The 144,179-nt window shown below is 37.0% G+C and overlaps 1 protein-coding gene across 3 annotated transcripts; it reads right to left on the reverse strand.

Moving 5' to 3' along the window:
• Nucleotides 1-37,076: 37,076 nt before the first annotated feature.
• CLVS2 (clavesin 2) lies at nt 37,077-101,943 on the reverse strand. 3 transcript variants are annotated; one of them, XM_024759059.1, is made up of 6 exons: nt 101,390-101,943; nt 100,015-100,864; nt 88,327-88,501; nt 49,610-49,720; nt 43,575-43,795; nt 37,077-37,871 (listed from the first exon to the last, which is right to left on the reverse strand). In XM_024759059.1, the coding sequence occupies exons 2-6, from the start codon at nt 100,401-100,403 to the stop codon at nt 37,784-37,786; spliced, it is 984 nt and encodes a 327-aa protein (XP_024614827.1). In that variant the 5' UTR covers nt 100,404-100,864; nt 101,390-101,943; the 3' UTR covers nt 37,077-37,783. The 3 variants fall into 3 exon arrangements, with proteins under 3 accessions (XP_024614827.1, XP_024614828.1, XP_024614829.1); XM_024759060.1 differs by having other exon boundaries at nt 100,015-100,944; XM_024759061.1 differs by lacking the exon at nt 101,390-101,943 and having other exon boundaries at nt 37,077-37,259; nt 37,747-37,871; nt 100,015-101,168.
• Between the last annotated feature and the right edge of the window lie 42,236 nt (nt 101,944-144,179).

Genomic DNA, 144,179 nt, shown 5'->3' on the forward strand with positions numbered 1-144,179 from the left:
ACAAATACCGTATGCTAACACATATATATAGAATCTAAAAAAAGAGAAAGGTTCTGAAGAAACTAGTGGCAGGAGAGGAATAAAGAGGCAGACATAGATAATGGACTTGAGGACAAGGGGAGGGGGAAGGGGAAGCTGGGATGAAGTGACAGAGTGGCATGGACATATATACACTACCAAATGTAAAATAGATAGGTAGTGGGAAACAGCTGCATAGCACAAGGAGAGCTGCTTGGTGCTTTGTGACCACCCAGAGGGGTGGGATAGGGGGAAGACGCAAGAGGGAAGAGATATGGGGACATATGTATATGTATAACTGATTCACTTTGTTATAAAGCAGAAACTAACACACCATTGTAAAGCAATTATACCCCAATAAAAATTTAAAAAAGAAAAAAATGGTGGTGGAGATTGGGTGTGGTTACATCCAGGAATTCCAATTGCTTGGATGCACAGCTTCATTGCTAATTGGTTTTAGAAAATATTAATCTTCTAAAAGTTTAACGTGTGAAAAAATTCAAAATATTTTAATTAATTTATTTATTTATGGCTGTGTTAGTTCTTCATTTCTGTTCGAGGGCTTTCTCCAGTTGCGGCGAACGGGGGCCACTCTTCATCGCGGTGCGCGGGCCTCTCACTGTCGCGGCCTCTCCCGTGGCGGAGCACAGGCTCCAGACGCGCAGGCTCAGTAGTTGTGGCTCACGGGCTTAGTTGCTCCGCGGCATGTGGGATCTTCCCAGACCAGGGCTCGAACCCGTGTCCCCTGCATTAGCAGGCAGATTCCCAACCACTGCGCCATCAGGGAAGCTCCAAAATATTTTAAATGTAGTATATTGTAGCACAATGTTTGCTGAAGGGCAGTATGACATATTATTTGCTTTCAAAGGAGATCATTTATCAATTTACATATTTTAATGTATTTAATTGTCCCTCTTATATATTATATATGGCTTTTCACATTAATAATTTTATAGAAATCATTAGTCCTTAATTCTTAGGGTAAAACTATGTAAAGAAATTGAGTCAATTTAAGATCAAATCAGAAAAAAAGTATTAAGTAAATTACAGTACAGGTTGAATTTACTGAATTCAAGGAGAGTGTTGACTTTCTCAGGCACTTTAATATTTATCCCCTTTTCTTACACAAAATTTAGAGAAGTTATGACACGGTTCTTGGCAGCATAGTCCTTTACCAGGGTATCATGCCTTTTGTGAGAAGCATGAGAAATATGAGAGTCAGAGTCTTGGGACAAATTACAGAATAAAGGACAGGACCTGCTCTCCTCTCTTCTATGTAAACACAGGAGTAGTGCCTTCTTAGATGGATGCTGGTCTTCTCTCTAAAACTGTAGTTTAATGTTGAAGAATTATAGTATGTCAATAACAGACCATTTTTCAGAGCCAGCCCTAAGCAAAATTGTGAAATAGATAGTTATCTTTGCTACTTTTCCCCTCCTTCCTAATAATTATACTCTCTACCTGAGGCATATTTCTTTCTAGTCCCCATAGAGCAGGCTCTCTTAACTGTCACTAATTGAGAAAGCAAGATAATTCCCCTTAAAATATCAACTGTTCAATAGTAACATCTCCCAAGACTATTATAAAGATTCTTGCTGACCAAAAGAATCTTCAATTCCCAAAGAACATTTCTAGAAGTGCAAGTTAGCACTATCGTGAATGCTTATGTACGTATTTTGGGGCAGAGAAACTTTCTTAGTATCAGTGAAACTCTACAGTATAGATATTATGTGCTGATAAAGCGAAGTCTAATAGTACGATTTTTCATATATTTAGCTTACTTTCCATCCTGAACAGATAAAAAGCACGCACCTGTGCACAAACACACACACGTTTAGCTGTGGAGAAGATTAATCAGATCCACATCAAGCTACTGAAAGTAAGCAAGACTGGTATTTCAGAAGGCAAGACAATGACTAAAAAGAGAGAGAGAGAGAGACACTATTACAAACGTTGCTGAAAAGTCTAGGAAGATGAAGACTGAAGTTTGGATTTATAACTATGGAGGTTATTGGTGACCTTGCCAAAAGTAACTTTAGTAGAGAGGTGGAGACAAAAGACTGGATGAATTCAAGAGGTAATTAAACAAGTGGAGGCCACAAAATCTCAAATATTTTAAAAGAGATTTATAAAGATTTGTGATAGAGGACAGTAAAGAATTGGGCAGCATATGAAAGGAATATGATGTCAAGGGTTTTTTGACTGTTTTGCTTTAAAGATGGGGAAAACTATAGCATATATATTTGCTGATGTGAATGGTCCAGTAGAGGAAAAGACAATGATGCAAGAAGTAAAACCTCTGAAGTCCTTGAGTAGGGCAACAGATGCCAGGATCTCGAGCAGACATGAAAAGATGTTAAGAGTGTGGATGATCTGATCCAAAGACACTGGGGAACGAGTAAGTGTCACATTTTCAAGCCACCGAAACAGAACTAAGGATCAGATAGGCCACCCCATAGAAATAACTTCAGAAACTTACCGCATAAGTTTGATTCTAAAATAGTGTGTAGTTTAGAGTAGCCAAAGATATTTTCTAAGCCCACTGTGAGTGAAACAAGGGCCACTGTAGATACATCTTCTTGCATTGACTAAGAGATAAATTTGGACAACTCAGTTGGAGCTAAGATGGGTACAAATATTCCATGGCAATATTACCAGTTCAACTACCACTTATATGCATAAATCATTTCCCACTTGGTTCACATGCATCTATAGTTTTAGAAACACATTTACTATGTAAATAAGGTATACCTGTGTTAAGCTCTGAATCTCTTAATTCCAAATCAGCTCTATTTTATGTACTCAGAATCATTCTTCATGGCCTAGCTCTAGTGCAGTACTCCCAAGAGGTAAAAACTGAATTATCCTGACCTTGAGAAAAAAAACCCAGAAATTTGTTTAGCTCTATTTTTCAGCTAGATTTTTTTCCTTTCTTTACACTTAAAATTTCACTTAAAAATTACACCAGATAGCCAAGTAACAATTTTAATGACTATGAAGATAATATCTTCTTAGTGATTTATAAAATAATTTCACCAGTTCTATAATAATGCAAATTGGAAAACTGTGGAAGTAATTTACTCTTCTAGGTTTTACCTTCTTCAGACATTAGGAGACATAAGCCCTGATGATATTAATACATTTAGAAGGAAGTTGCTTACCAAATGCATATTGTTAATTTTGTTACATGGTTCAGCTTCATTTGACTATATTTCTCCCCTAAGGATGGTTTTTTGAAATGATGCCTCACAGCTATGGGCAATTCAGAATGTAAAATCTTACAATGCACATGCTTTTAATCACAAAGTAAAAATGTTTACACTTTTGAACCTTTAGAGTACACGTGGTGTATAATCTATCTATTTCAACCCTACTCTTGAATTCATTCGGTGTATTCTTTACTAAAGGTCAACAGTGTAATACTAATTGGGTCAAATTCGCTCAAGCATCTCATCTCCTCCTTCATGTACAATACAATAAAACAGCGTTCACTGTAGATACAATAAAATTCTTTAAAAATGAAATAAGGACCATAACATTGAATATATATAAATACTAGAATGTTCTTTCCGCTCGGATTCTTCTTGTGGCTTTTTTTTTTTTCCTTGCTACTGTGGGTTTATCTGATCATTTTAACAAGAACATTCATTATTTTAAAGGAGGACATAGGTTTTCTATTTTATCACCCTTTAATAATGAACTATAAACTCTCTATAATTGTCCACTTACAAATAATGTTTAACTATTCCTGGAAAAAGCATAATACTAAAATCCAGAATTATTCATTCACCATGAATAATAAGGATTTCCCTTCCTGTTAGCATTTGTGGAATAAAGCACTTAGAAACAAATTCGGTTTCATTTCCTTTTAAAATATTTATTGGTAATAGGGAGAAGCTCCTTTTCCACAGTTTTTATGTGGGAGGCAGAGAAGGGGCTCTGCGTACAATATCATTTTACCTCATTCTCCATGTGGCAAAATACCTTTCCTTGCTCTCTGCTCTTCCTGCCAAGGACCCATGTAGTATACTTTTCCATTTCTCTTCCTTTAACCAAAACACGTCAGGCTTTGACACACTCACACACACACACATACACATACATATACACATACACATATATATATACATACATTAGTCACATTCATATGTCTTCCAGGTATGTAGACTGAAATACATAAGCTTTCTATATAACATGTGAATTTGGTCAAATACATCCACCACGGTAAACATGGAAATTATACAAATGTAGATGGTACTCACATCCATGAGCCATCCCTAAGAAAAGAGATCATCTTGTCATGAGCAGCCTCTGTGCTAAACAATCTATATTTGTTATTCTAGTCAGTCCTCACAACTGGAGTTATGAAAACCCCATTTTATAAATGATGAAATTAAAGATCAGAAATGTTACGCCATTTGTCAAGGTTTAAGTAGCCCAGTTGGTGAATCAAAATTTTAACCCAGGTCTACCTTACTGAGAGAGCTCACAATGTTCCCGTTTATTAATCCATTCAACAAATATGTATTGATCATATATTATGTGTCATGCACTGTGCTAGGTGCTGAAGTGTGTGAATGAATGAGACAGACAGGATCCAGGACCTCAAACACTTATCACCTAGAGGGATCAAATGTATTAAAAAACAAAAAAACTAGTAGCACAAATAATCACTTAAGACAAAATTTGATAGTGATAGCACAAGGACAAATCCTGCCTGCAAATATATTAATTTGTTCTGCATGGTATTGGCCTGGAGAGTGTTTTTATTATTTGAATTAATTAGTAACATTTAAGATTTTATACTCAGACATACACAGGCACATATGCATATACATACAGAAATCTAGATTCCCGGTTTATCTGAAAAAACTCAGGTATGACTCACTGGGCCAGCATTCCTGCAAGACAATCGTTGGTTAGGGCTGAGGAGAGTTTGGTTCTTTAGACGATCTATCTATATAAAAAGTATATATAGATATGAAATGTCATAAAGCAGGGAACCAGGAAACAATATTTGAACCATCTTTACACTCTCCTTTTCTTTTCCCTTTCCAACCAGTTATTTGGTATATGCTACAACCCAGACATGGTGCTAGGTCATGAGAAGAATCAGTAAAGCATGGTCTCTAGCTTTCAGAAGCTCACAGTGTGGTGGATTTATGGCCCAAAGGTCCTGGTTTCTGAATGGTTCATTACAGCTGAACAAATATTAGTTGATTTATTTCAGGGGAAGCTATCCAGCCTTCCTATTCCTGAATTTGGAGAAAAAAATAGATTCTATTCCAAAAAGAATACATTATTCTTTGAATTATTAGTATATATATACATATCATGTATTTCATGTATTTCTTGTATGTGCACTTGTGCATGTTTAAATCTGAAACTGCCCAGGAAACCTGCTTTCTTTATGCTCCACCCAAATTTACTGGCTTAGAAACATCCCAGCCTTGGTTATGGAGAAGTACTTTATCATATTTTTACGTTTCTTTGTATAAGAATCAAGTTAAAAGGAAGGAAAGAGACAGAGAGAAAGAGGAAGGAAGGAAAGAAGGAAGGAAGGAAGGAAAGGAGGGAAGGAGGGAGGAAGAAAGAAAGAAAGGAAGAAAGAAAGACAGTTACGTAACATGAAACAAAAAGTTGAAATTGTTGTGTAGGTTTTATTAAAAAAATCAAGTTCAATTAATCTATTCATTTCTTCCATTCCATTCTGTTTCGTTAGATTTAGCAAATGTTTGGGGATTTTCTAAGTATCAATGTATGACATTAAGAATATAGAGGTAGGGCACAGTGCCTGGCTACCAAAAGCTTGCAGTTTCATATGGGAAAACATTAAACAACGTCAATACAATTGAAAAAGTGGTAATATCAAAATATACACAGGATGACATTGAGGTACATAAGGGAAGGTCTAAATCAGATTCAAAACATACAGGGAAGGCTGCCTGAAGCAGATTATATTTGAGCTGAATCTTGAAGAATAATTAAGAACTATTCAGTTAGAAAAAAGCATTGGAAGAGAGACAACTTTAGTGATTGGCATATTAAAAGGCACAGAAGAAAGAAAACATAGTGAATTCTAGGTCCTGCAATTCATTATGAAGGACTGAGTGAGGGGTGCATACACAGGAATGCCGGAGGAGACTTGTCTCATGAGCAGCACAATGAGAGGCGTCCCGTGCTGTGAAAGAATCTCGCTCAATATTATTATCCTTAAGCCTATCAGAAATGTCAACTCTGATTCTTTGTGTCTAGATTTACTAGCCTCAAGAGGCAAACGACAGGACATGACCTTTCAACGTTCATTTTGATTCCTGGTTATATAAATTACTCTCCCATTTCCATTTTCCCACGTTTAGTCTTCTACTTTGAGAGTACTGCCACGTAATTGCTCTTCTGAGTAAAATATAGCCGTATGAAAGCAGGTTTTCTCTAAGAGGAAAATGCAAAAGAATTCAATGAAAGGAAGAACAAACAGATTGAGATGATTTATTTGTATCTGAACTCAGATCCTATCTGCTTCTTGTTTAAAAGCCTCTGCTTGCTTTCCACCTTCCAGAGCAGGAAGGGTACCTCCACGGCTCCCCACCTCCCTAACCCCACCCACCATCTGACCCATTTACCCCTGCAAGCTCATTACAGTTTGCTTTTCCTTGTCTTGCCTCCACACTGTCCCCACCAAACTTCATTTTATAACCATTCTTGGTGGGTCACTATTGCCCAGCAAGAAATATATCACACACAGGTCCTCTCTTCATGACTTTAACCATACTTTTCCCTGGGCATAGAATGTCTTTCTCCATTAGTCTACCTGGAAAATGATTTTCTCAGGCTTCAAGAGCTGGCACAAACATTACCTCATATCTGCAGCTTTCTGTAATTCTCTTTTAAATCCCAACCCTCTAATCTTATTCAGAAAAAATTGCTTCCTCATCAGTCCTCCCATTGTATGACTCTACCACTTTTCATGCTGCATGACACTCACTGGTACTTGTGCTTCTGTCTCCCTCACGGATACATAAGGCCCTCAAAGATAAAAACTGTCTCTTATTCATATTCATATCCTAGCAACACCCACTAATTTTTAGATGCCCAATGAGTACCTGCTGAGTTGAACTGAAACGAAAGCTTGTCGCAAACAGTGAGTTCTCTATGCCCGTGGGTTTTATTTATTTTGATAACCTACGGAGAAATCAATCATGCAACAATTTGTAAGACTCACAAAGGGGGCTTCCCTGGTGGCGCAGTGGTTGAGAGTCCGCCTGCCGATGCAGGGAACACGGGTTCGTGCCCCGGTCCGGGAAGATCCCACATGCCGCGGAGCGGCTGGGCCCGTGAGCCATGGCCGCTGAGCCTGCGCGTCCGGAGTCTGTGCTCCGCAACGGGAGAGGCCACAACAGTGAGAGGCCCGCGCACTGCAAAAAAAGATAAAAATAAAAAAAAGAAGAATCACAAAGGAAGCCAAAGGAGTTTAGCCCTACAGTAATCTTATTATTTTACAGAAATGAGCAGGAGTGGATATGCAAGTTACCTAGATTGGTTTTGTTGTATGTATTTAGTATTGTGATTTAGTATTGTGTTATTTGATAAAATAACTTTTTAAAAAGGTACTTACAATTAAAGAGCAAATTTTAAAATAATAATAATAATGTAATTGTTATTAAAACCTATTTTTTTCATTTAATAAATATTTATTCAATACAGACTTAGCTGAGGCACTGGCCTTGAGCTCTTTAATTTCTCATGGACCAAATCATTTAAATCAGGGCAATAAATTATTTTAAATAACTTGATAGATATCAGCAAAGAACCAATTTTATTATAATGCTACATGCAAAAATTATTTAGAATTATTATATAAAATAAAAATGTTTTTTTAAATCAAAACTTAGAATGCCATCCTAAACTCCAGGAGAAATAAATACTTTCTTAGAGTGAGATGAAGAAATAAAAATTTCCTATTTTTCAAGGTCAAGGATTATAAACTCTAAAGATTCATATAGAAATGGATAAATCAACATATCCCTCTATGACATTCCTGAAAAATAGCTATTTGGACAATGTAAATGAAAATTGAGCCATCATTAAATAATGCCCTGGATAAATCTCAACAAATTTTAATCAAAGCTTGGAGAGAATTCTTTTAAAGCTTTCCAATATTTCCAGGGATGATATAGATATATATTGTTTCCATACCTCAAATGCTATGGAGAACTACTATTAATTCAGTCTAGATCTTAACATTGGATTCAATTTTCTAGGTATTTTTCCTTGGATGTTTTAGGGTTTGGGAGAGAAGGAAGACCTGGATTTTTTTTAATTGCCTAAATTCCTTATTTTAACATATAACATAAATACAACATAATTCAATAACATTTCGATTTTTGAAAAAAGGACTATCTTCCTACCCTTTTCTTCTTAGTTTAATAACACAGTAGTTTGACGGAACAAATGTTTAAATACTGACTCACACATCAAAAAAAGTAAGTTGTTATAAAATGAAACAAGCATATTTGTGAGAGGTCTTAAGAAATTAAATGCTACCAACTCCTCAAAACACTGACCTCCCCAAAGCAGACATCAAGAAGCAATTGCTTTTAGCTATTACAGTCAGCTCTTTGTATCTGCGATGTGAAACCTGTGGGTTTCACAGAGGGCCAATTGTACTAGCCATAAGGGACTTGAGCATCAGTGGATTTTCGTATCTGTTGGTGGTCCTGGCACCAATCCCCTATGGATATTGAGGGACACATGTACTTGTTTTCAGCAATTCTAACTTGTTAGTAGAAGGTGAAATACTGTTTCTACACTCATAAAGACTAGTTTAGAAATCTGTTTAAATACTACAATGAGATACATTTGAAATAATGACCCTAATTTTCAGTAGAGGAAACTGCTTGTTGCATTTTATGGTATTACTAATTCAGTGGGTAAAAATGAGAAGCTAGACCATTGTGAGTAAAGTCGCAAGACCACGAGGCCATGATAGAATGGACTGCTGTCCAGCTGTTCTTGCTATTTCAATGTACTTAGCTTCAGAACCAATACTCATCATGGCATGCTTCATTGATCTAAAAAAAAAACCAGACTGCCAGCCATTTCTCCAGCAAAAATAGGTTTATTACCGAATAAGCAAAGAATTGCATTGTGGGGTCTGCAACCATGGTGAGCCACGTGCAAGGACCCCATGGCGAGGGAAGATGGGAAAAGGAAGTTGGGAGGGCTATAGTAAATGAAGAGTTCATGCTTTTCATTGGCTGAGCTGTTGCCAGGAAAGAAAAAGAGTCTTTCTTCTTCCTTTTGTGTTCTATCTTTTCAGGTGTGAAAGCTCTTCTTCTGGCCTCCCAACTCTATTTAATTGAAGTTTCTGTTTATTAACTTTTTACAAGTTTGATACCACAAACTAGCCAAAATGCGTTCTCATTAGTTAGGCAGCCTCTCTACCCCTGCCTCACTTATTGTTAAATAATTTGACTATCACCTCTGAATAACATCCTATTAAAATAAGGCGTATTTGTTTCATATTTATCAGAAACTGTACAAGGCTATACATGTATATATATGTGTGTATATATATATATGTACATGCATTTATATAAAATTTGTACATATACAAATAGTATATCCATGAAACATATATAGGTATATATCTTGTATATGTTCAATATTTATATTTATTCCTTAGATCATTCCTACAGGTTAATTTTTTCCCATTTTAAGATAGGAAGCCTGAACCTGAGAAAAGATAGTGTCTCTGTGTCACTCTCTAAGTAAGTGATGCAACTACATTTCAAACTCAAAACTTATGCTCTAGGTATTAACAATATCTCTCCAATTTATGTTCGGTATATAACAAAAATCATGTTTTGCACTATGTAAAATTAAATGGATATTTTATCATAGTGCTAAGCCTGTGTTTGCTGAAACCTTCCTCCCGTGCTGCTGGAGATCCCAGGAGACAACCACTACAGGTGGTTGTGGTGGACCCCACAGGATATCTCAAGAAGTATTTGGCCCCAGCCATTTGAAAGCCATGGAGAGTTCTGATCAATCCTTTGGGATGTCCACACAATGCAGAAATTTATCTGAACCCACTTACACTTGCTGCCAACATATAACCCCAAGCTGTCCCCCAGTAAGAATCACTTGACTCTCAGTAAAGCGCCATTGACAGCTGCTGCTGGCATTGTTATCCCCACCGCAGCGGACAACACTCAGCCACTAGAACCCTGGTCCTACATTGCAATTGCTAGGCCTTGCTTCCAGATTGCAGCTGATTCCATCCGTTCATATCACCTGCCTTAAGGACACGATCAGAACCAAGGATATGATATCTCTCTTCCCTGTTTATATAGTCACTGCCCAGAGTCCAAGCCTTTCAGATCATTCAATCAGCTCTTCAACTCTTATCCCCACAATGCTGTAAACACATTTTCTCTTGACCCAATGTCTCACTCTAATCTTCTCTCTCAAATCTTCCACAATGACCACTGATAGTCCCCTAAATTATCTGTTATTCAAAAATGACCTTAACTGAAACCTAGATGCCCCCAAAAAACACAATTTCCCCTTTATCCTACTCAGGCAAGTTGTTTTTATTTTGTTGTCTGTTTGTTTGTTTTCCCTCCCACACCTCCAATGTTTAAGCATTGGGCTAGGCAGTGGGATTTGTTTCCTCCTGGTTTCCAATAGCTGTATGTGAATCCCCCTATTCTGGAACTTTCAGATTCATATCATCCAGCTTCAGCACTCTCCCCTCCTCCACCCTCCAAGTCCTCCTTGAAGACTTCAGTGCAATCTTCATCTTCACCTTGGCTGCTTTAATTATCCAGGTGAATACAATGGCCACATGGACAAACCATCCAACAATCTTGACTCTGTGTTCTCTGAACTTCCTAATGATCTCCTCCACTTCACCTAAGCCACCTGCCCCCTCAATCATAACTTGAACTCTGCCATCTCAGGAAACTCAACCACTCCCAAAGTACCCATTTCAGATATCCCACTCTGACCACGACATCCCAATCTTCTAGCCACTTGCCGGGTACCTGCCTCCGTCCCCGAAGCAGTTATTCATATAACTCATTGAGATCACCAGTCCATTATCACTATCATTTTTACTATATCTAGCAGACTTTCAGGCTTAAAGTCTTTCCCTACACAGGTTCAATTCTACAGAGATTTATTTCTGTTACCATGTTGCAGATGTAACTAATTTCCCTGTCCTGCCTTTATCATTATAGCCAAATGAGAAAATCACAGCTCTAGATGAAACTATAGAACCTCTCTTAAAAGAGCTTTCTACAGTTTTTTTCTTCACATTCACCTCACTCTGCAGTTTACTCCAATCTGCATTCTGACCCTAACACTCTGAAAAAATTGCTCTTGTAAATGAAATCAATGACACCCAGATAGTTAAGTTACAGGAAAACTTGTTTGATTTTCAGGCAGATTCAACAAGCCAACCAAAAGTTTCCTATTCTTGAAACACCTCCTTTTCTTTTTTTCTTTAACAGAACATTTTCCTATTTTTCTTCTTGCTTCTCAGGCAGCCCCTTCTAGTGATACTTGCCAACTACCAGACCTTTAAATACTGGAATTTTGTAGAGCTCAGGTCTAAGCTATCTACATATTTGAATTTATCGTCTTTCCTTAAGTGTTTATATTTTCTCCTATTCCTTTAAAATCATGAATATAAATCAGATTTATATTTCTATCACAACTTCTCTTCCAAGCCCTAGACCTATAGCCAAATGCCTAATGATATACCACTTGGATATTTCACAGTTAAATTGTGTATTTATTTAATTAACTTAATGATTTACCTTCAATCTGCCTGAAACTGTTAGATAATAAAAAAGACAATTAGCTCATGCGTAATCATTTGAATTTCCTGTCACAAATTCTAAAAGTGAAAAACTCCATGAACAAAATATTTTTAACACTCAGCTTATTTCCCTGAACCACCATCAGCCCCTTGTAGTTCTTCAATTTATAACAGCGGTCCCCAAACTTTTTGGCACCAGGCACTGGTTTCATGGAAAACATTTTTTCCACGAACGGGGTGGGGGTTGGTTCGGGCGGTAATACAAGCGATGGGGAGGGGCAGATGAAGCTTCCCTCACTCTCCGATCACCTCCTACTGTGTGGCCCGGATCCTAACAGGCTGCGGACTGCTATCAGTCCGCGGCCCAGGGGTTGGGGACCCCTGATGTGTACTGTACTCTCTTCTTCTGAAAAACACTCTGCTTTTTCATTATTTTCAAATGTAACTGAACTCCTTTCAAATGCTCATTACCAGTTTCCCCTTTCAAACAGACTTTGGAAGTTTGTTTACTTGTGAGTACAAGGCTCTTTCTCCTCTGTGAATTATAAAGCAATTCTTTAAAGACTGGGGTGGTAGTGGTGGTGAACTTGGGTTGAACTAACACATAAAAGAGAACCTGTAAAGTAAACTTGATGTTAATAACTGAGGTGCGGTAGTTTCCTTATGCCTACCTGGTAGCTATGTGTTTCATTTCTTTTTTTTTTTTTTGCATGTTTCACGGATGAGCTTTTATTAAAATTGTACATAGATCTCATAGTTAATTTTTTTTAAAAGAGAACTTCCTTTTTTCCCCCAGTATCAAAATAGTTATCTTTTTAAAATACCTTGAAAAATGTTAATACAATTATTTTGTTATATATTAAATTCTTTCCTAAAATCTCAGTCATTTCTCTCCCACCTCATTACCCTAGAATCCTGCTTTCGTGTCACTATCACTTTTTTTTTTTTTTTTGGCATCCTTAATGCTTTATCCCAGAGAAGCATCAAGAGGAAAAGAAGATTTTCCTGTTAAGTCCACTATTTCCGCCCCCCCCAAAAAAAGTTTAAATAGGAGAAACCAATGACAATATTTGATTTGATACTGAAGATTCTTATTTACGAGCCTTCCTCACAGAGTTATGCTCTATGTTTTGTATTTCTTTCCACATGTAGATCCAGAGTAAACAATGCCAGACAGATTTTGAAATTCTGAGTCTTTCGTCCTTTTTATTTTCTCCCAGGATTGGGAACATATTGGTGACCATATCAATGAGTCAGTGAGCATTTCCAGCATGCCTATTGTCAGTGCGAGTCCTGAATATGACACTGGGACTGCGTCACTATGTGAGCTATAAGAAAAGTAAGGCTAAAGACCCACCTCAAACTATGCTGTGTTAAACTGCTAGAGTTCCCTCCTGTCTGTATTTCATCGAAAGGAAAAACTGTGCCCCTAGCGCTGATCCATCTCCAATATTATGGAGGCAGGGGCTGAGTGCCTTCTCTCTAGAAGCCTTTCAGTAATGAAGCCCTCCAAGCTGGAAACAGCATCCTGACTGCCTTTCACTTTGGAAAACATGTTTATCAACTCAGAGATGAATCATTGCTGCATTTATGCAAAATCGGCAATCCAGGGCTACATAGTTATTTTCCACAGCCACAGCAGACTTTCTCTTCTATTTCATGTGAATCCCAGCCCACTCCTGCTGAATATAAGGCCTGGCCTCCTTCCAGACTTCCCAAGTCTGATTATGGAGTCCTCCGAGGATAGGTCTGGTCTACGCTACCTTGAGGGTCAACTTCAGCTCCGAGAAAGCCCTGCTGCTCTGTTCTGATTGGTGTGTTATGGCGATGTCAGCCACCCTGAATCATCAGCAGACATGAGTTGGAGAACAAAGTGTCCTGAAATGATGCCGGGCAAAACTGAGTCAGTCTAGAGCTTTGTTGGCCTCTGATTGTTGACAATGTGCAAGAGATCATTCACATTGACTTTTATAATTCCTTAAAAGTAATGTCTGTCCTTGTATGTTGTGGTGGTTAAAGACATAGGTTAATGAATCAGACAGAACTGGATTCAGATCCTAACACTTACTAGCTGTGTGTCCTTGGGTAGATTAATTGGTGTCCCTAAATCCCAGGTTACTCATCTGAGAATTTGGGCCAATCTTAGTATCTACCCCATAGGGTGGTTTTAATGATTAAATGGAATCTGGTATATAAAAGGCAGACCATAGAACAAGGTGCAGGATAATGGTTCAATAACTGGGACATATTAATAAGGATATTATATTCATTGTCTGTTTCCATAATAATCCAATGTTCTTTTAGCTGTCACTGCCATCATTCATTTCTTTTTATTTTAGTCATTCTATTGGCTTAACTCTCCTTAGGCTAACCCTTGATATCATATCTTAGCTTGCAGTTCAATACAATCTAATCATCCAAAAGAAATAAAGATAAAAATTTACTCATGTCTGAGAAAAGGCAGTACATTTTAATTGCTTTAATGTTACTTTAAAAACTCAAACACTAACTTATTTGAAATTGATTGAACTCAAGGCCCATTTACAACCTGGCTGTGGTGTTTGTTTTTGTTTATTTGTCTGTCCTTTTTGTCATTGTGTGTGATTTCTAAAATTATGAATAGACTTAAAATTAGGTATTTGGGGACTAAACCATAGAGTATTTACTAGTATGCTGGAGTCCATAGTGCATTGTGTTAGAATTATACAAATACAGTGCAAAACTCAAAGCAGAAAGAGCCCGCATTCATATAATAGCCAAAACAAAATTTATTTTTACATTCAAATGGGGTTTACACTTGAGTTTTCAGCCAGGTTGGCAATCACCTGATGTTTGAATAAGGCCATGGCACACTCTGAGTGATCTCTATCTTAACTAGCCCAATACTACTCACAACTTTGCTGGAGTGGCCATTTGCTGTTCTTTTGGCTCCTTTAGTAAATAGATGAACTAACTTTTCTGCTTCTGGTCTATCTATTTCTGGGCTTCCAATCTCATGTCTTCCCATGCTACAACAGCTGTATTAGTTTGCAAGGGCTACCATGAAAAAATATCATAGGCTGGTTGACTTAACAGAAATGTATCTTCTCAGAGTTCTGGAGGCTGGCAGTCCAAGATCAAGGTGTTGGTAGGTTTGGTTTGTCCCAAGGCACCTCTCCTTGGCTTGCAAAAAGACTCTTTCTTACCATGTCCTCACATGCTCTTTTCTCTGGCATCCTTTCCTCTTTGATAAGGACACCAGTCTTATTGGATCAGGGCCCGAGGTTATGACTTCATTTATTAACCTTAATTACTTCCTTAAATGTCCTACCTCCAAATAGTGTAATATTGGAGGTTAGGATTCAACATATGAAATTTGGGGGAACACAATTCAGTCCATAACAACAGCCTTGCAGACTAATCATTTGATGAGGCTTGACCTCCCTGACCCTGTTGAGTGGAACACTGGAAGAGTGAACATTATTCTACAGGCAGCTTCCAAGGAGTATGATGTTCCCCATAGGTGGGGCCAGGGACTAATGTAATCAAATTTTACAGGGCCTGAAAAACACTGAGACGTGTCAGCCATTTAGGCAAGTAAACAAAATGGAAGTTTTTCATCAAAATTATTTAATTATCAGACCAATAATTGATTTAGTGAGTAGGATAAAACAATTTGTTTTCTTTTTTATAGTGAAATATTTCAAATATACAGGAAAATTTAATGAATAATAAAATGAATACTCAGGTATTAACCCAAATTAATTAAAACAAATTCTTTTAATATAATTCTTTTGAAAGAAATATTGTTCTTTTAAAAGAAGTATAATATTACAGATACATTTGAAGCCCCTGTCAATCTTTGCTTGATCATAGTGCCTTCTTTCCTTTCCCACAGGTAATTATTTTTTTGGTTTTTTTCCACCACCACACATGATGTTTTTATACTTTTGCTTCATACAAATAGACTATTGCTTTTCTTATTATTAAATTCCACATAAGTGGCATTGTAACATAGCTATCAATTCCAAATTTCCTTTTATACATTTAGCTCCAGCTATTTTATTTTAACTGTTGTATAATATTCTAGGGTTGACTATATCAAATGTAAATATTCATTTTTCCCTTGATGGATGTTTAAATTGTTTTCAATTTGTTGACTAGTACAAACAACACTGATCGAGGATTTCTGTACCTATCTCATTGTGTGAATGTTCAAAATTTCTCTACCAAAGGCAGGGAAGGAAAAAGTTTTGCTCGATCCCCTTAGGGCTCCTGGAACAGTCTAAAAAGTAAACTGACCAAGACAGATTAACAAGAAAAAAAGCACACAAATTTATTTAATATAAGTTTTATGTGACACGAGAGCCTTCATAAGGAAATGAAGACCCAAAGAAATGGTTAAACTTGAGTATTTTATTCTAGGTGGACAGTGTGGAGAAATATGATAGGTCAAAGAGTATGAGGGAAGTGTAGTAAAATGGGGAAAACTTAGAAAGGACTGTATTAGGAGTTTTCTTGGTGTTCCTTTGTCTTCAGAGATAAGGATGCTCCTTTCCTCTGGGTATAGGTCAGTCACCTCCCACATGATGGCTTTTTGACCTGTTCCAGGAGAGAGCAGGGGGAAGATCACAGCGACCTCCCTTATTTTTCTGTTTTCTCAAACTCTTTCAGCTTAAAATGCTCAATATGCTAAGGTGCCATATTTTGGAGTAGCGTGTCCTGAACCCCATCAAGAATATGCCCCTAAGAGTGAAGGTATCTCATTTCTCCAACTTTGTGAAACATTGCCCAATTGCCCTCCAAAATGGTGGCACTTATTATAGTTCCCCCAACAACTTCACCAAAATTTGTTATTATAAAATATTTTCAGTTTTTTCAATCTTTGGGTCGGTGATGTTAGCGTCATGTTATTTTAACTCACATTTCCTGCTCTCTGGTGAGCATCTTGTATGTGTTTATTGGCAATTCAGCTTTTTCTCTTAAATCCTTTGCTCATTTTTATATGGCATTATCTACCTTATTGATTTTTAGGAGTTATTTATATATTCTAGATTTAAATCATTGCAAATAGGTTTTACTAATCTCTCACTCATCATAAATAAATTTGTTTACAGTTTATAGTTAAATATGTCTATGTTTTGCTGTACAGAGAATTTTAATTTTAATATAATCAAATCTCTCTTTTCCTTTACAGTTTTTGGGAGAGGCGGTTTAGAAATTCTTCCCTATCCTGGCATCAAGATATTCATCTATATTTTATTCTGAAATTTTAAGTTTTATTTTCACATTCAAATTTTTAACACATTGAATGCCAAAAAAATAAAGGTGTTAATCTACTACGATTACTGAATAAATAAATTGGTAGGCATGCTTACTAATTTTATGATCTTTATCTGATAGTTCTAATACCTGAAATTGTAAGCGAATTGATATCTTTTCTACTGTTTATTGTATCTGATGATTCTTGCTCATGGTAAATTTTTTCCTTATGGATTTTCCTTATTAAATTTTGTATTATGAATTATCTTCAAGATTCCTTTGAAGTACTAGGAAATGTGAGTTTGGCTTATGAGTGGTTGTGCTTTTGCTTCTGCCAGGTACTCTTGGGGTACCCCTATCTAACACTACTATTTAAATGTTATTTCTGATTATGGTTTTCTGGACCACTCATATAGAATAAATTGGAACCACAAATCCACATAGTTATGAATTATCAGGGGAAACACTTATTTTTCCCCACCATGGCCCAGACTACTACCTATTAAGTTTCCTTATGAAGGTGGGTTTCCTGATGGAGTAGTTATTCCTTCTATTTTAATGAGAATATAGCCCTTTGGGAGGGGGTTAGCTTAGTGCAGGATCTTATTTCCGATTCACCGCCCTTTCCCTGGACCCAAATCTTCATTAAAATTTTACAACCCCAAGAAAAGTAGAATAGTAGCCTCCTCCACATTCTTCCCACACCTCCATTCCACAAACCCACCACCCAGTATAATTCAAGTATTTCAATACTTTTACTTTCTTATCTCGAGTATTTCCCTTATTTCCTTGCTTGCCCAGCTATGCACTTAAAAGGATTAAAAAATATTGTGATCATTCTAGTTATTTTGTTGCTTATAAATATTGCTATAAATGAATGACCTGCTTTTCTAAGTATTGTATATCAAATAGATTCACTTACTGATTCACTTTAATTGGATAAAGCAAGATTTACAGTCTAAAAAATTAATAAATAACTCTGTTTCATAGTTTCTATTTTCTTTTCAGCATTATTATGCATTTATTTTTTATTCAGAAATCACTTGAGAGGTATAGCAAAGTCTTTAAAATTCAGATTAATTTCCCATAAACAACACTGCATCATGAATTATCTATTTTCAGAATTTCAACTTACTGTGACAGGCTGCCAAATTTCTGCTGTCATGTAAATTAAAACAAACAAACAAACAAAAAACCCAACAATTACCCAACTGAGATATTGTGCTACAAAGAAATGTTCCACATCTCCACCACTTGGGAGTGAGAACAGGAACAATTTAAATTTTTCCATTTTATGTCAATAATATTTTTGTGTCCCATATGGAACATCTTTCTAGGCAGTTTCCCAGCTGATCTACTCCTAATATCACTTATCTAGCTACAGACAGAATCAAATGATTCAGTCTATGTAATTTCTCACTTCTTATTCCAGAGAGACCATCCAGGAAAAATTTTTAAAAATCAACCAAAATGTTTTTTATATATCTCATGTCTCTACTTTCATTTCTTTTTCTTTTCAAAATCTCTGTTCTCATTTGCTCTTGGGAAACTGGTAGATGCCATATGGTTAATATAATCAACCAAGTAAAGGTTTGTTTCAATTGTTTGTGTTCCCAGAAATCTGTTAAACATCTTTTTTTTTTTTTTTTTTTTACTATGTCATCTCAAGGAAAAAGCAACATAACAGGATTAGATAAATGGAATCAGTGTAAGGGATTTTCTAAAATTTGAAGAGGACTTCCCTGGCAGTCCAGTGGTTAAGACTCTGTGTTTCCACTGCAGGGGATGTGGGTTTGATCCTTGGTTGGGGAATGAAGGTCCTGGACGCTGCATGGTGAGGCTAAAGAATAAATAAATATAAAATAAAATAAAAGAGATAAGGATAAGAGTAAGCACTTGATTATGACTTTCTTTTCATTCAACAAACCTGTCATGTGAAAGAAGACAGCCGGAGACCCTTCCAGTATCCCCATTCTCTGCTCTATGGAGATCATATGTATCTTAAGTAAACTCACACATTCATGAATAGTGAGTCATCAGAGCATAGGTTTCTCACATTTTTCTTCTTTTATAAAATACTTTTTCTTAAAACCCAATGTTCAAAAAGCTCTAACACATCTAACACATGCCACATTTCTTCTCAGTTATCAGGAACATTGGAAGTCATTTCCTGATTATCATTTCCAAGTAGCTTGAGATAATATGCATACATGTTGAGATAATATACATGAATCTCCTTTATCAGAATGTCCACTCCTATTTTTCACTTAGCTTTGCCTTTGACATAGAAATAGTGACATACGTCCACCAGAACTTTCACACCATTATTCACTACCTTGAACTAAGAGTATGTCAACTTTGCAGATAGTTCTGTTTTATGAGATCTTCTGTGTCTTCTATCTTCCTTTTACTGACACATTTTGCAAATGTGTCAATGCTGAAGACCACATTGCACTAAATAAACATAATAGAGAGGGGTTTTTTTATTACTATAAATGACAAAATCTATTTCAATAGCACTTAAACAATCTAACTGTTTGGATTACACAATACATGTTATATATGACATGACTGATATGCTTCACTTTATAACATATGTTAAGTTACAACATTTTTATTAATGAGAACTCTAAAAAGCAGAATATCCTGATAAAATTAATTTGGGGTAATGTCAAGATATTTTTAAGTAGCAGGCAGTTGTAGTAGAAATAACCTGAGCATTAGATACCCAAGTTTTAAAATCCTGCTTCTTCCATTTATTACTCTGAACTCATCTTCACAAAGTCTTTACTTTCATCAAACTGAAGTATGAGTTAAAATAGCTTCTTTACATTAAAAAAGTACTTGGTACATAATATGTTCTCTCTTCTTCCATGTTTATTAAGAACATTTAAAAAGTAGAATAAGCTATGTATTAAGTAATAAATAAGGTAAAGTAATATAATTCAGTGTCTTTAGTAATTTTAGCAATCAATCAATAATCATTTTACTGTCTGTACTACTGACAATATTGACAGCAAACATAATGACCAATATTATTTCAATATTCATCAATATTTTGAGACTCTTCTTTGTCATAATTTTCAGTTTTGCTTAATAACAATCAACGCACACTGAGAAGCCTTGGTCTCCTTTGGCTTCTAGTTCAGTTTCATGATACTCGCTATTTTCCAATTCCTCATTTGCCTTGGTAAGCTGCATCCTCAATTGATGGGCATGAGTTATTAATGGCAAGAGCACATAAGGATGGATGTAGCAGGAGACATTGGTCAAAGCACCATAATAGTTTTCTCTCTCTTCAAATGGGGCTCCAAGTTCAGGAAAAGGCTACTACACATATAAATATAAAAGATGAAGAAATCTGGAGCAAAAGAGGCAAATAATGTTTGACTTTCAGTTATAGATGTTTTCCTTAACACTAAGATCAGTTTATAATGATAAAAGGGTCAACCCATTGACAACATACCAGTTATAAACCTTCAGGTACGTAATAGTAGAGGCCCAAAATACATGAAAGAAAAACTGACAGAATTGAAGGAAGAAATAGACAATTCAACAGTAGTAGTTGGTGTTTTCAAAATTCCATTTTCAATAATGGATAGAATGACTAGACAGAAGATCAACAAGGAAATAGAATACATGTACACTGTAAACCCACTAGACGTACTTGATATCTTCAGAGCAGTTTGTATTTCATAATTTTTTACCTAAATGTAAAAGTTATAGTTTCCATTCTGTAACAATTAACACTAATAGTTAACATTTGCTATTTACCAGGCATTATCCTAAGTGTTTTGCAGGTTTCTTACTCTTTAATAATCACAACAATCCTAATGGTACAAAGAAGATGTAAAAAAAAAAAAACTGGCCTGATGTCTCACAGCTGGTGAACGACAAACAAGGGTATTGTGGTCTGAATTGTATCCCCCCCTGCTCTCCACCCAGCCAAATTCATATACTGAAGCCCTAAACCCCAGTACCTGAGAAAGTGATTGCATTTGGAGATAGGGCCTTTAATAAAGAAGTAATTAAATTAAAGTGAGGCTGTTAGGGTAGGTTTGAATCCATTCTAACTGGTACTCTGATAAGAAGAAGAAATTTGGACATGGAGAAACACCAGGGGTGCAGGTGCATAGAGGAAAGACCATGTAAGGACACAGTGAGAAGGCAGCCACCTCCAAGTCAAGGAGAGAAGCTTCAGAAGAAACCAAACATGCAGACACCTTGATCTTGGACTTGTAGCCTCCGTGAGGGTGAGAAATACATTTCTGCTGGTTAAGCCACCCAGTCTCTGGTATTTTGGTAAGGCAGTTCTAGAAAACTTACATTAAAGACTTAAACTCAGTGTCTGACCTGAGGGGCTACAGTGCCAACCATTATTCTAGGGCATGATGGCAGACATGGTCATTTTTGTTTGTCCCTGATTTTTTAATATGTATGAGTTGTTTTAATCTATCTATGTTATTAATACCCACTTTGAACCTTTTTATCCAGGCAATTGTAGAGAGCTATTTAATAATCTAAAAGTTACTTTAGGTTCTGAGTAAATTGTGATGGATTTCTTGTTGGTCCACAAATGACAAATCTTATAAGAGATCACCTCTGACTCTGGAACACCCATTCTAAAAGGTATAAAATGATTTTACTAAGAAACTATTTTAGAAACAACCTAGAGGTTCTGAACCCTAGAAAAATTAGAGGCAAAAGAATCCCACTAGAGTATTTTGCTTTCCATAACATTGCCTCCTATAATCCAGAGAGGATTTCATCTTTGCTAGGTGATTATTTAAACAGAAGGAATCCATGGGAAATGACAGACTCCTTGTTGAATACTTTCTGTATATACATGACCTCAGAAAATCCTGTCTAAACTTATGGAAAAGTGCTTAGGCAGCAGGTAAAGTCTGAGAGATTTTTGCCTAGACCAATACATAAATTATATGCAAGAGAAGAATAAATGACTAAGCAATTGTGATTCCAAGGAAAGTTACAATTCCAAGGAAAGTTGTCAATTCCAACCAAAATAGAATACCTGACTTAATGTTCATCTACAATGTCTAGACATTTATTCTTAAATCAGTGAGTTTTCAGCCTCTTACACTGATATTTTCTTTTCTTTCTTTTAAGGTACAATATTGAAACACATTGCATTGAGGCACATGCCGAGAGTATTGGTGATAAAAAACGCATCACAAAGGGAGTAGCAAAGTTCCTAGAATATATATTTCTTAAAAACTAAATTAGGTTTATTATTCCAGTGCTTATATTCTGCTGGAGTTAAAAGTTCTTAAAATGGAAATCAATTTGAAAGACTTCTTTTACTATTGATATGTAGGTACTGTGACAATTCCTCCCTTTGTAAGATAAAAAGAAATGCTATATTTTAAAAAATTATTTAAATAATGCTAAACTGACAAGAAAATAAGGGAAATCCTCATATGATAAATACAAGACAGGTGTGAGAATCTGAGGAAGGATTTCAAAGACTGAAGACGGCCATTGACTTGGGATCTTTTGCCATTCCCGTTTCATCTGAAGTTTTGTCTTGAATAGTTACTGAAAGTATAGGCGATAAAGCAGGGGCCCTGTACGAGGCTGGAACATTTGAAACACACAACAGTAAATGAAGTCAGGGCTATTTAAGACTAAGGTTAGATGCTTGATGGGGACAGGGCAATATTTGATGTCTATCATTCACTGTGTACAAGTATCAGTTCCACAGAGGTCAAGGATTAAATGTGAGAGGCAAAAATGCAAAATGTTTTGGAAAAAAAGAGAAAAAAAATATTTTTTAAAGAAAAAAATGCATAGCTTTCAAAAATTTTAATATTAGAAAATAAGAAAGACTTAATAGTTTAGAACCCAAATTAAGAATTCATGTTTTAAAAAAAGATCCACAAAATTTAACACAAAGAAAAAGGCAAATAAAATATAATACAGTGGAGTTAGTGAAATAAGAAGCAAAAGTACAATACAGTTTCAACTAAACTATTGATATACAAAGGCCTATGGCAATGCTAATAAAGAAGACATATATTAATAATATGAGGAGTAGGAAGGGGAGGTGAATACAAATACAGCATAGGTACTTAAAATAACAGAGATTAATATAAAATTTATGCAAAAAAATTTGAAAAGTTTATTGAAAATGATCAAATTTCTAGAAAAAGAAATACAGGTAGGCATGCCTCGGAGATATTGTGGGTTGGGTTCCAGACCACTGAGGTAAAGTGAATATTGCCATACAGCCTGTCATACAAATTTTCTGCTTTCTCAGTGCATATAAAAGTTATGTTCACACTATACTATAGTCTATGAAGTATGCAATAGCATTGTCTAAAAAACAATGTATGTACCTTAATTAAAAAGATTTTATTGCTAAAAATGCTAACCATCATCTGAGCCTTCAGTGAGTCACAGTAGTAACATCAAAGATCACTGATCACAGATCACTATAACACATATAATAATAATATGTTTGAAATATTGCAAGAATTACCAAAATGTGACACAGAGATACAAAGTAAGACAATGTTGTTGGAAAAATGCAGCCAATAGACTTGCTCCAGGCACAACTGACACAAACCTTCAATTTGTAAGAAAACCCAATATCTGCAAAGCATAATAAAGAAAAGCACAATAAGAGGAGGTATGCCTGTACAATAGCCTAAACCAGCTCAACGAGAAACTGAAAATTGAATTAGTCCTGAAACCATTGAGGATGTGCTATTAAGGGTATAAATGTTTACATAAGGAAAATACCAGACCCAGATAACTTTGAGCTTGCCATTCAAAGAAGAGAAAATCCAATCTTGCTCTTTGCAATGTTATATTTTTCAGAGATCTACTCATAAGTGGGAAAACTATAGAGAAAATAAAATTAATCATCAACATAATTTGGGATAGTTATCTTTAAGTGGAATCAGATGGCATCATGTAGAGACGTGAAGGAGGATTTAAAACTATTGGTAATGGTCTATATCTTAAGCCGAGGTATGGATATATGGGTACTCCTTCTGTTATTCCGTATATATACTACAAACTTTAGCAATGTCAGAATGGCTTAAGACAATAACAATTTCTTAAGTTTTTATTTGATTTTTCAATAAATAATACATGCACAAAGTTCAATTAAAAAAACATGGAAAGGTGAAAAGTGCAAATTTCCTTCCCACCCTTACTCAATCTACCCAATTTCCAACTCCCCCTAACAGACAATAAATGTTATTAATTCCTTTGTATTTTTCTGCATTTCCTTAATATACAAGCATATATGTATATTTATTTTATTCCCTTCCCCACTTTTTTACATTAACTATAACATATTCTGTACAATATTCTGTACCTTGCTGTTTTTCTGAACAATGTATCTTAGAGATCTTTCTATTTTAGTACATAAAGTGTTTCCTCATTTTTTTAAGGTTTGTACAGTATTCTGGTTTATTTAAGCAGATTATATCAGATCTGTATAGTATCCTTTCTATGGATATAGCATATATTTTTAAACATTTTTTCTTCCAATTTTCTGTTCTTGCAAACAATTATCCTATGAATATCCTTGGAAATACATTTGAATATATCCTATGAAATATTTCTCATGTATGCAAGTATATTTGAAGGATAAATTCCCAAAAGTGGAATGGCTGAGTCAAAGTGCACTTCTTTTTGTAGTTTTGATAGATATTGCCAAACTGTCATCCATCATAAAAGCAATGTGAGGAAGAACTTATTTCCCCATAGCCTCCTCAAAAAAGAGTGTGCCCTGAAACTGCTCCACTGAATTTTTATTTCTCTCATTTTGAGCATGGTACAGCGTCTTTTCATATTTTTAGAGATGCTATGTTTTCTTTTCTGTGAACCATATGTTTATATCAGCTGCCCATGTTTCTATTGGGTTTTTCTTTTTCTCATCAATTTCTAGAAACCTTTTAATACATGAGAACTTAGCTCTATATCTGTGATATGAGTTGAAAGATTTTCCCAATTTGTCCTTTGTCTTTTGACTTTTAAAGGGCTTGCATTTGAAATTTATCATAATACATGGTATGAAGTATGAAGCTATGATGTTTTTAATTATAATTCTGTTTCCCAAAGAGAAATATATTTAAATTAGATTACTCCCGACTTAGAATACAATAGTATTATAAGTACTATGGGTTTTTTTAAGTGCATTATTTTAAGATAGTTGACTCTGTAACATTATGTTCTCAGTATGGGTCTAATACCATATTTTCCCACATTATTTAAAAAAACATAAAAATGCAGTTTAAAAGTCAGATAAAATGATAATGGCCAAGTAACTACAAAGCCACCATTTTCCAAACTCAACAATAGCAATGCTGAGATAATCTCTGATAAAATCTGATACAGAACATTTTTACTCCTTTTTAGTGAACTGAATTAAATATTTCTGTACATTTAGATTAACCAATTTATTAAGATCTATAGTTCTCTCCAATTTTTTTCTTAAGATTTCAGAAAATCCAATCTGTGAAAGATATCAGCCCATAAAATTCCTATACATAGCAAATCCTATGAGAAAAGCTCACAATAAGGTAACACAGTAGGGGAAATGCTTGTGGGAAGCTCTCTCCCAAACAGTACCACAGCTCTCCCACGGAACACATAGTTGATTGGCAGCCATCATGATAGAAAAAGTCACCAACCTCCTGGCCTTTGATTTGCCTTTAATCGTTGACAAATGTAGAGACGATAGTCAAGAGTTAAGTTGAGTAGTTGTGCTGAGCTGCTCCCCATCCCATTTTCTTCTTGAAATCAAGGAACACATGCTTCTAAACACAAGATAGTTGGCTTCATTCGGTGACTATTGTTTTCTTAGTCATAGGCCTGATAAAGTTTCATCTTCCTGCAGGACTGGGCTTATGCCACATCTACTGATTGTTAAGATCCTTTCAAAGGCTGGGCATAGTGGATATGTACAGTCTGTTTCTAATTTTAATATCCCTGAATATTGTGCTCTTAGTGTTAGTAGATGTTTACCTAATATAATACTGGAGGAGAATTCCAAGCACAGTAAATGGTATGGGGAATAAAATGAAAAAAATGAAATGGGGACATATGCAGGAGAAGAGAGTTTAATAGAAAAGGGTTAGGAGAGCAAGGAAGAAGTTATTAAAAGCAACAAAAGTATTACCAAATTGGTTGAATCTTCATTCTAATACCAGCATTTCCCTTAATTAATTGTGTGACTTCTAGCAAGACAGACTTTATAGGTTTCCATTTATATACTAATAAAATGAGCAATTTGGATTACTTAATCTCTGAAGGATCTTCTAGCAGTAGCATCTATTATTCTCAAGGAAAACAAAAAGAGAGATAGTTTTTGATTGTGGTGAGGAAGGCCATGCCTGAGGGATAATAAGAAAGCTTTTTTTTGCTTTTTTCCTTAGGTGTTAACAACTGTCTGTTTGGCAGTCTTCATTAATCAAATATATTGAATAATTACCAAATATCCTCATAATCGTTCCAAGTTAAAAATATGTATGCTACAGATTCTTAGATTTTTTAAAGTCTTGAATTATATCCATAATTTGTTTTACTATTTTTGAGAAAAGTTTGTTAAAACGTGTTTATAATATCCATTAAATGACAAAAGAGCAACTGTGGCAAAATAAGGTTTAAAATTCTTTGCGCTAGAAGAATTGCTTTCAAATACCTTTTAGTATGTAAGTTGTATAAAAACCACTATTTGGGCTTCCCTGGTGGCGCAGTGGTTAAGAGTCTGCCTGCCGATGCAGGGGACACGGGCTCGTGACCCGATCCAGGAGGATCCCACATGCCGCGGAGCGGCTGGGCCCGTGAGCCATGGCCGCTGAGCCTGCGCTCTGCAACGGGAGAGGCCACAACAGTGAGAGGCCCGCATACCGCAAAAAAAAAAAAAACCCACTATTTTTTTCTAGAGACTGACTAAAATCTTTAGTATATAATCAATGAGGGAAATAAATTTATAAAGACTTCAGAAACACATCAGCTCACAAAAATAGGTAATACTTTCCTGCTCTCAAAAACAGGATGTTTTATTATGATCATAATAGATTATCTGGGTTTTTTTCCCATAAATTTAATGAATCAATTGTTGGTGGTCTGAAATATTCCTTTATGAAAGTCAGTATGTGAAAGAAGACTCAATTTTTCTATTAGTTAACTAACATGGCATCTAGCCTGCTCTAATATAGACACTTTCTTTTAGTGATTTTTCTGTATGAACAGAAATAGAGAAGCCCTATGTTTCCCTACGATGGAAGTCATTTGCTGTTTTTCTCTCTATTTCATAAGTGAAAATTTTATTTGCTCACGGCTCCTCCTAGATGAGTTATAATCTATATTCATGGTGTCTTGTAGTTTGTCCAAACTTTCTCACAAGTTTCTCTGAGTATTTTATAATATGACTACTTTATAAAAAGCAAAACTTCTAAGTTTCACGTACCAGCAGGAAGTAATCCTTTTAATTCTACATAAATTAACACCTCTGGATCTACAATGGTTGGAGCTCCCTTTAACTGTGATACTGATACATAGAATACACCCAAACCTTTTCAGGAAAACCATGGGTTTGTGGTTCTCCTTGTGGATGAGGGAAAATAACAGATTAAATGGAAAGATTAAATTGTGCAGTCTATCAGGGCTCATTTATCTTTCGTTCTTTGTCTTCTTTTCTGATGAAAATTGATGTTTTTCACATATAATGAATTAAAGCAGTATGGAATTTACCTTAAAAGGGACAAAACTGGGCAGGAGCTGGCACCTCTGGATGACCCTGAAACGCAGCTTGTAAGATTCATTTTCTGTGAGCATCTGCAGCCCTGGCAACCACTGGCAGTGCTGAGCAGAAATGAAGGAACTGAAGAATCCTGATAGCCATCCCCAAAATAGCAAGGAGAATGATAGATTATATTGTATTTTTCCATGAAAGGTAAGGGGCCAGATTAACAAGAGGATTTATAACAAGATCTAGCTCATGTTTTTGGTACAAGTATTGTCCCATTTCACAGGTGAGGAAACAGAGTGCCAGAGGTCACACAAATTAAACTAGTAAGTCTTCATTGTACTTACACTACTACCTGACAGTATATAATTTTTCTTATCTACTTTTTGCATGTCTTCTCCACCAGAATAAGACTTTCATAAAGACAAAGGCTTGGTTTTGTTTACTCCTGTACCTCTGGAGCTTAGAACAGTACCTGGGACAGATAAAGTGCTCAATTAATGTCTGTTAATGTTAAAAATGAAATAAACTGAAATCATCATCCAGTCCATTCCACTGCTTCAAGGGGAGAACTTTACAGCTGACACTGGTTTGGATCACCATTCTGTCATTCCAGAAGTCACTAAGTTCTTTCCAGTGATTTGCTGTTTATAACAATCTCATCAAATATATTGTATCAAGTCAACAATAAATTCAAAATAACATTACAATATGCCCACAAATGTTTACAGTCCCTTTAAAAATATTTTATACTTCTAAATACTAACACCATTTTCATATGTCTCCATTTTTAATGACAAAGTTACTCATAGCTATTTGACACGATGTCTTCTAAATTTACAGGAATTTAGCTTATGACGAAAAGATTGAAAGGGCATATACGCACATCCACATTTTAGAATCTGAAATTTCATTAAGCGACACTTTATTGAACAGAAATCCATTTGTCCTCAGAAATCAACAGACTTGAATAATCTAGACATTAAATGAAACATGAATACTATGGGTTTAAGAATATAATAAAGTGACCTATTTTGTAAAATTTCTAGGTCCATTAAAAAGTGGATATAATGAATAAATTTATCAAAGAACATATTGTTAGGATTCAATCATAAAAATAATTCATGAAAAAAAATTCAGTAAAAGATAACATGAATTACAGTATCTTCCATGTACTGTGCATACTTGAGCTTGAATCCTTTATTTCTGAAGTGATGCTAAACACATTCTTGAAGATTGGCAAAAGAAGTTGCCACAGAGGCAAATGGCTTCTACTGTACAGACTGTCAAGGATAGAAATACAAGAAAATCCTGCCTTGTTTCTGAGCAAGAGCCATTTAATCTCTTCTCTATAGAAGAAGGTTTTCCAAACTATCCATTAACCCTGATTGCAATATATTTATGTAACTGACAAGAAACATGATCATTGCTGAGTACCAATGTACATACTATACATCACAAAGTCACTAAAGACTGGTTGTCTCCTGAAAACACTTTCAAACATCTATCTTTATTTTTCAAGTTATAGTTCCTTCTTCAGTACCACCTGTCAATCCTTTATTTTCAGTGTGTTCTTAATAGAAGTCCTGGTAGGAAATTATAAAACTGGAGGATTGAATTATTACAATGTAAGGAAAGGCACAAAAGTGTAGTGGGGGAAAAGGAATAGCATAGGTTTAGCAAGAACAAAAGGATAAACTGCAAAGGATACAAATCAGAAACTTGTCACACCAAGAATCAATATCTAAGATATTCGGTTACTAAAATTATGGGTGTGTCCAAATTGTAAAAAAAATAATATGGGGATAGTTAAGGACAAAAAAATATGTGATTGTAAAGTTCAGAAAATGATACCTGCAAGTAAAGTACAGAGAAGGGAGAAAGTTGGAACGCCAGTTAGACTATATGAGTTTGATCAATTCCTGTCATGTGGTGTCAGGACTATAAGAAATATGTAAAGATATCAAATATAAAACTCATTTGATATAAGACTTCTGTTAAGAGGGCTCATGGACTAAGTAGTTGTAATATATAGATTTCTAGATCATGGGAAGCTCTTAGAGACACCAAAAAACTTCGTCATTTATAATTGTTTCAGAGAAAGGGTGATCATAATCTCTTTCCTTCTTCCTGCTCTTTTCCCTCTCCTTTCCAGTAAAAGTAAGTATATAGGCATATTCTTTTGATCTGTCTTCCATAGTGGAAGAACTATGGTCTTTTAACTTCCTGCAATTTTTAAAAATTGGAATTAACTAGGATAATCAACAAAGAACAATTTACTATGGTTTTGAGCTCAAAATGACTTTTCATCTGAGGTATCTTGTAGTCTCTCTAGGTATAAATATAAGCCATGAATACATAGACACATCTAATGATCTTAGGGTGACTTCCAAAGATAAAGCTCAAACAGTTATGTAAAATTTAGGCCCTGGAGTAGAGACCAGATTTGGGAGAAAAGGGAAGAGAATTCTCGGCTTATGATAAATTCCCACTTTGATGATGTTTTAAAAAAATATTTCTTATTAAGAAAAAAAGGACTCTCCTTAAATGTATACTACTGGCTAATACATAACTTACTGAAACAACTTAAGATATTCATGCAGTCTTTTTGGATTTGCTACTAAATTCCAGTCACTATTCAAGGCACTGGTAATACAACAGTAAACAAGACAGACACAAATATCTGCCTGTGTGGAGTTCATATTCCATTAGGGGAAAATGCAAAGTGAACAAAATAAATAAGCTTTATGCTGTGTTAGAAGGTGATAAAAGCTATGAAGAAGAAATAGAGCAGAAAAAAATACGTGAAGAACCACAGGGCCATGTGATTTTAAATAGGGAAATCCAGAGAGCTCTAAGAAGGTGTCATTTAAGCAAAGATCTGAAGGAGATGAGGGAATAAGCTACGGGGATATCTGGGGGAAAGAGGTAGAAGGAACAGAGAGTAAAAGTTCTGAGGTGGAGGAATGCTTGGCAATTTCCTGGGAGTGCAAGGATGACCGTTTAGCAAGACAATTAAAGAGTAGATGAAAACTTAAGAGATGATCTAAGAAAAGTCAAGGTCAGGGGTGAGAGGGTATAGTGTCTAGAACTTTAGAAGCAAGAAATTACTTAACAATTACATTTGCATCGTACAGGTAAAGATGCCAGCCCAATCAGAAAATATGCTCTTCTTCTATACTGGTGCTTACAAACCTCGTATCAATCCTCCTCAAACATCGTTATAAGGACTGTGGTTTTTACTCTTGCAGAGAGTTTTGAGAAGAATGAAATCATCTGAGCTCACTAACATGTTGTGTTATAAATTGATTCTAGGGGGCAAGGGCAGAAACAAGGACACTAGTTTTCAGATTATTAAACTATTCCAGGTGGAAAATGAAATCTTGGAGCAAGGCACTGATGATGAAGGTTAGAGAAGTGGTCAGAGTGTGGATACTATACTTTGAAAAGGAGCTAAAAGTATGAGCTAGCAGATTGGATGTGGTTTTGAGATCAAGAGAGGAGGGATAGGATGACTATAAAGTTTTAAGCCCTAGAAACTAGAAGGTTAGGGTTGACTCTTAGTGAGATGGTAAGGTTATAAAGAGGAAACAGGTTCAGTATAGAGAAGTTTGGTTTTGTAAATGTTAAATGTGAGATGTCCGTTAAACATCCAAATAAAATGTTTAGATATATGAATTCAACAGAAAGGATATTACCAGTTTTCCCCACGAATCCCAGGTACAAAGAACATTTAATAATTTTCTAGCAATAAAGTCTTATTATATATGTTTTTAAATTTTTAGGAAGGATTTATAAATCAGGATGCAAATATTTCAGTCCTATGCAACTGAGTGAGTTGTGTTTATATAGGTATAACGTAGCATTTTTTTCTTAAAAGACAACTAAGCATTTACGGTTTCCAACTGATACTTTTATGCTTCCAGTTAGAAAAAAGGGAATAAGAGCATATTTTATTTTTAGAGAAAAGTGATACTTAGAGATAAGGGTTTTGGTGGTGCTGCTGTGTGCAGACAGACTACACACCAGAGCCCTGCCCATCATGTCCCCATTGGCCTCTGTTCTTGGGCTAAGAATGTTTAACACTTGATATCAGAAAGTCTTGACATTTTGAAATCATTTTCTGTATTCAGAATTAGTAATACAGTTTAATGCACTTTTAAGTGACAAGGAGTGCAGACCATATCTCTGGCTTTTTGTGTATTGTCTGGTTGCCCTTGTTTTATTCCTAGTCAGGATGCTTCTGCAGTAGCTGCTAGAAACTTGGGCTCCTCCTAACAGAGATTTAGAAAGAGGCGGCAATAACGAGACTTGATAACCTCAAAAGATGTGCACAGGAAAATCATCTGCGTTTGAGCTAAAGAAAGTCATGAAATCAATTATAGAGGATTCTAGTTAGGTGTTTCTTGCCCCTCCATAGATGGTTTTTCATCCACAGGTAAGATAAATGAGGAAAACTCGCAAAAGATACAAAGGTGTATTTATTAAATAGCATTTTTTTCAAGTCAGAATGAAGTTTTTTAAAATTTTACTTAATTATTTTTATAGAATTTAAATCAATGTTTTTTATAATCCAAATTTCTGAATTTAGTTCCTTGTCTAATCCAATAAAATACATGAAAATGTGAAAATGTTAGTTATTTTACTTATTGATCATTCCCATTGCTCCATGCAACTTAAAAGTTAACTTACTTCTTCATTCAAGCCCTCCTTTGAAGTCTTGTCTAGAAGTTATAGACTATTGAAAATGTAATTTTAATGAAATGAATTGTGTTTTCCCCTTTAGCCCCAAACCTACAAGTATCAGAAAATTTCAGGTGTCCTAAGCAAAATAGCTAACTACAATTTCTCTCAAAATAAAGTTACTGTTGCCCATTTTTAGATGACATTTTAGAAATCTCCATTTCACAGATGCAGAGATCCATACTATAAAATTCAACATCTACTATATGCAAAATAAAGGCTTTTTTAAAGCAAAAATGTATATTTATTCAAAATTACATTACACCATTTGTAATATTGTATTGGAATAAATAATTCCCTCAAAAGGTCAAAGGTAGTTGAGCCAAATAGTAAACAGTGTGCTCAGTATTCTTATAATTACCTCTTAGACATCTTATTTAATCTGTTTTGAAAACAAACACTACTTAGTTTGGGGAGTTTTATTTATCTTTTACACAAGTATGAAAACTGAAAAACTGAATTAAGAACAAGACAGAGCTTTGAACCTCTGTTATATATAACCAATTATAATGCATTGCAATTTTTTAATATGGTTTAGGGTTTGTTCACTTCTTATCTAAGTCCCTCTCATTCACCACAAGAACTAATTTTGACAGAATAAATGCATTGATATCATTAAGGAAAAAAATATTTGCATGAAATTTGAAACTAAGTCAAATACTGACTGACCAAACACCTTCTGAATTGTAACAATGTCCACTATTTACTATAAAAGTGCATTTATTGTATTTAAGACCTATGCTTATTTGTTTTCTAATTTTTTTTTATTTCAACAGTATCATTTGCACTCCTTTAAAAAAAATAGTACAACTTGAGTGTCTCGGTCCAGTGCATTGCTATTTCATGTTTTTCTCCTACAGTATAGGGGAATAAATTCCCATGCTTAGCGCAGAATAGGTTCCATAGTATTATGGCCATGTGCCGGGCTAATCTATGGATATTTACTAAATAAAAACTTCAATTCATGAAAAAAATGATATGCTTTAAGCCATTAAAGCGATTTAATAATGTTTCAAAGCCAAGCCTCCTTATGTATTTATTATTTTCTCCCTTTCAAATAGTAATAGTGCTAACTAGTTCCAAGAGCATATTGGAAAACATTTTTTTCAACTAAAACAAAACAAAATCCTTTTCACTCCTAAAGATAATTACACACACACTGGATATTTAGCCAATCCTCCACGTTTGTTCCAATATATTTTAGATAATCTGCTGATTCTTACACGATCTAACAACGTCATAAATTTAAAATGTATCACTATTTCTTAGGCTATATAGCTATATAGCACATATAAAATGGAACATTTGCCTATTAGCCGATTGATGCAAAAAATGTAAATACCATATCTGAAAGTTCACACATCGTGCCAGAGCTCTGCTCCTTTTATTTTGTGCTGAAAGTCATTCTGAAATGTCCTCATAACTGGCGGCAATTTTTCAAGTAATCATTAATAAATACACACCAAATAAGAAGCAAAAGAAATTATTAACCAACCAAACCAGCTAGACGCTTAGATAAAATAACATAAGATTGTACAACCTTTCAGCAGGTTTTCTTGATATAACTTCTTTAAAGGACCATAAGCATGTCCATACGCTTTTGGGTTATTTGTAGATGAAAAGGAAGTCTGTTCCTGAAGACACACTGCCATAGCTCTAAAAGTTTCTTTTGTGAAGAGTAGTAAACATGTTTCTTGATGTTTAAAACAATTCTGCATTATCTTGATGCATCAGAGGGACCTCTGTTCCCTCAGGAATATTACGGAAACTTCAAATGTTTAATTTAACAATGTGATCTAGTTAATATTAAAGAGAACCCAGCTGCTTGGCTTTCTTGCTTATGAATGTATGAATTTTCAGTACTGTAAAGTAAACAAGCATTTTATATGAAAACACTTAAGGAATGTCTCTGCCTACACTTATGCAAACTATTAATGAAATAAAAGTAATCATGCATGCACTTTAAAAACTTGCTTGCAACACTCAATTTAATATTTGTATATTGTTTTAGCATAGTGCCATGTTTGTCAGTAACATGTTGAAGTTACTGTATTGAACTTACACAATAAAGACAATACTATACGAGAATACTCAAAGCAAGACCTCAAATATCCTTCTTCAAATTATAGCTATATTTCACCCTCATAATATAATAGATGCATGTATTTACTTTTTGGAAGAGAGAACAAATAGAATCCATATTCTAGTATCACTGCTTTATTCCATTTTTAAAGAGGCACTTCTTCATATTTCTTAGAATATATTTTATGATAATCTCTTCCTTTTAAAATATCAGTCAAAAATGTGTGCAAATATCACGGACAACATAAGGAAGTTACTTATTTTTAAACCAGCTTTGGAAGCAGCTGCCCCTGAAACACTGGAGAAAAGAAATGATACAAGAAATAGAAGGTTAGGCAGGCTAAGTGAGGGAAGTAAATGAATTATGGGCCTATTCCAAATCAAACGTGGTAATTCTTTGATGCCTACAAATTTTAAGTAACAAGATAACTGAAAAAGAAAAGCATAGCTCTCAAAATAGAGAGGCAAATCATTAGAGCAAACAGTCTAGTGTTCGTGTGTATGTGTGAGTGGGGATGTACTATCTCAATGAAATCGAAAGAATATAAGGGTGCTTATTTACTATGTATGTAACAGTAGACATAGCAACATAACACAGAAAATCACATGAGGAAAAAAGAAAATTCCTAAACAGTGTTAGTTAGCTGGTGCTGAGGGGAAAATTCATAAAGTTGATCAAATGTTCTCTAAGCAGCTTCAAAAACATTACTGGAAATTTTTTTCCAGACTGAAAAGACATAGGCAGACCGAACTAGATACAGCAATTTCAAAACACATCATTGTTGTAATTTGTTCATTCATTTAAAAATATTTTACACAATCCAGCCAACTCTCAATTGCTCATTTGAAAAAGAGCTGTCAAGCAGCAATGCCAATGCAGTTTCCAAATGTGGGGTAGGGAGAGAGTGTGAATGATACTTATAAGTGGGTAGGTATACACATAAAATATGCCTTCCAAGTTATTTTTGTATATGACACTAGCCTATGACAGGGGGAAAAAAAAGCTGGCTATGCTGGTTGACATCTGAAGCTGGTAGAATTCTGAAAATTGGCAATAAATGGTGCATATCAAATGAAACTCATGAAAATGCAAGGTTGACTGGCCTCCTGTACTTACTTCCTTTCCATTTTATTCCAGTGCATCATATTGTCTAACACTTGCTTGTATAGTATATAAAGCCCAATGCTAAAAAATGTATGTCAAGTTGGCAAAAATGTAAGAACAACATTGGTTAGGTTCTTAGATTAAGAGTTGCTGTGGCTTTTTATTCCAATGCATTCCAATCTCTGTAATATTTATGGGTGGAGCAGAGGACCGACAGTCATTATTCTTCTGCATTTGATTGGAGGTCAGCATTTTTAAGGTATCTTGCATTCATATTTTTAATGTATATTTATGTATTTTTACAAATACTAGACAGTCCATTGGTGACACTGCAGAATTGTGTACTGATCTTGATTTTAAGATTCTTAGCTACAGAATTAGAACTTGACTTTTTAAAGCTTTTGACTAAGAAGTATATGAAAGCTGCTACATGCCTTTATTTCTGTTGGTTTCCAAAAGTTCCTTGAGATATTTTTCTTTCAAAAGAATATTTTAACGTTAAATCCTCAGTCTCAAAAATTACCACTCTGAAAAGGTGGTAAAAATCTTGCTTTTTCACACTAGAATTTGAAATTTAAAGTTAAATTTTTAAAATGTGCTATCATTGCAGAATTTTTATGAAGTGAAAACTTTAACATAAGGATTCCAAATCTAGATTTATACTATAATATAGTATCTCAGATGCCCTCAGAAGATTTCATTATCTCTCCTGGATGCAATATGCTCTTAAAATCTTTTCTGAGAAGAAAATGCGTACTTACTGGATCATTAGGAAAATTAACTTGAATTTGGGGAAAGCAATATTACTCTCCATCACCTGATACTGCCTACTGCCTTTGTTGATACCTGTTGTTTTTTTGAAGACAAAATATATTGCACTAAAATGGCAGAGTCAAGATTGCATTACAAATTAAATTGAATTCCCTTAAATAAGTTCACTGAAAGTCTGTTTTACTATACCTCATTTTCATTAACTTTAATGGAAGTGGTTTTCCAGAGTTAGCATTGCATACAGTAATCTATAACATCTCTAAGACCATTGAATATGTGTGATTTACTTTGTAAGCCTGTCATATTGAGGATTTATTAGAGCTCAGTAAAAATATATACGTGTGTGAGAATATATATATTTTTTCAACCAGTGCACAAGAATTAGAAATTAGCCCCTTATTGGTACTTGGCAACTTTTATGTTCAAAATTAGCTGTCAAATACTATTCATGTATGAGTTCTCTTTCTCTTGATCAAAGAGTTTTGGGGGAAAATGTTTCTTAAAGTACATCAGACAGGGATAAAATGGGGTCTGGAATAAAGGACACATTGTGAAGACAGCAGTTTAAAAAGAATCCACTCTCTTTCAGAATTCCACATCTTAATTTGGGGAACATATTTTTTCACAAGACTCCAGGAATTAAACAACATAGAAGAGTTCAAGTGTTGAGTTTACCAGGTCATTTGCCATTTCTTGTCTCCCAAATGCAAGGCCAGTGATAGTCACCAGGGTACGTTTTCTGTGAACTGAAAATCACTAGACAGTTAATACATTTATCATAATAATTTCCTAGAATCATCTAGTTCCCTGTGCCCATTAAATGTACATTTGAGTATGACAGTTTCAGAGAAAAACAACGAAACAATCACTATGATAGCTGAAATATGGCTTCATAGGAAACAGGGCTACATTTAATTAGCTTTAATTGCTTATGTGTCTTTTCTGTTCTTGTTATAGTTCATATCACTGGCATAGACTCATAAGCCAATCTTCCAATTTAAGTTACTACCAAAATTTACAAACTTGACGTGAAGAGTACATTGTATTTACAAAGAACTTGGCACTTACAGAATAAATTATTGACCTTTTAAAAAAAATTCAGACCAGGGCACCCATGGTTCAGGCAAACGGGAAAGCCTGATGTCTTATATATTATGCTACATTAACGTGAATAAATAAATTTCCAGCTGGTAATTCCTCCGCAGCGCTGGCCCTGGTGCTGAAAACAAGTACCTTCCATTTCTAATCCATGGGGAGAGTAGAGAAGTTATCAGTCCAGAGAGAGCAAAGGTTGCATGTTTTCTTCCTCATTTTTATCCATGCGTTTTAACACTGTAGGATCCACAACTGATTGGGATCTAGAAATGATAAAGCCAATGTCAGTGCGTTACTGCCAAACAATCACCTTCTGTTCTCTGTCCTTTCTCCTCTATTACTTCTCTCATGGACGTGGATTAACTTTTTCTACAACAAGAGACTTATGAACTGAGAATGCTGCACATTTAAAGAGATACATTTAGGGTGATGTTTTGCATCAAAGGAAACAATCCCCTCTGGCCTCTGAATAGAATAATGCACAGCAGAGGATTCTAAATACATAATAATAGGCTTAAGTTCTCTTCTTTACAGTCAAGCAAGAGACTTTTCTTTGAGTCTGAGAATTTCTAGTACAGGACTGATGTATTCCAAGAGATCACCAAATGGGGGAACTATTACAGTCAACTTATTGTTATAAGAAAAGAAGTAGAAATAAAAGGAGCCTTGATTCCTGCCTGAAAGGGCTCTATGAAACGACTTCAACAGGAATGTGCATTTTTAACCATCTTTTTTTATATTTAATGAGAACTTTAGGAAAACAATCAATATTTCAATATAAGTTTTGTTCAATTTTCCACTAGGGCATCTGAATAAAATCAATCTTACTCTTGAAAACTTTAAGAAAAGTAGAAACCCCTCTTGTTTAGTCAGGAGCACTTTATGATTAGGAAAGCAAATGGAGCATCATTGTAAAGCAATTATGCTCCAATAGATATGTTAAAATTTTTTTTTTTTTTTTTTTTTTTGCATACGCAGGCCTCTCACTGTTGTGGCCTCTCCCGTTGCGGAGCACAGGCTCCGGACGCGCAGGCTCAGCGGCCATGGCTCACGGGCCCAGCCGCTCCGCGGCATGTGGGATCTTCCCGGACCGGGGCACGAACCCGTGTCCCCTGCATCGGCAGGTGGACTCTCAACCACTGCGCCACCGGGGAAGCCCGGATACGGCAATTTTAATAAAATAGTTTAAATTACAGTGCTCTATCCAACCTGGGATTAAGTTCCTAGTTTGCTTTTTTCAAAAACATCTTTATTGGAGTATAATTGCTTTACGATGGTGTGTTAGTTTCTGCTTTATAACAAAGTGAATCAGTTATACATATACATATGTCCCCATATCTCTTCCCTCTTGTGTCTCCCTCCCTCCCACCCTCCCTATCCCACCCCTCTAGTGTGGTCACAAAGCACCGAGCTGATCTCCCTGTGCTATGCGGCTGCTGCCCACTAGCTATCTATTTTATGTTTGGTAGTGTATATATGTCCTAGTTTGCTTTTACCATGCACTACAGATGTCAGAATTGTTGGATGATGAACGCTCCTGGCTCAATATGCAGAACTATTCCTCGATAAAACAAGCCAGGCAGAAACAATTTCTGATTAAGATTTTTTTGATATTTAATTGCCCCAAGTGTACTGTTGTTTTAGTCTAGATTTTCTTTTGTGCTCTCTTATACAAAAAAACAGGGTTATTTGTGCAGGATCATAACTGTTAATAAATTGGTCTGTTTCAATTGCAATAGAGGAAGTTACCTAACATTAACTCACAGTACATCTTAGCAGTCTCCAGCCTCTACTGTCTTTCTATGAATAACTTTTTTTCCTCATGAAAACCTATAGTTTAACTTTAATTATCCAGGTATCATTTATTCATTTATTATGTATCTACAATATTGTGCTATACCTTAGTGTTTAAGAGACTAGATTTTAGACAGAAATGGATTCCAATTCCACCTTCTACTATTTATTAGTTCTGTGACCAAGGGAAGGCTATTTAAACTTCCTAAGATTTTGTTCCCTTATCTGTAAAATGGGGAAAATAATACCTACATCATACAGATGTATTGAGGATCAAGTGCAATAATGCATGCATAACCCCCGGCATTAATTCCGGCAGATAGCATATGGTAGTGGTTAAGGAAATAACTTAGAGAATACTATTACCTGTATTCCAGCATTAGCATTGTAGCTTTGGAGGTATGTGAAGTGTAGAAGTTTCTTACCTTCTCTGTATCTGGGTCTCCTCATCAATAAGATGGGTATAGTATTACCTTATTAGTTGTTTAGAAAAGCAAAGGAGTTGATGTATACAAAGCATTAGATAGGGTTTGGCATGTAGTAACAATAGGTGTTGAATATTATTTAATCAAATGGAAGTGCATATTACCATAACAACATCAGTGTTGATGCTCACTGCAATTGCTGTGTGCCAGGCACTACCCTGGGTCCTAGAGGCATAAGGTAAAAGACATTCCCCGAGTTCAAGGAACCCATTCTCTAGTGAAGTTTGTATTCTTTCACATGATTATACTATCTCTCCACAAATTTACACGGAGGAACATAATCTTCTAGCTATACACGTAGCTAAATTCACCCAAAGGAACAGTTATCTACAACTCTTTGGTGAAGGAATGACTTTTCCCCTCTCAATCTAAGAATGATATAAAACTGGAAAAGGAGATGGAGGAAGGGTGGAACCTAAAAACAATTTTCTCCCGTCCTTGATGGGGAACTGCCATCCCCTGCCACAGAGAAGATAAAAATAAAGTGAAACAACTTTCTTGATCTCATTCTTCAGGAGTTTTCAAATAGAACCATATAACCTTCATATGATACAAAAGCTACACCAAACAAAGGATGTCTGAAATTCCAATCAGCCCATGTCAGAAGCAAGAAACTCAGGGTTGGGGAGGTCATCGTGCTGTAAGCCAAGTCTTCAGGGGACAAAATGTCCGAATTAATTGGAGAAGAAAATCAGGATCCAAAAAGACTTCAAAATGTGGATCGCCTGAACCAAATCTAACAAGATGATGTCAATTAAAATAATGTGCTTGGAGGAAAAAGCTAAACACAGAAATAAAGAATTATGAGGACAAGGATCTATAAGTAAAGAGACCAGTTTTAAGGGGTTCAGTATGAGTCAGCAATGTGCCTTGGCTGCCTGAACGGCAGCAACAGTGACAGCAACAGCAACTAAAGGAAGCCAATGAGGTCCTCCCTGCAAAGCCAGAATTCTGGAACCTCTATGCAAGTAATGATAACGTCAGATGTCACCTCTACAATTCTAAACACTGCACCTAAAAGGGGCCACTGACAGACAGCAGATGACTCCTTCATTCATTTAACTGGAGCCTAGTGAGCATGGTTTGTGTGCCAGGCTCCACTCCAGGCACTGAGGATTCAGAAGAGAACAGGACAGACAAAGCCACTAAAGTCTCCCTGAAGCTTACATTGCAGGACAGGGGGATAAATAACTAAATAAAATCAATCATTTCACTGACTAATAATGAACTATGAAGAAAATAAAGAAGGTGATTGATAGGAAGTGTCTAGAATGAGTAGGAAGTAGAGCTGATTAAGACCTGATGACTGAGAAAGACCAAAAGACCCTCTTGAGGAGATGACCTTTGATTGGGGCCAGCCATTGGAAGACAGAGGAAAAGAATATTCCAGCCAGAGGTGACAAGAATAAAGACCCTTGGATAGGAACAAGCTGGGGAGGCTGAAGGAGAATAAAGAAGGATGTTGTGTCTGAAAGGTAGGGGAAGAGAGAAAAGGTAAATAAACTTAGAGGAGAGAGGTAGGCAGGATCAGATCATGTGGCATATTGTAAGTCTCGATATGGAGTTGATTGTATTCATTGTATAATCAGCAGTCACTTAGAAATTCAAAGCAGAGAAGTGAAAGGATCTGATTTACATTTTTAAAATATGATTTTGATTGCCACATGGATAATATAATAAATGGAAGGTAGGGGAGCAGGGTAAAGGTGGAGGCAAAGAGAGCAGGTAGGAAGTTTTGGAGGAAGTGTGGGTGATGGGGATGCAGCTAAGGCTGTAGAAGATATGGAGAGAGGTGTGCTCAGAGGAGGGGACCACATTAGTTAACAAGTCACAGACGGAGGGGCTAGAGGAAATGAGCATTGCTAGCTGGCAAAGGAAAAGACTAAGGGACACCTATGAGAGCTGTCTCCAAATCCTCCTGTAGCTCAGTTCTACAGTGAGGGCACTCTGTGTCATGCTGTCACAGAAGAGTAGACAAGATTTATATCAACAACATGAAAGACTCTGTAACTCATGGATTGGAACCTTGTTCCATTACATATAGACCATGTGACTTTGGGGATACGAATATCTGTTTAACAAGGTTGCTGTGAGAATTAAATAAGTGAATGTTACCAAAAAAGGTACCTAGTAAGGGCCTAACTCATGAGAAGTTTATTAAAAATGGTAGATTGTAACAATTATCACTGTTAGAATTTTAATTTTTATCAGCAGGAACCTATTCTTAGGCAATGGCTTTTAACCATTTTTGTCTTAGACAACTTTGAGAATTTGATGAAATATGCCTTCTCTCCAGAAAAAAAATGCACCATATATACATTTATATATCTATATATACATACTTACATTCAAACATATACACACACAGTTTTGAATACAACTTTTATCACTTTACATACCACTTTGAGAGTCCATCAATGAACCCCTTTGGTGAGAAGAGCATATAACTCAAATTAGGAAGCCTTGTTTTAAGAGGAGGGAGTTGAAAAGCCCAAACTTGATTTAAAGATAAGCTTGTCAATTAGTGGAGAAATTAAAGCTGAAGATGTTCCTGGCCTTTCCGTTCTCTCCAAGGAGTTGTGGAGCAGCCTGGGGAGCAGCCCGCCCCCCAAGAACAGCAGCAGCTGCAGCAGCAAATAAAAGAGGCCAGTCTCAAAGATGCCACTGCATGAGTCAGTGGTGACCAAATGACCCTAAGGCTTTCCTCAGAGAAGGATGCAAGGTAGTGTTTGCAATGACATGGGAGATGCCCTTGTGTCCTCCCTGAATTAGGTGAAGAGAGTCTTGTGGGAGCTGTGGTTCCTATATTTCTAGGATAGGAAATGAACCAAGAAATAATATTTGTGATCCAAATGAACCGTGGGCTGGTGTGGCCTGGGGTAGCATAAGAATTAGATGTCTTCATCTAATTGCTACAGAATGCAAACTCAGAGGCAGTTATGAATTTGTGTGTGTCTGGCAACCCCCTTGCCCTCGATCATCAGTAGATTATGGCTGGACATATGTTTTACCCATATTGGATACCAAACGCCTAGGAAAATTTTTATTACGGAGCATGTGTTGAATAAATACCCATTGACTGAAAGAAAACAGGCCGAATAACACTATGAGAGTCAAAGCAGGAAATCAGATTCTGACTCAACAATGAATTCTGTAAAGATTAAAGCTGTAGGGAAAGACAGTGTTTTGCCCCAGGAATGGCTAGACAGAAACTTTTAAACAGAAACTTGGCAGAGATGCTGAAAAAAGAACGTAAGCTTTGAATGTTAGTGTTTGAAGTGTGTGTGTGTGTTCACTCTATGGATCCCTTCCTTCAAATGAAATCTTATACAGAAGTCCAAAAATTTGTTTAGATAGTCAGTCTCACCGCAGTGGAGATGGGCACTGTCCCCACCCCCTACCTGTTTGCCCTGAGGCACTCAACCAGAACCTTAAAGAACAGTTTGAAAAGCCACTGGATTGGCTGACTTCTAAGGGGCCAGCTGGATTGTGAATTTGGAGCAACATTGAGTTGAGGTTACCTTGAATGAATTTATCTTTGACTTGAAGCTCCTTAGACATCCAATCATAGAAGCATGAAAGGCTTTAAAATGTCACCAAATATCTACTTCAGAAAAATATAAAATCTGGAGTTGTATCAGGTGTCCCCACCTGGCCCAGCCCGCTTCCCAGCAACCTCCAGCATACCTCTTCATGGACTTGGGGGAGAGTTCCTTCTCTACCTCCTTCACAGGCATGCTGTAGGAGTCCACACTGTATTCAGTGTCGTCATCATACTCGTGGTCTAGCAGTGTTCTCGCCCAGGTTCCCATATCGTAAGGGGGGAGCATTCCTCCAAACTCAGAGGGCAAAATCTCAGGATGAATTAGTTGGTGTAGACTGTTCAGGTTGTTACCGTGCAAAAATATCTACAAATGCAAGAAGAGGGTGGGAGAAAACACACAGAGGAGAATAAATATCACCCAGATTTGGGGAACTGGGCGGGTGGCGGGGAGGGGGGGACGGAAGATTGAGGATAGGAATGCCAAAGCAAGAGTTTTCCATGTCTGTTAAAATATTTAAGCCCCTCATCTACTCTGAAACAGGAAGGCTGGTTCTGTAATCCTAGTACTTCATATAAAAATCCTGAGGCTCAGGGATTTTAGGTAGCTTCTAGAAGGTCAGATCGTTATTGGTTTAAAGAACTGGAACAAGAAATTTAGTTTCCTGCTTCATAGCTGGGAACATGAGCAGAATCTAATGTGCGCGTTGATCTGCACATTATCCTGGTGTTAGCTGTACAAAGCTGATGATGTGCATAATGAACGCTGTTAAAAGACTCTTCTCATAAGGACTCAACAACTGCTGAGCCCATTCAAGTTATTAAACCCAAAAGCTGTCACCAGTATGGCTTTCTCTTTATCTTCGGTAAAAATAAGAATACTGTAACCACTAAATTACCGCTTTATAATACAAAGTATGTGATGTAAATAAAAGTAGATTAGCATCATCACAATGAAAGGTTGACTGAAGTTTCACATCCCAAAGGACCAATGTTCTATAATGTTGCCAGCATCTTCTCTGCTAAGGATTTCCATGGTTATCATTCAAATCAGAAATGGAATGAGTTGAAACTGTAAAGCTGTGTACATCTGTTAATTATTCTTATCACTGTCTACATAGAGCTTTTTGTTAAACTGGAGAATTATTTAAGCTACATACTCAAGATTTGTTTCTCCATAAATTGCCAGCTCTTTCCTCTTCTTTCATTTCAATCTCAGGACTTCAGATCAGTCTTCTCTGATAAAGTACTCTTGTCACCTCATATAAACTTATATATTTATTTAAAGATTATAATTTATAATTGGCTTAGAAATCTCATACTTCAGGTTCAAGATGAACAGGCTAAGAGGTTTATCTTGCTTTCCATACTTTTAGAATCCACGGAAGTAAATATACTGGGAAACAAAGACTAGTCTATATCAAATAAAATGAGAGGAATGGGAGTCACCAGTCAACAAATAATTTCAACAAATTGTGCAAGAGTATAAAAGCACCTGAGATCAGGTCACTGGCCAAAATGATCACAGCAAGTGGCTGGTGGAATACATAATGTGGGGCTTACAGAGGTGGAAGATACTGTCTGCCCCAAGTTAAATCAGGTTAATTGCAAATTTTACACCTTCCCCTTCCTACTTACAGAGCACAACAGGAAAACACACACACACACACACACTCTGTCACTCTGTCACTGTCTCTCTCCTATAATTTTCCTGGGAAAATTAAGTTCTAGCACCTGAAATCCCTACTTTATTAGGTATACAACCTTTATTTCATCAGATGTACTACTTCATGTCAGAAACCTTATCTTTCAAGTCATGCAAGAGTTAGGTAATAAATCCTTAGAAAAGTAAATGTAATTCACACTACTTCTCTTTTCACTAACACTCTGTTCCCTCCTCCCTCAACATCACTTTCAGCTTTGGCCTTGTTTCCTCTTTCCCTGAAAAAATAGGGCAACCAGATGAGACCCACCCACTAGCATCTGTGTCCATATGCTTTGCCTTTGCTCCCAGCACAATGGAAGAATAAACTCTACAAAGGCCAACCCCTCCACCTGTGCACTAGAATTCATTCTCTCTTCCACTCAGTTATATTTCCCAAACAATTCTCTCTCGTCTCTCTCACATCATCAGATTTCCTCCTCTTCTCTATCTTTCCCATCAAAGAACAAACATGCCAACTCTACTCTTCCCTCCCCCCATACAGATGCATAAAACCTCTCTTGACCTTACCTCCAGTTATTATCCTATTTTTCTCCTTCCTTTCACTGCAAAATTCATCAAAGGAGTCATCTATATTCATTGTCCAAGTACTTTTGTCCCATTTTTCCTGAATCGAATCCAAATAGGCTTTGCCTCCCACCATTGCATGAAAATAGCTCTTGTCAAGATCCTTCTCACTGCTAAATTCAGTGTCCAATAATTCTCTGTCCTTATTTTTCTTAAACTCTCAGCAGCACTGGATATAGTAGATGGCTCTCCTCATTGAAACACTTTCTCCCAGGATCTCTTGGTTTCCTTCTATTTGATAGATGCTTTTTTCAGACTCTTTTGCTGGTTATTCCTCACCTCCCCAGCATCTTAACATCAGAGAGCTCCAGGCTTCGGTTCTCAGATTTATTCTCTTCTCTAACTATACTCACTCCTTGGTGATGTCATTCAGTCTAGTGGCTTTAAGTATTGTCCATACACTGAAAATTTATATTTTGAATCCAGACTTCTCTTTTGAACTCCATATTGTATTTCTACTCTCTATGTCACACCTCCACTTAAATGGTAAATGGGCACCTGGAACTTAACATATCCAAGATTGAACTTATAATTCTCTCCCCCAAATCAACTCCTCCCTATTTTCAATGTCAGTTAATCGTACAAATATGCTTCTAGTTTCTCAGGCCAAAACATTTGACTCATCTTTTACTTCTCTCATAATCTAAGTTGTCAGTAAATTCTTTTGGTACTACCTCCAAAATCTATCCTGAATTCAAACATCTGAACAACTCCACCCTTACAACCCTAACTCAACTCCCATCATCCTTCACACTGTGTTACTGCCTCCTAACTGCCCTCCTGACTTCCACTCTCGCCACCAATACTCTATTCTCAACACAGCAACAGAATGACCATGTTAAAACATCCGTCAGGTCACATTAGTCTGCTCATAATCCCCCATTGGCTTCTTCTTTCTCTCAGAGTAAGTCCTATAAGATCCTCTATGAACTCTTTCTGTGACCACATCTCCTACTACTCACACCCTGCTGGAATATGCCATGCACACATTTGTCTCATCATTTATTGAAGTTTTACTATATTCTCTCCCGTGTATATTTTTTCTTCCTCCATTTCATGCAAGAAGGCTGGTTCTTTGGGTCTCCTTTGCCTCAGATTACCTTACAATTATACTTAGGCTGAACTTTTAAATTTAAAAAACTTTTACATTTTATTTTCCTAAACCATGCCATTGAAGAGATTATGGTAGCTGACCATAATTATGGTAGAAAGAGGGTAGAATATTTTTAAGAATTAGCAAGGAATAGAATAGCAAGCCCACGATTGAGGAAGAAGTGGAAATTTGTGACAACTAGCAGGAAAACCTGTTTCCTGTCAGCTCTTGGGGTGTGGCAGGACCACATCCGTGGACCAGCTGAAGAGTGCACTAGGGTAGTGGATTGAAACCTCGCCATTGGGTTCTGGCTTCAGTAAAGATGCTGAAGCATCTCCTTCTGCTGGAGCAGAAGGAGACCTTAATTCAAGGAACTAATACTAGCTTGAACAGTGGGCATGTCAAAAGTGGCCATGATGGATGGGAAGTTAGGCTCTACATGAAAGATTCTAGACACTGGTGAAATTTTGAGAAGAAGGGACCCCTGTCAACCCCTAAGGTTGACATTCCCATCAGCCCAGTATGTTGGAAACTCAAAGTCTGATTTAATTTAAGAAAATGAAGAGCTAAATGTCTACTGTGAAAGAGGATTCACGACTCTTTCCTAGGTTTCCTTTTACCAGTTTTTCAGAACATAGATTTACAGCATCTGTGTTGTAAGTTGTTTGAGTAATACTGTAATGCTGAATCACTTGGGATTCCAGTAAGGAAATATAATAACGTTGCATTGTGCATTGATTATATACTTAAAAATTAAAGGTGTTTCAATCTATAATTATTTTCTCATACAAAAATTTCCAAGTCATATAGTTTTAATTAAAATTGTAAAATTCAAATACCTCAATTCCATCTGGAATGGTGCTAGCAATGCATTCTTGTAGGCATTGTCAAAATCATCAAATTCCATCAAATAACCCCCAAACCTAGAACTTTCCTTGTTTTGTAGACTTGAAACTCTTCAGTCTTTTCAACAGAGCAAAATCATGTCAAAATCATGTCACAACAAGTCACTCCTGCACTCAAAGTCTTTCAAGTGCTCCTCATTTCACTCTGACTGAAAGCCCAGATCTTTACAACAGTGTACAAGACCCTCTATGAGCGGGCACACTATGTTCCTGCCCATCCAGTCCCCTAATATCCTCCCCAGTAGCTTATTCGTCTCCAGCTTTTCTGGCCTCCTTGCTATTTGTCAAATATTCCAGGCCTGTTTCTACCTAAGGACCATTGCCTTTGCTAGTCCCTCTACCTGGAACAGTCTTCCCAATACATCCACATTTTCAGCTCTACTACCTCCTAGCTGTGATTTAGAGCAAATGGTTTCACCTTCTATGCCTCATTTTCCCATCTATAAAAGGAGGAAAATAACAATGCTTACCCTAAAGCTTTGTTGGAGGGACTAAATGAGTTAACATGCCAAGAGTACTTAGAACAGCATGCGGCAAAGCATGAACACTACAAAAGCATTCATTAGTACAACTTGTGCTAAAAGCCCCAGCAGGTATTTTGGATCACCTGATCATGCCTTCATAAAACAATGCTGAAAGTGTTTTTTCTGAGGCACATCAATACATTTTTCCAAATTATAAAATGTAAATTAATATGAATCTTGGTGGTAGAAATAATTCCTAATATAAATTATAATTGTTTACAGAATTCCTCCTCCTAAATTGCTAAAACATATTCAACAAATTCATAAACAGAAAACTCTCTGTTCACAAATGTTTGACACCGACACATACTAACAATGATTTCACTTTCACACTCACAGTAAGGCTTCTATGGCACTGAGATACCTGAAGTGCCTTCTCATTCATGAGAAACATGGAAAATTATCTTCCCTATGGGTTTAGAAGTAACTATATTTTCCTGTGGAACTAATCATTTGAAAATTGGTCACAGCACAGTGGTAAAAATATCTCTAAATGCAGAGCTATTTGTATTCAAATGTTAACTCTACAACTTTACAGCTGTGTAAATGAATAAGCAAGTTATTTATCCATCCTAAGACTTACTTTCCTCAGCTTTTCAATAGGAGATGTTGCTTACTAAGCTTACTTTTCAGAGATGTTTGGAGGATAAAATGAAATAATGTACATTAAAATGCATTTTAAAATATTATCAGTAGTGATAAATGTGTTCGGTATTTACAATGTGCCATGCACTGCATTAAATAATTTATATAAATATTCTTATTCTCAGAAAAATGATTATTTTGGAACCTACTTTGAATATCCTCATTGTTGGATAAAATTGAATCTTGGAATTCAAGTAACTTGTAATTTAAAGAGATATTAAAATTTCTACACATTAGTATTCTTTCTGAAATGTGTGATTGATCAAGACAATCACTACAAAATTATATTAGAGATCACAAAATTCAATATATTCAATGTAATATATATTGTGAAATAACTAACGCCTATTTATAACATAAAAAATTATAACTTTTGCCTGCATATTACTTGAAATTAAGTGTACCAATAACAATATAGTAACATGGTATAATTTTTTTTACTCTTAAACTGAGGCTTTAATGTATAATGAATGTGCTAAAATGTTCTCCCCATTTGTGGAAAAGCAAGAGAGCTAGTTTTTAAGTATTTCTTTCACAGATACACTGTTCAGAATTAAGCACAAGTTTTTACATTTTGTAAAATATCTTTTATGTTATCTTTTAGAGTTATATTCAATACAGAAACACATTTTACCACAGCACATGTTATACATACAGTATGCATCATAATTTATTGAATGGGGGAGCAGAAAGGAAATAAAAAAACAAAGAAGCAAACAAATACCCTTTTCCGAGTCTTCTCCTTCAGGAAAGGCCGGATCACGGTATACAGGGCATGGATATACCATGGCTGGTTGACAAAATGAATTCCTCCAAATCGTGCTGGGAAACTATCCTAGAGTAACATGGCGGGGAAAAAAAATCAAGACACGCTTTAAAACACTGAGAAGGTTTAGGGAAGGCCATATGGTATATAAATTTGTTATTCCGTATACTTAAATGATTATGTGTATAGCTAAGGAGAAGAAAGAAGGAAGAACCTTAGGAAGAACCTTACTGCAATTAATCATTGTAACTTTCATACAGAAACTGAAGCAATATGTAATAAAGCACATCTTTCTCAAGAATAGGTTGTTGATAGGAATTTCAGCATTTTTAGGAGTGCCACGTTTTAAGCCTGCAAACTGCTAACAGTCATTATAGACCGAGACATATAAGTAAATGACTATAGAAATTTGTCAAATAATGAATCTATGTTAGATAAGTGTCTATTAAAATGTATTTAAATTAAAATGTTTTATTAAATTTCAATGTAGTTATCTATAATGTGACGACGGTCAGATATCAAAACTCACTTTATTCTCTTTATTTTATTACCAACTTTACTTTTACTTTACTCCTTTCCTTATTCCAACTACAAAAAAAGGAAACACGCTTAAGCAAAATAAAAACCTGGAATTATAGTGTAAGAAATTTGCACATGCATTTTGCCAAGTTAAATGAAAGTTAAACCCTCTGAGCTCACCCAACAGGAGTAAAATGGGGCTATCACAACGCCAGCCTCTCCTTCAGCAAGAACTCAACCATGTAAGGTTTGCATTTGAAGTGATGTAGAGTTGTTTTCCTCCTTTCTGTGACTAAATAGGTGCATCTCAAGTCCACCCCCAAATCTGAAGAGAATCCTTAAGCCAAATAAGTTACAACATTTGACAGAGCTACGGATTCTACGTAAATGGACATAGATTTTGCTACTGGTTCACCATTCCACGCTGAACTGACTACAAAAGTCTCCTTTAAAAAACTGTACCACTAGAAGTGTCTCTTGAGTGGCATCATAATAATTGGCATACATCTAGATTCTACTGAGAACATAAACAGGAACAAAAGAGAAGAAACTGAAATGATTGTAGATCTATTTTCTTAATTTAAATTTTCTCTTGAACAAGATTCAAAAGATTTAAAAACATGCATGGTGTAACATCATTAAATTATTTTGTTTTTAGGGGACGCTTATGAGCATTAGAAATTAATTAGTCATTTTATATATTGATTTTTAGAGTCAACAAACATTTTTTCTGCAACAAAATTTCTATCTTTGAGAATAACATACTATGAAAAAACCACAGTATTTCAAATAATAAATACATTCGTAAGCTGTGTCTTATTTTATGTCAATGTCTTACTTCTTTTATAAATTTGTAGCTTTCATTCATCAAGAGTATTACAAAACAGAAATGAATCAGGTAGAAATGCAGACATAGTGTCTTTTAATTTTTTTATTTTTTCAGCTAAATATGCTTTTATTTTCATATGAAAAAATACATCTGACTTCCACATAGCAGGTTACTTTTTAAAAAATTTTTATTGGAGTATAGTTGCTTTACAATGTTGTGTTAGTTTCTACTGTACACAGGCATAGAGAACAAACATATGGATACCAAGGGGGAAATGGGGGGGGATGAATTGGGACACTGAGATTGACATACATACACTATTGATACTACGTATAAAATAGATAACTAATGAGAACATACTGTATAGCACAGGGAACTCTACTCAGTGCTCTGTGGTGACCTACATGGGAAGGAAATCCAGAAAAGAGGGGATATATGAATCATATATGTATATATGATTCATAGTGTCTTTTAAAATTATGACATTTTTATACATAAAATGAAGATAAATAATGTATATATAATAAAGAGAATACTAATATGTGCCCTCCACTCAGCTTAAGAAATAGAATATAATTGGTAACTTTGAAGATCACTGTATTTATATATTCTTTCATTTCCCCCACATTTTAAAATTTCACATTGTATTTCAAATATAAGGATTTCTCTTGCTTATATCAATATTTTATTTTATAAATGTTATAAATATCATATTTTTATGTTGCATATTTTTGCTATATATATATATATCTCCCTTAAAACATACTGTTACATTTTTTAAGTACTTAAGCTTTATAAAAATGTCATAGTCAATGTGGTCGGGTAACAGTGTTTTTGCGGTTCCTTGTATTTGAAATTTAAACACGTTGTGCATAGCTATAGTTCATTGTCACTGTTGTATAGCATACCATTGTATGGAACACCACAGTTTATTTTCTTCTGTCCCTGCACGTTGTTTTCCAAACTTTCGGTTTGTTTTGCTATCACCAACACAGCTGCTCCGCAGACTTCATTCTCAGAAGTGTCTCTTGTGCATGTTCAGGTGTATGTGCAGGGTATTTATCTAAAAGTGTTAACGTTGAGTCATAGAGTGTATACAGTTCAACTTTACAAAATTGTTAGGAGCAAACTGCACCAACTTATACTCCTCTCTCCCCCAGTAATGCAGGAAAGTTCTGGCTGCTCCACATACTACACTTGGTATCATCCATCTTTCTAACTTCTGCCAATCTAGTGGGTGTAAAATAGATTCTCGTGACACTTTAATTTGTTAGTTGCTTCGTCTTTGCTTATTTTAATTCCATCATTAATAACATTGTTTGATAACATAACCATTTTACACAGAGGTGTTTTGTTTCTGGGTCCTTGAAGGCCTGAATTTGTTATCTCTGCTGGTCTTGTTCATGATATCTTGCTTATGGTGGATCATATTTGGCTAATATTAATCCTTGGGAATCCTGAAAGAGCTAGTTTGAGGATGCTTTTCTCCCGACAAGACCTATATTAGCTCCCACTAGGTTCTATCCCTGGATATGGGAGAGGCAGAGAGGTTCCTTAAATGTTTCCTGGCCAGCAGGGATTTCCCCAGCACAACCTTTCCCTAAGGATGCAGCACCTGGAGGAATGCAGGTTCTCACATCCAGTCCCCAACTTGCCCTCAGTGTGTGCAGGCCTCACGTCTTCTCCTGCCCACCGCGCACCCCCAGCAATCATTACTCTCCAAAACTCTAGGTTCCTACAGTCAACATTGGCCTCCAGAACCACTCAAGCTTCCCTTATTCTGTTTCTTTCCAATAGACTCCATGTGTTTGTCTCTGTTGGGACTTGTTTTATGTTCACCAGAGTTCAGTAGAGCACCTAGACATATTTTCATTGTGATTTATTCAATACCTTGGTGCTTCATGGCAGGGAGATCTTTAAGAATTTTTAACCTACAGCACTACCTAAAGCAGAACTACTTAGTACACTTTTAAAATATACTCCTGAGTGAGCATTTGATCTCTAGAACAAAACTTAATGAACACCAGCTATCAGGTTTTTAAGCCAGAAGTCTTAGCTCAGTGATTTTTAAACTTTGAGAACCACTTGAGGTCATGCCTTCTACTGTGAACAAAGAATATACACATGTAAACACATAACTTACACATGATGCCATGGATTCCTTGGACACATCTTTCAATACAGAATGACTTGGTCAGTACCAAATCACAGTTAAGGCAGTGTGAAAGAGAAAGGAAAGCACTGACTTTGCAATCAAGTAGACCTAGGTTAAAATTCTGACTTAACAGTACCTCTGTGTTAAAAAGGTATCAAAGTCCAAAGCAAGAACATAATACTTGATTCCTTCCTTTCCTCAGTGTGATATTACTCATTTCCTTTCTCTTTTTCTTCTCCTTGTGGTATTACCATTATACACATGGTACACCTTTTGTAGTTGCCCTGCAGTCCTTGGATATTCTGTTCTGTTTTTTTTTTCCCTTTGTTCTCTTTGCGTTTCAGTTTTTGAGGTTTCTATTGATATATCCTCAAGCTCAGAGATTCTTTCCTTAGCTGTGTCCAGTCTACTGAAAAGCCTATCAAAAGAAGTCTTCATTTCTGTCACAGTTTTTGATCGCTAGCATTTCTTTTTGGTTCTTTTTTAGGATTTCCTCCTCTCTGCTTACCTTGTCCAGCTGTTTTAGCATGCTGTCTAGTTATTCATTAAAGCCCTTAGCGTATTAACCATAGTTTAAAATTCCCAGTCTAATGATTCCAATATCCCTGCCATGTCTCATTCAGATGCTTACCCTGTCTCTTCAAATTTTGTTTTCCATCTTTTTTCAGTTATGACTCATAATTTTTTCTTGATAGCCAGGCATGATGTACCAGGTAAAAGGAACTATTGTAAAAGGCCTTCAGTAATAAAATGGTAAGAGGTGGGGGAAGGTAAAGCATTCTATAGTCCAATGGATTAGCTCTTGGGCTTTTAATGATCTTGTGCCTGTGGACTGTTAACTCACAAGAGTTTCTTGATTTTTTTTCCTCCCCGCTTGGGTGGAGCAGGATGGCTAAAGTACCTGGAGTTGGGTATTTGCCTTTTCCCATGTGGAAGACTAAAGTTGGGAGTTTCCCTCCCCCACAGGTCAGTTAAGCTCTAATAATACCCCAGCCGGTTAGGTTCTGGTTACCTGGTTTCTCCTGAGAGCAAGCCTTGATGAGTAGAGCAGAGTGCTCTGGTATATGTAAAAATGGTCCCTTTTCCCCTCCTCCTGATGCAAACACAAGGAGATTTTTCTCAAATATTTACGGTGAGAACTTGGTCAAGGTCCTGGAGGTAAATCTCACAAAAGTGTGGAAGGCCCCCCTATACCTGCTCCTCTCCCTGGAGCTTTTAACTCTCAGCATTTTATACAATGAGCCTCCAGCAATTCGTCATTAACAATTCAGGCTGTCCTTCCCCAGATTGGTTCCCACGTAGGTTTTTGATCATGACTTTCTGCCCCAATAAGCCAAGACTCCCTGTATTCACCTGTTTCTCTAATCCTGGGGGGTAGGGGATTGCCCTGTGTCCTCACACCACTTTTATAGATCTAAGAATAGTTGTTGATTTTTCAGTCTGTTCAGTTTTTTCCTTGTTAGGACAGAGTGGTGACTTCCAAGCTGTTTACATTAGGAACTGGAAACCAGAAGTCTGATCCCCTTTATTTCTGATCACACCTCAGGTCTTGCAGCTACACCCTACCTCTGTGTAGCTTCATATTTTCATATTCACCTTCCATATGATGCTAGTGTGATCACAGCAAAATCCGAAACTCACTACCTCCATTCCACTCTTTAGTACAATGTCACTTTCCCCCATCCCCTTCATGTCTGTTCATGTTCACATGTTGTTTTATCACTTGTTGATTCTGTTCCTTCCCATACGCATCCCTCCCTTTTTGTTTCATCTGCTTTTACTAATCCCTTAAGAATTAGCTCAGGCAACATAATTTCCAGGAAGCTCTTTTGATCCTTTTCCTGACTTATCCCACTGCTCTCACATCAAAGCCCATCTCTACCATCACAGTGTCTAAGTCCATCGCTGCACTTGCCATGAGATACTAAAATTGTCTCTTTATTTACCTGCCTCCACTACTAAATTGTGAGCTCTCTGAGTGCAGAGGTTGTGTGTTCCATATGGTCTGTTGGTGCTGGGCCTGGCATCCATTTCCACCTACTTCATGCCTCACCTAACAGAGCAGGGGATGGAAGGCTAAAACAGGAATCTATGTTAGCTAGGGTTCTGACCAGGTGAGATCTGTCAATGAGATGCACTTGAATAAGATTTAAAGGACTAAAGGGAGGCAGCAGTCACCTTCCTGTGCAATGACAGCTGCTAAGCAAGCTCTAGAAGAGCAATTGTTTACAGTAGTGTCTTCACACCACCTTCCACTTTCTAGTTACCACCTCTGGAAGGTAAACGTCTGCTGGGACATTAGCAGTAAGAGGGTGAAGACATCAGTTTCTTGACCTCTGAATCATATCTGCAGGGTTGGGACCTCAAAACCAAGAGAGCAGTCACAGTCCTCCGTAATTTTCATTCCTCCTGCTCTTCCAGTGAGGTTTTAAGCACTCACTCACTGCATTTAAATCCATTTTTCCTTGAACTATCCAGAGAGATTTCTGTTTTGCGCACTGAATGCTGATCCAGACTGTGCCTGATTCATCCTTCTACTCCCAGCATTTTGAAAACCTGTGTATGTGAATGTGTGTGTAAGCTAGATGAATATTTATTAAATGAAATACATTCTGATATTTATTATTTAAGTAAACTAGTTACATTCTCTGAGCTACAATTTCTTTATCTGCAACATGGGAACAATATTTAACAGGACTGCTAATGGCTCACCATTGGTGCCACTCATTGAGCCCACCTTCTTGGTGCTGAGCTACCATATTAACTCCCACTTTACACACGTGGAAATGACCGCGGTGGTAATTTTATAATATAGTTTATTGGGCAATTGTTTGGCCCTAAATAACACTACATAGTACAAAATAATAATCAAAATATTAAGAATATACAGTATGTTGATCATTGGCTCTGGCCACACTGCTCTTCACTGGAGACAAGGAAATAAGTGCTTTGCAATTAATGAGAATATAGCCAAAATGGGCTGAAAAGAGTTAATAGAATTTCTACCTTCCAAAAGCTTTTGCCAATTCACCTACTTCCATTCGTTTTTCCTTGAGCAGAACACTTTGTGCTTGAGGTACAGATTGTCTGGCCTGAATTCTTCAGTTAATGGAAACTTGACCCACCAAAGCTGTAGTGGAACTCGGCATGTCTCCAAGCCTCTGCTGACCACAAACTCAAATAAATATCCTTCTTTGGGAGAAGATGGATTTGGAAGTACTTCCAGCATGTAATATGTGGGTTTTCTTAAGAGTTGACTGCCATGGCAAACAACTGCAAAATGAGCTCAGTCAAAGCAAAGCCTTGATCTTCTCCTCATTGGCATAAAAACACTATGAACACAAGAGACTTTGGCATCATGGGCACCATATAGAGGGGTAAACATATTTATATCTACCAAATATACATAAGAGAATTATTCACATATTTCTAGCAAAAAAAAAATATGTTTGCCCTAAATATCTAGCTATTCAAGAAAAAAACAATTAGAGAATCTGAACTATTAGCATGTAACTCAAATTTTTAACTGATTTTGATGAAATATAAAAATTGTGTATTAAGATTAACACTACTATGAGTAAATTGTCAGATTTGAGAACATAAATCAATATAGTTTCTGGTGTAATTAAAGGTTGAGGTAATAAATATGAGGAAAATGAACTTTTCTATTATTACATCACAACTCTGGTCTTGTTTCACAAGTAAGACTGTCTAGGACTCCTAAACCAGACTGTCTATGGTTCCTCAACTTCTTCTTAAACTTATCAACTGGGTTTAAGAATTGTCCTCAATGTGAACATAGGCAAAAATTGTATTTGTAACTCACCCATTCAGAATTAAATCTATTCGGCCTTTTTTAATGTTTGTTTTTCTTTTCCTCTTTTCTTGCACTTTTTGTAGCACTTAGTTTCAACTACTATATGCGCTATGGCAAAATGCATTTAGTAATAAATTGTAGCACCAGCACCTAGAAATTACACCTTTAATTCCACAACTCTACCTTTGAAGTTATACTAGGATCAAAAATATTGGACTGTTCTTTTATGAAGCTTTTAGAATAAATATAAAACACGCTTGTTGTAGAAATTTTGAACACAAAATAAAATATAATTTTTTTTTGCGGTACGCGGGCCTCTCATTGTTGTGGCCTCTCCTCTTGCGGAGCACAGGCTCTGGACGCGCAGGCTCAGTGGCCATGGCTCACGGACCTAGCCACTCCATGGCATGTGGGATCTTCCCAGACTGGGGCACGAACCCGTGTTCCCTGCATCGGCAGGCGGACTCTCAACTACTGTGCTACCAGGGAAGCCCAAAATATGATTTTTAAAAAGTCACTCATAACTTTACCACCTAGAGACAAAAGCAATACTCTAACTATCTTGGGGTATGTCTCCATTTCTTTTCAGTTATGTTTTATATAGATGACATGAAACTCTAACAGTCTGAAATTATGATAATAGTTTTTTTATAATGGCTCATATGTGTGCAACATACACGATATCACTTTCTCTAAAAGTATGAGTAGGTATAGAAAGTAGGTGATTATTGTAGCAGTTGGTACTACTGGTTCCTTAGGGAGGATCAACATTAGCTTCCTTCAGATATGTTCAAACTTCTTAAGATCGGTCTGCTTTGATAGCTAGTGGGAAGCAGCCGCAAAGCACAGGGAGCTCAGCTCGGTGCTTCGTGTCCACCTAAAGGGGTGGGCTAGGGAGGGTGGGAGGGAAACACAAGAGGGAGGGGATATGGGGATATATGTATACATATAGCCGATTTGCTTTGTTATACAGCAGCAACTAACACAACATTGTAAAGCAATTATACTCCAATAAAGATGTTAAAAAAATAAAAATAAAAACTTTGAAAAGAAAGCATAAAAAATATGCAATCAAAAGGTGAAGAGAAAAAAGATATAAAAGATGGTGTTCAGTAGTTATTAAGAATATTATGTTATTTGTATAGATTTTATGATATTTGTGGTATGTGTCAGCTTCTTAAAATGTCTAGTTTATAGTGATTCGTTTCATTATGAGTAAAATTTCATTTTGTATCTGAAAAAAAAAAAAAAACGATTGGTCTACTTTGACGTGCTAACCGTAGAATGTTTTGCTAAATATGTATATTGAGGGTATTCTTTCTAGATGGTAAAATAGTATTTTAATCTCATATTCCGGACCGGGGCACGAAACCGTGTCCCCTGCATCGGGAGGCAGACTCCCAACCACTGCGCCACCAGGGAAGTCCTCACATCCGTCTTCTAGAATTTTGTACTAGCTATTTGTCGACATGTTGTACCCATCTTCAGAAGCTTAAGATTCCTGAATGAAATCACGTTTGTTCTAGTTCCAAAGCCCTGCTCCCATTCCCTACCACTAGCACCCTGCGCAGAGTCTGCAACTGAAAAGAATGGAACTATAGTTGTGATCCCATATATTTAGTGCCATCAATAGTGGACAGACAGATCCAGGCAAGTCATTCAACTGCTTTCACAAGGGAAACAAAAATTTTTACCAAAACATTCTAACTAGTGCCTTCTGCCAAACTGCAAGAAGACAGGCAGGGAAGTATTTAATTATCAGCTAATTGGTATGTCTTTTTCTGTGCCTGTCTCACGACTGGTAATAAGCCATATGTAAATGAATGTAAGTGACATTGAAAACAAAGGATCTTGACCCTGGTATGGAGATAAGAGAGTTTACACTGAAACCGTACACATGCAGGAGGATGCTTCATCTCCATCCTCTTAACTTGTAACTGTCCATTAAAACCTCATGCTATCCAGGTAGGCATCAAATAAAGGAACTTAGATGAAAAAAATTGTGTAGAAACAAAACCTCACCAAAAGGAAGTAATTGCTCTGACATGTAGGGAAACAATAATGATTAACATTTTCTACAACCAGTTTGTTTAACATTTAGAGTTTGTCATCAGAGAAAAGAGAAGACAATAAGCGAATGGTTGGAAAATGACTAGTGAATTCCTGTTTCAGGAAACAAGTCAGCCTTCAAAGATATATCACATGGTATTCCAAAATAAGCACTTAGCAAAGCTTTTTGTTTGATGAGCAATCTCTGAAACAAAATGCATGTAAATTACAGACTTAAATTTTTATGATTCCTCAGAAAACAGTGTCTTAATTCTAATAAGTGTTTTAAGAAACATGGATTAACTATGATGGATCATTTAAAAGAGTGATGAATAGGATCATTAATTTCCCATTAATAAGTGATATTCTTTTTAGAATTAAAAATTTTTGAGATATGAATACATTTTGAAATGATTCTACCCTTATAAAGGTTAAAATCTTAAATCCAAATACACACTAAAATATAACTTTTTATGTTAAATTTTTAAATTTGAAAATTGATGTTCTTAGATTTGCATTTGCAAACTTTACAGTATCTGTTTGTTTTAAGACCTCTGGCAAAATGTCAGCTATTGTTTAAAGTGTCTATCATGAATACAAGTGTGTCAACATGAATTTCTATTAAGGGTGATCAACAGAATGTGCTCTACCCAAAGGCAAATGCATACCATTTACAACATTTCTATTTTAAAAAATAGCCACTTTCCTTCATCCTATATGCATCGATACTTGGCTAAAGAAGATTTTATGGCACCACGACTCCTAATAATGTCTCTTTTGCCCTGTCACTCTCCTTTTATAAAATTCAGTTCCCATTATAGAGATATGCTAGCTTTGTTCTTTTTCAGTTTTGTCTGAGGGTGTTCTCTGTTTTTGTTTTTGTTTTTAAGTTAATTTGAAATGATCGCCAAGTGCAAGTGCAATGATGTTGCCTGATATTCTCCTTTCTGGGGAACATAAAAGAAAACTTAGAGGGGCTCAATGGAGGGCTCTATCTTCTCAATGCAAATAACTAGGAAAACTGCTATAGGATCCTAAGGTATTAAATTATCATGTCCTTTAAACTGTGAGTGGACATGTGCTGTAGGGAGAGCAGGTCTCACACCAACATTTTGAAGGCAGAAGCGTTTGACTGCATTGCTTCGGTGATTACTTGGACTGAGAGAGTCTTCCAACTTCCACTCCAGAGGTCTAGGAGGAAACTTCTCTGGGTCACTCAGAACCCAGTGGTGGCCAAGGACTGCTCCAGCTCACAAAGCTACAGGCCTAGAGAAAGGGAAGGAGTGATCCTTTCCTCATACAAGACGGCACGCGATTATCATCTGCTCACATGAAAATGAGAATCGTGTAATGTTCTTATTGTTGTAATTTTAATGTAGACCATCATTTCCCAATTTTTAATTTTGTTATAAAAATCTTAAATACAGTATAGTTTGCTTGCCTAAATCTACAAAGAATAACCTCACTTCCTCTCTCACCAGTAAATTATCACTTGTAAATAATGGTTATACACTAATTCCACAGGAAAAAACACAAATGTTATTCCATTTTTTCCTATTCCTGCTATGTTTCGAACACATGTATTGAGGTAATCCATAACACGCTTGGCTTCTAGGTTCCAGGGATAAATCCACATACCTATTAGGTAAATGTCTCTGTCAGCAAAAGTATTCCTGTCCCTTCCTCTCAGCCACATAATCAGAATTATTAAATAGACCAGAGGGATTACTATGGAGAGAAAGCCTACGAGAGTACATTATGACTATATGATCAGGGTCTCTGAAATTTGTGGGCTGGAACTGACTAATTGTTCTCAAAATCTCAGGTATATTCTAATTCCAGACAAATCACTGTTTTAGTATTGTGTTCTTGTGCCTATAGTTGATCATCTGGTGTTGGTTAACTTTGGTTCAAGTACAACCCTTCCCATCCTGTGAGGAACCCTGGAACACAATGTTGGTACATAACAGTGGATAAATCCCTATGCCTAGATAAAACTCTCAAATTACACTGGTGACACAGTGACATCAACTTTGCACATGGAAGGGTATGTCTGAGTCTTGAGTACAGTAAAATACAGACAACTTAAAGTGGGATATTATATAAAATATTCCTCCTCGAAAGAGCACTACCTTGATAAAAAAGTTTCTTAAAGTATAACCAACACTGAAAATTAATTTGTAGCATGTTTAGTCATCACATAACTGAATGAACAAGAAGATTTCTCTTTCATGAGCAAAATAAGTTGGTATTCTCCCCAGCTATTTTTTCTGTCAGAGAAGCTTGAAAACAGATTGAAACAAATCACAGCAACAGAGCCTTGACACGAAGACACAAGACTTACTTAAGTTAGTCTCTGCTGGTGTGTGCCTGGTACATGCGGGAGGTGAGACAGCCAAGAGGACAGGACACAAAGCCATTCTCACACCTCTTCACCCTCCGTGATGTACCAATTTCAATCAACTATAACAGCAGGAGAGAACCCAAAGTCAAAACTAGCACCTTGGGCTTCCCTGGTGGCGCAGTGGTTGAGAGTCCGCCTGCCGATGCAGGGAACACGGGTTCGTGCCCCGGTCCGGGAAGATCCCACATGCCGCGGAGCGGCTGGGCCCGTGAGCCATGGCCGCTGAGCCTGCGCGTCCGGAGCCTGTGCTCCGCAACGCGAGAGGCCACAACAGTGACAGGCCCGCGTACCGCAAAAAAACAAACAAAAAACCACCTTATAAAAACACTAGGTTCTTTTATTAAAACTGAACACAAAGCAAAGGTCACAGTTAATTGTGCCATTTCTAATCAAAATAGAATATATAGTGATTTTCTATGACCTGTACCTTGAGTCTTGTGGCTTCAAACTATGTGTTAGCTGTAGCAAGACAGCCTTACTTTTACCCCCAGCCAGTATATCAATAATGAATTAGGTCTCCCACTTGACTTTTAAACTACTTTAGTAACACACATTCAGAAATGCTAACGTTCTCATATTCAAAATTGCCAAAGGGGAATGAAGCAGCAGAACTTCAGCCAGAGGAATTCAGAAGAGCAAATTACAAAAGTAATTAGGCAGAAATCCTTAAGTGAATATTTCAGGACACTCCCTCCTGCCTACATCAGGCAGGTGAAACTGGCCAAGATTGTTTGTAATGGTGAAACTCAGTGCTGCAAGGGTTTGGCAAGACAGGATCTGTCATATTCTGTTAAGGAAATAGAAATTGGTGAAACATTCCTGAAAGAAACCTCAAAGCATATACTTTATTTCTCCTAATACCATTTCTAGAAATAAATTATAAAGAAATTATCATTAATTTGGGCAAAATTTTCTGTACTTGAATGTTTTGTACATATTTTATAATGAGGAAAACACTGGAAACAATTTAAATTTATTTAACAAAAGAGTGAATAAATGAATAGTGTATTTATAATATATAATACTAAAGAGCCATTGAAATGGCATTTTCAAAGAATTCTTAATAACGGAAAACAATCAAAATATAATATTAGGCAATAAACCAGGAAAAAACTTTATTTTAACAAAGACTACAAAAGAAAAGAATTAGAAATATACATCAAATATTGGCCTGGTTAACTCTGTGTAATAGAATACTAGGTGACTTTTATTTTATTCTTTGTATATTTTATATTTTTCAAATGTTCCAAAATGACCATACACCACACACACACACACACACACACACACACACACACACACACACACACACTTAGAGAAATATTTTTTAAAAATCAATACAAAGACAACACAGAACTCTAAGCATTGATTAACGCTAACAAATATTTACTGAAAACTGCTCAAGCCTAGGAAACATAAGGGGAATATGAATGAAGCAGAGTCCTTACTTTGAAGGAATTTATATTCTGGTAAAGAGAATAAGTAATGTAATCCAAGGAAAGTTAATGTTCACAAAATGTTATAAGGTTTAAAGGAGAGAAAGGATGACAGATTGAACAGAAGTTGGAATGATGAGGAAAGAACTCCCAAAAGAGGTAGTATTTGGAATAAATCTTAGGGTGTCAATGAGAATCTGGTCGCTGTAGATGAGGCAACAGAGTGAGTGGAAGAGAGCATCTCATAGAGAAGGAGGAGTGGGACTAGACACGGGGAGACTGGGCCAGCTTTGGGATCCCGTTGCCAGGACTGTTTGTCTGGAGTTGAAGGTAAGTGTGAAGAAGTGTTGACAGCATGGCTGTCAGCAAGATGGTTTCGCAGTCCACTGTACCATCCAAGCTGTCTCACAAAAGAGTCCGTGTGTACCTTGCACTAGGTCTCCTTGAGAAGAGTGGCATGTTGGAGTCGTGCTGTGGGAACATTAATCTAGCAGGGTTGTGTAGTTTGTTATGGAAATTTGACATTTTAATATTTATGTTTTAGTGCAACCATTGTAATGTAGAGACATTCTGTCTCAGGTTAAAAATAAAAAACAACTATTTTGTATTAGTATTAGTTTTGTAGTTTTGTTTTTTAATGACCAAGTGATGTGTGACACACACATCCATCAACCAGGTCCACCTGCAGCAGAGATAAGGTGGTGAGGGCAAGGGATGGGACGGGGCTGGAGTAAGACTTGGAAACTAATGGAGATAAGGATGGAATAAGAGTCCTGGGTGTCTCTGGTGCACATTTCTTGGAATATGAAACTGATTTTTATGTCTTCACCTGCCCAATCGTTCGGTGAAGCCTTGCAAAATGTCCTACTTTACTTGATATCAGGTAGGGAGACAGGGAGGATGGACACATGAGGTCAAGCCTATTAGCACTATGCAGGTAACAAAGGCGAATGCGAGTCATATTAAGGTGTTAACTATAAAAGGAAAACAAGATACACTCGTCAGAAATATGGTGAAGACAGAAGAGGGAGCCTACAAGAGAATGGCTGAAAGTAGGCTGCTACATTTTAATCTTGGTTAGTTGAGAGACCACTACTTGTACTAGAAACTGAAAGAGGAAAAGGATTATATTTGAGAGGAAGTGTTATCTGTCGAATTTCAAGTGGCAGTAGGCCATGTGGAGATGTCCCCAAGTTTGGATAGCTCAGACTGGAGTAGAGATATAGAAAAGCAGAAACAGAGCAAAAAATGGAGATTCATGAATACACTGAAAAACATTTTAAAAGGCTACAGACACCTGTAAATTTAAAAATGATAATAATACACATTTGTCCCCCTAATTGAAGTTCTTGACCAATATCATGTTGCCGGCATTGGAGAGAAGAGGTCACTGAAGCCAGTGTGATGTTTTCCAATCATTTGCCAGGACATTTTTAGCTCTACCAACTCCTTCCAAGACTATGTGGTGTCCATATGGATTGTGAGGCAGTGGATTATAAAGATAGCTTGAGAGGTTCTAAAGATGTTCAGGCACGTGTCCTTCAAAGAAGCACATATGAAAAGCAGCACGGCCGAGGCTCACGGTGTAGGCAGCCCCTCTGCCTGACACTGCTAATGAGGAGCTCCCATTTGGTCTCTGAATGTCTCCTGCAAGGCCAGGGGTAAGGAGGATGATTCCTCAGTTTAGCTAATCTGGGAACATTTACGTTCTCTTACCTGTTAATTTTACAACAGGAAGAAAGCAAGGGTATAGCTTGGGATGGTCACCCCCCCCACCACCGCCTCCAAAATCTGAAAACTCGTAATGAATGTACCTCTAAAAAAAAGAACTTCTAATTCAATGCTTCAAATATTTTACTGTGCTTTCCTTGTGTTTATTACAGAATCAAAGATACTTATCGATTTTGGTTACTTTGAGAAGATTCTAATTAAAGCTACAGGAAATTCATGTGCGCTGTATAGGATTCTTCTTCCTTTTGCTTTACCTTCTGTGACTTTATTGGCAGTAATAATCATCCAAAGCTATTCCCTGGAAGTTTGCCTTCACATTGCTGCAAACTCCTCCTACAAATAAAGCTCCTTGGGAAGTTGTATTTAACAAGCTGTTGCACCATGGTGCATTTCATCGGAGTGGAGATGTCAAAGATTGGCACTTACTGTCCCCCCATAGCATTCCTATGCACTCAGGGCCTCCTTGAGTGCACAGAACTGGAGAGTTCATATTAGTCCCTGGTGTGCCAATTTGCATGAACAAGATATGGAAACATCTTTATTTGTCCAAGCATTCATATCAGGGTGACCACACACAACTGTGGTCTTTCTTTCCATAATCTCAGTCACGGTATATACATAAAAAATAAAATAAAATTCTAGCCCAGCCACACAAAGTTGCAGAAAATCCTCAAGAAAGCACAGATTTCCTGAACAAAGAACTGTTATTTCCAATGATTGCTGTATGCATGGATGTATGTGTTTAAGAAAGTTCCGTAGCTTCAACGTCTTCTTCGCAATTCATGAGTAGAAGAGATTGCATGCCTTGCCCTTCACCTGCCCTTGAAGGGAACACAACAATTCTGAACTAGTGACAAAGCTGGTTTTATCTGTTTTATATAACGTGTAAATCTGACTGGGGCAACGCACGTCATTTAAAAAGTTGAAGTATGTGACATATTTAGGCTGATATTTTGTTCAGTGTAATTTTTAAAAACTCACTCTTTAATCTTTAGAATAGTCCATGGCTCAACCGTGAGTTACAATCTAGGTGGATTCCAGAGATTTTGGAGACAAAACACAGACAGCTACACCTTTTCTCCAACTTCAACACTCTCCGCACCCCATCCATATAGTTTGTCATTGGATCAGGTTTTGATCATATTCCTTTTTTTCTATCATCTACTTACAATTCCTTTAACATGGGTCTTATCTGTGTTCATGTACGTACATATGTATGTATTTGATGGAAAGCTCCACATGAAGTTCTATGTATTAACTCTAAAAAAATAACCCCCACCTTTAGGTAAAGTCATCAAAAAATTGCTTTACAAGTAAATATTACCAAAGGAGTAGATTTTACTTTAAAAAGTGTTGCTTTTATCTCTCCAATAGTCTCTGCCATATAGATCTGATCAAAAACAAAACAAAACAGGAAAAACTATTCTACTTCTTTCAACGATGCAAAATAAAAATGTTATTCTGAATGTTATTCTATGGTCTTCTTCAAAAGAGGTAATAAAAGTTTATTTCTCATTCAACAGGGATTTATTGTTTTAAGTACGATGCTGGTGGTGAGATCCAGACTCTATAATATTTTCACTTTTTTAACCATTCAGAAGGTACTTGTATTCATCTATTTACTCGCTGATTTTTAAATTTTTAATTATAGACTCACAGGAAGCTGCAAAACGGAAAGAGACCCCCTGCACCACTCCCCCTTCCTCGCCCAATGGAATATTTGTACAATCCACAAAGTTTACTCAGATGACATCAGTTTTACAAGTACTCATTTGTGAGTGTGTTTGTACGTATTTCTATGCAATTTGTATCATCTGTGTAGCTCACCACATTCAAGATGCCGAAATGATCTATCACCACAGGGCTCCCTCCTGCTACCCCTCCAGAGTCACCCCCAACCTGACCCCAATCCCCATCAATCTGTCTTCCATCTCTATAATTTTGTTATTTTGAGAATTTTATATACAAGTAGAATCATACAGTATATAACCTTTTGAGACTGGCTTTTCTCATTTACATAATGCCCTTGATATACTTCAAAATTGTTTTATGTAGCAATAGTCATTTTTTCCCCTTTTTATTACTAACTAGTATGCCATGGTATGGATGTACCACCGTTCACTCATTTTAGGACATTTGGGTTGTTTCCAGTTTGGGGCTATTATTAAGAATATTTGTGTGCAGCGTTTTGTGTGAACGTAAGTTTTCATTTATCTGTGATAAGTGCTCCAGAGTGAAATTGCTGGGTGATATGGTTGCATATTTAGTTTTATAGAAAACTGCCAATTGATCTTCAGAATTGCTGCAGCATTTTACATTCCCACAAGCAATGTATGAGACATCTGGTTTCTCTGCATCTTTACCATCATTTAGTATTTTCACTGTTTTTAATTTTGTTTTTATTTTAGCTATTCTGGTAGGTATATACTGATATCTCATTGTGGTATTAATTGCATTTCCCTAAAGGCAAAAATGTTGAACATCTTTTCATGTGCTTATTTGTCATCTGTATATCCTCCTCAGTGAAATATTTGTTCATTTACGTTGCTCATTTTATTATTGGAGGTTTTTTTCAAATGTTGACTTTTTAAGAGTTGTTTGTTTCCTAGATAAAAGTTCTTCCTTGGTTATGTGGTTTGCAAATATTTTCTCCTTGCTTGTAGCTTGTCTTTTCATCCTTTAAACAGGGTGTTTCACAGAGTAAATATTTCTTTAATTTTGATGAGGTTCAATTTATTTATTTTTTCTTTTATAGATTGTGCTTTCAACATCAAGTCTAAGAAACCTTTTCCTAGCCTTAGATCCTAAAGATTTTCTTTGATTTTTTAGAAGTTATAGTTTTGTGTCTTACATTTAATTCCATAATCCATTTTGATTTAATTTTTGCATAAAGTTTGAGGTTTAAGTCGGGATTCATTTTTTTGCCTATGGATGTCCAGTTACTTCCTGCATCATTTGTTGAAAAAGCTATACTTCCTCCACTGAATAGCTCTCACATTTCTGTAAAAAACCAGGGCATATTTGTGTAAGTCTATTTCTAGGTTCTCTATTTTGCTCCATTTTTCTATGTGTTTATCCCTCTACCAGTTCAACGTTCTAATATTTATATCTAATATTATTGTAGCTATATAAATTTGACACAAAAAGAACAAAATCTACTTCTTCTCAAGATGTAAATTAAAACTATTTTCCAAATATATCACTATGTTGTTCTCTGAAACATAAATAAAAGTTGATTTTTAAGGAAACAATTCCATCCCTAGAAAAAGCTGAAAATTTACTTGCCATTTTATACCTTTCAATTTCATGAGCCAAATAATGTTAGTTTGAAATGTTTCTGTTAAAGCAAAAAAAGATTAATATGCCAACATCAAAAAAATAAACCCCAAACCTAAATAAAAAATACATATCTAAAGGTTGAGAAAAATTACTAGGAAAAAATATACAACTAAGAAATAATTAATTTTTTAAAAAACTCTGACATAGATACAGAAAAAACAGACAACAAATAAACCTTTGGTGTTTATGATATACAGAATGCCCATAGCCTCTTGGACAAGTCTGTCATTACATGATCTTAATTTTATAACTGAGAAAACTGAGACACAGAAAGTTTAAAATTTAAAGGATTAAAGTTCTAATCAAACTGTTGTTAGTTAAGGTGAGCATGGACTCTACCATAGTTTCAAATCTACTTCTTAGTCCACTCTGCTATAATTTTTTGTCTATTAGTGAGAAAGAGACCAAATTTTGAATATTAGAGTTAAGTATCATACTAAGAAAATACTGCACATACTCCTGTAGCAGTGACACTGCTTCAGTCACTCTACAGCCAACACACACATTTATCATTTTCTTAGTTTAAGCAAAAAAGAGCTTCACATTTTATTGATGATATATGTATTGAAGGAACATCCATTAAGCCCCACTTTTTGCCATTCCCTTAGTGATGGTGCGTAAGATACCATCTCTTCCACCCATGGATTTTGCCATTTAGTTGAAATAAAAATGTTATATTCTATGTTTTACCAGAGAGCATTTTGGTGGCTTACAATGATACAAAACTTTATTTTAAAGTAAATGAGTAGTTTCTGATTTAAAATGACAGACTGAGCATGTGCATTTGTCTCCCTTACTCCTGAGACTTCATTACAATGATGGGAAAGGAATATTTTTGAGGAAATGAAACCATAAATAGTGAGCGGAGTGGAGAAAAAAACATGATCACATAAATTATTTCAAAGCATTTTTAGAATAGTTGAAGGATTTAAAAGTCTAACGAATAAAACAGAGGCAATACAGATGGGTATGAGAACAAGAAGAAAGAGATTTTAAACAAGAAACAGTAGATTTAAACCAGGAATTCACTGAAAAACAATACAGAATGATAGTCATGCAGAAAAACTAGAAAGCAATTAGACAAATTAGAAGAGAAAATGACTGGGCTAAAAGAAAAATGATTTTTAAAGTAATAAAAAGAATTTCATGAGTAAATATTATGAAAAGATGACTATAAGATACTGGCAGTGAATCGTGAGTAAAGGTCTTCTACTTTTAGTTATAAGCTCTTTTATTTTTTATGAAGAAGTAAATATCTTGATATAATATTTTTAAATGGAGTTAAGTATAAAAGAAGGAAAAATAAGACCAAGATTCTCAATAATGAGACTAATGCAGTAAGGTATATGTAGTACTAGTTAGTAAAGATATAGCCCTGAGTGTTTTAGCAGCAGAATTTGAAGTTATAATCCCTGAAAATCTTCTGGAAATAGTCACTTAGAAGTTCGTCAGGTTTGTGAGTAGACATGTGAGCTGGAATTAGAATTGGCATTTGCTTGTGAAAACAAGCAACGTTTAGAGGTGGCCTAATAGAGACACCTAACACAACAGAAATTCACCCTTCCTCTACTCTGTGAAAAGCTGAATGATAACCTTTCAGACAGGATTAAGATTCTCCTTAGAAAATGATTTCAACCCCGTCCTAACGCGTAGCAAGCAAAGTAGCAGTTAAGGCCCTAGGATTTACTCCATCTAGCTTGGCAGAGCGAGTTTTAGTCTCAGATATTAATGTGAAGAAGAAAGCATGTGCTGTCATTTGGATCTTCCCACCTTGGTTCCACTCCAACACTACCTGGACAGCAAAGTCCAGTTTGGAGCTATGAAAAAAAGACAAAGGGAAGGAGATCTAAAGAAAATGTTACTGAAGATAGGGCTGACCATTATGCTTAGCTAGCGGGGAGTGAGCAATTCTCTGAGCAGTCATATATGAGTCTGAAGAACATATAGTTTAGGTGGCATAAAGCTTGACTTCAACATGACTCATTCCTGCTTCTCTCTCCCATAGTGCTGAGAACATTAAAACAGAACCTGAGATAAGGTTCTTGGATAACTGGGACTCCACTGGAGATTAAATATTACGCAAAGAATTCAAGAATCCAGTCTCTTATCCGTCTCTTATAATAGCTCCATAAGACCAGAGATGAGATCAAACACCAGAGGGAGATCAAAGATCAGACACAGATAGAATTGAAGAAGAAAAGAACAAAATGTACACACTTTTATTAACAGCCTATTTAAAAGACTATTTCAAAGAAATAAGAAAAAAATGACATAAAAGGAGACATTGGGATATTATAAGGCAACAGTGTGATGGTGATAAATTGTAACTTCCTGCCTTTTTCCAGTCGGTATTGCAGAGCTGTGATAGAGCTTTGACTCGGCTCTCTGTACGGCTCGCTAAAGGCCTGGTGTACAGAGGTTATGAGCATTTCGCTAAGTAAGGATGATGCATCTCCAAGTCCAATAGCCTTGTCCATGTAAGATGATTCATGAGAACTATTCTCACAGTAGTTTTAACAAAAACTGCCTCATCAATCTGTGTTTTAATACACAGGTTCCTTGCTACCTGTGAATTCCATCATCAGACAGTATTTGCTATAAGTACAGTTGATGATATGCTTAAGTGAACCAACAGCATGTTGCAACTGTTACAGTGTTTCCCTCTGTTTAACCTATCCTTTATAACAGGTCCGCCAGATTTTCTATTAAAATACACTTTCCCTGTCAAGTCAAAAACTTGACTGATCATCCACAGAAAAAAATTTGAACTCTAGCGTTGCATTCATGACCTTACACTATTGGTATCAATTAACTTTTGCAACCTTATTTCCTACTTTACTTTTTCATGAATGCTAATATACAACTAAATTAATCTACTTGCTAATACCCATCGTGTACATCATGTACATATTCATCTCTGTTTTTTCCCCTAACTGTCCCTCGGCATGTAATGCTTTTAACGATGCATTTCCCTTCTCTCAAAATCCTTCCAGGGCCTTCTATGGATATCTTTTTTCTTAATCCTTTCCTTAAGAAAAATATAACTGCCCTTTCCTTTCTCCCTCTTTAGTATGTTATTTGCACTTTTACAGAGCATTTGCGATTTTAAGTTAACATCATCTTTGGCTATTTAATAATATACTTTACTAATGGTGGCAAATATTTGCCACACTGATCCAAACACATGTGGAGTAATTATATTTTTACTTGGGGATAAACTGAAAAAAAAAGTTTTGAATTTAGAAGAAGGAAACTAGAATGATACACTATTTAGAAACTTTGTCATGAGAGAAAGGATGGAGGAACAGGCCATTGGTATTTGGAGAAGAAAATCATAAAATAAAAAATATCAGATAGCTCCAAATGTTCAAAGGAACAACACTCTATGTTTTTGAAATATTGTTATGTAAAAGGCCAGGTACTAGGTGCAGTAGCATTGATCCTGTCTTCATGAGTTGGTATAAGGACCAATGGGTGCAAGATTCAGAAGCAGATTTTAGCTGAATTTAAGAAAGAGCTTTGTTGCCAAACTCAGAGATGGAAAGGACTGCCTTTTGAGGTGTTGCACTAGCAGGCTCAGACTGTGTATAAACGGAAGCTGCAGAATCATCTCTTAAGACTACCACAGAAGTAATTCTTACATAAGATGGCCTGTGTGCCTTCTACGTTTCCTTCAAATGCTAAGATTCTAAAGATTCTAGCCACGTCTACGCTAAGCTTTTCATGACAGCATCTGACATAGAATGTGCTCCTGTGTTGTGTACCTGCTGAAATTAATTTAGATCTATATAGAATGGTCAAGAGCCCAATACAGAATGACATAAAATGCCAAGAAATAGCATCCTAATTAGATAAGAAAGATCACATTAGTTTGCTCTCTGTTATTTGGTTTTTACTTGGTTTTCCATTCACTTGTACTTAGTATTAGTCTAGAAAGTCAACAGGAAAAAGAAGAATCTAGTCATGAATCTGTAACCCTTAAATATTTAAAATATGTGAATAGTTGTTTATAATTTACCAACATTTGATCAGATTTTAGAAGAAAATTAATTCATTAAAAAGTCTTATAAAACAGAATGCACTTTTTTGTACATTCAATATCATAAATACAAATTATCATCAGATCTTGAGCAAATGAAAGTATAAATCTTTTCAAGAAAATCTTTTCCACAAAAGGCTTTACCATGAGTAACAACTAATTTAATTTTTAAGAGCATCTTTTCTTTGAATTTTATTTTATTTATTTTTTATACAGCAGGTTCTTATTAGTTATCCATTTTATACATATTAGTGTATACATGTCAATCCCAGTCTCCCCGTTCATCCCCCCACCCCCCCCCCCCTGCCACTTTCCCCCCTTGGTGTCCATACATTTGTTCTCTACATCTGTGTCTCTATTTCTGCCTTGCAAATTGGATGGCATTCTAATTTGGGTCCCAAACCGCTGCCTCGCCAAAACCTCTGGTTTGTTTCATTTAAGGAAAGCCTGACAAGCTCCAGGTCTATGGAGCATGCCAGAACCCTTACTTCTCGTCTGTTCAAAGAGACCAATGTGAGCAAAGACATGGGCTGGGGGAGAGTGTCTGGTGACTAGATCATGTTTTAGAAAGACAACTGTGATTACCACGTCCATGTTGAGGAGGAACTGGACAGGGTCCAGTTGGAGGCAGGGCCACTGATTTATCTTTGGAGAAAACAACGGTGAGAGGTAACAAAGATTTAAAGGAGGATAGGGAAAAAATGTGAATCGGAAAGGACACAGACAAAAAGTACCCTCCTCTTCTTTTTCATATCACTTGGTCTGAACTAATGCAGACATTCAGCATCTCTGGGCTGGATTGCTATAAAATTGTCTCCTAAATTCCCACTTTTCCAACTTCTTTCTTTAAGATTATCCCACTCCATAGATATTGGTGGGCTGAAGTCATGAACAAATGAATTATATCACATTAGTTTTTCAGTTGGCCATTTTCCATGATTTGTTTTCTCACTTAAAATACTCATTGATTCTCCAGTCTTCATAAAATACAGTTTAAATTCAAAGTCCATCCCACTTTGACCCCAACCTATCAGATTTCTCCAGTGTATCTTTCTTGCCTACCTTACATCAACTCGTCACATGAGACTGCCTAGACTTATAACACATCCAAAATGCAATGTATGAATTTTCACTCTATACTTAGTTGCACTGTTTCCCTCCCTATGCATCTCTATATACCAAATCATGTCATCCTTGAAGATATGCTCAATCTTTAACTCTTACATAAAACATTTATAGCATTTTAGTCCACGCACCACAACTCACTCTTCTGAACTATTAAACAACTTCTGTCTATAACAATTTATTTTGCCATTTATAGAACCAATTTTAATAATATAAGGATATGACTGGTAGGCAGAAATAAGATGTACTATTTAGGGCTTCCCTGGTGGCGCAGTGGTTAAGAATCCGCCTGCCAATCCAGGAGACACGGGTTCAAGCCCTGGTCTGGGAAGATCCCACATGCTGCGGAGCAGCTAAGCCAGTACGCAACAACTACTGAGCCTGTGCTCTAGAGCCCGTGTGCCACAGCTACTGAAGCCCATGTGCCTAGAGCCCGTGCTCTGCAACGAGAGAAGCCATCGCAATGAGAAGCCCGTGCACTGCAACGAAGAGTAGCCCCCGCTCACCGCAACTAGAGAAAGCCCGTGCACAGCAACAAAAGACCCAACACAGCCTAAATAAATAAATAAATAATAAAATAAATAAATTTATAAAAAAAAAAAAAAAAAAAAGATGTACTGTTTAAAAGCATGATTGTCTTTATAAGGTGTAATTTATGTCCACCTTTTGTCTTTTACTTAATTCATCGATGGCTATCTTATTCAGATTTGCATTAAAATGTTTTTAAATGGTGCTTATTGATGGCTGCTTAAAAATTCAACTTCCTTCTTTTCTCCTACCAAACACTGGTTAGTTCATATCAGGTGTATTAGCATAATATTTTGGTTTATATATCAGCCTGGTAGCTTCATAAAACATGCTTTTTTAAGCATGTCTGATCTTTAACTCTGAAGCATATTTACATTTCCACTGACTCCGTTTTCCTAGGTCTTGCTGTAAATTTCCTTTGTGGTTCCCAGATGTGACCCATCACAGCTATATGACTTAGCGCTGCATAATTTTCTAAAGATGAGCAGCTGCAGCTGCCTGATTCTATTAATTTTCTCATCAGACTATGTTAATATCACTTTAAAATAGGAGCTAACCTTTTTAACACGGCACATTGTATACTTATTTGTTAAATAATTTGCTTTATTTTCTACTGTATATCATGACTACTTGAAATAGAATTTTTATGAGAAAAATACTATGTTCCCAATGGTAAAATGTGTAAAATGCAGAAAGTAGGAAAAAGAAAATTTCTCCACAGTCCTACCACTCTCATATAGTCACTGCTTACATTCCAATGCATTTTCTTCTCCTCTTTGTTTAACACATTATTAACATAAATGTGATCATATTTTCATACATTCATTTCTAGCACACACACTTAAGATGATTAATAATCATTGTCCATATTATCACAAACTCTTTGCAAACATTACTCCTAGCAGTTGAAAGATCATCCATCATAGAAACATCTTGGTGCTGCAGGGTTCTTCCTCACAAGGATCTATATTCTCCTTCAGCTCATGGATTCTGAGTCTGAGAACTATCTCGGGTCAGGAAACTAGGCATAATATTCTAATTTTATATTCGGATAGCTGCCTTCATTCCTTTTCTCTTTTTTCTCGTTTAAGATTTTAAGCAACATTTATTGTCTTCCTATCTTTCTTTCCCATAGGAACACCATGTTTAATAACCATATCCATAGCTCCCTTAGGGCCAGGCCCTTATGATTGCCACTCCAACCTTGCCACTCATTATAATAACTGCACCCAACATACTTCTGGTGTTTAAATGCCATCACCTAGCCAGCAGTATTTCTGAATCCTGTCATCCCCATCGTTCAGGAAACCCTTTCACTGAGTTTCTTTACCATAGTCCCTTTTGATTACTAATTCCCCTGCAGCTTTCACATGTCTTAGATATTGCACTCTCCAGTGTACGTTCTCCCATGAGTATCCTACCCTATTTCACCACTATGAAAGTTTTAAGAATTGCAGGTCTATAACATGCTTTTAGCCCACCCAGGACCAATGATATGATCCTCCTTGCCAGCCAACTGGTGAGTTATTTAGCGGAACTGTTATCTTGCCATTGAGGAAGTCTTCATCTAGTTGAAAACAGTGAGGAGAGATATGTATATTAATCATGTAAATACAAGTCTCTTCATGTATTTCAACAGAAAATATTTGTGATATTCCCAAGAGTGAAAATCCCCAAAGTCTTACATCCTAAGAACAAACCAACGAGTTCCACATGTTATAAATCACAATACTTTTTAATTATCACATTTAACCATTATCTTATAACTTGGAAGAACAAATGTAGTGACTATAAACTTCAAAGAGAAAATTACCCACTTAATTTCTTAAAAGATGCATTATTTTCAGAAAAAGGGGGTGGGAGACTTTCTTCCCACCTAATTTTAGTTGGTGAGTTTTGCATGATCTGCCAAGTTAGGTTGATTAATTATATTATATAACCACTGTATTTTGTTCTAAAGACATAATCTTCTTGTTACATAGTTTATTTATATTATCTTCTCCAGCATGGGGCAGGGAAGAAGTGCATGGTCAGGACTGACTGTAACCAAGTGACTTCTCTGACTAGGTATCATGCCAACCTCTTTCATATATGTTATCTGTTTAATCCTCAAAATAACACCAGGTGGAAGGTATCACTCCCATTTTATATATGGTAACAATGACCGCGATCAGTTAAGTAGTCTATCTAAAGTTGAAATCTGGATGTGGCTGAGACAAGACTTAAGCCCAGGAATGCTTGCTTCTAAAGTCTGACCTATTCTAGCACTTGTCAGGGGAGAGACAATTCTGCTTTCAACTATATCCTGTATAATTTTTGTCCAAATACCTCTTTATGAAGACAGCATATAATCAAACCATGACTTTCCTAGCAGTTTTCGTGGGTGAAAAAAGACAATCTCTTTCTTCCTTACATGGCCTTATGATGAAACACAAATCACAGTGTCATTTCTCTTACCCTACATCCAACTTAGGAATGTTTTTGTGTTTTTAAAATTAGGACATAAATAACTTATGCGAAGATTCCAAGAATAGAGGAAAGAGAGGCGATAGTTCTAATTCCAATGCCGATACATGAGTTTCCAGTAAACAATTCCAAAAAAACAGGAGCTAAATAATAAAGGGAAAGCCTTAAAAGGAAAACCTTGGACGACGTGAAAAATGTAGCCTTGACCCAAACGTAGAAAGTATGAGACTCAGGGAAAATGAAGGAAACCTCTACTTCCGTGAGTACTGTGACCTATTCTAAGAGGTAGAGGGGCTAACTTTAAGGGCAGTGATGACAAGAGAAAACCAGAACTGCAAAGCGGAAAAGACAAACCGCAGCAATGGAATTTCTGGGAGCTCTCCGTGGTGCTGTCTAAGGCTGCACCTTACTTAATCACCTGCACTTAGGCTGATTTCAATTCAGCCTAAGCCTACTTTGATGGTTTCTATGCAGCATTGAGGTCACATTAGCTCTTTTCTGAGTTAAGGCACTTTCCAGACCCAAATATCTACGAAACTAGAAAACAGCCTGTTATGATTTAGAGCAGAGTGCGTTTACCCTCCTTTCACTGACTAAATTATAGCTCTAAGTTTAGCATATAGTAGTAACCCATTATGATGCTGATTATCTACCCCCTGTTGAGACAGTAGGCCTCAAACGCCACTAAATGTAGCTTGTTTACCAGTTCTGTTGTGGCCCATCGTGGTCTTGCGTGGGGTAGAATGTGCTTTTCTTAGCCATCTTAGGAGAGACAATGCTCTGACTGGTAGCATCTTTTGGAGGTTTTCTTTTAAAACCAAGTGATAAAATTGCCTATCTGCCTGAATTTCATCTTACTTGAAAATAAACCTGGTTTCCTAAGCTTTAACGTCTTAGTTCATAATAATTTGCAAATAATTATGGGTATATCTCTTGGAATATTTTTGGGTTTTTGGAAATAAATTTACTCCATATTTAATCCTAGAAAAATATCTCTGGGGATTTAACATAATAATAAAAGCTATTACTACATAGAAGAAGAAGAATTTCTCCCTTAGATCATTATCTATAGATAAAAATGATGGCTCATGACCTTCATTTCTATCGTCTTGTGATCCTAAACTAGAAAATGGTTGCTTTGGGCTTCCCTGGTGGCACAGTGGTTGAGAGTCCGCCTGCCGATGCAGGGGACACGGGTTCGTGCCCCGGTCCGGGAAGATCCCACGTGCCGCGGCGCAGCTGGGCCCGTGAGCCATGGCCACTGAGCCTGTGCGTCCGGAGCCTGTGCTCCGCAACGGGAGAGGCCACAACAGTAAGAGGTCTGTGTACCGCAAAAAAAAAAAAAAAAATAGAAAAAGAAAAGAAAATGGTTGCTTTAAGGAGTTAAGAAGCTTCCAAGTCAATAAGGCTGACTGAATAAGCACACTTTCCTCACCTCCTTCCACAGATTTAAATGACAGTAAACGGTACAAACTATAATAAATTTACAACACTGAAAACTAAATGAGGCAAAGTAACTTTATTAAATCAGATATTTGATAAAATTTTAGAAGATGAAAAATACATGTGGTTCTAACTTCCACTTCCAGAAAGACAGAATAATCAAATCATACTTTTCCCTATTCTTCTCATTAAGTATAACTAAAAAACCTGGGCAGTATCCATAAAACAAACATAAGAAGACTGTAAATGGTGAAAAGAAAAAGGCAGACCAGCTAGAGACTTTGGGACCCAAAGAATGAAATACTAGCACATTCCCCGGGCTTGATTTTGCCTCAGATATCCCAGATTTATAGCTCAGGAAACTGGCAACTGGAAACAGGCACAGACAAAAAAGCCCTAACTAAAGCTTGCTCTCACTGGCCAAAGGACCAGAAAAGACGCATACTAGCAACACACAAAATTTTTAGGCAATAACTACTCTACTCCAGCCAAGCACTAAAGGAAAAGAAAAAAACAAAAACAGAAACATGTGACCTCACTCCCACCCACACCAGCAAAGGATGAAAGCACCCTCATCAAGCTGTGATGAGGTATCTCAGCTCCCACCAGGGTCATGTAAGAGAAGACTGAGTACGTAGCCAGGACTTTCATCCCTATTATATCGATGTTAATATCCCGGTTGTGAGATTGCACAATGTTTTTGCAAGATGTTACCATTGAGGAAAACATATATGAGATCTCTCTGCACTATTTCTTACAACTGCATGTGAGTCTACATTAATTTCAAAATAAAAATGAAAAGTTTAATTAAAAAACATGTGATCCAGAAACATTATGATACACAGAGGATTAAGACCACAGATACAATGTCCACGCAATAGTAATACCAGAAAAGGGATCAGAGAAAAATTGAAAGGAAAGAATAACAAAAATGTTTCTGTTTCTATCTGACGGATTCATTAAGGTGTGGTAGACACAAGAAGATCTGTTCCCAAATGCATGCTTGTAAATGCCAAAGATGGAAAAAAGATCCTAAAATCTTTTACAGGTACCTACAAAGTATCAAAAATTTGTCTGAATCCAGGCTTCTTATCAGAAATAATGGATGTCTAACAACTATAAAATAATGATTTCAAAGTACTTGAGGGAAATTATTTTGAATCTATATATCTAGACAAAACTATTAACCGATGTGAAAAAATAAACACACTTTAGAGAATGCAAGTGTTCTGCAACTTTACCTCCCTCGTACTCCTTCAGGTGGAAAAAATATATATATATATGTATGTAAACAAAACAAAGAAGGGAGAAAAGAATTCAAGGACTTGAGGAAAGGAAATCTAAGACACAGCAAATATTACACAAGAATGAAATTTGAAAGTCTTCTAGAATGACAGCTCTAATACATACCTAATAAACAAGAGGAAAAAGTCATAACAGGAAATAAAGAGCTCCTGGAATACCTTCAAGAGGAAACTGGATTCCTTATGGTACACAATGTGATTGAAAAACTAGGTACTGATAGTATAACTTTTACTTTATTAATTTATGTACTAAAATTATATTGACTTTTTGCATGTTTTCACTAGAAGACTAAACAATAAGTAAAACTTCAACTGGTTTTTAAAGCACTTGATAGATATTGACAAAATGGTGAAAGCTGCTGGACTCTGCATCCTAAAATTTGACATTGATTTCAGTTTTTAAGCCTATGCAACAAGACCCTACAGTGAAATCCTTTCAGTGTTTCAGCAGCTAGTATTCTTTTTTGGGGAGTTTCTCAAGGTAGGTAATCTCGAATTTTTTAAAAAGTCATATTCTCATTTTATGAAAATTAAATCCCCAATTCAGAGGATTTCTAACTTTCAAGGTAAAGCAACAAAAATATCACTATAGCTGTCTTACATGTAGTCTTAAGACGCTAGAAGAATGATTTACTATTTTTCTCCTTTTAAATTCGGGATCTTAGGAGCGCTGAACTGACTGAATCGCAGCTGTGTTACCTTTGTTATGGGGATATAGCTATAGGGACCCACGTACATAGAAATGGCCAGTACCCCTACCTACGCAAAGCTAGTCGGGTACAGAGATCGCAGTAAGTACACAGAATGGATTGTAGGAAAACTGCATTTATTTCTTTGTGCTTAAATGTTGGAATAAAACTTTCTTGAAACACTGTCTAATTATCACCTCTTCCTTTCAGAGAACATAAGCAAACATGCTATAAAGAGCTGATAGAAGAGTCATCACAGGTATTTTAGGGAATCAGCATTGTGAAGGAGAGGACGAGGTGTCCACCATTCCTTTTCTTCCTAGAATCACAGACTACATTTCTTCATCTCCTTTATAGTTATGGGTGTCGACTTGACTGAGTTTTCTAGCCAACAGAATTCAAATTCAAGTAAACAATGTACACTGTTTTCAGGTTTGGCCCATAGACATGTATCATATGTGATCTTCCATGCTTTTTCACCTTATAGGGAAATGCAATGAAACTGACCAAAGTGACCCAGGAAACCACACATAGAAAACGGCAGGGCAACAAAGTGGAAGGAACATGGGTTACTGACTCACTAGGAGAAGCACCATACCTTGAACAAAGCACCCTATTTGATTTCACCGTGAGATGGTTGAGCAAATGCACACATTTTCGTTTGTTTGTTACAGCAGCTATCATTACCTTATATAACTACCTCACACTCCCCCACATCTTAAAATTCCAACTGATTGAGGCGTTTCAAAATGCAGTTGACCTCAAGCCATAGAAACACACTATTTTTAATTGTGCATCAAATAGAAGCCCAGGATTAATACAAGGAGGCATTCCTCTTATGAGTTTATTGTGACTTCTCCAATTGCTGATATGAAGAAAATGAAGCCCATTAAAAACAAATCCTCAGAATAGTTAAAATGAAGAATAAAGAGTATCTTAATTTCCAGATCAATCTTAAGAGAATATAACAAGAGTGCTACTCATGGATGGGACAGAAGAATCACTTACCTCCAAGATTCTGGCAATATGGTACCAGAATTTTAAAACTTAAGAAAACAAAAATGACACCTTAATTTGAGATTTCAAAAGATTTTGATTTAGATGTCCAGGAGGGTACATTTATGAAGGTGAAATGGCTAAACATTTGAAAGATAAGCATGTCAGTTTTACCAACATCTGTAGGAAAATCTGATAGCACTGGGGTCTTAAACTAATTTTTTCCAGTTTTATCAAGGCATGATTGACAAAAATTGGATATATTTAAGGTATACAGACAGCATGATATTTTGGTATACACATACACTGTAAAATAATTGCCACAATCAGGCAATATCTATCACCTCACATAATTACCTTTTTTTATGTGTGTGTGTGTGTGTGTATGTGTATGTGTGTGTGTGGTAAAAACAGTTGAGATCTACTCTCTTAGCAAATTTCAAGTATACAACCCATTATTATTAACTATAGTCACCATTCTGTCCATTAGGTCTCCAGGATTTATTCATCTTATAACTGAAATGTTGTACCCTTTGACCAGCATCTCCCCATTTCCCCAACTTCCCGACCCCTGGTAACCACCATTCTCTTCCTTGTTACTATGAATTTGACTTTGTAGATCCCACGTGTAAGTGAGATCATGCAGTACTTGTCTTTCAGTGCCTGGCTTACTTCACTTAGCATAATGTCCTCAAGGTTCACCCGTATTGTTGCAAACAGCAGGATTCCTTCCTTTTTTAAGGTTGTATCTAAACTAATTTTTTTAAGATAAATGAATGTTCACATTTTGCCATTTTGATTTGAAGAGAGTGAAAAAAATGAAGTTCTACTGGGAGAGAAGAATATATCAAGACGCATTTACATTGATAATAAAAAGAATAAGAGAGAACTTGCAGTTACGCATCTTTTTTGTTCTCCAGTTAAGGACTTGTCTTAACGTAGCCAATAAAATGAAATGTAGAATAGCTCATATGGTTTGTTCAGTTTTTCATTATAGGTGGTTACTTTCTATCCATTTATCATTATCTCAATGACTCAAACAGAAAGATTATTTGCTCCCTTCCCTTTTTTTTTTTTGCGGTACGCGGGCCTCTCACTGTTGTGGCCTCTCCCGTTGCGGAGCACAGGCTCCGGACGCGCAGGCTCAGCGGCCATGGCTCACGGACCCAGCCGCTCCGCGGCATGTGGGATCTTCCCGGACCGGGGCACGAACCCGTGTCCCCTGCATCGGCAGGCGGACTCTCAACCACTGTGCCACCAGGGAAGCCCCTTCCTTCCCTTTTGTTGCTGAAATTATTTGGCTATTAGAAGAAAAATGATAGCTAGTCTCCCTTTCAGTGGTTGAAAGTGTACAGGTATTAAATTTTATGGATAGTTACTGATACTCCTTACTTTAATTCAGTAAGTGTATGTTAAGCAAGTCTAGAGCACTCATCTCTTTATTTTTTTTTCAAGGTTGACAGCTACTTCCTATAACTAGACATTTTAAATGGATATAGCTGCTAATCAAAAAAAAAACCCAGCAATTTTAATGCAAGAAAAAATAGTGAGATGTATGCATATACACATGTATGTAGGTACATGTGTGTGTTATGTTTATGTGTATATATGTACATATATATGCAGAATTAACCTGGCCTGTTAGCAAAGTTTATGTAATCCTCAGCCTGCTTGCTGAACTGAATATTATATATAGCTTTTACATGTCTATTGTCAGATTTTAAAAGACTTCCAACGTCCTACTTCTGGGGACTAAACCTCTCAGCCAAGCCACATTCTACCATGAAATCAAGCAACTTCAGGGTTTTCACTCATTTTGTTTTAGGTGAAGAAACAACTGAAAGGAAGCACACTTAGTTCAGACAGCTATGCATGTGACGAACAAAATGTCACTTTTTTTTTTATACACTGCCCTTGTCACTGTTTCTCAACCTGGTTCTGACGGTGCATACAAAATGTGGAAATAAATGCTCCCACCCTCCAGGCTGTCTGAATAAATACAGTTCATGAGTCCGTGTGTTCATTTTCAAAGAGACAGGTATTGTTTCAGACCTCTACCATCAATGCACCATCATCACGCTGCCTTAAATTTACAAGGCAGCTTGCATGCAAGAGGTTTCTGCTATTGTCAGAAGCATTATAAGCCTGAAAACTATTGGCAGGTTAAAAACCATTGCAAAAAACACTGTTGCAATGCAGAGTCTTTTTGTCTTATTATGAAAGCCTAATTTACTCAATATCTCACTGACTTCCTTTTTAATATTCTCCCATAACTGTCCTACACACACACACACACACACACACACACACACACGCACACGCACACACGCACATGTGCAGTTTCAAAGCTAGCAGGAGCTGTGGGTAAGATCGGGAAGACTGAATAAGCTAACGCTAGACTGAAGTTAATGGCACTCCTCACCCGCTAGCCCTGGACAGGGATGTTTCAAGTCATTAGCATAGCCTCTCTTTTTGGCAAGATCCCCTAGGTAGGACTGAGCTTCCAAACAGTCAGAGCCGGAATTTGTAGTTGGCAGCACTTTCTGCCTTCCACATGAATGACCAGAGCTCTCAGAGCTAGCAGATTGGTGGCTGCTAGTAACACTGGACCCTTGAGTCAAAAGAAAGGGCCAGCATTAAGTACTGTGAATTGATTACATATTCTTGATTCTTTCACAAGTCCTATTTATTAAGGGCTCTTACAATATCTGGCACTGATTTAGGTACTTTGTGATGGCCCTACATCTGAGTCTTAGGTAGCAATTCAAAGAGCTATTCAATTCTTTGTTACAGCCAAACCCCTTGTCAGCAAGCAACCTCTTGACTACATTATGTACTTTTCAGCAGATGGAGTTTGGGGATTCCTGTGAAATTGTGAAAGCAACAGCACAGAGACTCAGCAGAACAGAGCTAAGGGGGAATAACAGGTAAATACATCCGAAGGGCAACAAACAACAAAGGTAGGGTCAGGATATGTTTAAAAACATCACAAATAAGAGATTCTGGATTCATAAGAGAGTTTGAATTTTTCACTACCAAAGAGTTTTAAGAATGGTAATATTTTATAAGAAAAATATTAAAATAGAGCAACAGAAACCAAAAAATATTAAAAGCATACTGCTTCATTATAAATTCAGTCTAAGCTGTTCTAGGTATTTCCAAACATTTCATGTTTTAATTGGCTTCCCCGGCAGATATCTTAGAGTCAACAAGTCACATCCACTTAATCTTGTATTGATTTTCTAAGATGCTTCCTGTTACTATGACTACCCTAATCAATTAAATTCTTGTAAGATGCAAGACAATTTTCTCTTTCTCTTTTCCTTCCAGCTAAGAATGAATACTTTATTTCCACAAAATATATCTGATGTTGCCTCTTATCTATCAAGGAGCCGCATTGTGTTGGTAAAAAAATCTTTTATGCCTTTCATTTAAAAAAAAATGTTTGAAGATTCTGCAAAGAGAAAGCGTACAGAATTGCCTTGGATTGGTATAATGAGTGGCTTACCAATCTGTGGTTGTGAGGATAAAAGTTCTCTTTGGCTGGCAGAAAAGTGCCTTGCCCTTGCCCTTCATCACAGGGAACTGGGAGGTTGGTAGTCACTCAAGGAGACCACTCACTGGGAAGAAGAAAATGGTTCTGCCACTTGGTGTCCAAAAAAGTGCAAGGTCAGCCATTTGTGACTATTTTAGTACTGTACTATCCCAACAAAGAAATTTCACCTGTACTGAAATGTGAGGATTTTTGGCATGGGGGAGGAAAGTTACTTTAACCTGAGGCTACCCATTTTTTCTTAGGCACAGCCCTGGAAACAACAGAAACAAGGGGGCATGGGAGGCACAAACTATTGGATGTAAAATAAGCTCAAGGATGTATTGTACAACATGAGGAGTATAGCCAATATTTTGTAATAACTGTGAATGGAAAGTAACCTTTAAAATTGTATCATTTTTTTAATTAACAGAAAACCAGAAAAAACAAGATTCAGGAAAGACATTCATTCTTTGGAATCAGACAACCTGGACTCAAGCCTTGAGGTCAGTTGAGAAGATTCAGGTAAGCATCTTAAACTCCCTGAAGTTTCATTATCTGTCCTACAAAATGGGATCAATATAAGTACCTCTAGGGTAGTCTTGGTGTTCTCTGTATCTAAGCCCTCTCCTATGATCCAAGTCAATTCTTCTACCCAACAGATCTTTCCAAAGAAGAAGAGTGACCAGGTCACTTTCCTGTCCCAAAGGTCCCCATGTCTGGAGTACACAGGTCAAACCACACAGCATGCCTTCCTCCAGCCCATAGGGCCAGGTCTCAGCCTGCCCTTCCCAGATCACCTCTGGTCATTTGTTTCAATTCATTTCTCACTCTAGCCATATCGAAACTGATTTATCACATACTTTCAATGCTTTGTAGCTGTCTGTTCAAGGCACCTCCCCCAAAGTTTCCCTGCCCCAAATGCTCTTCCTGTCCTTACTCCCTTAGCAAACTCTTGCACCTCCCTCAAGGCCAAAGCTATCTCCACAATCACCACCTTTCCAACTGTGCCTGGAGTTTCTCCCAAGAGAAACAAAGATTAATTTTCACCAGGTAAAAAAAAATCTCTTGTTTTGTTTGGCTTCCAACGAGAAAAAAACATATTATTTGGCATCTAACATGAAAATATCTAGATGCTATTTAACCACAAAATAAGTGATTTTTAAAAAATGGAATCTGTGTATCTATAATCTGAGCACTAAAATCAAAATACGATATTTTTCAGATTCCCAAAGTCAATCATCTTTAAGTCTTCACAGCCTAGGCAGTCACTGAATTGTGAGAAAAACAGCACACATCCAGGAAAATATGCCACTTGAAAAATGAGCCTACCCACGTCAATTACTTTGATCATTAGTATCACCTGCGAGGTGTATTATTTCTAATGTAATACTTTAAAATTGGTATAAATGAATAGACTGACATCCAAACAAGCTAAGTAATTTGCCCAAATATTTGATATGCGGCAGGGCTGCCATCCAAACCCAGGTCTGTCTGCCTCTATAGCCTGTTTCCATCCTTCAACAGTGTCTCTCTATTGGCCTTCCACTGTGATCACAGGTGGATCTTACAGCAATGGTCTCTGTGTTTTTATCCAAAGTATAAGGTGCTATCTCTAGCTGGGTCACTCAAAATACCTGAGGAAAAAGGGGATTGGTGTATGCAGGTAGAGAGGTTATACAGTCACCTCTGTATAAAGGAAGAGAGATGGGCCCTCTTCAAAACACAGTTACATCCCTTAATAATACACATCATTAAATGTTTCCTCCTTGGCACTAGACCCACTGGTAGCTTTTCTTACTTTTGGTTTAATTCCCTAGGATATTTTTTTGTTTGCCTAAATAAAAGTAACATATTATAGCAGAATGATAGCATGATACAAATTATCACTGAGTTATTAAAAATATTCTCACCTCTTAATTTCCCTGACTGGGTTAATTGGAAGGGGTTTATTATTGTGGTTTTGGTGGTGGTCTTAGTGATGGCGGTAGTTGTGTTTAACAATCTAAAATTGTGCATATGTGTCTTTACTTCAAACACTTTACGGTTTCACGCTTATCTCAAAAAAAACAGTTTATTCATGCTCTGCGTGAAACATATCAATACACAGTAATATTTCTCACATAGTAAGTACAAAATAAAACAGAGTCTTAATTAGAAAAGTCAGAAAACGTTACTTCAGTATGAAAGTAAATATGAAATCACACATGTCACAATGGAACATTTTTAGCACATCTTATATTCTTATTCAGAATCACCATTGTTTATAGATATCGATATAGACATAGACACAGGTATAGACATAGATATAGAGCATTTAAAAATTAATTTGAACTAGAGAAAAAATGAGTTTAAAAGTTAGTAACATGTCAAATTTATTCCCAGGAGGATCTCCCTCCTTTTAAGTGACTTCCCAATTGGCAACCAGGAGGAATCAACCCTGCTTACTCAGTCTGGGTCCTGGGAGCAAGGAAAGGGGATGGGGACAGTGATGGGGAATAGAGATAAGGCAGTTCAGCAGAGGTCCCTGCAGAGAGGGAGACCATTTCCCTGTCTAACACAAGCACAGAGGTTTAATCTGACTGTAGCTCCTGTTGGGCTGACCCTCAGCACTTAAAAAGTCTTGATCGGAGCCAGGGGTAATGGGGAAGTTACCAAACGTGTCCAAGTGGTCAGTTTTTTCCTCCACCGAGGACTTATCATATTACTATTAAATGACTCCATAAAGTGTGTAAATTAGCAAACAGCAAGATATTGAGTCTATCCTTGAGTTGTTTGTTTTTTTCAATTTTTTGGAAATAATATGAGTTCTCCAGTTCTTCATATGCTGAAGGCCTAGACTACCCCTCATGCCAGTTAAATTGGGATCACGATTATAAAAGGCTAGGTTACCATTCTGTGTTATGTAATATGGTTGGTGGTGACCAATTTTCTCTATAAAGTGAGGAACACTTTACACGCTGATGGCAGGAGGGCAGAATTAGGACTGATTCTACATGATACACACATTTCCAAGCACTGTGTTCCCCCATGCCCTCCCAACTCTTATTAACTGTCTCTACGGAGCTAAAAAGAAAGTGTAGTTCAAGATAAGGCAGGAGCAAGGCTGACTCAGCAAGAGCAACTCAGGAAACCTGCATCAGGGAAACCTATCAGAGAAAAGGATCAGTGTGTCTTATTCACTCCAGGGGCAAAACCCAAACTGTGAATTCAATTTGGTTAAGATGTCCTGCTGCTTGGAGAAGTGACCTTTTTTTAGGGGGCCATCATCCTTCAATTTAGGTGCCTATAGACACAGTCAGAAATTACTGTGAAGCAGAGATCTAGATAATTTTGGTTGTTCTACTTAAAAAAAAAAAATCTAGCATCCTGAACTAATGAATGACAACGATAAAATTAGTTATTTTGTGATATTTTCAGTGATAAACGTTATAAAAACTAACTGCTGCAAACTTCTAAAAAGCATGTTGAACGTACTGAGAATAAATACTGAATAACCTCACTTAAGAATTAAGTTGCAAATCTTTTTAAGAATTTAAATTTTATTCCCTAAATAGTATATATAAAGTAGCATAAAGCCAAACAGAGAGCAGAAAAAAGACACCTTAAAACTTAAAAAGAAATCGTCGATATTAGGTTTATAACATGCCACTAAATAATAACTGATTTTCCATTTTATAATTCCCAACCAGTTAAATGTCATTCATTGGAAGATGCACCATTCCTCTGTCAACTCCACATCACGGCCCTTCCACAATTAAAAAAAAAAAAAAAAGAGCAAAAAAAACCCCAATTAAGTATAAAGAAGTAATTCAAAACAGTGATTCCATATCTTAGATACCAAAAAACATATTGATTGATTGGCTTTCCAACAGTTGTTGGGCAACTAAATGGAACAATGAAGCAAACATTTAGCTAATTAACAACTATACACAGAAAAGGAAAGAAAAACAAACAAACAAAAGCCTAGATAGCTAATAATTAAATTCCAGAAGATGTTGCTTGTTCTGATTATCAAGCTAAAAATCCCAGATCATCACTGGCACTTATAGACATAGTGAGGGCTTAGTGCCAAGTGTCACAAGCTTCCATTCATTAAAAGGCCCACATCTTCTAGCTTTTCTTCTATGATCCTTTATCCAGTTAGTGTTTGTGCTTGAAAACTAGTTTTTTAAATGTGCTTTTATTATTCCTTAAGTAAGATCTTCTGTTGTTCTACCACAGATAAGCCAAACATGGGAGACTGAGAAACTTGGTAATTTGTAAATCATTACCTGAAGGCCTTCGATAGCCAAGCGCAGCATGCTTGGTGTAAGTTTAGAGGCTTGCTTGAAGGTGAAGTTACTCCAGTCTATGATCAAAACAAATCCATTCACTTGAAGCTCGGGATCTTCAATCATGGCTTCTAAAGAAAGTAAGATGGCACGCAAAATATCCACCAGTGTGTACCTATCGGCAACAGAAAAGGGCTGCATTAAATCTGACAACCACTTGTGTAGAAGCTATAGAAAGTTGTGAAGCATACTAAAAATTCCCTTTTAAACTACATCAGGAATCTTAAGGAAATGATTTTGTTTAAAAATCCTCTTTTAAGATGAAGTTTACTTTATTCGCTATACTCAGGGGCATAGTAGAATTTAACATGCATTCTACCAAAACAAATTCCAATGCTTTTGAAAATACTACAATTTGTTTCCTTTTCCTTTCCTTCCAGGCCTTGCTATGAGTTTATAAAATCTCATTTCAACAGCCCTAAAAACTAGGCATGGTATTTTTAAATAGCTCAAAGAATGCTCTCAGTAGTACTGACATTTCACATGTGGAAAATTTGAGAATGAGATTTGAAGGAGTTTCATCAATAAACAACACTATACGTAAACAGTTATAATTGAAAGTGTCAACAGATTTTAATCGTACTGAGTTTATATCATAAAGATAAAAGAAAAGAAAAGACAAAAAGGAAAGGTGGGATGGACAGAAAGAAAGGGAGATCAATGAAAATAAAAGGGAAAATGTACCTGTCTGTTATTACACAGGCCATCCAAATTTAGGGGTCAAGACTATCTTTTTCTACCTTGCAACTTAGCACAGTGCCTGGCACACTGTAAAAACCCCATAAATGCTCTTTACTTTCTTCTAAAATGGAACTAGACTAGAGTGCAAAGACACTAATTGTGCATTAAGACACTGCCTCAACGAAGGCAGCGGAAGAAAGAAGAAAAGAAGCCAAATTTGAGAAGTATTTTAGAGGTAAACTTTTAAAAATTTAATACTGAATTAAATGTGCGGGCTAAGATTGAGGGAAGAGTATGACACACAGATTCTAGCTTCATTCTGATTAGATGGTAAAAATCTTTCATCAAAATCAATAGTGCAAAAGAAGGATACAGTTGAGGATGGCTGGAAATGTGGAATTTGGAATAGTATCCGTTGTACTTGAGAAACATGTAGTATACCCAGAAAGATATATCAAGTAAACATCTGAAAAAGTAAATTCCAAACTCAGGAGAGAGCTCAAGATTGAAAATTCCAGAATCAAAAGCACACCAATCCTACGTTCAAGGAAGTGGATGAGGTAATGCAATCTGAGCTGAGAAGAAAATGAGATAATTACTCTAAGAGGGAATCCCAGCATTTCAAGAGGGATTAGTAAATTTATGGAAGATGTTAGCAATTTTCCGTTTTTAGCAGCCTGCTTTGCAAGTTTACTTTTCTGCTCAGACATTCAGGTGGAGGTATCTGGGAAAAGCGAGAGAAAGAAATCCTGACCCCAGGGGAGAGGTGGTGTGGGGAGGGGGGTGGATTAGGAGTGGAAATCATTGGGATTCAGTGGAAGCGATGGGCTCACCAGGAAGATGCATGAGACAGTGAGCACATGTGAGGGAGTAGTTCTATTTTGACTTCTAAAAACATTTGGAGGCGAATGGAGAAAGTGTAGTAGTTCAGAAAGGAAGGAATAATTAACAGTGAAACCTCAGGCAATTTCTCACTTTCTCTGGGCCTCATTTCCTCATCTGTAAAATCAGTAGTTTGGAATAGAATCTCTTTAGGGTCCCAGCATTAATCAAGCAAAGGGCGTGGTGTCAGAAGACTTCAAGACGGAATCTCTTCCTGTCCCTCATTAGCTGTATGGCCCTGGACATGTCAATGATTTATCATTCTGAGGTTTAGTTCCCTTAAATGAGAGTATCTATGATTATCTCAGTGCATCTCACTGGCAGTGGCAAGGTGGGAGGAGTGGGTATGGGAAGGGAAGTCAAAGACATGATTCAGGTGAAACCATTTGCACAATGCTAGGTATGTAGCATGTGTTCAGTAAACGTTGGTTGGAATACACACATAGCACGCTTTTTACTGTAATGGTAACCACAGACATAGGCAGGGTATGATCAGAACTAAAGAATATTTGCTTGTAAATTTTACTTAAAAATTAACAATAATCTTTAGATAGCTTATTACTACTGTGAAAGGCAAGGACCAAGAGATTATTTTTAAATCTCTGGAAAGCATACAGGGTATTTATAGGCCTAAGGCTACGGCATCCCAAAATACTACATAAGCACATGAGATAAATTTTTTTGTAGAGCTCTGTTAGCTGTCTTTAAATCTGTGAAATATGAATGACTGAATACCTTTATCTGTCACTTCATGGCTGGCTCATCTCCTTTTTAAACATAATGGCCTAACACAGTATTGTGACCGAAAGCCTATAAGCCTACACAGACTGGAAAGTTGGAGCAGGAAGGCTTTAGTTCTGGTTAAAATTTAGAGCTACCCCCTCTAAAAAAGTATTCACTTTAATTTCTGAAGTTCATAATAATATCACAGTTAAGAAAATTAAAAATTAGAACAATCCAGTTTAGAACTTCCCCCATTATGATCATTCTTACATTTCCTATAAGAATGACAAATAGCATTAATACCAAACAGCCTTAAGTAAAAGTGGAATCTGAAATCGGCTTTGGAAGAACGTTGCACTGTATGTGTGAAGAATAAACCATGGCACCAGTAGGGCTGAAAACAAGAGGCAATTTGTTCATTTTTAAGTTTGGTTTTTCCAAAACTGTGTCAAATCAAGAGAGAAACTTATATACATATCATTATTCCAAAGGAAAGAAAATAAGGCAAATCCCAGGATCATCAATAGAGAAAAGCAGGTTTGCAAAGTTTTCAAGGGTAAATCTAACAATGGTTTTTTTAATTTAATATCTTCTTCCAAAAAGAGAATTAAGTGATTTTTATATAAATTATACTAATGTATAAGTTTAATAAAAGAAACATAAAAACATCCTAGCTAACTGAATTCAAAGGGCAGGTCAAAACCACTCTTGAGGGCTTCCCTGGTGGCGCAGTGGTTGGGATTCCACCTGCCGGTGTGGAGGACACGGGTTCGAGCCCTGGTCTGGGAGGATCCCATGTGCCGCGGAGCGGCTGAGCCCGTGCGCCGCAAGGACTGAGCCTGCACTCTAGAGCCCACAAGCCACAACTGCTGAAGCCCGCGCACCTGGAGCCTGTGCTCTGCAGCGGAGAAGCCACCGCAACGAGAAACCCGCGCACTGCAGCGAAAAGTGGCCCCCTAGCTCGCCGCGGCTAGAGAAAGCCCAACTCAGAAAGCTAGAGAAGACCCAACTCAGCCAAAAATAAATAAATTAATTAATTTTTAAAAAAAGGGCTTCCCTGGTGGCTCAGTGGTTGAGAGTCCGCCTGCCGATGCAGGGGACACGGGTTCGTGCCCCGGTCCGGGAAGATCCCACATGCCGCGGAGCGGCTAGGCCCGTGAGTCACGGACGCTGAGCCTGCGCGTCCGGAGCCTGTTGCTCCGCAACGGGAGAGGCCACAACAGTGAGAGGCCCGCGTACCGCAAAAAACAAACAAACAAACAAAAAAACCACTCTTGACACTCCAATCCTCTGTTGTCAAAAATTACTACCATTAGCAGCTCAGCAGGTTATTCCTAAGCAGAACATTATTACATGAGACCTTGCCAAAGTCTGCAAAGTATCTTCCAAAGAAATGGAGCATTTTATGAATTTTCTGTCTTCAGGAATCCTACTTTCATTATTCTCTTTGAAACTATTTCTGAACTGTTGTATTTTACAAATTAGACGTCACTACAATAAGTATTTCACAAGCTCATGTTTGGGGTTTACACCCCAATTATAGTAGCTCTACCATTGCTATTCTTCCCTTCTATGTTGAAAGAAAGCCATAAACAATAAACTAGCCCATTAATGGACCTCTTGGCTCCTGACTGTGCTTCCCAAAGCAGCATTAGGTAAAGCCTGAACCTGAAATCAACTTGGAGAGGATGAAATAACGATACCAGTACACCTGGGACTATGTAGACCACTGCTCTTGAAGGAAGTCAAAGCTGCTATAATATGTAAAAAAAAAAAAAAAATTCTCCTATTTAGTACCAGTGTGATCAAGAGCAGGGAAGCTTCTTCTCCTGCCTCTGGCCTTACAAGGTTTCGGGGAGCTACCTAGTCTATGCTTCTCTCCTGGGGTTCACAACGTCTTACCCCCTACTAGAGCTTACAATCAGTGCAAAGAGCAACTTAAATCACAAACAGGCCATTTCCTTCCTACTCTCCAGCCCTTTCTTTTAGCCTGACAAGGAAAACCTGGCATCTTGGCATCACACTGAGCAGCACAAGAGCAAGCAGCTTCCCCTCTGTCACTAAATCAATCAGCCATTATTAAATTCTTCATTAAGGCTGCCCCCAACCCTCAGTTTTCATTATGCCACATTTTCTAATGTCTGAAGCACTTTGTGTTAGAAAGGTGCCAGGGGAAGAGACAAAGGAGAAGAATTACTTTTATTAATGCCTCAGAGTATCATTAGTGCTAAAGTCAATGAATTCACCAAGGTATTTTATATTACTGAGTGGTAATAATAATATCTCTATCTGTGTAATCGTTTAAGATTTCCAAAGCAATTTCAAACGCATTGTCTTAATCTCAAAATAAGCCCAAAGTCTCTGTACCTGACTTAGTTCCTATTATTTTGGAGATGAGGACACAGATGAGGTCTCAGAGAATTTAGACAGTTTGTCCAAAATCACTATGGGAGTAAAACTGGAAGCCTAGATGAGAAGCTGGGTCTTTCTGACACCCCAGTGCTCTCCACTCCTTATGGTGCCTAGACCTAGAACCGAGTTTGATGAATAACTGTTCTGCTTTCTCATGTCTCAGTGGCATACTGTGTGTCAGAAGATGGATCAGAAAGTCAATACCAACATGGCGCCAGGCCAGTTACCAGGTTAGCTCCAACCTGGTCCCAGCAAGGGGCTTTGGCGGAAGAAAAGTAACAAGACATTTGTAAAAGTCAGGATGGGAACAGGCTAAGTCTACAAACCTTGGAGGAAATATGAAATCCAAAATAATTAAGTGTCTGGTTTGTATCCCTAGGCACAGATTCGTTGTCTCAGTCTTGCTTTAATTTTACTGCTGTGGAAATGTAGGTGCGTAAGGACAAAAGAATTCTTGTAAATGAAACATCTAGAAGAAAAATGTAATTCTTTGGGGGAAAAAAAGGTTAAAAAGTGTGCACGGGCTGCCGCCAAAATAAAATGAAATGAAATAAAACAAAGTTGTGCTGGAAAAATACAAACATTGAAAAGGCAACTCTTCCTCAGAGCAGAATAAGTGTCTGCTTAGCTGCTTAATACAGTCTTTGCCTTCAGAATATTTATTCTACCAACTTAAATTTCTGTGCCTAATGGTCTACGTTCTGATGTTTAATCAAGATTTTCTAAAACATAGATGAATTTTTTAATTATCAGAGCTTGCTTTTTATATAATTATATTTAATTGTCTTTTCCCAGATTTATGTTGGTTAACAAAACAAGTTTGACCAATTCACTTACTAGCTGTGAGGTTATGGGTGGAATAATTGCTCTGTGCCTCAGTTTCCGCATCTGCAAAATGTGGGTATTAACAGAACCTATCTTGTATGTATGTGATAAAGATTTAATAAATTAATGTTTATAAAGTGCTTAGAATAGTGCCTGACACATAGCATATGCTATAAAAGTGTTTCAACATGAATGAATGAATTAAATAAATAATTAAAATGAAAAAATAAAAGGTTGAATTACATTACCCGAGCAGGTGATTTTCTTTCTATACAACACTGAGCAGCCTGCTGCCCCTGCCCTGAACTTCCAGCACTGACAAGCAATACCCTCATTTAGCACTTAATGACCTCTCTGGAGTTATTTAGCTTTTTGTGTTTTTTCTTCCCGGAGAGGTTGTATGTTCCTTGATGGTACAAAGAATGTGTCATGTGTCTTTTTTTGCACCTAGCACTTATTAAATGTCCACGTATGTAGAAAATGCTGGAAAAAAGTATACTTTTTAAAACATTGATTTGAATCAAGTACTATTCTATTCACTCATTTTACTCGATGTTGTAAGGACCCAACCAACATACGGGGACATCTTTTCCCTCATGTCAATAGTGTCACTTACTATGTTAATGAAATGTATGTACCTGCATTCAATGATGTAAAAGAATTCAATCTTTTTCCCAGAATGGAGGAAATATAGTAATTTACTAAGTATAATTTAATAATTTATTAATTGTTGGCTCATGTTTTAAAATATCTTTACACATTTTTTGAGACATCCTTTTAGAGCACTTTAGTAACATCAAATCTGTTGCTTCTTTTCAACTTTGTTTAAAGTTGCTTATTTGAAACATGAAAATAGCCTGGTTTGGGCCAGACCCAATCAACATCCTGCTGAAGTTTGGAACTCTTGGTCATCGCTGTTATTTCAGGATTATTTCACTAATTACTGAATAATTACCCTAATTTTTAGAGACTGTCCTATTTTTTTTAAGAGATTTGTCCCAATATTTCGCTAACATTTCTCAGGACAATTTTTTTTCTCTCCCATTTTCCATGGTATGAACCAAGGGCATATTTTGAAGTAAGCTGCAGTTCCCAGAGTATTTGTTTAAAGAGAAGCCCTATAAGGAAGCAATACAGAAGCCCTGCTGGGACAGAAACCCCATGGAACCCACACCTGCATTCCTAGTATTGACCTAATCTCAAAATCAGCCGTAATACAGCATAGCAGTGCCTCTAGGCTTTAGAAGGTAAGGATTCCTGACCCTGCCAGGATATATGACACCAAGAAACAAAAAGTTGAGAAATATTTAAATATTTTAATAAGCAGAGCCAAGAAGACTTGAAAAATCAGTCCAAAAAATTAAGCCTCTTTTTTGGCTTGTTTTTTGTTTTTAAAATTATCAAGTAAGAGTGTTTCTCCCTAATTAACTAGTTAATTGCCCTTGTCTGTTTTAATCTATTTCTAATCATTTTATTTTATTTTATGTTTTATTTTATTTTATTTTAGTGCACTTCCACAGAAGAGTAAAGCTTTGTGGCTGAGAATAAAGCAAATATGTATAGTCTATGGCTATTATTTAAAAATTTTAAGCTACCATCATCATAACCTTCTTTCATTTGAAGGTTGGCCACATTATTTTAATAAATGAGAGCATAGTCATAATTAAAACTGAAGCTTCAAGTAGCTGGCCATTTGTATAATATTTTCCTTTGTATGAAAAAGCCACACAATAGGAACGAACAAACTGACAACAGTACATTTTTTAGGCAAATTCCAGGATAAGTTAGAGGATCATAGCATTGTCTCACCAATCAGTCTTTGAGCCCTTTCAGAGTTTCAGTACTATAAGTGATAATCAATAACCATTATGACAAGCCAAACATAGTACAAGACGGTCAGTACTTTCTGAATTGCCACTATATTAGAATCATTTTAACTTGGCTGTATTTAATTGTTTTCTAATGGCTGTTAATCAGATTCCAGATAAATTGTTCGTTTACAATTGGTTGTTTGTGGTACTAAGTATGGAGAAGTCATTTATAAGTCTAAGAAGGTAAAATATCACTTGCAGGCTAACTGACAAATTACAGGCCACATATCAGAATACATGTCATCGTTATGTTTCAGGTAACACAGTTTACTCATGAATATTCCCAATAATTACATGCCAGTGAATTTCGACTTCTCACATAACTGCTCTCACGCCGTAGGGTCTAGACCACAATCTACTTTCGTTCCAAACTTCCTTTTCTTAAGGTAGTATAATCTATTCTAGCTTCTTGGTACATTATCATCACACTCTGTTGATGAAATCAGGTGGACAATTTGAAGGTATCTGCTGAGTCCTAAGCGGGGCACTGTCACTCAGGAAAGCAAGATAGCATGTAATATGTGGAGGACTACTGCATCACAGTGCTGCAGGGTAACAATCCGTTTGTTTTTAATTTTGTGGAATTTACTTTTGTTTTCAGAAATTATGTTAGACGATTTGAAAAAAAAAAAAGATAAAATTGTGTGAATCTTTGCCAAGGATAGCCTGCTCAATAAACGTAACAAATCATCTGAAACCTGTTCTATGTTTTTTTATAAAAGAACCACAGACCGCACTGAAAGTCATTTTGACATTTCAGTATTTCAAATATTTTTTTAGCTGTATTACAAGGTGGGTACACTGTAAATATTATACCTCAGTCTCCTGAAGATTCCATATTTCTTGTAAAGGCTTTGGAAACGGTCAGGTTACTTGCAATAACCTGAAACTGACCTGCACTATACTGCAATAGGAAGAGACACTATTTTATTTATAGTCACCATCTCACACACATTTACTGTTTCCAGTCTCCTGAGAAGCACAGAAAACTCTCCTAAAAATTCAATATAGGAGAAAGTATATATAGATAACTTCCTGCTTAGAATTCTTTTAAAAAAATGCATAACTCAATTCAACTCAACAAACATTTACTGAACATTAACTCTAGTTCAGGTGCTGTTATAATAACATGAGGCTTAGTATTTTTTTTGTTATACAAAACTCTTTACAAAGTTTTTCAAAATTCACAAAAAATCTTGATATTCCCTTTGGGAAGTTGGAAATAACCTGTTATCCAAATAAAGGGGGACATTTTCTTCTACCTCATTTCTGGAATTTCCCTGTGCAATCCTGGACATTCCCACCTATTCTTTCTTTAAAACAATGCTATTGTGTCTCTTTATTTATTTATTTTTTTTGCGGTATGCGGGCCTCTCACCGTGTGGCCTCTCCCATTGCGGAGACACGCAGGCTCAGTGGCCATGGCTCACGGGCCCAGCCGCTCCGCGGCAGGTGGGATCTTCCCAGACCGGGGCACAAACCCGTGTCCCCTGCAACGGCAGGCGGACTCTCAACCACTGCGCCACCAGGGAAGCCCTATTTTGTCTCTTTTAATAGTGTTTTTTTTTTTTTTAGTTGTTGAAAGCCAGGTAATTCACTGAACAGCTCTAGAAGGTGGTTAGAATTATGTTCAGATGTGCAGTCTTCTGCAGGGACCCAGGTTGTTTGGACTGGTGGGATCAGAGCAGGAAGGTGAGAACACCTCACTCACAGAACAGGGGAGGGATGAGGAGTAAAAGAATTTGGCACATGGCATATCCAGCTAACAGAGCAATCGTAAGGTAAACACCTAGGGAAGGTGGCAGAGACTTCTGTAGGAGTCAAGTCAGATAAGCCTTGAAAATGTACAGTGGAGGAAGGAAGGGGATTCAGGCCAAAGGCAGGAAAAGAGCTGGTGACACTCTGGGCACTGTCAGAAAGGCAGTTGTCCTGCTGGTTTCCGAGCAGGGCAGAGACAGTTCTTAGGCACATCTCCCAAGGATAAAGGTTTACAGAGGATGCCAAGAGGGGGGACCTGCTTATCCACTAGTCCTTGTAAATGTACATGTAGATATGGGATAGGGGGGTGCAGGCAGGGAAAAGGAGGGAGGGACTTTTAAAAAAAATATATAGGAGGAGGAAACTCAACTGAATTTTAGTTAAGCTCCAAATAAATTGTATACCTTTTGATCTTGAAGTACTAAAACTTCTTGATCATACCTGTTCATTTCAAACCACAGAAATTGAATTCACAATTATTAGTCTATAGGCCCTGTAAGGTATTGTTACAGGACATGGCTTTTCATTTTTAATGTCACATGTACAAAGTTTTAATATTTAAGATTTTGTGTAGATTTAAAGAAATAGTTCTACATATCAATTAATAAGTCCCCTCCCATTGTAAATTTCCAGGGAGATATATTTTGATTACTAGTAACTTAGCCTTTACATGAAAACATGAGATAGACAACTAAAACATAGTTTCTTTAGTAAGTCCAAAATAATCACCTTTCCACATACATGAGAACTACAAGTGGCTTTCATCTTAATTAGGTTTATAAATCAATGTCAATATTAGCTCACTTATAGAAATAAATGAAAATAGGTTTGATGTATGTTCATGTCTCCCTAAGGGCAATCTGCTTCCCTAATGATATCTTTAACAGACTTTGAGACATATTTAAGTATACAATTTCCATAGCACCCATTTCATGGCAACTCAATAAACTAAGTTCCAGTCTAACTCATGAAGTACTAGGTTCTTTCTTGAATAAAATTTTTCTGCTTTGATATACACAATAATTGGTTTGCATAACCCTACAATGTACTTCTTAGATGAAACAAAAACTTTTTAAAGAGAAATTGTGGTCAAAGGATGGCATTTCATGAGCCTTTAAACTTTGCTACCTGATAAAGAGTACAGTAAAATCTCTATAATTAACCAAAATAAGAGACAGAAAGAGAGCTCCATTCCCCTCAATGGCTAACTCTATGAGTTTCTTAGCTTTATGATTCTTCAGGTAGTAGTTTACCTTTATATTTACCTAAAAAATAATTGTAGTTCTCAACGTAGAATTACAGGGAAAAGGAGACCAACTGAAGGGTTAAACGCCTGTTAAAAATATTAATTTGCATTCTAAAATCCCAAGACTCTGAGAAGACTATCTTGAGACCTATAAGATCCATAAGATTTCTCAGTAACTGTAAAAGTCTTTTAAAGTTGCTCCAGAGATGGTTTAAACTAACCAGATGCATCAAAAATCACCATTCACCACACTAAAAATACAACAATGTTTTAACAACAAGCTTCTTATGATTCATAATTCTGGTAACGCTTTTAAGTTCCATGACATTTATTTAACTTCAAACTTAATTGAAACTACCTTACACAAAGGTCTTTTATAATTTCTTATATCTTTCAGTCTGAGAAAATAATTCCTCCAACTGAGGAAGTAGAAGAGTCATTGTCTGTTTTTTTTCTCTTGTAATGTAGATGAAGTAAGAATATTAGTTCTCCTCCATTAAAAAGCCAGAGAGCTCAGAAAGTCTACCAACTGACAGATCTGAACATTTTTCACTTCCTTCCAAATGATGAAAAATCACATCAGACAGGAAACACATTCTTTAGATTAGTGGCAGGTGTAGAACAAGCACACAAGTCAGCCTTTATTTTCAGGGTCGGCGGCATGCTCAGCAACAGAGGGGACAACTCTTCCTTTTTATTGAAGTGACACACACCATATTATTCCTTCATCTACACATCACCAAGCAGAAAAGTTTCCAAGCAATAAAACTACTTGATCTTGGTTGAATGCCAGGGTAGTCTTAAAAAAATAAAACCGCAGTACTAAAGAGAGAGAGGAGGGGGAAGTGGTGGAGGACGATGATGGTGATGAATCCAGTTTAAGAATTTCTTTAGGAAAAAAAAAAAAAAAAAGAATTTCTTTAGGAGGAAGGAGGGAAAGTTGTCTCCATTCTCATACTCATTTCTCCACAGAACAGTTAACTTATTTAGGAGTTGAAAAAATTAGCAGCTTTATTTAGAAGCTGAATGATTGAGATTATATAGCACAATAATATGGTTCTTGAAGCACCTAACACTGCAGTAGAAAACGGGTGCTAGTGAAATAAGAGTTTCAAAGGTAAAGATAAAAGTCCCACCCCCCTCCCAGGGTGCCCACCAAAAACACAAGATAAATTCTGGAAAATGGGAGAGTAAAAGAAGCCCTAGTACAAGTTCGGATTTAGGACTTACCTGCTCTGATCCCAGTTGGCAGCGAAAAGGACTAGAATCTTCCTGCCATAGTGGTCCAGATTGGCTAGGCCCCCAGGGAAGCCATCCTTCAGTGCCTGCTTGATGCCCGGATCAGTGGCCTTGAAGCTTTTGAACATGTCCAGGTTCTGCTGCCGGTACTCAAAGTACTGGGCCAGGAGGCGGAAAGCCTCGAAGTGATGAAACTTCCTGGCCCGTAAGAAGCGTAAGATGAAGGCATCATCTGTGCGGAGAAAGCCAATGTCCGGCCTGGTGATGACCATATCCCTCACCTCCTGGATGTCCTGGTGCAGTGTGTCTGGGTTCTCATTGAGCTCCAGGCGGGCTTTCTCCAGGGTCTCAGGAGAGAGACCAGCCTGTAAATGAGTCATTGTTCTGCTTGTTCCTGAGCCCTGCCTTTCTCTTGCTGGCTGTCCCACTGCACCGCTGGCCCTGGTCACTACCACACACCGGCCTCCAGACCTCGCTGCTGCCTGCTTCCTCTTCTTTACAGGAAACGATTTGTCTTGGTGTCCAGTCAAGTACCCTGTTGCTACTGCTTCCCCACACCTTTTCTATGAAGGATATAAACTTCTTTGCCCGCCCCCTAAAAACAATGTCCCACTTTAGTTCCCTTGTCCCTTTCCTTTAAAGAGATGTGGACCTCTGGGGGCCCAGCACTCCTCTTCTTGTCCTTTCTCTCTCCTAACAAAACACCCCTAACTGCACCCCGCACAGGTGGTGCTGATCTTGGTGCTGTCCTCTTCTCTTCCGAGATGTAACAGAAACAGCCCCCATGCACATCTCAGCCCCAGCACTGTGATGCTTCTGCGGTCCCTACTGAAGGATGCTCCTGCCAGGGATAACGATGGAAATTCTGATTAATAATAAGGCGGCTCTTCAGCGCGGAGCTCAGGGCGGGGGAGAGAGCGTCTTTGCCAGAAGGAAAAAGAGAGAAAGAAAAAGAGGGGGGAAGGAGCTTATTTCTCCTTCTACTTATTCAAAGATGCTATTTCTAAGACATTTGTGGGATTCCATTTAAAATGACTGTGATCCAGTTAGGCGGAGGCTCTGCAGATAGCGCACCTTCCCTCCTCCCCTCCTGGATGCACCGTGATCTCATAAGGCACCAGAAGGGGTTTTGGTGGCGTTGGCACCAGCGTGGGCTCCCCCCTCAACCCCACCCCCAACTTCTGCCTTCCTCTAGCCCTTTATTTCAACGGACTTGCTGCGGAGAGGTTGGGGGGAGGGATCTCGCCGGGAAGGTACATTGCAAAGGCAGGGTTGGGGGAGGAGAGGGTGGGAAAAAGGAGTGGAGGATAAAACCTTTTCTATAATACCCCAAAGCGAGAGAGAAGAAAGAGCAGCCGGCTCCTACCAGCAAACCCGGAGGCGGGGACGCTAAGCAAGGCGGCCCTCCCTGGCATCCATCGGCCGCGGCTTCGGAGGCGGCGGCGGCGATAGCAGCATCAGCCCCTCTCGGTGGGTTGGAGCGAGCAGAGAAGAGGGACGGCAGCTGGGACCCGGGCAGAAGACGCTCTGGGGAGCAGCCCTGACCACATCGTCCGCGAGCAGCCCGCTTCCTCTCCCCGCAGGAGGGGTGGGGGGAGCAGAGCTAGGGCCACCGGTGCCCCAGGTTCTCGCCCGGCCCTGCCATTCTCGCCTTCGGGAGAGGAGAAGGAAGGGAGCGAGAATCGAACGCCTGGATGGAGAAGGCCACGCGGGTAGCCGCCGCCTTTGTGCGCCCGGAGCCGCCGGGACCGTGGGCGCGGCGGGGCGGCGGCTGCGGGGCGCGGGCCTCACCCTGGGCGCTGCCCAGCGGCCGCAGTCGGGCGCGCCCCTCCGGGCTGCTGCTGCTGCGGCGGCGGCGGCGGCTGCGGCTGGCGCCGCTCAAAGAGGACGCGGCTCAGCCTAACTCCTCTCTAATTATCCCAGCACAGATCTCGCTGCGACGTAAGCACTCACTCAGCTCGCGCACGCCCTCGGCTGCTCTCTCCCTGACTCGTTTGGGTAGGATCGCAGTTTCCGTGGCATTCAGATATCCCGAGCCCCAAGTTGAGCCGGCTCCTAGTCCCCACTGCCGGGATGGCCGCTCGGGCGGACATGGCCTGCCCGGGCGGAGCAGCGACGCCTTGCAGCCTCCCCACGCCCCGCTCTCACCCTTTGTGTGCGAGACCCCGGCGCTGCCCGGCGGCGAGGAGCTGTAGCAGATGGTAATTCACAGTGACATACATTTTCTAGTTCCGGTAGGAGGTAATTTTTTGATGTGGAAGGAGTACGGAAACATTGTGTCCTTTCCACATTTTGTTGTTGACAGAAAGGTTGAATTTGGTAAAGAAGACCAGAGTGGTTCCAATGATTCAGTCCCCGGAGGAACTTATATGGATAGAATTTCGACCATAAACTCTGGCTGCTAAATTCCTGTTGAAGAGGATGGAAATGAGCACGGGGAAGGGTGGGGGCGTGGGTGGGACCAGTTCTCAGAGGAAGGAAAAACAGGCGCTCCTTGACTTCCTTCTCATCTCATAATAAAACACACATTTCTGGAGATGCATATGATGGTTCCCTCCGTTTTATACATCTGTACACAAGAATCATCATAAATGAGCAGAAGTCTTTGAGCTTGAGATGACTGTCTACGGGTTTGAGAAAAAGCAATGTTTTCTATTTTCAAAGGACATCATGTTACTGAGCAAGCATGTCACCAAGAGCAACTTTTGGCTTACAGACTGTCGAATGGGGTCCTGAGTTCAGGTTAACTCAATGCAACAACAAATATTTACTGAGCTCCACTGTGTGTGAGCCATTGTCCTAGATTCTATGGATAGGTGGTCTTGAAGATAAAAAAACATTGTCGTATTTGATGACTATTAGTACCTTCAGATTACAGGCACACACTTTTTGTTATTGTTCTTAAGGTGATGGTGTTGACAAAGAGAAAGAAGAGGGATGGCAGACCTATACCACTTTATTAATTAAAGTAGTGCCAAGTAATGTAGGAACCAGCATAAGAAAATAAATTATACACACACACGAAGTCATTATCCTCAGGGAATTTACATTTTAAATGGGGGAGGTGGAAAACAAACCATATAGATGTATGTGTATTACATATATATGCACTATATGTATTCAAGGTCCTTCTAGGACTTCATGTGATTATGACTCTCAAAAGCATTCTGAATGCAATATGAACTGTTAAAAATTTTTGGTTCCCATTTCAAAAAAAAAAAAAAAGGAAAAATTCAGTTTAGACCAGTATTCACAGTTTCTAACTGAAGACAAGGTCTTATATCAACTGTATAAAGAGGTTTTAGCCATCACCAATATGGAGAGACAGTTCTCCCGGGGTCTTGCGCTTCTGCATGTCTTATGAGCAAGGCACTAGCTATCCTTTTTTCGAGACTATCCTTTCAAGGCTGTATGCATAGTGAACAGCCTTGGAAGAGCCTTGGCAGCTGGAGATAGTACCTCCATCTGAACGAAGGGTAGGTTTGCTTAGAGCTTTAGAAGATAGTATCTCTCTCTCTCTCTTTCCTGAGCAAAGGGCAAGCGGGCTTATTTGGTTTCCTTCAACTCAGAGCTACTCTCCTGTAACGCCACCCACGGTGTATGCAAATATAACCTGACTTCTCTTAGGCTTGTGGGAAATGGGGCTCAGGAAACCAGCCCCAAATAAGCTGATGCTCAGAGTGCTTTTCTGCATCTGACTCTTTCATCTCTAACTCAGGAGTTGTGCATCCATGAAACTGTGACCAGCTAACTTGTTAGCTTACAAATAGGGTTAAATCGCGAATCCTTCAAGGTGCTTAAAATGCAGTCGCTTGATTTTGTTCTCTGAGATGGAAATACTAGACTATATCTTTAGAAAGGAGCTTATAAAATAAAATTAAACTTGTTGGTCATTGGTGTGACCTATATTTAGTGATGATATTTTCATTATATATCAATAATAGAATTGCCTCAAATAAGGTTCATTTTAACATATCAGTATACGATCTAAATAGCTTCTGTTATGCAGTAGCATCGTTGGAGTTGGTCAGTTATATTTACAAACTATTCAGTCCTGCAATGATCCTACTTTTATTCTGTCTCCCTTGTACATTTGAAATCAAATTAAATATGTAAAGCCGTCTAAGAATTAAACAAGGTGTTTATCCAGATGACACCAGAGCATTTGATTCTCATTCAATATTAACTCACTTTGCCAAATTAATACAAAGTAATGTAGAAACTAGAATATGAAAAAAGTTACTTAAACAAAAAGATTAATTAAATTGTAATCAGAAAATAATTAAATCAAGGACTTCAGCTGTTTTCAAGCAACCTGAAAGGACAATTTGTTTTACTGCGGTATTTAAAAATGGATAGAGTGAGTGATTTATGCTTTAAAGCATTTTATCCCATTTGCTGTTCAATACAGTATACATACGAAAAGGGGCAAAAAAACAAGATGTACCGTTCAATGATATATTACAAAACAAACACCTGCGTAAATACCCACCCAGGTAAAGGAACAGAACATTGCAGGTACCCAAAAAAACCCCATCTCCTCCCCTCATAACTACTGGCCTCTCTTCCCAACAAAGAAAGCCATTCTGTCTTCATTTTGAAAGTAATCACTTCCTAGTTTTTCTTTAAACATTTACAAACTAAGGAGCGATGCACTACAAATTAGTTTTTTGTTCTTTAAGTTAAATAAATGTAATCGTTCATATGTAATTTTGTGATTGGCCACTTTCATTCAATATTATGTTTGTGTTTCATTCAATATTATGATTCACCTATCTTGTTGCATGTAGTTAGTTCATCCATAGTCAGTGATGATGCATGGAATTTCATTTTATAAACAACATACTTACCGATTCTCCTGTTGATGGAAATTTGGGTTGTTTTGTACTTGGGGCTCTTAGGACTCATGATGTATAAACATGTTGGTACAAGTCTCTTAGTGCACATGGACATACCTAGGAATGAAATTGCTGGGTCTTGTGAGATATGCATCTTCAAATTCGGTAAACAATGCCAAATTATTTATATCCAAATGATTGCGCTATTTCACCTTCCCCCCAGCAGTGTATGAGGTTTCTCACTGTGCCACGGTTCTCATAAGTTCTTACTAGTGTCCATCATTTTAACTGTATTTTAATTGCATCCATGATCTGATTTTGAACAGGGGAATTGCATGGTGACTTTCAAATGCATTTCTATGATTACTACTGAGGTTAGCTAGTTTTTATATATTTGGCCATTTGTATAACCTTTTTTGTGACGTGCCATTTTAAGAATTTTGCCCATTTTTATAGTGGATTGTTTATGATTGTTGGAGATCTTTATAGATTCGGAATATGAGCTCCTTGTCAGTTACACATGTTGCAACTATCTTCTTCCAGTCTGCAGCTTGCATTTTTACTTTCTTAATAGTGTCTTTTGATTACATAATTAAAAATTTTATTGTAATTTAAATTTCCCCCTATGAATAGTGTTTTTTGTGTCCTGTTCAAGAATATCTTAAACAGGTCACCGAGATATTCTCTCATACTACCTTCTAGAAGTTTTGCTGCTTTTGCCTTTCACATTTAGACCTGCAATCACTTGAGACTGGGTTTAGTGCACAGTGTAAGAAAGGGATCAACCATTGTTTTTTTCCTATATGAATATCCAGTTGACTCAGCACCATTTACTGAGACTGTTTATTGAAAAGACTATCTGTTTTTCCTGCTGAGCAGAAGGGCTACCATTGTCACAAAATAGCTGTCCATATATGCATGGATTTTAACTCTATATAAATTATGAGCCCCACAAGACATCATTGTTTTATACAACTAATATTTCTCAGTGGTTCTTAAAGTGTGGGCCCCAGACCAGTAGCATTAGCATCACCTGGGAACTTGTTAGAAATGTAAATTCCCACCCCTGACATACTGAAGCAGAAATCCTGGTGAGGGAGCTCAAAATGTCCTCTGGCCAGCCTTTCAGGCATTCATAATTTACACTAAAGCTTGACAATTGTTGCTTTATATTTACAGACATATTTATTCTTTTTGTTGTTCTTCATTCCAATATCATTTTCACAATGATCTCGATTGCGGTAGTTAATAGGCAAGATTCTTTCCTCCAGAGGTTTATCTTGTGTTGTTTTCTCTCTCTCTCTTTTTCTCACATATAGGTAGTACTACAGATAAGAGTATGGCCTTTAATAGCATTGCATAGACTAGGTGTTGCAGATATGGTTGACAAATTCTCATTTCATCTTAGTGTTGTATTACCAGTGATATCACACCTTCACAGAAACCAGTAATGGGAAATTGATCCAGCTATCCTCCTGATGATACAAATGCTTCCCAGAGACCCCATGTGATACAGTGAGGGAGATTGTACTGCTCTCCCTTCTTTCAGAGAAGTAAATGTACTCAAGGAGGTGATTACATTAAACCTTATTAGCCTGACAGGTTTTATTAAATTTATAATACATATTATATATAACTATTTAAATTATTTCATATCACAGATCTATATTAAATTAATTGTTAGCTATTTTATTTTATTTTGCAAAGTTGCTCTCTACTTTTAAATAAGGCTTTCATAAAGAGATTTGCCTGGATCACTTAATTCTATGTGTCAATAGTTCCAATATAGCTGGGCAGGTGAAACTAGATTAAAATAATCATTAAGGACCACCTCAAGGAAAAACACTCCATAAAAGGTTTAAGAGGGTGTGTGTGTGTGTGTGTGTGTGGGTGTGTGTGTGAAGGTCTGATTGGATGTATATGAACCTCAGCTATTTTTAATACAATCAGCAGCTGGGCGCTCACTCCCTGGGCAGCAGCTTACTATAAGCAACACTAACACCCCTAAAATGAGTCCCCCGAATATGAATACTAAAGAGTCTATCAGGGTGAAGATACTTCAATTTAAAAAATGTGGAAAACTACTATTTTGCTGAACTTCCCAGAGTTGTCACTTCTTAAATAAAGGCAGTGTATCCAGGCTTGTCAATGGCAGTGAACATGCCTGTGACTCAATGTCCTCCTGCTGCTAGTGTCTCGTCCGTGGATAAGAACAAATTCAGTTCTGCTTCATCGCTCTTATTTTGAGACATGTAATTTCAGTTCTAACATATTTTCATACCAACTGCTCAAACTTGGATTTCTTTCATTTTTGTTCTCCAAAATATTGAGAATGCTGTTATTGTACCGTATCTGTTAATAATCATCTAATAGGACCTGGGTTTGTTCTAATGGAACATAATTAGCTAAACTTCATGAAAGTTTGAAGTAAATTTTATACATTTTATACAACAAGCACATGGAAACCATATGTACGTTTGCCCTGCCTATAGTCCCAGTACTCAGCACACATCAAATGCTCCAAAGGCCCCAAGTGGAAGAAAAGTAAAACTTGTGGAGTTAAAAAAAATCCCTACATGTTCCAACTGTAGGCGAATTTTTTGAAGTGGAAATAGTGCACATAGTATACAAGTCAAATATTTTAGATTTTTGAAACCAGTTGTCTTTGACATTTGACTGAATGTCATAAAGTGGTTTTCTAGGATTTCTTCTGCAGTCCGGTTAAATCATCCTTTGAAAGTACTTTCCTTAGATTTCCATTGGTTCAATTCCTCTCAGGCTACAGTTACAAACATTCCTGGGACTTTTCCAAACTCTTTATCTTCTGGCTTACTAAAGAGGATTTATATAGTAGAAGAAAGTCTTGGAACTGTCCAGCTGGATACATGTTGATGGCTTATTAAGATGACACTCTTACTGATACAAAGAGTGCTTTAAAATATCATTCTAGTAAGTCATGGACCGATCCTCACATGAAGTTTGAAAAAAAAAATGTTTAAAGATGGGAGTGGAGTTTCAGTTCTTTGCAAATTCATTTATTCTTCACTAAATATTTATTGAGAACCAATGTAGACCCTGTGCTAGGCAACTTTCTGCTCCCTTTTTAGCTCACCACTGTAGAATATACTGGAGCTAAATTATCTGAACTATTAGAGGATTATTTTGCAAAAGTGTCATTTTTAGGGTTATATTGCAAAGGTCATTTTTCTAGTTTCAGATGGACACAGGTCTGTAAATTCAAACAGAATCCTTTGGGATAATGACCACTATCGGGGATACTGTGGATTTTCAAATTGGTGCCTTAACCTAAAAAGCATCCTTTTAGCATCTCTTTAGGAGCAGCTAAATTTTTCTCAACCATCCAAAACAGGTTTTCTCAAGCTATTTTAGATATTGTCCCATGAACCAATAAATAAGATAGAACTTTGGGTATTGTGCAATCCCTGGAAAGCTTGCTTATCTAGTATACTGCCACTCAAATAAGTATACTATAAAAGAGGAGTGAGTTATAAGAATACAACCTGGGATCCTTACAAAGTGTGTCTGTTGGCTCCCTGTAATTAAGAGTGACTGGTCTTGGCTTCATCAATTGAAGTGAAGTTTAGCTAGTTTCTGTATCTGAATAATTAGACGTCTTTGATAGTACTTTTGATGACAGTTTTCTCTTCAGCGATGTCAGCAGCTACTTTACTTTCTCTGTCTCTTGTTGACCCAGCTTCTCACAGCTGAATCCAGTGTTAGCTGCTTCCGAAGATTCTGGTCCTTCTCAGCCTCCCAGATCAATCAGAACAAAAGTAAAGTATCAGCCAGAGTTTCCAAATTCAAATGGCATTAGGGACCCAGCAGCCGGTATCTTAAACTGTGAAGCAGCCTGTATAAGGCCACAGGGAGTGTTGGTAACTGTGGCAAATTTTGAAAGCATACTCAACGTTCAGACCTTCTGGTTTGTTTCCACACTATACAAGCCACCAGAACATCTGCTGGGCTGCCCGTTTGCATCCCTTGACATAAGCTAATATTTTCTGCCTAAGCTATTCCTCTGTCATGCTTCAAACCTGAGATTCTGTGGACCATTCACTGCAACTCCCAGACCCTCAAGTTGTGCTGCCCCACTGACCTCCCCTGCGCTTCGGCTTTAGCAGCCAAACTCCCTGGGACATGTTGTGCCGGAAGCTCACTGCCATACATTCCCTAAGTCACAGCACCTCAGAACTCCCTCATATTTGACCCACAGGTGGACCCAGTCCATGGGATTGAACTGCAAAGCATGCCCCAGACACCTCCACGCTGACTAGCCATCTGTTATTCCGCTTTGCTGGTTGCTGTCCTTGTGGCTAGAACATTGCCTTGTATCTGAAACCAAGCATCAGTCCTCAATAAAAAAAACTTCTCCAGAAGTTGACCAGGAACTCTCTGACTTCTGAATGTTCTCCCACCAGTCTAAGCACTGGAGGCTGCACCTTGACTGCCTGGACATGCAGCCAGGCGCCAGGACCTAAGGGCACGTCTCTCCGCCAACACTGTGTGGAAAAGATATAGGCCCTTCTGGAGAAGCAGCCGGAGCCCAGCAGCATCTCAGAGAACAGATTTTCTGACTCCATCTTTCTTCTTTATCCAGCCAACATTGTTCCGGAGTCTACCAAAATTACAATTCAAGGCAAAATATACCCTGAATAGGCCAGAATAGGCCTTCTGTTTTCCACTCACTGGATTATGCAAGTTTCTCCTCATATTTCAGGAAACTGATGGGGAGCTTGGTGTTGGCCACCAGATAGAAAGCCATCTGTAATACACAGGCCAAGATGTGCTGCTCTGTAAAACTGGGATTTGGCCCAGTCAACCTGCTAGCTGTCCATTTTCATACTACTTGGTTGCAAAGGTTAAAAGACGTGTTTACTATAAATACTTCCCCACACCTCAGCAACTTTGCTGCATGTGCCCGTCAAGTTACTACGCAAAAAGATTTGAACAACTCTCACAATGAGGCAAAACATAAGAAAATAACATCATAATGAGGAAAAAAACTGTTAGTAGCAATTTTCTCCAATTAGAATTTTCAAATTGTCTTGCTAGAAAACTAATCGCCGAAAATAATATCCTACTTCTGATCCCGTAACCCTCCAGAAGCTACAAGACAGGACTCTAAAGATAGTTGCAAGTTTTCTAGGATCCAAGTTACAAATGAATATTAAAATAGTTTGATGTATATTTATTGTGGAACAGAAGAAATAAAACACTGATGTCATGATTTCAAAATTAAACAATAAGTGACTTCATATGGTTGTAAGAATTCCTAAAATATGAAACAACTGAGGGAAAAAATGTATGGCTCAAATCTTCAAGATACCCCCTGTTTCAAATGAATAGATTTACTCACCATCCCCCATAATCGTTTTATACTTTCTTCCATTGCCATCCATTATTTCCTGCTCACAACTTCATAGTGGAGCTCAAGTCAAAGATGTGGACTGGCTTGCCAGCAGAGGGAGCTACAAACTCGCTAGAGCTTGACTAACATCCACGGACCAAAAACACAGTGGTCACGTGGGGTCTGGGCTATCTAAAGCCAGTTGAAAGTAGGGTTGCCTGACTAAGAAAAAGACAAAACAAAATACACTCAGATAAATTTGATTTTCAGATAAATAACAAATAACATTTTTAGCATAAATATGTCCCATGAAATAATTGATATATATTTATACTAAAAAAAATTAAATCCAAATCTAACCAGATAGCCTATATTTTATCTGGTAGGCTTAGTTGAAAAATCTGTTGCCTACAGAGGGGAAGAAAGAAACTTTAACAGTAAAAGACAGCGCCTATTTTATCAATACCAGAAATGGAAGCAGGGAAGAATTAAGGGAAGGAGCTGGTAAGACCAGGCTCATACTGATGGCACTGCACCCGTCAGGTCATGTGATCCAATGTCTGCAGGAGAGTGGGCTGCAGGACTGTGGGGTAGCTGTGTGGGTAATAGGAGCAGTGGATTCAGGAGGCATTTTCCATTGGAATTCACTATGCATGTCTGCAGCCTGGGAAGCCCGTCGTTTGATTTATCTGGTCTATCTTTTGTGATTGCCTTGACTCTTGTAGGGAAGGCAGAGGCTCTAGGATATTGCTCTGTCTCATGCAACGGAATCGAGAGGTTGGAGAATTAGAAATTCAGAGAGGGCTTCCCTGGTGGCGCAGTGGTTGAGAGTCCGCCTGCCGATGCGGGGGACACCGGATCGTGTCCCGGTCCGGGAAGATCCCACATGCAGTGGGGTGGCTGGGCCCCTGAGCCATGGCCGCTGAGCCTGCGCGTCCGGAGCCTGTGCTCCGCAACGGGAGAGGCCACAACAGTGAGAGGCCCGCGTACAGCAAAAAAAAAAAAAAAAGAAGTTCAGAGAAACTCAGTGGATGTTTGAGTTAAATGTGTTTTTGAGTATAATCCCAGCCTTTGAAGTGTGCTGTGGTTTAAAGGACCTAGAAACAGCAGGCACAGCTGTGTCCACTTGCATCCACGTGAGATGTTTGGGCTTCCTGAAGAAAAGGATTAAATCTTATTTGTATTGACGTCCCAACCTCTGATACAATCATGTCTCAAAGGAGCTGCCGTGGATGTTTATGTTGATTTGATGTTTTGTGATTGTGAAACTGAAAATTATTTTTCTCCAAAGACACGAAATGGGACTTTCAGAGCTTCAAGAACTGTATATTTGTTTCAAAAACAATCAATGAATCAAAATGTAATTGAGACTTTTAAAAAGAGGGGGGAAAGTAAACTGGTAAAAAATAATTGCAGCTGTTTATTAATATAAAGCTGAAATATTTCACTTTGAACACTAAAAACTACTGAAGCTAAATCTTTGCAAGACCAAATATTCCTGTCCTATAGGAAATGGTTAGCTATACTCTGGTGACAGAGTGATTTTAACGTGACCAGGATTTAAGTCATTGGATGCGTAAGGAGTGCCATGTGGAGAAGCAATGAACTTTATTACCATCTGGTGATGTGCTTCTGGAGTTATGTACCATCCTGTCCCCTCCTCATCTCACACCACTACCCAGTGCCTTGACTTGTACTACTGAGAGACTCACCTGTATAAACAGCACCACCTTTCCACCAAGTGAACTGCAGTATTCACAAGGAAGACTGGTGTTTCAGCCTACGACGCTTAACCCCGGAAAAAAATCATTTTGAGCATAATATACCATATTAGACACCATGAGAATAAGGAAATGGCATGAAATTAGGAACATCAGTCAAAGCAAGAACCTTAGGTTAGCTCATAAGCTTTATCTTTTATGATAATGCTCAGGCTGTCTGGTTTACATGAAAACTTACTTAGCTTGTATGCCTTAAACCACCTTCTAAAATTCACTTTACTGTTTGTATAAAAGTATATTTTAAACTTCTTCAAACTTGAGAATTTCTCATAGTGTCAAATAATAGATCAACATTATACTAATCCCTATTAGCCATCATTTTCCATGAAAATGACACAATGAGAATGTATTCTTAGTTTATCTCCTGCAGAGGAGTCACCAAATTCACGACATTGGTAACTGTTCAGGTGAAGGCAGGGAGCTAAATCAAAGAGGGGCATCATGGGTCTTTAAGTAATTTGGCACTATTTTATTTTTTAGTATATCAGTGGATATAAGGGTTACCTCATAATGTGCTTTCTATTTCTATGTCTTAAATGTTTCACAATAAGCTTTTAAGAAAGAAGAAATCAGTCGCTTCAATCATGCACATACTTTGGTGACTCGTATATACAGGTCAAGGTATGTGATGCACATTTGTTTAGTATGATTTTTGCTTTTAGGCACGTAATCACGCATCTTCTCTGATGTTTCCATATTCATCCAACTACAAATCAAAGAAAAATATTTTGATGAGCTATCAAAATGGCTTTATATTTTTTTAAAACATGTTATTATTGGGCTTCCCTGGTGGTGCAGTGGTTGAGAGTCCGCCTGCCGATGCAGGGGACACAGGTTCGTGCCCCGGTCTGGGAAGATCCCACATGTAGCGGAGCGGCTGGGCCCGTGAGCCATGGCCGCTGAGCCTGCACCTCCGGAGCCTGTGCTCCGCAACGGGAGAGGCCACAACAGTGAGAGACCCGTGTAACGAAAAGTATTGTTTATGGGGTTCTTCAACCTCATAAACCTCTGACTACCACCCTATCTCCTCTCCTTTAAACTTGTTGACAAGGCTGTTTAAAGTCACCATCTCCTCTTGGTCATCCTCCACTCACCCTCAACCCTGCCCTCTGACTTGCTCCATTAAAGTTGTGCTCACCATGCATTAGTGGTTGTCACGAACAAATTCTTGCTAAATATTACTTAATCTCTGTAACATTTGCACTGTTAATATCCTCACATTTCTTTTTTTTTTTTTTTTTTTTTTTTGGGAGCTCAGTAATTGTGGCACACGGGCTTAGTTGCTCCACGGCATGTGGGATCTTCCCGGACCAGGGATAGAACCCATGTGCCCTGCATTGGCAGGCAGATTCTTAACTACTTTGCCATCAGGGAATCCCCCCCACCCCGTATCTCTTTAGTATCTCTAGGGACCATCCATTTCCTTCCAATGCCATCCTCATTCCCTTGGTTACATCACATATGTAACCACCTCATGTTAGTCTCATTGTCCCAGCTTTATACCAATTTATTTATTCAACAAGCATTTACTGAGCAGAGGTTATAGCCAGTGAGGAAAAAGATAAGAAAATTTGCAGTCACAACTTCTGTTTCCAGCAATGTCAGCTTTATTATTCTTATTTCGTATGATATCACACACATATTATTCACATTTGATGTTTTTTTAAGAACACAAGCCTTTTCATGCAATCATATTATGGATGACAATGATATGACAGTGATAGTATGGTTGGTCTTGAAGACACAGAGTAGATGAAAACCAGCTTAGAGTAGGACTGTGTGATTTCCGGAAAGGCTTCCTGGAGGAAGTAACAGTTGGGCTGAAATTTAAATTATCAGTTGGTGCTGCCTGCACAAAGAAGAAGAGGAGAAGTGACCCAGGTAAGAAGCCGCATTGTAACATACTGACATACTGAGAATTTTCAATGTCGCAGAAGCCAGACTTCTTAGCATGAGTCATTCTGTTCCAGTGCAGCTGAAATTTGGAACCAAGGTAGAAGAAACAGAAGCAAATCCCTGTAAACTGTGTAAGGAGATTAGATTCTGTCCTAAGGAAATGGAAGCCATCACACAATTGAAAGCAGGATGTCACATAGCAAGATGACTGCCCTAACCACGGTGGTGCCAGTCTCTGCCCTTCAATCAGAGTGAACTTTGTATCTCCTCCTGAAGCCCCTTAAACAGATCTCTTTTTCCCTCAGTTTAAAGTCCAAATATTATCTGACCCTTTCATACTTCTCTACTCATTTCTGTTGTCATTCACTCAGCTTCAGTAAAATCAATCTCCTAGCACATCCTTGAAAGTAAAAGTACTGCACAGTCTCGCTTCTGAGCCTTTCCACACTCTGCTCCCTAATCCTGGTACATGCTTTTTCTATTCTTCTTCACTGTGGGGGTAACAACCACTAATCATTCAGGGCTCAGTTTGAAATCAACCTCATTATACGACCCACCCACCTCTGTCCACCATTGAGCTGTGCTCCTACTCTGTACTCATAACAATGTATGATAACCTTACTGTATCATATATCATGCTCCAGGGTAATTGCCTGCCTTTTCCTTGTTTATCCTGTTGCCTAGTACGCATAAGTTCTGTAAAGTTAGGGCTTTGTCTTGTAGGGATGTGATAAATACATGTTGAATTAATGAAACACCATTTGGTCTTCTGGTTTAAAGAATACACCAGGTTTCTCAATGAATTAAAAAACTCAAATAAATATATCAAAGAAAATAATATAATCACAGTAATTTAAAACAGATAAGAAAAAGAGTTGTGAATTATATGGTAGAAATTAGATGAGTAATGTCTGAGTCAAGAAACCAGATATCAATTATGTCTTTCTCACTTGCTATGTTATTAGGTTAGGTTATTTAAGACCTCTTAACCACTTTTTCTTCACTTGTAAAGTAAAGGTGTTCACTTAGATGATTTCTTACACTTCTTTCAAATTTAAAATCCTCTACTCAGATAATAACAAATGGAGGTAGCATCTATGTAAAGTACAAATGTTTCCCAGATTATTTAACTAGGAATATGGTTTGTTTACTTCTTTTCAGTTGTGTAAAATGAGAGTAAATGAAATAATGTATATATTATTAGCTATAATATATAATGGCTATATTATTAGTCACTATGATTTGATTAAATATCTTTCATACTCTCTTTATAAAGTGGAGTGTTTTTGCTACTGAATGAAAAATTTAATTCTTAAATAAAATTGAAGTGGAAAACAAGTTTGTCTCAACTCTAAATGATGTCTTGAAACCCACTCTTAAGTCAGCCTTTAGTAATTCAGTTTTAATCACCAGAATTCAATCTTAGATAGAAATTCACTTTTCAGTTGAACGGCCTTTTTTCTCCGACTCTGTACCTTTTATTAGTAACTTTTTATACACTAGCTTCTTTGATTAGAGCAATATTGAAGCTGGCATGGAGAATTCAAAAAGTTAGTATTATACTCTTTCAAATGAGTATGATTTAATGTCAGTATGTTGTTATGTGGCTATAGAATTTCCAGTTTTAAATGAAAAGGTAATATCACCTTTGAGAATCTACCACAAACTGTCAGAGCAAAATTAAAAGCAGTTCATCAAAGAGCATACTGACTGTCTTAGTAGAATGGACATTGATTATGTCCCAATTAAAGCAAACATGACTCACACTGAATGGAAATCAATTGACTATCTGTATGATAAGCATGACCCTCCCTTTGCTGTCTAGGACAATGGAGCTATGAAGATGGCTGGGAGAGAGATGTGCTTCATCTGTATGTCGCACAGCACTGTAGTGAAGTTCCAGAAAGCTGAGGATGGTCCCAAAGAATGTGTGGCCAAGGAAAAAACAGACACAGCACACCATTCATGCCTCACTCCACTTAGGTACCAGCTGGCCTGAGGAGGGTACTGTAGAGGAAACTCTCTAACGTGCTGGCCCCAGGGAGATCCAGAGCTTCTCCATGGAAGAAGCCTGCACTTAGGGGAGCATCTGAGTGAAGGGCGAAGGAGGCCCCTTCTCCCATTATAGCCAAGGGGTGTGTATTACAAGGACAGAAGCATAAAGTACGCGCCTTTAAAGTGCTGGGTGCAGATGTATCTCTCACCAGCCCTCACAGCAATGGGAATTCCACAACACATCCTCCCTATGCTGCTGTGATACACTCAAAGATTCCCCAAAAGCATTTTTACAACGGAAAAAATAAATTCTGAGGTTCTTCACAGTTTGTTACATAGCACTAGAGTGTGAGAGCAATGGCATTAAATCTGATCAGCTCCATTTATTAGTTGCTGTAAACCTTTTATGGTTTGTACAGACAATTGAACATTGCAGTGTGATGAGACAAGAGCGACCACTGCGGTGCCAGTGTAAGCTCTCCGGGTTGTGTGAATTCAGGAACCCTCACAACAAACCACGGGAGCAGCTGCTTTGACTAAAAAGCTTACTGTAATTCTATACCATTTTTTCCCCACAAAACCTGTTTAATTCTACAATGTTATATAGTGCATTTAGCAAAACTGCTGATTAAAACCCTCTTTTTTCTTTTTATTTGTAGATTTTTTTCTATTGTCAATTGCAAATATGCTACATATTATCAACCTCCTTTTGAGGTTGTAGATAAAAAGAAGAAAGGAAAAACCTATGTTGATTTCTTTTAGACTTCATACTTATTTCGTGCATTTTTTTAGTGGTATCTCGGGTCAAGGGTATGATATTTGATTTTTTTTAAGCTCTTGATACAAACTGCCACCTACTAGCCTAACATTTTGTTTCTCTCCCACTCTTCTTTTCCTCTGGTCTTAATAGCTCCTTCCTCTGTCCTTGCTTATTTGTTCGTCTATTAAAGTATATATTTTATTCTGTCTAGCAGCAGATCTTTTTTTTTTTTTTTTTGCATGTTTTTCTCTCTGACGGAATTTCAAGCTCGTAAAGGGCAGTGCCCATGGCTTTTTCATCTTTGCATCCCTCGCAGCCACAAGATACGGTACTCTCCAAAGACAAAATTCAGTTTTTTGTGTGTCTAATTGAACCAAGTTTAACTTAACCAGTCCAAAATATTCTTACTTTAAAAAAATTATTTAGGGAAAAATATAATTTCTTGCAAACAGTAAATCACTGCAGTCACCACGACAAGTGATCAACAAAAGTTCATGTGAGGAGATCCATTTAGTCACCATGTCAGGCAGCAAAAATGGCCTAAGCACACAGGTTGCAGATGAGAGGCAAAGATCTGACATTATTGGGCTTCCCTGGTGGCGCAGTGGTTGAGAGTCCGCCTGTCGATGCAGGGGACACGGGTTCGTGTCCCGGTCCGGGAAGGTCCCACATACCGCGGAGCGGCTGGGCCCGTGAGCCATGGCCGCTGAGCCTGCGCGTCCAGAGCCTGTGCTCTGCAACGGGAGAGGCCACAACAGTGAGAGGCCCGCGTACCGCAAAAAAAAAGATCTGACCTTTAATCTAAGCAGTAGTGTGAAAATAGAGTATTTTTCTTACTATTACTACATAATGATAAAGCCTCTAAATGAAGAAAGAAAATGTCTGTCAATTATATGGTGCTTTATTGGCAAAATACTAAAATGTCAAATGCTCTAAATGTATACTTTATGTACACTATATATTCAATTGCTATCGCTAAATAGCTACCTGCTCAACATTAGTTGAGCAAAACACTTGGTGAAGTGACTCAACTCTATACATTTCATACAACAATCTGACATTGTACAGATAATGTCTTTAATTCATGTTTTACAGACTGTTTCTTCCATGTGACACATATTTATTCAGTGCTTTTATGCTAACTTTCTATAAAAGGTGCCATTCTATTTGAGGTCTACAAAGTCAGTTTGCATTCTCTGTATGTTGCATCCTTATAACAACCCAGTATTTGTCTCTGAGGTAAAAGACATTTTAAATTTTCCACTTTAGAAATGAGAACTAAGGGACTTCCATGGTGGCGCAGTGGTTAAGAATCCACCTACCAATGCAGGGGACACGGGTTCGAACCCTGGTCCAGGAAGATCCCACGTGCTGCAGAGCAACTAATCCCATGCGCCACACTACTGAGCCTGCGCTCTAGAGCCCGTGTGCCACAACTACTGAAGCCCATGAGCCTAGAGCCCGAGCTCTGCCACAAGAGAAGCCACCGCAAATGAGAAGCCCATGCACTGCAACGAAGAGTAGCCTCCGTTCGCGGCAACTAGGGAAAGCCCGCAGGCAGCAAAGAAGACCCAATGCAGCCAAAAATAAAATTAATTAATTTTTTTAAAAAAGAAATGAGAACTGAGGACACAGAGGTGAAGGTGCATGACTGAAATCCCATTGTTAATATGTGTCTGAGTCAGGATTGTAACTCAAGGGAACTAGAAGTTTGCCAAGGCTCCTTTTCACTCTCTACTACTCCAGCATATCTAGAGGGATAACTGTGATTTTATTTTAATTTTTATTTATTTTTGGTTGTGTTGGGTCTTTGTTGCTGCGCTCGGGCTTTCTCTAGTTGCTGCAAACGGGGGCTACTCTTCGTTGCAGTGCACGGACTTCTCATTGTGGTGGCTTCTCTTGTTGCGTAGCACGGGCTCTAGGCGTGCGGGTTTCAGTAGTTGTGGCACGTGGGCTCAGTAGTTGTGGCGCCCGGGCTTAGTTGCTCCGCGGCATGTGGGATCTTCCCGGACCAGGGATCGAACCTTTGTTCCCTGCGTTGGAGGATTCTTAACCACTGAGCCACCAGGGAAATCCCAGCTGTGATTTTCATATTCATTTGAATGTTTTTCTTGCACAATTCTTACTTTTTAGCAAGAACTTTATGTAAATGAAATTATTTACAGGCGAAATGACAGAATGTCTGGGATCTACTTTAAAGCATGTGCTAGGAAAAAAATGGAGATTAGTGGAAAGTTTAAAAACATTTGGGATAATGTTGATAATTGTTGAAACTGGGTAATAGATATAAGGGACTTTGTTTTGCTATTCTCTTTAATTTTGTATATGTTTGAAAATCCCCATAATGAAAAGTTAAAGAAAATAAAGAGGATTTTGAAACTCACACTTGGGAGCATAGATTGGAAATTAGTCAAGTAAATGGTTCCTTGCGATGCTGACAAGAGGATAATTTTGGAGAAAGTCCAAGATTACAGTTCTTAGAGTTTTAGACCTGGATAGTCCATTTAAATTCATCCCCTTTCCATAGACAAAACTTTCACTTTTCAGAATGTTCACTGATTATTCAAATTATTCCAAGGACTAACAAAAAAAACAGCCTAAGGGAAAATTATGCATAAAAAAGCAAACATTAAAATTTCTTCTCAGGACAATGGGTAAGAAGAACTATGTGGAAAAGGGAAATGATAAGAAAATACAATTTGAATATATTATTTTCAAATTCTTTGACACCACGACTTGGCACACTCGAAATTTAAGACTTTAATGGAACTTAGAATATATTGTTTTAAATAATTCAAGAATAAAACCAAGAATATGTAAAAATTTAATATAGTGTTGAGGAGAAAAATGAAGAGTTTGACCTTGAAAATCATGTTGCACAACTACTTTGCTCTGAGACCCTTACCTGATAATACAGGTGAAGGGTGACACAAGAAAATGACTACAGATTCTTTATGATTGCACCACAGTGTAGGTGTGACAGCCCTTAGCATGTCACATGTGAAGGAAAGGAATATAAAGTAAAAATATACAAGTAAAAATGGAGATGAAAAACATCAGGCTTGCTGCTACTCATAGTGCACAAAAGAAATATTTAACCCAAGAGATTAAATGTCCCCTGGAGAATCTGCTAGTACTAGTCAATCAAGACAATTTTCCCAGTTTCTTCTAAAAAGATACAGAGCTGAACTTTCTGTGGAGAGTAGCTAATTACCTTAAATGATTTATGGCCACCTCTTCAAGTATTTAATAATACTTTGTGTCTGTCAAAGTAGGCAGACGTTAAAAGAAAAGAGTGCAAACATTAGGTGTCTAATTGTTTCTGCATTAACTAAGGACAATAGAATTCACATTTTTCTGTCAGGAAGTCAAGAGTATACCACACAAACAGTTAAGAAGAAGAGCGTATGTTTGAGTCACATCAGGAGAGACAAAATATGAACATTATTGGGCTTCCCTGGTGGCGCAGTGGTTGCGAGTCCGCCTGCCGATGCAGGGCACACGGGTTCGTGCCCCGGTCCGGGAAGATCCCACGTGCCGCGGAGCGGCTGGGCCCTTGAACCATGGCTGCTGAGCCTATGCGTCCAGAGCCTGTGCTCTGAAACGGGAGAGGCCACGGCGGTGAACGGCGGTGAGAGGCACGCGTACAGAAAAAAAAAAAAAACGATTATTGACGATTCTAGCTGCTCCCTTTATCTTCAAGCAATAGCACAAGATGCTGTGAATCAATGTTAATATTTTTATTGCTTTTGTTTTTTTTTTTTTTTTTTCGGTACACGGGCCTCTCACTGTTGTGGCCTCTCCCGTTGCGGAGCACAGGCCCCGGACGCGCAGGCTCAGCGGCCATGGCTCACGGGCCCAGCCGCTCCGCGGCATGTGGTATCTTCCCGGACCGGGGCACGAACCCGTGTCCCCTGCATCGGCAGGCGGACTCTCAACCACTGCGCCACCAGGGAAGCCCTTTTTATTGCTTTTGAGATGCTATAGTGATTCTGTCAATCATGTAAGGCAGGCTAACTCTAACATAGATTTTTCTCATAGTGGAGCCCTCTTTGGATTTTTCTCTCACGTGTTTTTAGAGAGCAGACTCTGCAATTATGCTGCTGTGTTTGAATTCTTCCACACCCTAGCTGGAGCAAGTTGCTTAAATTTTCTGCTCTTAATTTTCGTATCAGTAAATGAACATAATTGTACCAGCTTTAATAAGATTGTTGTGAGGGTCATTTTAGGTAACACATAAAGAGCTTAGATAAGTATTTGACATGTACTTAAGAAATGGTAGTTAATAATATTATGCTCTATATAACATACATTCCTTTTTCCTAAAGTAAGTTTTCTATTTTAAATGAAAACTAGTTTTCATAGGCCAACACATCCCAGCCTCTGATGCTGAAATAGTCTTGTTTCCTCAGGAGTCAAAGATCCTGTTTTAACAGAGTAGATTGTTTAACTTACCCAGAATCTAACTCTGTTCTCCCTTTTAACAGAACTCAATTGTTTCTTTATTTGTGTTTATTGTGGTAAAAAGCATATAACATGAAATCTACCCTCTTAACAAATTTTTAAGTGTACAGTACAGTATTAGCTATATACACATTGTTGTACAGCAAATCCCTAGAACTTTTTCATCTTGCATGAATGAAACTATACCCATCGAACCCACAATTCCCCATCTCCCCTTCCCCTTAGCCCCAAGCAACCATCAATCTACTTCCTGCTTCTATGAGTTTGACTACTTTAGATACCTCATACAACTGGAATAACACAGTGTTTATCCTTTGACTGGCTTATTTCGCTTAGCATAATGTCCTCAAGTTTCATCTATATTGTAGCATATGACACGATTCTCTTATTTTTGAGGATCAGTAATATTCTGTTGCATGTGCATACCACATTTTCTTTATCCACTCATCTATCAATGAATATTTAATTTGTTTCCACATCTTGGCTATTGTGAATAATGCTGCAATGAACATGAGAAGGCAAATATCTCTTTCAGTTTCTTTGGGAATATACCCAGAAATGAGATATGGGGCTGAATTCAAACACAGCAGCATAATTGCAGAGTCCGCTCTCTAAAAACACGTGAGAGAAAAATCCAAAGAGGGCTCCACTATGAGAAAAATCTATGTTAGAGTTAGCCTGCCTTACATGATTGACAAAATCACTATAGCATCTCAAAAGCAATAAAAGTAATTTTATTTTTAAATATTTTATTTTTAAATAAAATAAAAGTAATTTTATTTTTAATTTTTTGAAGAAACTTCACACAGTTTGCCATAGTGGCTATACCATTTTATGTTGCCACTAGGAGTGCATAAGAGTTCCAGTTTCCCCACATCATGGCTTTTTATTTTGCTTTTATTTATAATGGCCAGCCTAACAGCTATGAGGTGGTATCTCCGTATGGTTTTGATTTTCATTTACCTGATAATTAGTGTTATTGAGCATCTTTTTATATATCTTTTGGCCATTTGTATGTCCTCTTTGGAGAAATGTCTATCCAAGTCCTTTACCTAATTTTTAATTGGGTTATTTGTTTTTACACTATTAAGTTGTAGGAGTTTCTTATATATTTTGGATGTTAACCTCTTATCATATATATATGATATTCAGTATGTTACCTTTTCACTTTGTTGATTGTTTCCTTTGCTGTGCAAAACATTTTAGTTTGAAGTAGTCCTACTTATATATTTTTGCTTTTGTTGCCTGTACTTTTGGTGTCATATCTAATAAATCATTGCCAAGACCAATGTTGTGAAGCTTTGCCACAGTGTTTTCTTTTAGGATTTTTATAGTTTCAGGCCTTACTTTTAAGTCTTTAATCCATGCTGAGTTGATTTTGTGTGTGGTATAAGATAAGAGTTCAGTTTTATTCTTTTGCATGTGGATATCCAGCTTTCCCAGCACAATTTGTTGAAGAGATTATCTTTTCCCCATTGTGTAGCCTTGGCACTTGTTGACTATTATTTGATTGTATATACCTAAATTTATTTCTAGTCTCTCTATTCTATTCCATTAGTTTATTTGTCCGTCTTTATGCCAGTACTACACTGTTTTGAATACTACGGTATTGTCATATGTTTTGAAGTCAGAAAGTGTGAGGTCTCCAGCTTTATTCTTTATCAAGATTCTTTTGGTTATTCAGGATCCTTTTTCATTCCATATGAATTTTAGGCTTGTTTTTTCTCTTTCTATGAAATATGCCATTAGAATTTTGATAGGGATTGCATTGAATATGTAGATCACTTTGGGTAGCATGGAAATTTTAGCAATATTAATTCTTCCCATCTGTGAACATGGAATGTCTTTCCATTTATTTGACTTTAATTTCTTTTATAATTTTTGAAGTTTTCAGTGTACAAATCTTTCACCTCCTGGTTAAGTCTATACCTAACTATTTTGTGCTTTTAGATGCTATTACAAATAGGACTGTTTTCTTAATTTCCTTTGGGGATTATTCATTTTTATTATATAGAAATGCAATTGATTTTTATGTGTTGATTTTATATCTTGCAGTTTTACTGAATTAACTTATTGGATCTAACAGGTTTTTGTTGTTGTTGCTAGTCTTTAGGGTTTTCTACATATAATATCATGTCATCTGTGAACAGAAATAATCTGAATTCTTACTTTCCGATTTTGATGATTTTATTTCTTTTTCTTCCCTAATTGCTCTAACTAGGACTTTCAGTACTATGTTGAATAGAAGTGGTAACAGTGGGCATCATTGCCTTATTCCTGATCTTAGAGGAAAAGCTTTCACGTTTTCACCATTGAGATTATGCTAGCTGTGGGTTCTTCATATTATGGCCTTTACTATACTGACATAAATTTTTCTATTCACAGCTTGTTGAGCGTCTTTAAGAAAGTGTGTTGAATTTCGTCAAATGCTTTTTCTTCCTCTATTGACCATGTGACTTTATCCTTTGTTCTGTTAATGTTGTGTCTCTGTGGGGGAAGGAAGTTTTGGGGCTTCCTATTCTGCCATCTGGCTCTAACAGAACTTAACTTTATGCACTCCATCCCATTCAGTCCCTGACTTTCAAGAGAACTGACTCTACCACCAGCTCCTGGAGGTGGACCTGACCCCACTAAAGATCATCTCATCTCTTTGGCTAGTGATGAGATTTATTGGGTTCCATGATGATGAGATTTTACTGGAGTTAATGTAATTCAAGGAAAGGACTGTTGTCCTGTTGGAAGGTTCTGGGAAAGTCTGCCTTCCTCTTCTGGGAGAGCCTCCAAAAACAATGTTCTCTGTCACTCCCCTTGTATGTGAACAAGGAAGTATGTTCAATTGCTATTGGCAGGCATCTTATGACCATGAGAGAACTGGCCTTAGGTTGAAACCCAAACTGTGTGTGGCTGCACAGAGAGACCAAAGAAGCCTGAGTCCTTGATAACATATTTGGTTCAGTGAATCTGTCAACACTGAAGCCCACCCTTAGCTTTGAATTTCATGCAATGTGAATTTTTATTGTGTAAGTTTGAATCATAAATTCTAATAGTTGCAGACCAAAGCATAATGGGATGAATTGGAGAATGTCATTAATATAGCTAAAGCTCAGTTCTTGGATCTGTAAAGTCCTTGTAATGATTAAATATGATAATGTTTTATATATACTGCTATGTATAAAATAGGTAACTAGTGAGAACCTACTATATAGCACAGGGAACTCTACTCAATGATCTGTGGTGGCCTAAATGGGAAGGAAATCTAAAAAAGAGTGGATATATGTATACATATAATTGATTCACTTTGTTGTACAGCAGAAACTAACACCGCATTGTAAAGCAACTGTACTCAATAAAAAAAAATTTTAAGGTATGACAATGTGTTTAAAGCTTCTATCAGTGTCACGCACATTCAGTTCTCAATACGTATTAGTCCCCTCTTCTTTCTTGTATACTGAGGCTCAGCTTTTCTTTCCCCACATACCCCTAGACTTATTAAGGAAAGTGCTTTCTATTTTTTGTTTCATAAGGTAAAAAAAAATAAATCTCACATCTGTTTCCAGAAGAAAAGGGTACAATTCCTCAACAAGAAAAATGGTTTTTGTCTTTTGTTCCCAGTAACAAGATTATTACAAATCCCCTGTCAATTCCCACCCTCCCAGCCCCAATTTTTCTACAAAATTTTAAATTTACATGCCTGACAGCACTGTTAATAAAAATTGGAATATAGGAACATAGTATCCAGAGCTGACAGCTCATGTTTGAAGTCTAAGACCAGAAAGAGTGTTCTCTCACCAAACTGTACAGACTATGTTCAGGCAGTATTTTTTACATAAAAACAAAGGAGAAAATGTACCAGTACTGTAGGCACTGGAGGAGACCACTGGGTTTTACTCAACCCAAAACACATAAATGCATATGCCAAAGGAGTGGGAGACCTAAGGTCCTGCATATAACCATTTGTAGTTCAAGAAAACAATTGGATCAGTAACTTCTAACCTATAAGTTGTGATTTAAACTTCCATCTTTTTTCGTAGCAACCTTGGAGTATCAATCAGGTGGACACCATGCTACATAATAAGCTAGAACAGATTTAAACTGATACAATAAAAATTTAGTATTTCATGTTCCCTTGTGAAATATTTGTGCATTTATGAACTATATCATTTATATGGTTTGTGGAGTCATTGGATAAGTGACACTGATACAAATAGTGTCCATTGTGTAACGTAGAGATTTAAAATTTTGTGTGTTGTCAGGCAATGTTTATGATACCTTAAAATGTCCACACAGCTAGTGACAAATTATAATTGAAGAGACAGCTAGCTCTAAAATAACTCTACTGTAGATTTTTGCTCTCAGAACACATTATCAAAGACATTTTTCCAAACAACACACATCACTGCCCTTCACTTGTGGATTTAGCTTCCTCCAAGTTGTTTTCACTTCTCTCACTTACATTTTCTTTTTAAACAAGAGTTACACTTCCTTAAGCAGCTTCAGTGAAGCATATAGTTTGGGACTACATGGTTTCACGCAATATTGGCCATGGTACTTTTTAATCCATCAATGTCCATAGTTTTTAAAATGGACCAAAACCCCTGTGGAAAAGAAGCATACAGATCAAACACAGAAAGTTCTGACTCAATAGTACATCAAGCTAGATACTTCCTATGTGTAACTTTGTTGCTAACAAGGCACTTTAAGAAGTTCATTAACTCTGTGAGACTGCTTAATCACACCTCATAAAGGATAGTTTATTTATCCTGCAAACATATAATTCCAGCAATAATTTACTGATTTATATTTGAATCACTGTTACTCCATTTCATATCTTTCTTCTAGATCTCTGACATAAGCCTCCAATTTAAGAGCAAATGGTTATAATAGGTCAGTAGGTTAAGAATTACTATAACTAAAACAATTTTATGCCAACTCAAATATTTATTAAACACTTTAGCACCAGGCTAAACTGGGAACAAAGTAATAAAGCAATTATAAGGCACAGTTCCTATTTTAGAATTTAGATGAGAAAGGAGAATAAAAGTTGTACAGACATCTATATTTTTAATATACACATGTATATGCATGTATTATATAAAAGCTAGACAGAGCTATAATTATATATTGTTAAACAGTTATATATAATTATATAGTGCAGATAGTTATGCTATTATATATTATTTATATATTATACATGATTTTAATATGCATCTAATATACATGAAATGAATATTATATTTACAATATACATTTTTATGTGTGTATATATACATTACATTTATGTGTTTAATATACATACAGTATATATTATATAATATACATTACATGGTCTATAACAATATAATTTTATGATAAAGTATCAAAATTGAGCTTTTTTTTTTCATTCATTCAATCATTTTTGGAGTAGAACAGAGGTTGGCAAACTTTTCTGTAAGAAGCCAGATAGTACATATTTTAGGCCTTGCAATCCATATAGCCTCGGTTGGAACCATTCTATTCTGCAGTTCTATGGTGCACAAATGAATGGGTGTGCCTGTGTTCCAATAAAACAAAAGCTTCTCCTATAACCTACAAGGCTCTACATGACCTAGCCTCTTGTTTGCTTGCTGTCATCATTCAACACTCGTTTGCTCACAGACACAAGGACACCTGCTTTGTGGCTGCCACCACAGGGCTTAGTATTCGTTTCTACCTGGAATTCTCTTTCTTCAGATATCTGTATAATTTGTTTCTCCTCCCCCTTCAAGCCTTTGCTCAAATATCACCTTACAATAAAGCCTTTCTTAGTATGTTATTTACTACCATGGTATGTAGTATTGTCACAAAATATCCTGTAGCCTTGTCCAAAACTCTGTATTTTGCTCCATGGCTCTGATTTAGCCCAGTGGTTGGGAAAAGCATAGACTCTGGAGCAAAAATGTTTGAGTTGAATTCTGGTTCTTTTACTTACTGACTGTGTAACTTTAGTCTAATTATTTTATCTCTCTAGGGCTCATTTTCCTTTACCCATAAAATTAACATACTAACAGTATATAATTCATGGAGCTGTTTGAATTAGTTAATATATAATTCATTTAATATACATAAAATGCCAAATTAATACTGAGCTGAATGAAATTTCTAAAATAACAGAGGAATAAAAAGATACTATCCAGCAGAAGGCAGGGAAGGAGAAAAATAAGAAAAGAAAAAAATAAATAAAAAGCAGAAAACACAAGATAAGTTGCAAAAATAAAGCCATTGTATTAATCATTAACTATAATCATTAGCTCCAATATAGGTAAATGGATTAAATCCAGCTATTCAAAAAACAGATTGTTGGGTTAGATTTTTTTAACGAAATCCAGCTCTACACTGCTGACAAGGAAAACATCCAAAACACTCACACGCATACACAAACATATGTACACATACACACATACACATATTGAACTTAAAATGATGGGAGAAGATATATTTTGCAAAAACTAATCAAAAGAAATCCAAGGTAGCATGTTAATTTTAGACAAAATATGTTATGGAAAAATTCATTATAAGATAAAGAGACACATAAAAATAAAAATACACCTGTATCAGAGAGATATATACAAATGATGAACTTGTATGTACCTATCTTAATCTGTTCAGGTTGTTATAAGAGAATATCATAGCCTGGGTGGTTTATGAACACCAAACATTTATTTATCACAGTTCTGGAAGCTAGAAGTCTGAGATCAGAGTGCCAGTGTGATTGGATGAGAGCCCTCTTCCAGGTTGCAGATTTCTTGTATCTTCACATGGCAGATGGAGCTAGGGAGCTTAGTAGAACTTCTTTCATAAGGGCACAAATTCCATTCATGAGGGCTCCACTCTCATGACTAAAGCACCTCCCAAAGGTGCCACCTCCTAATACCATCACATCGGGTGTTAGGATTTCAAAATATGAATCTGTTGGTGTGGGGAATTTGACATAAACATTCAGATCATAGCAGTACCTAAGATAAATGTGCAAGGATTTTTATTGTGACACTTTTATAGTAACAAAAAAATTATGACATTCTCTTATTAAAAAATCATTTGATTAAAAAAATTCAAATTAAAAATATATTTTATGTGCCATGTTTATAAAATATATATATAAATTTATATTTGCATAGAAAAAGAAACTAAAAACACATCAAACATTTATCAATAATTATTATTTCTAAATGGTAGAATTTCAGGGTTTTTAAATTTTTTTCTTAAAAATGTTTTCTAATTTAATATAATGTACATCATTATGTATAATTTTTAAAAGCAGAAAAATAAATAGTTTTAATTCAAAGTTTTACCAATAAACAGCAAAAGTTTAAATATATTTGCATCATGACATCAACATTAACCTTTTTTTTTAACATTAAGATTTTTCTAAAGGAACTGCTCAGAGTGCTTGTAAAACAGCTATTTCCAACTTAATGTTGAACATATTCAGATGTTTCAATTCCTTTTTGCCTCTAACTTGAGCTCAGTACTGCAATTTTAGCTATATATCCATAGTAGAAATCCTTCGCGTATTTATTGAGAACATAAATATTCATTAGCATATCTTATTTCCCTCCAGGGTAACATGAATCTATATCAACACTCCAACCTCTCAGTTTCCACACTTCAATTTTGCAGGGATGAGGGTATATTATTTATGTTTTCACACATACATTCTAAATATCTGGGATGAAAACCCCCTGCTCTCATTATCACTCATTTAAATCATTTTGCACAATGCCACAGGAGAAATGGTTTGAGAATAAATAAAATGCACTTTGGTTGTTACATTTTATGATTTAACCAGAAAATGTCTGGACATTTTTTTCTAAGTATGCTGTAAATGCCAGTCTATTGTCATTCTAAATGAAGATTTTCTGCATTAATCTGTGATTCTTTCTTAAATAGTCACCTCACCTCAGGTGCTTGCCTAGGCGTTTTCTCTCTCTCTCTCTCTCTCTCTCTCTTTCCCTCTCTCACTCTCTCTTTCTCTCTGGTTCTCCTTTCCATCCCTGTTCTTAAGCCTTGGGTTAGGCTTGAGTTAAGAAAAGGAGATAAACCTTAAATCGTAGGTAAAATTAGAATTTTGATTTACATTAGATTTCATTTTGAAATGAAAATGACTGAAAACTATGAAATCTTTCCAAAATATCAAGAAGGAGTAGGAAAGATTGATCCTGGAGACTATGTTTGCGTGGTGGTGTTAGGAGAAAATCCCTGTTTCCTGGTCATAACCTACTGAATTCAATCTACGTAATGAATCAATTAAAATTCATTCCTAATTATTAGTCCACTCCATGTCACGCTCACTGTGCTCCACGCAGGTTTTTGTTTCACCAGTGCTTCTAAGTGGACATGAGCTTTAAAGGTCTTTCCTTTCCAGTCTTAAGGTATCTAATCTCCACTTTGTCTCCACCAAAGGAGCTGCACTGCAGTCTTCAAAATGCCAACTTTCCATAGTAATCTGCTGTTACACAAAGAAGAATTCACCCTCACTTTAAGTTTTCTTAGTAAGTCAAATATTTTATGCACTATTCCATCTTCTTAGGATGAATTACTATCCATAAAAATAGATTTTCATATGATTGTCCCACCAGTTCTCCAGAGATGTCCATATATGTCTGATTCCCAGATATGAGTATTGTTTGAACTTAAGCTGGAATTCCCACTATGTCAGTCAAAATCAATACCTCATTAAGTTACTTAATCTGTTTTTTTTTTTTAATAAAAGAGTTACCAGAAAATAGTTCCACACACACATTATGGATAAAATTATAACTGGAAATAATTAAGTATTTAAATACACACATACATGTAAAATTATAAATATCATACCACTAGACTATATACCATATATAATTATAATTTTTAGATTTATATCTTTCTGGTAGTGATATTAAGACAACCTTTTCAAAAAACATCAATAACACTGATATTATTTCAATAACACTAACAACAAATACTCTTTCCACCTTTTGTTGATATTTCCTGGTTCTTGTAACTAAAAACCAACAGATTTCTTCATCAAAACCTCCCAAGCTATAGTTGTATGACAGGCATTTAAAAGCCATTACAGGCAATGGGCTGTCCCAGGTTATACAGAGAGGGACTAAAGCATGAAATTAACATCTAACTACAAATGGGTTATGTATGGAAATAGAGTGCAAGGTTAAAAATTATTCCAAGACAAAAACCTAGATATTTTTGCAAAGCACAGACCTGTGACATCTGTATTGTAATAGAAAAGCTTGGTTTTTTATTTAATATTCAGCCTTGATTTTACTGCTTGTCACTGATTCTAACATTTTAAAGAAAATTTTCTTTTTCTGTCTTCTTACCTATTCAGGCATCATTATTTATACTCACCAACCCCCCTCAATAAATGTAAGTGCATGATTGGGTATGTGCATAATTGCATACATTTATGTATACATGCCTGTGCAGCAGTGTAACCGCTATGCCAGAAAAGACTTCCAAGCGAGACCTGTGAGAAACGAAGAGAAGGAGAAAATTAGGTATTTTAAGACTCACTATCTGACAAGACTAAAGTATCATCAATACATTATCTCATTTAATTGCCACAGTCTATTAAGATTACTAATATACCCTCTTCTTGCTAATGAGGAAACTGAAGTTCAGAGAGGTAAGAAACTCGCTAAAATGTACACACTGGTTAATTACAAAAATGAAATATTCAAGCCTACGTCCAACTCCAAAGTCCTTATTCTTTAAATTATACAATAGCGCCTTTTCTGTGCTTGTATTCAAATAGAGTATGGGATGTGTGTGTTTGCCTGAACATATTTTTCTTCAAAAGACATCATGAATAGTAGATGTTTGTACCTAAACAGCATGATCACAGAGGCTGAGAACATTAAATAGATATCCCAAAACACAAGTCTTATCCAACACTAGGCTTTACTGATGATTAGCAAAAGATATGACAAGTTAAGCAGCATGTCCAGCATAAACATAGCAGAGGCCTTGAACTGATAGACACAGATTGCAGCTGTGGCTCATATATTGCAAATTTGTTTATAATAATCAGACTGAAAAACCAGATATATGCTTCTAAGTGCATTCTTAAATCAGTAATCAATATATAACAAGTACAACACCCTCATCTGTGTGTAGCTAATTTCTTTAGTCAGTATGAGAAAGGACTTCAAGTTGCAGTCAAAATGACATTAGATGTTTCTGAGAAGGAAGGAACATATGAGGTATAACAATTCTGTTAACTTTTTGTCTCTGAAGACTTTATTGTGTAGAGATTGGCTAAAATTTGTACCTGGATCTTGAAAAATATGGAAAGACAGAAATACTCTTCTGCCTAAAAACAGAGGATGGTTATGATTATCTATATATGTATATGTAGATTTATATCAAGTGAATACATTTGCAAATCATTTTAGGTATAATAAAGCTCCTTCAGAATTAAGACATTAACTTGCTGATTACTGTTTTAATGTGCCTGGGATGGAGCTTCTGAGACTCTGCCTAGAGGAAACAAGAGGCCCTGGAAACACTCTCAAAAATATTCTTCCTTCTCAGTTATGCCAGTTAAAGGTTATTGAGTTTTCAAGATCTCTCTTTGGACCATTAATCATTCACATCTAAACATGAATTAATCAGCTAATTTTGAAATGTTACAGATTTGCAGATTTAATAGATGAAGAGTATAAGTAAACTAGACATACTCTGAAGAAAGAAAGGCCAGAATAGAGTCTCAGTGTAGGCAATGTGAGAGCAGTGACCAGTTTGTGTTTGGATAAAATTGGGAAAATGTCAATACAGAATAGGAAAGAGAAAGAGAACTAGGTGAACACTCAACACAAATCCAGCATCTTTGCAATTTTGACAATGGCAAATCTTGATGGTGTCCCCAAGATCACACTGCTGAAATCAACATCCCAGCTGTCCTATGTTGTTGGTCCTTGTGTATATCATCCTCCACTCTGCCTGAATTAGTCTTGTCAGCTAAGGAGTAATGGCTTTATAAAGTCAATATCTCTGTATAGAAACAGAGCCATTAAAGTTTCCCCTTGATCCTTTTGTCAATTCAGAAATGCAAAAACTACATTATCTGTCTGTTAATAGTAAATAATGAGACAAGTAGGTTTTAGTATAAATGCAGTTTAGCCTGGAGGAGATATTGTGTCTATACCTGAAACAGAATACTCTGCAATAAGAAAGTAATAATATGAGTGAATTAAAAAGATCATGAAAATTAAGAATATGATTACTGAAATAAAAATTCAGCTGAGAATTAGATGATAAAATGAAGATAGCCTCCCAGAAATCATAACAATTAAAAAGAGGCAAAAATGAAAGAGCAAAGATAAAAAATAAAAAATCTTAGAAGATCAATTCATGTCATCAAACACGTAATTAATAGAAATTCCAGAAAGAGAAAATGAAGAAAAGAAGTGGGAGGAACTTGTCATTTAAACAATAAAACCAAATATCCCAGAGTGGAAGTAGGTCATAAGACCCTAGATTCAAAGATGGACAACACTGAATGAAAAAACACAACACTACATTATGAAACTGTAGCACACCAAGAATAAAGAGCATATCTTAAAAACCTACAGAGATTAAGCTGATCACTTACAAAGTTCTGTATGAAAAGTCTCATCACCGGAACCTGCTTGACATAGATGAATCCCTTCAAAGTCCTGAAGAAGCACTTTTTCATACTAGGAGTCCAAAAGTAAGCAATTACCAATCTTTTTGAAGGTAAAATTAAGATTTTTCACACATGCAGGGACCCCAAAAATTTACCTCCACACACTTTTCCTTAGGGCACTCTTTAAGGCAATGTGGGCCCCATCATAAAAGGTCTCAGTCAAAAAAACGTGCGGCAGGACTTCCCTGGTGGCGCAGTGGTTGAGAGTACGCCTGCCAATGCAGGGAACACGGGTTCGTGCCCCGGTCCGGGAAGATCCCACATGCCGCGGAGCGGCTGCGCCCGTGAGCCATGGCCGCTGAGCCTGCGCGTCCGGAGCCTGTGCTCCGCAATGGGAGAGGCCACAACAGTGAGAGGCCCACGTACCGCAAAAAAAAAAAAAAAAAAAACCAACGTGCAACAGACACATTTCAATAGCCAATCTTTCCATTCTTCTTACTTTGAGGTTGGGGAAAGGAGTGGGTAGGTGCCTACCTTTCTCCCAGATGATCTTGGAATGGTGATCCTAGCTCCTACCTAAGTAAATTTTGATTATTTAAACTAATCATACTAATTCCATTATCCTTGCCAATAATTTGTTTAGGAGTGAGACAAGAGCAGAAGTCTACGTAATGGCTTCTAAGGAAGTTTTCCTAAGCCTGAAATAGAGAAATAAAAAAGAGACTGCATATTTCTATGCCTATGTATGACACTTAGAATTGTGGCTTCCATGTTGCCATCCTGACAGCAGCAAGACAGTTAGACAAAAACGATGCACTGAGGCTGGCAGAGCAAAAAGATGGAAAGTAATTACATCCTTGTTTCCACTTAGTTACTGAATTAAACAACCCTAGAATCACTCCATCTGAGGCCTTCTTTTGTGTGAGGTGATTATTTTTGTAATTACTTAGGTCATCTGGGTATGGATTTGTTACTTGTAGTCCAAACTATTCTAGTGATACAAAGAAAAAGGCATTGGATTCAGGAAATTTTGGGATAAAATATGAAAAATAGAGAAAGTCTCAAGATAATAGTTACATTGATATAAAAGGTCTAGATGGCAAACAAGGCCAGAAAAAATTCAGAAAAGAGCCTCAAGAGAAAAAGGGAAGTTAATATAATGCTTGACTGGTACATTAAAAAATGAAAATATGATAAACTAAATAATACAAGGAAAAGAAAAAAGCAAGGGAAACGAGGAAAAGTAAAAAACTGTACACAAAAGGAAAAAAGCTCATGGCAAACCACTGGTTCTTTAAAGAGCAAGATTTTACTACTCACAATAATGTAAACATTGTTTTCCTTATGAATTTTTAAAATGAACTTATGGAAAAATTGAACAACTAGTTTTGGTTATAGAGCATAATTTAGATATTATTAACATTACCAATTCAAAAATTTAGATGAAAAAACCCTAAAATGGAAAAGATGAAAAGGAGATTTGAAAACAATGAAATCCTTATGTATTGAAAAATGAAGATATGCAGTCTAATATAAATGGAAAAAAACAATTGCTTAAGTATATAAATGTGTTAAAATTTATGTAGTAGGTAACTATAATCACGATAGAAAATTCCCACCTTAGGGCCTTTGTTTTTGCTTTTCTTACTATCTGGAATGTACTGCCCATTTCCATAAGGGGTATCCCTCTACCCAGGTCCCAACTCAAGATCTGTTCCCCGGAGAGCATTCCCTGACAGTCCATGTAAAGCGATACCGTGGTTCCAAGCACATTTTTTCCTAACATTACGATGCTTTATTGTCATTTCACTCCATTAACATTTGAATGTTCTCATTAATTCATTTACATGCTGATCTCTCTCCTCACAAGACCATATGCTCTTTGAGAGCAGGGACCTTATCTGTCTCATTAATTGTTGTATCCCCACAACCTGGCTCACAGTATCCACACAGTGACTATTTCTTAAATGAATAAACGAAGAAGGGGATGAGATAGTGTAAATAAGCCAGGATAAAATGAAATCAAATTATGAGGCATAAAATTGATAACATAAAACATGTCAATGTGAGGATATTATTTAGAGATATAAAGACAACCAGAGAAGAAATAGTTAAAATATTTAAAAGTGGTTAAGTTGCCTCTTGGAAAGCATTATTAATTGTCCAATAGGAACTTTCTATATATACTGTTTCAGACTATATTTATAATATCTTATGTTTTCTTTGTGATGACATTTAATATCCTCAATGCATTTTTTTTTTTTTTTTTTTTGCGGTACGCGGGCCTCTCACTGTTGTGGCCTCTCCCATTGCGAAGAACAGGCTCCGGACACGCAGGCTCAGCGGCCATGGCTCACGGGCCCAGCCGCTCCGTGGCATGTGGGATCTTCCCGGACCGGGGCACGAACCCGTGTCCCCTGCATCGGCAGGCAGACTCTCAACCACTGCGCCACCAGAGAAGCCCCTCAATCCCTTTTTTTTAACCTCTTACACTTGTCTTCCTAGTCCTCCCATGCTGAGATTGAAGACCATAAATTGAGGAAGATGGTGCAGCAACTTCATTTCTTAGACAAACGAATATAATACTTGGATAAATCATCGTCCTGCAGGCAATGCCCTTATAAAATGTTTTATGCCTTTAAAACATTTTCCAAGGGCTTAAGAACAGAAGTCTGAAACAGACTCATCTACTGAAACGTTGACCTACTGTTGATCTTGACTTTAAACATTACAGAAAACAAGAAATTTAAAGAAAAAACCATTTGTTTATAGGTATATCACTGTCCCTTACCTATCCACAGAGAATTTGCTTTGTAGATTTCATAATAAAAAGATAATGGTTTCATTTGAATTTAATATTTCTGGGAGAAGTAACAAGGATTCACTCAGTGTTTAAAGATAAGACCTGAAGGAAATATATATTTTTTTAATAAAAAAAGTAATTCTTGAAGGATACTGAAACCAAATTGAAATTCCCTGGGGTTTTAATTTCGTCCTAGGCCTAAAAGAAATATAATGGAATTTCTTTTTAATTCTGTATTATAGGCAGACTTAAGACATATTTCAGTATAACATTACTGTCTGTTTACTCCTAATGTCTTTTATATTGCAACTCCTGCTGTTATGAGGTCAATAGAGTCTCCTTATCAAATTGGATAACCTGTGGCCTAACATTGAAGTGTTTGATATGAATTCTTTGATTTGACTTTGAATAGAGTACATGATTAGTGGAACAAAATTCCTTGATGAACTATGTGTACTCTGACTTGCCGTTCTAAATAATACTATTTACTTTCACCAACAATAGTGAGAAACAACTTTTATTGTATAAGACTAAAGTAGATTTCATGGAGAGAAGTGTGGAATATGACAGTAAACAAAGGAGAAACATAAATGAAGTAATTTCAAGTTTTAAAATTTCCAGCAAAATCTATACAGAATAGTTAATTGCAAGTTGTCCGAGTTCTGTTTCCTTACTGATTTTGTCTAGATGTTCTATCCATTATTGAAAGTTTGGTATTGAAATCTTCTATTGTTGTGTTGCTGTCTATTTTTCCCTTCAGTTCTGACAATGTGCTTCATGTATTTGGGTACTTTGATGTTGGATGCATATGTGCTTATAATTGTTATATCTTCCTGGTAAATTGACCCCTTTATTATTATATAATAAGCTTTGCCCTTTTTACAGTTTTGAGTCTTTTTTAAAATTTTTATTGGAGTATAGTTGATTTACAATGTTGTGTTAGTTTCAGGTGTACAGCAGAGTGAATCAGATATATAGATATAGATATATCTCCACTCTTTTTAAGATTCTTTTCCCATATAGATCATTACAGAGAATTGAGTAGAGTTCCCTGTGCTATACAGTAGGTCTTTATTAGTTATCTATTTTATATATAGTAGTGTGTATATGTCAGTACCAGTTTCCTAATTTATCCCTCTGCCCCTTCCCCCTTGGTAAGCATAGGATTGTTTTCTACATCTGTGACTCTGTTTTGTAAGTAAGTGCATTTATACCATTGTTTTAGATTCCACATATAAGCAATATCATATGATATTTGTCTTTCTCTGACTTACTTCACTGTTTTCAGTCATTTTCCCTGTTTTTTATTTCCTTTTTATTTTTTTATTGAAGTATACTTTACATACAATATTATATTAGTTTCAGGAGTAAACCTAGTGATTTAAATTCATTATGAATTGATCACCGTGATAAGTCTATCAATCATCTGTCACCATACGAAATTATTAAAATATTACTGACTATACTCCCTATGATGTACATTACATCCTTGTGAATCATTTATTTAGAACTTGAAGTTTGTACCTCTTAACCTCTTCATCTATTTTGCCTAACCCTCTGCCACCCTCCCCTCTGGTGACCACCAGGTTGTTCTCTGTATCTATGAATCTGTTTCTGTTTCATTTGTTTGTTTCTTTGTTTTTTCTTTCCAGTCTATATATTTTTATCCATTCATCTATCAATGGACACTTAGGTTGCTTCTATATCTTGACTATTGTAAATAATACTACAATGAACATAAGGGTATATGTATCTTTTTAGATTAGTGTTTTCATTTTTGTCAGGTAAATACCCAGAAGTAGAATTGCTAGATCATATGGTAGTTCAATTTTCAATTTTTTGAGGAACCTCCATACTGTTTTCCATAGTGGCTTCACCAATTTACAGGTCCTCTGCTCATATTTTAATCAGATTGTTTATTTTTTAGATTGAGCTGTGTCAGTTCTTTATATATTTTGGATATTAACCCCTTATCAGATACATCATTTGCAAATATCTTCTCCCATTCAATAGATTGTCTTTTAATTTTGTTGCTTGTTTCCCTCACTATGCAAAAGCTTTTTAGTTTGGTGTAGTACCATTTGTTTATTTTTGCTTTTGCTGCCAGTGCCTGAGGAGACAAATCAAAAACATTATTGTTAAGACAGATGTCAAAGATAATACTCTTTAGGTTTTCTTCCAGGAGTTTTATGGTTTCAGGCCTTACATTTGAGTCTTTATCCTTTTTGAGTTTATTTTTGTATACGGTATAAGAAAGTGGTCCAGTTTGATTCTTTTGCATGTAGCTGTCCACTTTTCCCAACGGTTATTGAAAAGACTGTCTTTTCTCCCACTGTATATTGTTGGCTTTTAGGTCATAAATTACTTGACCGTGTTTATGAAGGTTCATTTCTGGGCTCTCTATCCTTTGCCATTGATATATGTGCCTGTTTTTGTGCCAGAACCATACTATTTTGATTAGTATAGATTTGTAGCATAGTTTGTAATCAGAGAGTGTAATACTTCCAGCTTCTTTCTCATGATTATTTTGACTATTTGGGGTCTTTCGTGTTTCCATACAAAATTTATGATTATTTGCTCTAGTTCTGTGAAAAATACCATTGGTATTTTGATAGGAACCGCATCAAATTGGTAGATGGCTTGGGGTAGTATGGACATTTTAACAATATTAATTCTTCCAATCCATGAACATGGTATAATTTTCCATATATTTGTGTCATCTTCAGTTTCTTTCATCAGTGTCTTATAGTTTTCAGAGTACAGGTCTTTCACCACCTTGGTTAAATTTATTCCTAAGTATTTTATTCTTTTTGATGCAATTGTAAATGGGATTTTTTTTGTTTTAGTTTCTCTTTCTGATAGTTTGTTATTAGTGTACAAAAATAGAACAGATGTTTGTACATTGATGGTGTATCCTGCAATGTTACTGAATTCATTTATCAGTTCTAATAGTTTTTTGGTGGGGTCTTTAGAGTTTTACATATATAGTCATGTCATCTGCAAACAGTGAAAGTTTTGCTTCTTCCTTTCCTATTTGGATGGTTTTATCTCTTTTTCTTGTCTGGTTACTGTGGCTAGGACTTCCAATATTATGTTGAGTCGAAGTGGTGATAGTGGGTACTCTTTGTTGTTCCTGATCTTGGGAACAAGTTTTCACAGTTGAGTGTGACATTAGCTGTGGGTTTGTCATATATGGCCTACATTAAGTTGAGCTATGCTTCATCTGTATCCACTTTGTTGACAGTCTTTATCATAAATGGATGTTGAATTTTGTCAAATTTTTTTCTGCATCTGTTGAAATAATTATATGATTTTCATCTTTTGTTTTGTTAATGTGGTGTATCACTTTTATTTGCACATATTAAACCACCCTTGCATTCCTGGAATAAATCCCATTTGATCATAGTGTATGATCCTTTTAATGTTATTGCTGAATTTAGTTGGCTAATATTTTGTTGAAGATTTTTAAATCTCTTGTTTATCAGGGATATTGGCCTGTAATTTTCTTTTTTTGTAGTTCTTTGTTTGGTATTGTTATCAGGGTTATGTTGGCCTTGTAGAATGAGTTGGAAGCATTCCTTTCTTTTTGATTTTTTTGGAATAGTTTGAGAAGGATAAGTATTAACTCTTCTTTAAATTTTTGGTGGAATTCACTTGTAAAACTGTCTAGTCCTGGACTTTTGTTTATTGGGAGGTTTTTTAATACTAATTTAATTTCATTACTAATGGTTGGTCTGTTTATTTCTTTTTCTGAGGTTTTGCCTTGTTCTTTCATTTGGAAAGTATTCCTTTGTGTCCATATTATGCCTAACTCTCTGTATTTATTTCTATGTATTAGGCATATCAGCTATGTCTCCTGTTTTGAAAGAGTAGCCTTATGTAGAAGATGTCCTAAGGGACCCAGTGGCACAATCCTCCCAGTCACCAGTCTCCTGTCCCTTTCCCTTTGTTCTTAGCTGTCTCCACCAAACTATGCAGGGTCTGTCAGTGCTCTTGGTGAGGCAAGACAGAAGCGAGCCCCTCAGACAATGAAGTGAAATATTGGGATGGTGGAGACATGCTCCATGACTCTCCCTCTCTCCTGGGGAAGAAGCCTCAGGTTCTGTGCCTCACCTCCGTCTCATAGAGCCATGTCAGCCACAATAAGTCACCTGCTCTTTTTGCTTTGTTCTTAACTGAATCTAGGCCTCTGAACTATGTCAATTCCATCAGTCCTTCATGTGAAGTGAGACAGGAAACTGGCCCATAGGGTAGTGCACCAAAAGACTTATTCCATTCTCTCTTTCCTCCCAGGTACTGCCTTGGGGAGGGGCTGATGGAGGTAAAGTGAGATTGCTGTTCTTACTCATTTCAATGTGGCTGTTCTTGGTTTTATGTTCATCTGAAGTATAACTTTTTTTTTTTTTTTTTTTTTTTTGTGGTACGCGAGCCTCTCACTGTTGTGGCCTCTCCTGTGACCCGCAGGCTCAGCGGCCATGGCTCACGGGCCCAGCCGCTCCGCGGCATGAGGGATCTTCCCGGACCGGGGCACGAACCCGTGTCCCCTGCATCGACAGGCATACTCTCAACCACTGCGTCACCAGGGAAGCCCTGAAGTATAACAATTTTTAAACTAGATTCTAGACTTCTCATAAAGTTATTTTGATCCATATATTATTTTTAAATTGGTGCTTCTGTTGGGTAACGAGGGCCAGGAGTTCTTATTCTGCCATTTTTGTGGAACTCCTTCTATGAATGTGTATTTTGTAATTTTTTTTTTAACATTCCTAGCTAACTTCTTCAACTCTAAAGACAAATAGATAGAATTACTTCAATATATATTTAAAAGCCTAGTAATTGTGGTCAAATGCCCTATGATGTGGGGGGTTCTCCCCCTTTATCTTCATTTAATTTAAATTTTGAGGCAAAAAGTTTTAATATGAATGTATCTAAAATTAAAATTTTTTGTTACAATAAAAAAAAAGCTACTTAAAAGTGGGGGTAGATAATGCTAATATTTTGCTACTTAGATGCCTACTTTATTTAAGTTTATTTAATATAGTTGCTTTTATAGTATTTACTTGTATGAGTTATAATGATAAAATAGAAAGATTTACTTTTAAAAATTTAACTTACTGAACGGTATACATCCAAATGAGTGCTAACATCCAAACTATTCACTTGAAAGGCTAAACACATACTCCAATGCTGCTGCAACCATTTTTGAAAATCCTCCTTTGAAATGTCCTTCCAAGTCAACTTAGAAAACAGTATTCACTCTTTTATAGTTTCATATTTTATTGTAAATCAAAATTCCACATTGTACCAAACATAAAATGAGATGTAAAAAACTATTTTCACTGTGTTAAGGCGTAGAATCTATTGGCAGCACAGCTGAGGTGGATAAATGAACATCTGACAGATGGAGAGCACTAGGTGGTCACTGTACCTGGAACAGTTCAAGGAACAGATGGTATTTGTCTGTGTTTTTGAACAAGAATGAAGAGATGCTTATTTATTTTATTTGAAGTGATATCCAGAAAGATATGAAAGAACAGAAAACTGCCTTAAGAATAACATGATGAGCAAACAATGCGGATAAGTAGATTTCATGTGCTACGAAAGGAAAGAGCACATTTTCTTTCAATTAAAAACACTATAATCCAAAGAAGGTTGACTCATAGCCTAAATCAAAATATAAGAAATACATATTTTGAGATGCTACAGATCTTCATCATTTTACTAGCCCAGCTACATAAATACATTTAAGTCAACTTTATGGTAGAGCCTGTTATGTTTCAGAATACCTTTTGCTTAGTATTTGAATAGTCTTTGTTCTCTTATTCCCCGTGGGTTGCCTAAGTAACAGAAATTAATATGACGAAGTAATTGGCCTATGGTGGTAAATGGTGGATGTTGAAGTAAGTTATTTCTCCTTTAAAAGCCTTCCAGGGTACTTCCCTGGCAGTCCAGTGGTTAAGACTTGGCGCTTCCACTGCAGGGGTTGCAAGTTCAATTTCTGCTCAGGGAACCTGACAGGCTGGCGGCCAAAAAAAAAAAAGTAAATAAAAACCTTCTAGGACTAGTGGTAAATTAATAGGATATCTTTTTTTTTTTTTTTTTTTTTTTGGGGACGTGGGCCTCTCACCATTGCGGCGCACAGGCTCCGGACGCACAGGCTCAGCAGCCATGGCTCACGGGCCCAACCGCTCCACGGCATGTGGGGTCTTCCCAGACCGGGGCACGAACCCGTGTCCCCTGCATCGGCAGGCAGACTCTCAACCACTGCGCCACCAGGGAAGCCCATAGGATACCTTTTTTGAAACCTAAGAACATGTACATATAATTGAAAGTTATCCTTCAGAGTCTAACATATACTCGCTCATTCCAGAGAGGCTGTCAGTAGTCTAAGTATTTTGTGAACTTGTTTTACAATTAACTTTATTCAAGTTCTGAGACCAAAATATATATATATAACTTTACACTCATATTGTGATTATCATACATAACAATCTAGTAAAATACCTTTTTTATTACTTTTGGAAGCCTCCATTGAACGTAATTCTCCACCAAACAAAAGGGGTGGAGATCTGCCACCACTGAAGATTTCCACAAGAATTTGACACAGATTCTGAGGAGTCAGACATGAGTTTGAATACTGCCTCTACATTTATACCCATGAGACCTTGGGTAAACATTACTTAAGCTCTCCAAGTCTCAATGTTTCATTTATGAAATGAGTGATAATATTACTAACATTTGAGCCAAAAGTCATGATGTCAGAAGATGGAGGACTAGAAGTAAATTTTATGCATTCTACATACTCAGAGCCATACATATCATACAATACGTGGTATGCATTTAAAGATGTTTATTGACTATATAAATGATGGTTTCATTTTTAAAACTATGGTTCCTGGGTTAAGAGTTTATACATTTTATTAAGAAGATTATAGGAGGATTTTTTTTTAAAAAAAAGACAATTTGAGAGTTGTTTAAAAATTATATTGAAAAATATGTGATGGGTAAAGAAGAGGATGTTTTAGAGAAATGAAGAGCAGAACACTGGAAGAAATTGGAAAGGAAATAAGATAGCTTGTTCAAGGTCACAAAAACACCTGAATGCATTCATCAGCCAGGATACGGTATGATAACTTTAGAGCAGGAAGAAAAAGAGGGGCCAAGAGAAAAAGATTTCTAAATCCAGAGTAAAATACAAGTAAAACACTGATTTCAGACCTGAAAACAGTTCTTAACTAGGATGAATGGATGATACTAGGACTTGGGCAGTACTTCCTTGGAAACCATGAGATCTCTGAGAAATATTTCTAGTGTTGTATTGAGAACACTATCTATGTAGAATGTAAATCCAACGTCAGCTGTCCACGTGCACTGAGAAGCAGAAAAAGGCAATCCACTGGGGGCAAGGACGAAGCTGACCTGCTTGAAAAAACCACTGAGAGAGACCTCATGGCCCTGAAAGATGGAGCGAGGAGCACCAGGTCATCGCTGTTCAGCTACTGGCTCCAGACCCTCCTGAGGACCACCTGCACTTCCAGCTGGGTCAATCCCACAAAGCAACTCTGAATACTTCCAATATTTTCCCAATTCTAGTAAAGCTAATTTCAATGAGTTCCTGTTCTTTGCAACCAGACTCTTTAGATTATGACAGAAAGGTTAATAGAGTGCAACCTTATCAGAATCTATAACACTTTTGGATTCAAACATGCTTGAGTTTTAATTTTGGATCTACCAGATATCATTTTCCCAAGAACAAATCCAGTATAACAGTACTATTACCCATGGTCCCAGGTAATGAGGTTCAAGTAGGAAGAAGTCCTTAAGGACCTAGAGGATCCTTAAATAAGATAAGGTCAGAAAATGCTGCATTGAGAAAGGAGGGAAGGAAGGAAGGAAGGGAGGGAGGAAGAGAGAGTAGGTAATAGAAACCTTTTAAAGAGCTGTTTTGGTGGAAAGTTAAGCCAGAAATCAAGGTTTCCTTTGAAGGGTAAAAGCAGTAGAACAGTTGCTGGTACAGAGTGGGTCTGGTTGTTCATACAATTGTTTACTTGATTTTTTATGTTTTAAATTAGTTTAATAAGGAGTTTGAGTGTGTTTAAACCCTGATGGAAGGAGATAACCACCCCCCCAAATTGTCTCATTTTATTAGGTAGAAAAAAAGAAAATTTTGGTGTCAATATATATAATTGGGCTTATAGGTTCATGAGCAACATTTTGAAAATGTTCTGTTTGATGGATTTATTTTCTTTGAGAAGTAACAGACAAGTCTATTTGCCCAAAATATGAGGGGGCCTAATAGAAAGGTAGAATGAGAGGTTTAAGAATAGAATAGAACATTTGAAATGTCACCTGTGGAGAAAGAGAACTGACAAGGGGAACATAGTAGAATTCTTGGACAACCTTATGGTCATGGATAGTATGTCCCCAGGTCCATTAATATATAGTGGCAATTATTTGCTTGATTGTGTAATTACTTCCAACAATACTGCAGACATCAAAAAATGTAAATAGCTGGATTTGTGCAACACGGGGTTAGTGTGTGTGACAAAATAGTGGGTCAAAGGAACTCAGTATACCTGTAAGGGATGGATTGAAACTATGCACCGTGAAATCTAACCTAGGTTGGAG

Source organism: Neophocaena asiaeorientalis, unplaced genomic scaffold, assembly GCF_003031525.2.
Source record: "Neophocaena asiaeorientalis asiaeorientalis breed wild unplaced genomic scaffold, Neophocaena_asiaeorientalis_V1.1 scaffold5, whole genome shotgun sequence".
NCBI lineage: Eukaryota > Metazoa > Chordata > Mammalia > Artiodactyla > Phocoenidae > Neophocaena > Neophocaena asiaeorientalis.

What these genes read in the sequence shown, in the direction of transcription:
- CLVS2 (XM_024759059.1), bottom strand. Translation starts at nt 100,403, where the DNA reads ATGACTCATTTACAGGCTGGTCTCTCTCCTGAGACCCTGGAGAAAGCC. An exon ending in GCCAACTGGGATCAGAGCAG is followed by an intron (nt 88,502 to 100,014) that starts GTAAGTCCTAAA and finishes TGTTGCCGATAG; the next exon opens with GTACACACTGGTGGATATTT. An exon ending in AGGAGAAGACTCGGAAAAGG is followed by an intron (nt 43,796 to 49,609) that starts GTATTTGTTTGC and finishes TTGCATTTGTAG; the next exon opens with ATATTTTTGCACGGTAACAA.